Below are 121,896 nucleotides of genomic sequence, written 5' to 3' on the forward strand. Positions count from 1 at the left end.
TTTGTCGGCAACATGATGTCTCTGCTTCTTACTATGCTGTCTAGGTTTGCCATAGCTTTCCTCCGAAGGAGCAAGCGTCTTCGAATTTCATGGCTACAGTCACCGTCTGCGGTGATCTTGGAGCCCAAGAAAGTAAAATCTGTCACTGCTTCCATTTCGTCCCCTTCTATATGCCAGGAAGTGATAGGGCCAGATGCCATGATCTTAGTTTTTTTAATGTTGAGTTTCAAACCAGCTTTTGCACTCTCCTCTTTCACCCTCAACAAGAGGCTCTTTAGATCCTCTTCACTTTCTGCCATTAGGGTGGTATCGTCTGCATATCGGAGGTTGTTGATAATTCTCCCAGCAATCTGAATTCCGACCTCTGATTCATCCAACCCGGCATTTCTCATGATGTACTCTGCATATAAGTTAAATAAGCAGGGTGACAATATGCAGCCTTGTCGTACTCCTTTCCCAATTTTGAACCACTTGGTTGTTCCATGTCTGGTTCTGACTGTTGCTTCTTGACCCTCGTACAGGTTTCTCAGGAGACAGGTAAGGTGGTCTGGTACTCCCATCACTTTAAGAATTTGCCACAGTTTGTTGTGATCTACACAATCAAAGGCTTTAGCATAGTCAATGAAGCAGAAATAGACGTTTTTCTGGAATTCTCTTGCTTTCTCCATGATCCAGCGAATGTTGGCGATTTGATCTCTAGTTCCTCTGCCTCTTCGAAACCCAGCTTGTACTTCCGGTAGTTCTCGGTTCGCATACTGCTGAAGCCTAGCTTGTAGGATTTTGAGCATCACCTTGCTGGCATGTGAAATGAGCGCAATTGTGCGGTAGTTTGAACACTCTTTGGCATTGCCCTTCTTTGGAATGGGAATGTAAACTGACCTTTTCCAGTCTTGCGGCCATTGTTGAGTGTTCCAAATTTGTTGGCATATTGAATGCAGCACTTTAACAGCATCATCTTTTAGGATTTTAAATAGCTCAGCTGGAAGACTGTCATCTCCGCTAGCTTTGTTGTTAGTAATGCTTCCTAAGGCCCACTTGACTTCACTCTCTAGGATGTCCGGCTCAAGTTCAGTGAGCACACTATCATGGCTATCAGGGACATTCAGATCTTCCCTGTATAGTTCTTCTGTGTATTCTTTCCACCTCTTCTTAATCTCATCTGCATCTGTTAGGTCCCTGCCTTCTTTGTCCTTTATCATGCCTGTCTTTGCACAAAACGTTCCCTTGAGATCTCCAATTTTCTTGAAGAGATCTCTAGTCTTTCCCATTCTGTTGTTTTCCTCGATTTCTTTGCATTGTTCATTTAAGAAGGCCTTCTTGTCTCTCCTTCCTATTCTCTGGAACTCTGCATTCAGTTGGATATATCTTCCCCTTTCTCTCTTGCTTTTCGCTTCCCTTCTTTCCTCAGCTACTTGTAAAGCCTCATCAGACAGCCACTTGGCTTTCTTGCATTTCTTTTTCTTTGGGATGGATTTTGTTGCTGCCTCCTGAACAATGTTACGGACCTCCGTCCATAGTTCCTCAGGCACTCTGTCTATCAGGTCTAATCCCTGAAATGTATTCCTCACCTCCACTGTATATTCATCAGGGATATGATTTAGGTCATTCCTGAATGGTTTAGTGGTTTTCCCTACATTCTTCAATTTAAGCCGAAATTTTGCAAGAAGCAGCTCATGATCTGAGCCACAGTCAGCTCCAGGTCTTGTTTTGACTGACTGTATAGAGCTTCTCCATCTTTGGCTGCAAAGGACATAATCAATCTGATTTCGATATTGACCATCTGGTGATGTCCATGTGTAGAGTCGTCTCTTGTGCTGTTGGAAAAGAGTGTTTGCTATGATCAGCGTGTTCTCTTGGCAAAACTCTATTAGCTTTTGTCCTGCTTCATTTTGTACACCAAGACCATGCCTGCCTGTTATCCCAGTGATTTCTTGACTTCCTACTTTAGCATTCCAATCCCCTATGATGAAGAGGACATCTTTTTTTGGTGTTAGTTCTAGAAGGTGTTGTAGGTCTTCATAGAACCGATCAACCTCAGCTTCTTCGGCATCAGTGGTTGGGGCATAGACTTGAATTACTGTGATGTTGAATGGTTTGCCTTGGATTCGTACTGAGATCATTCTGTCATTTTTAAGATTGTACCCCAGTACTGCTTTTCCCACCCTTTTGTTGACTATGAGTGCTACTCCATTTCTTCTGAGGGATTCTTGCCCACAGTAGTAGATATAATGGTCACCTGAATTAAATTCGCCCATGCCTGTCCATTTTAGTTCACTGATTCCCAAGATGTCGATGTTCAATCTTGCCATCTCATGTTTGACCACCTCCAGCTTACCTTGATTCATTGATCTGACATTCCAGGTTCCTAAACAATATTGTTCTTTACAGCATCGGATTTTCTTTTCACCACCAGACACATCCACAGCTGAGTGTCCTTTCGGCTTTGGCCCCGCCGCTTCACTCTTTCTGGCGCTACTTGGAAATACCCTCTGCTCTTCCCCAGTAGTATATTGGACTCCTTCCGACCTGAGGGGCTCATCTTCCGGCGTCATCTCTTTTAGCCTTGTGATATGTTCCATGGGGTTTTCTTGGCAAGAATACTGGAGTGGGTTGCCATTTCCTTCTCCAGTGGACCACATTTTGTCAGAACTCTCTGCCATGACCTGTCCGTCTTGGGTGGCCCTGCACGGCATAGCTTATGGCTTCACTGAGTTACGCAAGCCCCTTCGCCACAACAAGGCAGTGATCCATGAAGGGGCTTCCAACTCTACTATTCTATGATTCTGCCTGACAACTCCTGCTTGACATCTAGTTTTCTATGTGCAGGATTATTATTTTTTTGGTCAGTACATGTGAACTGTACTGAGAAGGAAAGACTGCAGCCGTCTTAAAGTAGAAATATGAACTGCCCCTTCAAAGGGCCCCCTCCTTTATTTTGTCTCTTCATGTCACTTCCTGATCCTTTTAGCCACTTCCTGGTTAACACACATTCTCTGCCCTGAAAAAAACTGCCTCTGAAAATAACAAATGTGTGTAGAAACCAGACATGTGGAAAGGTCCAAACTGGGGAGTTCAGAATACAAACACACCTGGTTCAAAAGGCCTCACCCCATTGCAAGTTGGACCTAGACCTCTTCAAGTTCAAGTCTGGCTTGCAAATGAGCTTGCACTCCCCCCATGCCCATGTGTCCCCAGTGGGTTGTCATTACATGAGAGTCAGGTCATTGACCTGGTTCACACAATGTGGTGCAGCTCCTTTGAAGGTTGTGCAGCATGATGTGTGAACCCGGACCGTTGGGTGGTTTAGGGGCTAAACAACCTAGCAGTTAACCCATAGTTTGTTGTTGGGTTAACTGCTGGGTTGGTTAGCCCATAGACAACCCAGCAGACTGGGTTCACACATCATGCTGCACAACTTACGAAGGAGCCAATCGTGGGTTGTGCACTGAAGGGGAAGAGGTGGGTGCGCTGCAGGCAATGCACCTGTGTGCTGCCAATGACCCATTGGTTTTTAAACTGATGGGTTGTCGTTACGTACGAACAGCCCTATGACAAGCCAGATTTCAACAAACCACACCAGGGGTTAAGGTTATGTGCAAACCAGGCCATTCACTGTGCTCCTCTTTTAGGCTGAGGATTTAGCCAATGCTCATACTGTTCTGGCAGCAACTGACAAGACTCCTCAAAAACCTGAAGTCATCTTCTTTCTCTCTAGTTTTGCCTTTGTAGAGCAAGCTGTCCAGCTTTTTGCTTCCTACTACCAGCCACTGCTCTGTTTCATGACCTGCAAAATAGTGGTTCTGATAGTCAGCCAAATCACAGCCAACTAGAAAATAAGCTGTGTAGCCATGGAGCCCAAGAGCGCGCAGCATCAGCTAGGCAACTGTAAATGCACTGGAAGGTAGAATTCCAAGCTATGGTGTGGCTATAAATACGTTTTGCTCCTCTTTACTGTATTATATGTTGTCTTGTCTCTTTAACATCAGTCATGCCAAACAGCAAACATGCACATACACAACATGACATTCGCATTGATATAGGTTAATAGTGACACAGTGAATTTAGTTCAGTTTGAGTTTTTAAATAGCTAAGGATCAGATAATGAGGGTTCCATTGTATTTACCATACATCTCTTGTGTGTGTGTGTTTAGTTACAATACTTGCTATAACTGCTCCTCCCCCCACACGTGGCCAAAAAGATATTCTTTCTTTTCTACAGCTTTGCCTTTGGGGGGGGTGTCTATCTGATTGTTGCAGCTGGGTGTGGTACAAAGTAACTGCTGAACAGAGGGTGATCAAGGCATTCATCTGCAAGTGGCATGAGAGAGACTGTTCAGATAACTGAAAACTTCACACACACACACACACACTGAGGGTTTGGCTTGCACTCAAATGTTCCTTGGAGCTTTAAAAAACCAACATTGGTTACCTTTTCTCTGCTATTTCCTATTGCCACTTCATGGAGTTGCTGGAATCTAATAAAAGGGAGAGGAAGTTCTGCAGTGCTTGTCATCCATTCCTATGCATGTGTCCTTGGAAGTGAGTCCCACTATATTCAATGGGCTCCTCCCAGGTACAGGTACACAGGATTTCAGTCTTAAAAAAAGAAAAAAGCATTATGTAATGTTGCCTGACAGAAAAGCATCTCACTAGCCTTTTAATTTAATAGTAATAACAACAATTCTTAGCGATGATATCATGCATAAGGGCCAAAGTAGATGTGACAGGGCAGCCAAGTGTGTTTAGTCATGGGTCCGCTCCAATCCAGTCAGGACTGGGAGTGTGGCATGTGGGGAAGGCGGTTAACCCTTTCACATGCGCATGCACATGCATCCACACAGTGCTTCCAATGAAAATTGCCCCCATCCCCAACTGCTATTCACCCTAGGAGGGAAGTAGCCATTGGCATCAATGATCCTGATCAGGCACCTCAACAGCTGCTATGGGAGTGTGGCATATGGGGAAGGCGGTTAATCCTTTCGTATGCACATGCACGTGCATACACACAGTGGTTCCAATGAAAATCACCCCTGCCCCTAACTGCTATTTACCCTAGGAGGGAAGTAGCCATTGCTTCAATGATCTTGATCAGGCACCTCCAAGCTCCTTTTTAAATGACAAAAATCAGACATGTTTAATGCATACATACATTAAAGGCACAATCCTTTGCATGTTTAAACAGAGAAAAGGCCTACAACTCCCAGCATGCTGGGAGTTGTAGGCCTTTCCTCTGTCTGAACATGCATAGGATTGTGCCCTTAATGTCTCTTCTAGTTTGGCACATGCAGTAACTTGCCCCACTCCCACCCCACTCCCTCAGACTTCGCAAATCTCAAAGGCTGGGTTTGCCAAGCATGGGGCATAGAGGACAAGGAGATGGCAACTGCCAGGGCTCACAGTGTAGTGGAAAAAGCAATCTTAGGAATACAGTCTACTTATAAAACTTGATTATTTCAGAGTTCTTGTGATGAAGATTTTAAATAAATAAATCTGAGCTATTGGGCTGATGCAAGTTCCTGCTTTGGGCCCTGGACCTTTGAAACAATCTCCAGGGCTGTATAATCAAATACAAAGAGTCATTGGAATGTCTTAGTCCAAGGGAGGGCAACTTGTGGCCCTCTAGATGTTTTGGCTTACAACTCCAATCATTCCTCACCATTGGCTAGAGCTGATAGAAGTCGTTGACCCAAACACCTGGAGTTGCCAACCCCTGACTTCTTAGTCTCTAGTGCTAGCACACTTTTGCACTACAAATTGTTGAAGGGAGCATGTCTCTCGGTTTGCACAATCACTGCAACCCATCATGGCTTATTTAAGTTAGGGGGGTTGCGGTGTGTGCTGGTGGCCATTTTGAATATTCAAGCTGTAGCAGGTGGTTCGCAGTGGCCTACCATGTTGTGCAAACTCATGGAGGGTGGGTTATGTGAGGGTTAAACAATCCTTGCATAACCTGTGGTCTGTTTTAGGGTCATTGTCTCACAAAGCTCAACTTTGGAGTTTGTTAGCAGTTTAGAAACTACTTTACCCCAGGTGAGGCTTAAAATGGTGTTTTCTGCAATAGGATTAGTAATGCTTATATTCACATTGCCCCGATTGCTGATTTGCATTACAAATGAATGCCTCACCTCCACATTCTCTTCTGCATAAACAAGGATGAGGTGATAATGTAAGTGAAGGCTGAAAAGTGATTTAAGCTTCATGTGTGAATTCAGCTTATGTTTTTGATGTGGGAGCCCATCACAGAAATTACAGTCAACCGAGTTTTCTCCTTTTCCTTTAGGTCTAGTTCCATTTAGAAAAAATCATGTTTCGACTTTTTCCTCCTTTCTGTTCAGAGAATTTGTAAGTGCTCTATAATGAAAAACAAAATTAAATGCTTTGTCTCTGAAACCATCTACTTTTAAAAAGTATTTTGTCTCGATTTCTGCCACTTCATGTTTCTTTCTTTATAAAAGAGAAACAAGACAGGCTTCTGCCTTACCAATTATAGCATCCATAGAGAACTTCTGCAGCAACTAGGGGGAAAATTATCTATGGACCAAGCTAAGCAGGAGTTCACACACTGTGCATGGGTGTGGAGTGCTGAGTCACTGTATCCAGTTCAGAATGTTTGCTGAGTCATGGCATGCGCATAACTTCATTTCACATCTACTGGTAAACTTCCTTAAGCTACTACCAATTAAAGCAACGTCCCCTGTCCCAGTTCTTGGTTCTCAAACTGGATTATATTTGGTAAAGAGAATAAATAGGTACTCCATATTTATTATATTGTGACCCTTTCTCATTTCTTGGTTAACGTGTTCTTCTGTTTAAAAGAAAACTCAGCCTAATACCCTGGGGTTTTCTTCTTCTGTTAAATGTACTGATTAGATGTACCAAAACGAACTGAAGAACGGCCAGAGATATGATGAAAGTGATCTATTTAACAAAACCTCTTGCGGTCCCTAAATGGATGGTATTAGCACTGCTTCACGCTAAGAATATACAGTTATGTACATATGATACATGCCATCACATCTGAAGTGGCTGCATGCATCTACTCCCATTTTAAAATCGGCTATAGTATTTTAAATCTATGCATTGCTGCAAGGTTTTATTCTGGCTGTACTTTTATACTGTGGTTTTAATTTTTGTGAACTTCCCCGTAAGCTTCTGCTGTTGGGCGGTAGAGAAATGGAATAAATAAATAAATAAACAAACAAACAAATAAGTAAATCTTATGTACCTGCGTATGGCAGGGAGTTACAGTTGGCTTCCAGTGTTTGAACCACACATGTACGTGTTGTGAAACAGTGGGTAAAGCAGCTTTACATATAAAGGTGTACATCTTATGTATGATCTTGTACGATCAGCAAGGGTTTCTAATTCCCAATAATTTAACATAAAATCACAAATAAAAAACATATTCCCTGCCATGGCTGGCTTTGTTATTTTTCAGCCTCTGTGTTTCTCACCTATAAAATATGAGTATTTTGACCAGGTCTTTGTGCAATTTTGCATGCCAGTTTTAGGGCTAAAACAGACATTTCTTTAAACCCATAACTAGCAGTTACGCCTTTCATTTTTACTCTAGAGTAGGTGCAGAAGGCCAGATATGGATTGGGAATCTGGAGTGGGGGGTAGGGGTCTTTTAAGATCCAAATCTGGGGGCTGAATCTGGGAGTCTATTCTAGAGTAAAAATGAAAAAGACATAGCTGCTAGATATGGATTTAAAGTAATGTGTGTTTTGTCCCATAATTTTCTGTAAGAATCGCTGATGTGTAGTAACTCAGATTAAGAGCGTCTGTACACAAGCAATTTATTGCATCCTCATGATTGGCCCACGGATGTTTGTGGGTCTTTTACATGACATCATCAACCCCTAGGACATCTCCTGTGCCTTTTCCCATTTATCCCGCTTTCAACAAGATCAAAGGTAAACTGGAATTTAAAAGAAATGCAGGATTATCATAGCGCTATGAACTTGCTGAGGAAGGGCTTTCCTCAATTCAAAACATGTGTCTGCCATGTAAATGCTTGAGCACACTTCTCAATTGAGGGGAGAAGAGAGTAAAATGCCTCCCTGAAATGAAGGGAGACAAATCTGATCCCCCACCCCACCAATCTCAGATTCAACGTCCTATGTTGATTTTGAGCACCCCATTAAGCTCAATGGGGCTTACTCCCAAGTAAGTGTGCTGAGGATTGCAGACTTACAGGGTGATCTTATGTCTACTCAGAAGTAAGTCCAATTGACTGCAATTGGGCTTACTCCCAAGTAAGTGTGCTGAGGATTGCAGACTTACAGGGCGATCTTATGTCTACTCAGAAGTAAGTCCCATTGACTGCAATTGGGCTTACTCCCAAGTAAGTGTGCCAAGGGTTGCAGAGCCACAGCACAATCTTATGTCTACTCAGAAGTAAGGTGTAGCTTTCCTGGGGACTGCGAGGAAACAGTACAGCACAAGCTAAGCTAGGAAAACAAGACCCCCCCACTGCCCGGCTCCTTTGCACACATGCCAGGGGGGAAGGAGGTGCTCCCTCGATTCAAACCACATGTCTGGCATGTAAAGGAGCCCCTCCTAATCCCACAAAGAAACTGAAAGCAGAATGCCCTGGTAAGGTTGCAGGGTTTTTTGCTAATGTCGAGACACCTGTAGAATTGTACATGTATATGCAGGTCATCCCAATGCCTTATGTGTTGTTCAAAACATACCCCTGGTTATCTTTTTGAAACAATGCAAGTCTTCTGTAAAACATAGCATCAGGATATTTCTAGCTTAATTTTACGCTGGAGGGGTGACGCCTGTTTTAAGCTTCTTGCTGCCTATACTATGGAATAATGTTGATTATAAATTTAAATAATTGAATTAATTAAAATGCACCCTGCTGTTTAAATACAATGATCAGAGGTTGGTATTCAGCTGGTGGATTTAAAACAACAACAACATTACATTTACTTACACTGATTGAAACTAGGACATCATTCCTAAGTCAAATAAAATTCATGCTGGAGGGGGGGAAAAGGGTATCTCCAAGAGGGAATTTTCCTGCTCTTTCTGTCACATATGCTTTTGCACAAGCAGTGCCATAAATCACGAGAGAGGAACAAGCGCTTTGACCTGCAGGTCCATAAAGTATCAATTACTGGTAGAAGCATGGTATAAGACTTGATGTATTAAAGGTCTAATTCAGTTTGGAACATCCGGATTTGCGAAACAGTACATAACTCATAGGAAGTAAAACCTCTGGTTTGTTGGAGCATTCAGAACTACATACTTTAGATAGGCAGGCAAAGGAAGAGGCCCCAGGGAATTATTCATGGAATTCCCTGATGTGAGAACAATTTTATTGGGCAGCCTTAAATAACTATAGTAAGTAAGTAAGTAAGTAAGTAAGTAAATAAATAGAATGTCTACTTGGTCAAAAGCAAGTGAGTAGGAAGGAGAGAGGGGTACATACATTCTCCTCCGAACTACACAGAAGGAGATGTCTGCTGCCCAACTATTTCCCTGGTTTATACTCCCAACAATAAAATGATTAAAAACTTCAGACAGTAGATGCAGAGAAAGCCTAGCTCTGTGAAATGAAACTGACGGGATTATTAGCGACAAAACAGCTTTTTCAGTGTTTAACCTGGATGTGAAGCAAGCAAAGCAGTCCATCGCAAGGCCTGGTGTAGAAGGCGAAGCCAGTTAGAATTTATTTAATTGGATTTCCAGGGCAACGGGAGTGTAATGGAGTCAATGGTTGGATCTCTTGGTTGGATTATGGTTCATGGCTAGGCGGCTATGCTTTTAGATGATTATTATGCCCTTTAGTAGCACTATATATGGGATATAGCCTAGGCAGGACATTACTGCCATTATCTACCATCCTTTGCCTGCCTATCAAAAGTATGTATGTATGATTGCTCCCAGATATCTGAAGTTTTACTTCATATGACTTTTATTTCCTATGAGTTTACTTTCTGTAAGGGATCGACCGATCTATCTATCTATCTATCTATCTATCTATCTATCTATCTATCTATCTCTATCCAAAATGAAGCCAATACATACTTTTTCAGGGTCCTTAAGAGTGGGTGCTTCAGTTAATCCTGGGCTCTCCAACATGGTGCTGGTGGGCACCAATGTGTCTGTGGAGACGTGTCTTGGAGCCCACCAGGCTCCCTGCCCCTCCTAATTTTCTTTTTTTTTCTTACGATTTTTAAAATTCATTTTTTTCAAACTGAGAGGCTGGCATAATACAAAGTGAAGGACTACCTTTCAATGTTACCTTATTTGGTTCAAAAGAATGGTTTTGTATTTTGGAGCTTAAACCCCATCTCTGTCTTGTACGTAGGTACTTTTCTTTTAGTCTCACCAGTTTGCCTTCTGAGAAATGAGTGTTTTGTGACTGGCCATGCCCACCATGGAAGCCATTTTATGGATGGGTAAGCTGCACCCCATGGCAGCCATTTTGTGTGAATGCCCACAACACAGAATTCACTCTAAAAGGTTAGGGCTTCCGAAAATCCGCTTGCACAAGCTGTGCAAGTGGAAGTTGATGGGACCACACAGTAGCCATTTTCACACATTTGAATTCCCCAAGGAAGCAACAGATGGGGTGAGGGGGTGAGATTTCCCTGCTGAGTGCTAGAGTGAGTGCTGTCGCCTTTCTTCAGCACAATGCAGGGAAGTCCAGGTCTCATATCTGATCAGTGACTGGAGATAAGTGCGTATGTCAAGGCATTTAAATACAGTGATTGAAGATAAGAGTGGGGTTATTCTGACCGGTGTGTGTTTGCGCGCTATCGGCTTCATTTTGTTTGCAACTTTGTTGCGATGTTTCCCCAATCACATCTTCTCCTTTTCCTGTTTCCACAGCCCTTAAAGAACTGGCTTATCATCACTGTAGCCTGGGGCTCTGTGCTATTTCCACGGGGCTCTAATCAAATTATTTTGTTGATGGCTGGGTGGAGTCTGAGTGGAGTCTGGGTTGGGTCTGATTACCTCATCAGTGTTCCTGCCTTCTCAGCTGTGTTTCCAGGACAACAGAAAGAGAAGCCAATGGAGGAGCACCAGATTTTAAAAAAGGAATCAGCTTTGCTGTGAAGAGAGGCTTCCCCCCTCTCCCCTGTTTTTCCTTTTCCCTGAAAGTCCAGATGCACCTGCATTTCAAGAGCAAGCCTCATTGAGCACAATGGGAGTTACTTCTGAGTAGACACACATACACTTGTGCTGGGAAAGGGGGGGGAGAGAACACAAAGAGGGAAACCAGCCCCCATTTTAACCCATGGGACCTCATTGACCACAATGGGAGTTACTTCTGATGAGACAGTAATGGGTTTGTGGTGGGAAAGAGAGTAGTAAACAGAAAGATGGAAACCAGCCCCCATTGTAACCCACAGGATATCTATAATGAAGTTGTGAAGTATTTTCTTCCTAAGGTATTTCATTGGAGCCTCTAGATCCTGCTTGGTTGCTTAATCACACTTAGGGAATTGGGCTTTAACGTGTGCCATTTCAATTGAGGGGGAATCTCTGTAAGTTCTGATGTGGGCATTCAAAGGCAAGCCTCATCGACTGCAATGGAAGTTACTTCTGAGGAGACAGTAATGGGTTTCTTGTGGGAAAGAGATGGAAACCAGACCCCATTTTAACTCACAGGATCTCTGTATGGAAGCTGTGAAGGAGTTACGCCCTAAGGCAATGGACCGGTGCCTTGACATCGTGCTTAATCACATTTAAGGAATTGGGCTTTGATATGTGCTGTGTCAGTTGAGGGGCTTCTCTGTTATTTCTGTGGTCATTGAGAGGGCAAGCCTCATTCAGCACAATGGGAGATAACACCCCTTGACTGGGGTCATGGGCTGTGTTCTGGTGCTTATTTTCAATGATATTTTAAAAGTTGGTCCCTTAGCATCCTGCTCCAAAATGGTGATGAAACTTCTGGAAAACAGGGAGGGAAAGAGTTGGGTCACTGAGGTCAGAGTGACACACCCACAAAGGCCAGGCTACATGCCCCATGGGCAGGACTATGATACTGAACTCAGTGCAGTTGTGGGAACAGGTCAATAATGGAGCTGAGGTAAGCTGGAAAAGTCAGACTATAACCAGTCTCAGAAGACGCGGTTTTTCCACGTTAAAATGCGGGGCTGGTGCTGAATGGCCATGACGTCATGGAAACACAGAGATCTCACTGCACAGCCAGGTTGGAGTAAATCGCTGGTGGAAACACAGCCCAGGTCTGGAGGGAGAAGGGGTGGGGCCTACAGAAGAAGCTATTGGGCTGGATGGGGAACACCTGTGGACCACATCTGGCCCATTGGATGGAGGTCCCCATCCCATGGCAGGAAGTTCCAGCCATAATAATAAGTTGAGGATGATTATGGAGCATGGTGCTTGGGGCAAAGAAAAGCAGTCCAGTGAAAATCCTTAGGGTTAAGAAATCATTTTAGACATTCCTGAGGTTGAGGCATTATTGTCTGAACCGATCTGAATCTTCTAACAAAAATATGCAACATGTCCCTAAGATCAGCCTCTATACCAGAGGACTGGAAGATGGTCAATGTAACATCAATTTTCAAAAAGGGATCTAGGGGGGATCCAGGAAATTACAGGCCGGTTTGCTTAACGTCTGTTCTGGGTAAACTGGTTGAAGGCATTATTAAGGATAAAATTAGTAAGCGCATAGAAGGACAAGCCCTACTGAAAAAGAATCAACACTGCTTCTGCAAAGGTAAGTCCTGTCTCACTAACCTTTTAGAGTTCTTTGAGTATGTCAATAAACATGTAGACAGGGGTGATCCAGTAGACATTGTTTATTTGGACTTCCAAAAGGCTTTTGACAAAGTCCCTCACCAAAAACCCCTGAGCAAACTTAAATCATGGGATAAGAAGAGAGGTCCTCTTATGGATCAGTAACTGGTTAAAGAACAGAAAGCATAGAGTAGGAATAAATAGTAAATTCTCCCAATGGAGGGAAGTAAATAGCGGGGTCCCACAGGGATCTGTATTAGGACCAATGGTTTTCAACTTGTTCATAAATGAGCTGGAAGTATGAGTGAGCAGTGAAGTGGCCAAATTTGCTGATGACACAAAATTATTTAGGGTGGTTAAAACAAAAAGGGATTGTGAAGAGCTCCAAAAGGATCTCTCCAAACTGGGAGAATGGGCATCTAAATTGCAAATGCAGTTGAATGTAAGTAAGTGTATGCACGTTGGGGCAAAAAATCCCAACTTCAAGTATAACTTGATGGGATCTGAGCTAGCGGTAACCAACCAAGAAAGAGATCTTGGGGTTGTGGTGGCAGCTTGATGAAGATGTCAACCCAGTGTACGGCCACTGTAAAAAAGGCAAATTCCATATTAGGCATAATTAGAAAAGGAATTGAGAATAAAACTGCCAATATCATACTGCCCCTATACAAACCTATGATGTGACCACACTTGGAATACTGTGTACAGTTCTGGTCAGCACACCTCAAAAAAGTTATTGTAGAGCTGGAAAAAGTGCAGAAAAGGGCAACTAAAATGATCAAGGGGCTGGAGCATCTCCCCTATGAGAGAAGGTTACAACAGCTGGGATTGTTTAGCCTGGAAAAAAGGAGGGTAAGGGGAGACATGACAGAGGTGTACAAAATTATGCATGGTGTGGAGGAGGTGGAGAGGGAGATGTTTCTCTCTCTCTCTCTCTCTCAAAATACTAGAACCTGGAGTCATCCTATGAAGCTGATTGGTGGGAGATTCAGGACAGGTAAAAGGAAGTACTTCTTCACACAGCGCATAGTTAAACTATGGAAATCGCTACCACAGCATGTGGTGATTGTCACCAATTTGGGTGGCTTTAAAAGGGGACTGGACAAATTCCTGGAGGAAAAGGCTCTCAGTGGTTATTAGTCTTGATGACTGTATGTCACCTCCAGTACTAGAGGCAATCTGCCTATGTACACCAGTTGCTGTACACCAACAACTGGTGTACACCAGTTGTGTACACTGACTGTACACCATGGGAAACATGGGTGGGAGGGCGCTGTTGCACTCATGTCCTGCTTGTGGGGTCCTGGTCAACAGCTGGTTGGCCACTGCGTGAACAGAATGCTGAACTAGATGGACCCTTGGTCTGATCCAGCAGGGCTCTTCTTATGTTCTTATGATGAGCCTCAAAATAGTTCTGCAAGTGGTTTTTCACCATGGCTGACTTCTAAAGATCCTTTTAGCACTGTGGAAGCTCTTCTGTGTCTCTTCTCTTTTCTCTTGTGTGGGCAGTAACTTCCAACTAGAAAAAACCCACCACAGGCCACGACCACATCACATGCCTCAGCAATGCATTGTCCTCATTATAATGCCAGCATCTAGCATAGCTAGTCAGCTCCTTAACAAGCCTCTGTGCTGTCCAATATACATGAAACGCCAATTTTGTTGAATCAGGCTCAATTTTAAATCTTCAGAAATAGTACATCTGGAAGCTAAGGTAGCTTTCCATTGATTAGGCTGTGTAGAGCATTCCAGTTCCCTATTCCATTCCTCTCTAACACATGGAACATCCACTTTATTACATCCCAAAATACACTTGTAAACAGCTATTGTAGGCTTTTTGTTGTTGTTGTTCAGTCGTGCCCGACTCTTCGTGACCCCATGGACCATAGCACGCCAGGCCTTCCTGTCCTGCGCTCTCTCCCGGAGCGTGCTCAGGTCCATAAACGAGGATTGTAGAAGAACGGAGTCCGAGGCACTGCTGGGATTCGAACCCAGGATCTCGTGTTTACTAGACAGGCGCTTTAACCAGCTAAGCCACCAATTAGTTCCTCCAGCAATCTAGGAGGTGCTGAAGCATTCATCGCTGATGGCCCATATATAGACACCAAAAGGTGCTATAATTGAATATAGATGGTCAGCGATATCTAAGCTGCAGTACTGAAAATGGTAAAAACTCAAGATCTGATCTTTTTAACTGATCTAAAGTAAAAATTCCACTATCAACCCAATTCCTCTACAAAAAAGGCAGTCTCTCTATTTTCAAATCAGGATCTCTCCATAAAGTTAATTTATCATGAGAATATGGATGAACCTGCAGCTGATGAGACATTAACCATGTTTCCACAATCATGGTGGCTTAAACAAGCCATGGCGGCTTATTTAAGCCACAGCATGTGTTGGGCGCCATTTGCCTAATCACCCATCTGGGCATGGCTTGTAGTGTTGTCCAAGCCCAGGCTTGTTTTACCTGTGGTGATTGTGTGAACTGGCACTTTCACTCTATTATTCATGCCTTCAAGAGAACATTCTATTTTCAGCACCAATAGTATTATGTGGATTTAGATAAGTATGGTACTAACTTGCATATTATCTATATGGTGTCAGTTAGCAGGTACGCATTGGATTGTGAGAATATTTTCTTCTCAATTGTTAGTTACTTTGCAATTTTTTGATATATTCTTTTTTTTTTAGTTGTTACATTTATATCCTGCTTTTTCCTCCAAGGAGCCCAAGGCGGTATACATGATCCTCCTCCTCTCTATATTATCTGCACAACAACCCTGTGGGGTAGGTTAGGTTGAGAGCCAGTGGGCCAATTTGCATGACACGACAACCCATTGTGGATTAATTTACCCTTGAGGGGTCACAGTGCATGCTGGCTGCCATTATGAAAATGCAACTCCCACCTGGGGGTTGCTGTGGCTTGTTGTGTCATACGAACCCAGCTGGTGGTGATTTTTTGAGGGTTAAGCAACCCTCGCATAACCCTTGCATAACCTAAAACAGACCATGGGTCATGCAAGGGTTGTTTAACCCTCAAATAACCCTCGCTGGCTGGGTTTGCATGAGATGACAAACCATGGTAACCCCTGGTTGAGGATTGCATATTCATAATGGTGGCCAGCAACACCACAGTAAATTAACCCAAATGGGCTGTTGTGTTGTGCAAAACAGGTCAGTGATTGGCCCAAAGTCACCCAGTGAGCTTCATGGCTGAGTGGGGACTTGAACCCGGTCCCGGTCCCAGTCCAACACTCTAACCACTATACCACACTGGCTCTTGTTTATTATACATCTGTGCTCCTCATTCTTTGTTTTTGTACCATACCTTTTTGTAGGTGCACTTTCGTTTATCCCTGCTTTGGGGGGATTAAAACAAATAATGGCATTAACAGGAAGGCATGACAATGGCCTGAGAAAAGTAGGTAGTTCACATGGGCAATGGTGACATCATGTTCCTGCACAGAAACATTTTCTAGTATTTCCAAAGTCAGGTCCAACATCCCCCATTTTCTTGCTGCATCCTGGCTGAGTTGCTAATGCACAAACCTTTGGCAGCTGCGATGATGCACAGTACGCCTTGAGGATGAGGAAGGCATGACGACTGGTTACTGAAGTCTGTCAACTAACAGCTGATTGCTGGAGCAGTTGCTATTGCTGCCCTGAAAATGTTCTGATCTTCAATTTTTAATGAAACGGAGTCATTGAGCTTACAGGGAATTTGGCAAAAGATAATTCACAGGATAATGGAAGTCACTGATGACAGCACTAAGAGCATTAAGCCCCTTTCGTTTACAACACCGTTGGCAAGGGTTTGGCTGCTTTGTAGATGAGTAAAGCCTGTTTCTTGACACGCTGAGTCACTAATTGCCTCTAAAGTTTCATTAAAAGCAGATGCATTGCTAAAGAGCAAGTATTAGTCACACTCCAATCAAGGTACAAGTAGATATTCTGAGCATGAACAGATCTCCTGTCTAGCAATACAGAAAACAGTCACTAATGCAGTGACTGTATTCTTCACTGTACACACCTAATTAATACTACAACAACTAAACAGCCTGGTGGGACTGCGTCCTAGTGATTGGATAAAAGGAGACTGGGGGAAAAGACAAGGGCTTTGCAATAAGATAAATATTGTGTCTGAGCATGAGTCCTGAGCTGAGTGCATTTGCCTTTCCTTTGTAATGATGAATGTGATCAATATAGCAATCAGTATTTGTGCACAGCACATGGTCGGTAGGGATACTATAAACATTTGTTTGGTATCTGTAAGCCAGCACATATTGTACAGATAAGCTGGGAACACGGTAGACTAAAACGGGCGAACCTGGAATGTTTCATCTCTTGTGTACTATTAGACTGTGATGCGTTTTACTTTTGCTGATTATTTAGAGCACAACCCATTGGGAAGGTCTCCTCCTCAAGAGTGGAGGAGAACCTCCTGGTGGATTGTGCCCTAGGTCCTACTAACTAGGCAGGAGCCAGAGCTCCGTGGGTAGAGCACATGCTTCGCGTGCCGAAGGTTCCAGGTTTGATCCTTTGCATCTACAGGTAGGCCTGGAAAAACATTGGAAAGCTGCTGCCAATCAGTGTTGACAAAACTGGGTGAGATGGACCAATGGTCTGACTCAATATTAGGCAGCTTCCTGTGTTCATATGTACTGCAAAGACGTTTCAGGATGTAGGGTTTTTGTACACGGTCTGATCTTTTGTCAGTTGTTTTGATTTTCTGTCATTTGCAATGAAATTGTAGTAGCTGTGTGGACTGCATGGCTCATGCTAGTCCCAGTCAGCATTATAAATTGGTAAGGGACTGATGCAGGCTGAAACAGCCCAGTGTTTGAGACAGGGAAGCACTGAAACACCCAACACTCATCCATGTCTAGCTACTAGAGCAATCTAGTCATGACCCTAGATAGTATCCCCACTTTTTCAAGAAACTTCTCTGTGCATCTATATTAGCACCAAAGAACCAATCTTTAATGTGCAAGATACTTTAAAGTCATTATCTAAATCAGGGGTGCGGAACCTCCTGGGGTCCCGGTCTGGCCCTCTGGGGTTCCCCAGACGGCTATGTCCCCTTTTCCCTGAACGCCAACTGTTTGGTGGTTTCCTGGCTTTTGTGCAGGTTTTCCCCATTCTAAAAGGTTGAAATGCCTTAGGTACTATGAGCCATAAGCTAAAATGTGCAGGTATTTTTTGACATTTTGGCTCTGTCCTTTTTGCTTTTGGACCCACCCATCACTGGAATGCAGCTCCCAAGAGCTTCTCCAGAACTGAATTCAGCCGTTGGGCCAAAAGAGATTCCCTATCCTGGATCTAAGTGATGCAGGTGGAGGTGCAGTAATCTTACCTTAGCTTCTCCTCCACTACCACCAGACTTTCCTGCATTCTGTTGCAACTAGTCTGTGGCCCCAACCTGTCTAGCCATGATTATATATAATCATGTGATCCACCCAAAATATATGGGTGGAAAACAAATGTTACTCAGCATATTTGATGAGCAACTGCAACATTCCAATTGACATGTCAATAAGGCCAATGGCAGTTCTTGGCCTTTCCCATCCTTGTTCTCTCTGTCTAATCTAAGAAAAGCCATGCTGGATGAGACCAAGCGTTCATCTAGTCCAGCATTCTGTTCACATAGAGGCCAACCAGCTGCCCACATGGAACCCACAAGCAGGACATGAGTGCAACAGCACCCTCCTGCCCATGTTCCCCAGCAACTGGTGCATTCAAGGAAGTGCAGAAAGTTAAACAGTAATATGGATTTTGTCATATTATTCAAGTAACCGCCCCCCCATGTCTTTTCCCCCCTTCCCATTTCAGTTTTTGATCAGATGTTCAGTGTTGTTGATGTCAGCCAAAGAAATGGTCCTGTGATTAAGAACATAAGAATATACAAAGAGCCATGCTGGATCAGACCAAGGGTCCATCTAGTCCAGTATTCTGTTCATGCAGTGGCCAACCAACTGCCCACAAGAAACTCACAAGCAAGACGTGAGTGCAATAGCGCTCTCCCACCCATGTCCCCCAGCAACTGGTGTACATAGGCATACTCCCTCCAATACTGGAGGTAGCATATAGCCATAAGGTCTAGAGGCCACTGATAGCCTTCTCCTCCATGAATTTGTCCATTCGCCTTTTAAAGCCATCCAAAATGGTGGCCATCATTACATCTTGTGGAAGTGAATTCCATAGTTTAACTATGGGCTGTGTGATAGGGATGGCCATTGTGGGGAAATTCAGCCCATTTGAGGCTTGCCAGATTTCCCCAGAGCCCCCAGCTTAGCTTGCATTTGCAAGGTGAGTCAGGTGCTTTTTCCTGAAATCTGGGGAATGTTCAGTGTTTCTTCCTACCTAGAATTGGCATTTATGCAATTTGTGGGTGTAACTGGCATACGTTATGCAAAGTTCAGCAGTAATTTGCATAATTTGAGCAAATCATGGCCATAAATATGTTTAAGTTGTTGCAGGTGCAATTTGTGCAAATTAAGCATATTATGCTCATGATTTGAGCAAATCATGCAAATTATGGATTAAATTTGCATAACTTATGCAAATTGCAGCTATTTGTGTAAATGCCAATTTCGGGAAGTTAGAAAACACCTGAAAAACCGTGAGCTGGCTTGACTCAATACAGATCAGTTCGGGCCAGCTTGTGGACAGGTGAGCCAGAGTCTGCGAGACTAAGCTGCTGAAAGCTCAGTGAACCTGACCCCCCCCAGACAGATTCCTCTGACATCCCTTCTGTGTGAAGAAGTCCTGCCCTTTATTTTTCCTGAATCTCCCACCAATCAGCTTCATGTCTAGTATTATGAGAGAAATCTAGATTGTAAGATCCCGGGGATAAGCTCACGTGAAATCTGTGTTCTGTGCAGATGATGGTTGCCACTAGGTACATTGTAGCCCTGTGGTAGAGGAAGAAACACAGCTCTTCCTCCCTGTCCTCATGGCAAAAAATCTGGTCCATGCCTTGGTTATCCCTTGCCTAAATTAGTGGTGCAGTGGTAAGTGTCGAAGTGCAGCTGCTCATCATGACAGTCTGCACAGCCACCCCCCACCAAGGACAGTTCAAAAGCTCAGGCAGCTGTGTTGATCCGTATCAAGAAACTAGTTCTAGCAGTTTTCATCTCCAGCAGGAGTCAATTTTTATAAAGCTAATAGGCCCACTGAAGACCAAGCCACCCCAAAATACTTTGCATTACAATAGGGAACAATATATTGTTGCTGGGAAAATTCATTCCACCCCCCCTCCCCACCCCGCCAGCTACTGTGAGGTTTGTAGCTAAGTTCAGAGGGAACAGAGAAGTCAGGGGAGGGGGGCAGAGGACGTCACTGTCCCTGCTAATCAAAAAGTGCCAGTGCTGTGTCCCTGCAAGCCCTGGCTCCCCTACACCACTGCCTAGATCAGCCTCCTGCAACCTGGTGCCCACAATTATGGGAGTTGCAGCCCCAGCACATCTGGAAGATGCCAGGTTGGGAAATGCTGGCCTAGATTACCACAGTCTTCTCCTCGCTGGTCCTTTGTGGTCCCCCCTTGGTCATCTCACGTCTGTCTAGCACTTTGCTGCCAAAGCCACTTGCCTCTCTCATCACTCTGATCATGTGACATCCTTCCTTAAATCCCTGCACAGGCTTTCTGACAGGTCACTGGTCCAGCACGAGTTCCTTGCTCTTACCTATAGGAACGTAGGAAGCTGCCTCATACTGAGTCAGGTGACTAGTCCATCCAGCTCTGTATTGTCAACACTGACTGGCAGCGGCTCTCCAAGGTTTCAGGCAGGAGTTTTTCCTGCCCTATCTGGAAAAGCCGGGGATTGAACCTGGGACCTTCTGCATACAAACCAGCTGCTCTACTACTGAGCCACAGCTCATCCCCTCCCCTCATAGCCTTGCCCCCCCACTCCTATATCCCGATACATCCCTGCCTGCAATTTCCCTTCCTCCAGCTCTACCACCGTGAACCTTCCGAACTCCTGCAAAAGATTCTGCACTTTCTCCCTTGCTGCCCTGTGTGCTTGGGACTCCCTCCCAGTACACCTGTGTACACCTGTGTGAGAAATGGAACTTCTCACCTTCCTTCAAATCCTTCCAGCTTCCTTCAAATCCTTCCTCAAACCCCACCTTTTCTGTAAAACCTTTGCTCAACCCCCTGCATGTAATTCAGGTCTAAGCTTGTGCAATCGAAAGTATTTCCAATTGCTTCCCTGTTTACCCTCCTCTCCACTTCCTTCCTCTTGGGGAAAGAGATCTTGGAGTTGTGATGGACAGTTCAATGAAAATGACAACCCAGTGTGTGGCTGCTGTCAAAAAGGCGAACTCCATGTTAGGCATAATTAGGAAAAGAATTGAGAATAAAACTGCCAATATCATACTGCCCTTCTACAAATCTATGGTGTGACCACACTTAGAATACTGTGTTCCTGGTCGACAGCTGATTGGTCACTGTGTGAACAGAGTGCTGGGCTAGATGGACCCTTAGTCTGATCCAGCATGGCTCTTCTTATGTCCATATTTTCTCTTCCTCTGTTGTTTCCCAAGTTTTAAAGTTTAGATTGTAAGCTCACCAAGGACAGGGACCTTGTACTCTGTAAAGCACCATATACACTGATGGTACTAAATAAATAAATAAAAAATTTAAAACAGCAGAATGAGAAGGGTGAGAAATGTGCATATTCCCTCTACCCAGTTGACAGGATATGCTCTTTAATGGCACCTCAAGGGGTGAAACCAAATCTATATTTGCATATCTGCTTTCTGAATTTCTTCATTTGTTTCTGCTCTGCTTCTCCGTCATTGTGTCTAATTCACATCTGGCAATGTGAAAACAGAACAGTAATAAAAATAAACAAGCACATAGCAGATTTATCTGGTTACATGCCCCACTTTGCCTCTTGCATGTATATAAATATTCGTGTATATGGTCATGGTCAGAAACATGTGCGATGTTGTAGGTATTCTTTCTCTCCTGCTTTTAGTGTTGCTCCTTCAGCTGAATTGTCTCCATTTGTTAGTCCTTAGAAAATGGACAGTGAATGTGGCCATTATTTATCCTCTCATGCAGCAGAAACTACATACTGCTGGCCTGAAGAGATTCGTCATCCATGTTATTTGTTGTAAGGTACTAATCTAACACAGACTCTGCAGCTGTGACTCCACTTGATCTGCACTGCATTAAACTATATGCTATTTGCGTAAGTGGCTATCTGGGAATATGAGGCATGTTGATTTATAACCAGCCTTGCCATGCAACCAGTTTATGGGCAATGGCAAATAAAAGCCAATTTTTGTGAGGCAGAGAGTGCCATTCTAGCAAATGTTCAGGGCACACAGCACAAAAGCCATTATTATTAGTCTCTCATTAAGACAGATGACAAATGAGCCCCTAGTTTTGGAAGGTGACTTACTGCAGGCCTCTTTTTTTTAAAAAAAGGAAGAAGAATCATATGCCAATGGATTATATTAGCCAATATTAGCCTTCCTATTCCCTCCCCTTTTGATAAATGCATCTGCAGAAGAACATCTGGAAACTAGTATCTTTGTAATGTGAGGGAAGCCTAAGGAATCTGAGAACAACTCATGTTCTAAACTTTGACGAGGTTGCATATTTCACAGTTGTATCTGTCTATTCTTAGAAGATGCCTGTCTTTTCAAAGCTATTCTTACAAGATGCTATTTTTCCAGTTTCTTCCCTGCTTCGAAGAGGCCGTGGTAACCTCAGAACTGGCTGTTCATTGATCTGCCTCCTCCCAAATCCTTCACACCAATATCTTAAGAGCAGAAGAATAAGAGGACAGTACCTTAAAAACCTGACAAAACAGCAGTCTCCACCAAAAATACACATTAAAGTTCATGTTATGATAGTGATTATTTTAATAAAAGTGGGATGAGACCATACAAGTGCATCAATAATAATCCTTAATAAGTGAATCATGCATTCTGTTAATGCATCAGATTTGTGAAGCATGGAGAGGATTGTTATTGTATGGCCTAACCTGCATGAATAATAGAGTTCTAGATGTCTCCCCACAGAATGTTTCATGAACATGAATGTAGTGTGTTCTTTGCTTCCTTTCAGCATGTTGTGTTTTGTGGAGTTCTATCCTCCTTCCCGCAAATGACCGTGTGGAAGTTTCAGTGGATGGAATCTGTGCACATTCAAGCATCTGACTGGGATCAAGAATGAACTTTCCTCAAGTTAAATGGTCACTGGGGTGTTTATGACTTGATCAAGTGCTTGAGGCTTAGTTGACTTGCAAAGTCTATAAAAAGGGGAAAAGCAAGGAGGATTCTTAAGATCCAGCTCCTCCGGGAAACCAAACTGTGAGGGGCAGGGGCAGCCCTCTCATGAGGCAGGGTGAATACCTCCCCTCAGGTGGTGGAGCAGGAGGAGCAGCGAATTACGCACTCCCCCCTTCCAGAAGGATCTGCCGCTGCCAACACGTGCCCACTGCCTGCCCACCCTTTGCAGCCGCTGCCTAATCTGTGGATCCTCTCAGAGCAAGTGGCAGGTGGCTGAGCTCTCTGAAGAACCATGCAAGCCAGGAAAGCAGCCAGTGTGGCTCTTTGGAGGGCTGGCCAGGCCAAAATGTCTGGCTCTGAGGAGTCCTTCCTTAGAGCCAGGCACTGTGGGAGGAGGGGTGTCCCTGGAGATCGTCTGTATTGCCTGTGTTGGAAGAAAGCGCTGTGCACTGCCTCACCCTCTCAGCTAGTCTGCTGCCTTCAGTTGTGGTGGAGGATGCTGTTCCACTGCCAGTGTCAAAGAAATATTCCACTGCCAATCCTGTTGGCTTTTGTACATGGAATGTGAGGGGGTGCCGTCTTGTCCTTCGCCTCAGGCAACAAAATGCCTGGGAACTACTATCGTACAAGGGAGCTAACACTCTTCTTTTCAAAACCTTAAGAGCAAAAGAAGCAGTCTAGTCATTTGAAAACCCAACCTATTGATTCTTTCACAGCCAGACAAAACAGGGTGTTCGAATGACTGAGGGCTGAGTGCATTTTGGAAGACATGAGGTGGCTGGAGCTCTTAGTTCATAAGCACTGACTTCTCACAGGGCCTTATGAGAGCCTGGTCTATTAAAGCTCGTACCTCTAGACATGCCCTATCAAGAACTAACCAGAGTAAGGGTACCACCCTTGGCACTTGACTGGCTCAGTGCTCCAGGAGATGCGGGAGAGGTAATGCAGGCTAAAAGTGGAGGCTGGAAGGAATGTTTGTTCAAGTTGCTCTGAAACTATTCCATCACTGCAATATCACTGAATTGGTGGGCAGCCAGAACCTACTGGAGGCTGTCTGGAATATTTCTGTGGGCTAACTTAATGTGTCTGTCTGTCTGTCTGTCACAACATATGTAGCTATTTTCCTGCAGATATTTAATTTTTTATTTTATTTTTACATTTATATTCCCCCTTTTTTCCATTGTAAAACTCAAGGTGGCTACATAGGATTCCAAGGTGGTCTCTCCAAGCACTGACCAGACTCAGACGTGCTTAGCTTCATAAAGGTGGTTACCTCATGTGCCTTCAGAATATGCCCTGGGACCCAGGACACTTACTCCCTGTTTGTGATACACACTGATCTGGACTATACAGATAGAGCTGAAAAGACTGGTGAATAGACTGTGTGATATTTTAAGGTGTCTCCTATAAGAAGACTACAAGGTGTATATATCTCATTGGGCACTATGTACCTGACTGTGTTGTTCTGTCTGAAAGCCAGCTTTCTTGTCTATGTCTTGCATCTAAGTAAAGGTGTAATTAGATAAGGATTTGTCTTTACAGGCACATAGCTGAACCTAAACCTTTAATCATTAGCCATTTTGGAAATGTTTGGGTTCAAGGTGGAACTTGCTTGTTGCAGAAACAACTGGCCTCACTAGAAATAGTTTTGCACTGAACATGATGAAGCATTTCTGCCTGGGAATACAAATGCTTAGTTAGTGATTTATTTATTTATTTATTTATTAAATTTATTAATCGCCCATCTGACTGGTCACCCAGCCACTCTGGGCGATGTACAACCCACCATAAAACAATTTAAAACAATAAAATTTTACCATAATTTTTTTTTTTAAAATACCCTAACCCACCCCAAATGCCTGCCTGAACAACCACGTTTTTAATGCACGACGGAAGCTCATTAAAGAGGGGGCATGACGGAGTTCCCTAGGGAGGGAGTTCCACAGAGTGGGGGCCACCACAGAGAAAGCCCTCTCCCTCGTCCCCACCAGTCTAGCTGTCCTGGCTGATGGGACAGAGAGAAGGCCATCTGAGGCTGATCTTGTTAAGCGGCCTGTCTGGTGTTGCTGGAGGCGCTCCTTAAGATAGGCTGGGCCGGAACCATATAGGGTTTTAAAGGTCAAAACCAACACCTTGAATTTGGCCCGGAAAACAACTGGTAACCAGTGCAACTCCTTCAGCACTGGAATGATGTGATCTCGCCGGCGGCTGCCTTTAATCAGGCGAGCCGCCGCGTTCTGTACCAGCTGCAGCTTCCGAACCGTCTTCAAGGGTAACCCCACGTAGAGCGCATTACAGTAGTCTAAATGAGAGGAGACACAGGCATGTACTACCAATGGGAGCAGATGGTCGGGAAGGAAGGGGCGCAGCCGCCATATCAGATGGAGTTGATACAGCGCTGTCCGGCTCACAGCTGACACCTGAGCCTCCATGGACAGCTGGGAGTCCAAAATGATCCCCAGGCTGCGGATCTGGTCTTTCAAGGGTAGCTGTACCCCATTCAACACCAGGTCAACATCCCCCAGCTTCCTCTTGTCTCCCACCAAAAGTACCTCGGTCTTGTCAGGGTTGAGCTTCAGCTTATTCCTCCCCATCCAGCCACTCACCGTCTCCAGACATTTGGACAGGGATTCTACGGCCAACCTTGGTGAAGATTTGAATGAGAGGTAGAGCTGCGTGTCATCCGCATATTGATGACACTGCACCCCAAACCTCCTGATGATAGCCCCCAGTGGCTTCACATAGATGTTAAATAGCATTGGGGAGAGGATGGAACCCTGTGGCACCCCACAAGTAAGTGGCCACGGGTCCGAAACCTCCTCTCCCAGTGCTACCCTCTGGTACCTGCCGGAGAGGAAGGACCGGAACCACCGCAATACAGTGTCTCCAATGCCCAACCCCTCCAGGCGGTCCAGGAGGATACCGTGGTCAACGGTATCAAAAGCCGCTGAGAGGTCGAGGAGAACAAGGAAGGAGCATTCACCCCTATCCAGAGCCCTCCTAATATCATCCACCAAGGCGACCAAGGCCGTTTCTGTCCCATGCCCAGGCCTGAAGCCCGACTGAAATGGGTCTAGATAATCAGTTTCTTCCAAGTGTGCCTTCAACTGCACCGCCACCACCCGCTCAATCACCTTGCCCAAAAATGGCAGTTTTGAGACTGGGCGAAAGTTGTTCAGAACTTGAGGATCCAAGGAGGGCTTCTTTAAGAGCGGTCTTATCACTGCCTCCTTGAGGGCTGATGGCATCACTCCCTCCTCAAGGGAGGCGTTCACCACCGCCTTGATCCCCTCACCCAGTCTCTCTCTGCAGCTCATAATGAGCCAAGATGGGCAAGGATCAAGTAAGCAGGTGGTCGGCCTTACAGATGAAAGCACCTTGTCCACTTCATCAGGAGGAAGAAGCTGGAACCGATCCCACAAAACCGGTTTGCCACAGGCCGCCTCTTGCTCACTAACTGTATCCACAGTGTGCAGAGTAACACACCTAATCTGATCAATTTTATCTGCAAAGTGCCTTGCCAAAGCCTCACAGGAGGCCTTAGAATGCTCCAGTGGTTCCGGAGCCACAGGACCGACCAGGTTCCGGACCACTTGGAACAGCCTCCTGGGGCAGCACTCTGCAGACGCGATGATGTTTAGTAAAAGCTTCCAAGTGGTCATAGTAAAGGCTTCCAAGCTATGTCATGAGAAACTTTAACCTGATCTCCTATGAACTGACAAAACAGCCACAAACATCTATAAGGAATCTGTAAAAATTACAACTACCCTATCCAAGGAATAATGCAAAAATGGGAAAGGGACAATCCTTTAGTTGAATCAAGCCTATTCAGCATACTTCAAGCATGGTTTAATTGCTTACTCTTTCCTAACTCAATTTCCCTTGTCTGTTCATGCATATATTTGAGATGGAGATGGGAAATACTTTGTTGGCATTGTGGTCTACGTTTGAAATATATAGTGTGAATCTGATGAATAGCTATTGTACGAAGGAATATGCTGGATGTAAGGTTGTGAATGGTGAACACATTTAATTTATTTTGTAGTATCTAGAAGTGATGATGCTTAGAGAATTTCCACCATTTTGGTACAGTGAGATGGCAGTTAGTCACATTCATGGTTGGGCTTGGTAGTGCATAATACATTCCCATGGGGAAATCACCTTGAAAAAGCATGAAATCTTTGCTCCCTGGGTAATTCATGCCAAATGGGGAAGTTAGTTATAGCTTATGCTGTTTTAATAATCATGTTTTGATTAGACAAGCAGTATTGACCGTCAGGCCTGCAGGCCAAATCTGGCCCACATGAGGCCCTAATCCAGCCCTCTGGGATTCCCCAGATGGCCATGCCCCCTTCCCCTGGCTCCACCCCTTTCTCCCGACCATCAATCATTTGGTGGTTTCCCATCTTTTGCATGTTTTTCTCGCCATTCTAAAAGGCTGAAATGCCTCTCCTTAGGATTAGTTTGTTGTTCAGTCATTAAGTCGTGTCCGACTCTTCGTGACCCCATGGACCACAGCACGCCAGGCCTTCCTGTCCTCCACTCTCTCCCGGAGTGTGCTCAAGTTCATATTCATTGCATCGGTGATGCTATCTAGCCATCTCATCCCCTGCCGTCCCCTTCTCCTTTTGCCTTCAATCTTTCCCAGCATCAGGGTCTTTTCCAGTGACTTTTCTCTTCGCATTAGGTGGCCGAAGTATTTGAGCTTCAGCTTCAGTATCTGTCCTTCCAATGAGCACTCAGGGTTGATTTCCTTTAGGATGGACTGATTTGACCTCCTTTCAGTCCAGGGGACTCGTAAGAGTCTTCTCCAGCACCACAGTTCGAAAGCATCAATTCTTCGGCACTCAGCCTTCCTTATAGACCAGCTCTCACTACATTACTACTGGGAAAACCATAGCTTTGATTATGCAAACCTTTGTCGGCAAGGTGTTGTCTCTGCTTCTTACTATGCTGTCTAGGTGTGCCATAGCTTTCCTCCCAAGGAGCAAGCGTCTTTTAATTTCATGGCTACAGACACCATCTGCCGTGATCTTGGAGCCCAAGAAAGTAAAATCTGTCACTGCTTCAATTTCTTCCCCTTCTATATGCCAGGAAGTGATGGGGCCAGATGCCATGATCTTAGTTTTTTTAATGTTGAATTTCAAACCAGCTTTTGCACTCTCCACTTTCACCCTCAACAAGAGGCTCTTTAGATCCCCTTCGCTTTCTGCCATTAGGGTGGTATCATCTGCATATCTGAGGTTGTTGATAATTCTCCCGGCAGTCTTAATTCCAACCTGTGATTCATCCAACCCGGCGTTTCTCATGATGTACTCTGCATATAAATTAAATAAGCAGGGCAACAATATAAAGCCTTGTTGTACTCCTTTCCCAATTTTGAACCAATTGGTTGTTCCATGTCCGGTTCTTACTGTTGCTTCTTGACCCTCGTACAGGTTTCTCAGGAGACAGGTAAGGTGGTCTAGTACTCCCACCTCTTTAAGAATTTGCCACAGTTTGTTGTGATCCACACAATTTCAGTTGGATATATCTTCCCCTTTCTCCTTTGCTTTTCGCTTCCCTTCTTACCTCAGCTACTTGTAAAGCCTCATCAGACAGCCACTTTGCTTTCTTGCATTTCTTTTTCTTTGGGATGGATTGAGTTGCTGCCTCCTGAACAATGTTACGGACCTCCGTCCATAGTTCCTCAGGCACTCTGTCTATCAGGTCTAATCCCTGAAATCTATTCCTCACCTCCACTGTATATTCATAAGGGATATGATTTAGGCCATACCTGAATGGTTTAGTGGTTTTCCCTACATTCTTCAATTTAAGCTGAAATTTTGCGATAAGAAGCTCATGATCTGAGCCACAGTCAGCTCCAGGTCTTGTTTTTACTGACTGTATGGAGCTTCTCCATCTTTGGCTGCAAAGGACATCATCAGTCTGATTTCGATATTGACCATTTGGTGATGTCCATGTGTAGAGTCGCCTCTTGTGCTGTTGGAAAAGAGTGTTTGCTATGATCAGCGTGTTCTCTTGGCAAAACTCGGTTAGCCTTTGTCCTGCTTCATTTTGTACACCAAGGCCATGCTTGCCTGTTATCCCGGTTATTTCTTGACTTCCTACTTTAGCATTCCAATCCCCTATGATGAAAAGGACATCTTTTTTTGGTGTTAATTCTAGAAGGTGTTGTAGGTCTTCATAGAACTGATCAACCTCAGCCTCTTCGGCCTCAGTGGTTGGGGCATAGAGTTGAATTACTGTGATGCTGAATGGTTTGCCTTGGATTCATACTGAGATCATTCTATCATTTTTGAGATTTTACCCCAGTACTGCTTTTCCCACCCTTTTGTTGACTATGAGTGCTACTCCATTTCTTCTATGGGATTCTTGCCCACAGTAGTAGATATAATGGTCACCTGAATTCAATTCGCCCATGCCTGTCCATTTTAGTTCGCTGATTCCCAAGATGTTGATGTTCAATCTTGCCATCTCATGTTTGACCACCTCCAGCTTACCTTGATTCATTGATCTGACATTCCAGGTTCCTAAACAATATTGTTCTTTACAGCATCGGACTTTCTTTTCACCACCAGACACATCCACAGCTGAGTGTCCTTTCGGCTTTGGCCCCGCCGCTTCCCTCTTTCTGGTGCTACTTGGAAATTCCCTCTGCTCTTCCCCAGTAGTATATTGGACACCTTCCGACCTGAGGGGCTCATGTTTCGGCATCATATCTTTTAGCCTTGTGATATGTTCCATGGGGTTTTCTTGGCAAGAATATTGGAGTGGGTTGCCATTTCCTTCTCCAGTGGACCACATTCTGTCAGAACTCTCCACCATGACCTGTCCATCTTGGGTGGCCCTGCACGGCATAGCTTATGGCTTCACTGAGTTACGCAAGCCCCTTCGCCACAACAAGGCAGTGATCCATGAAGGGGTAGGATTAGTTACTCGCAGTAATATCTGTAAGTGAAACTACCCTGCTATTTTTGGTATTTTGGCCCTGCCCACCACTGGAATATTGTCCCTGAGAGCTTCTCTGAAATTGAGTTAGGCCCTCAAGCTGAAAAAGGCCCAACACCCCTGGTATAGATGGCTGGGGAGTGGTGGTGGGAAACATCATAAGGGCTCTGGCATCGACTGGAATGTTGTGTTGGGAGCTATCCAGAAATAACTGCCATGAAGATGTGCCTCAGGAAGAGTCTCATAACGACTGTGAGGTATGAATGGTGAATTATGGAGGTCACCAACTTACTGACACACATAACAGCTTCCCATGCTCACATGACAGCTTCCCATATTCATGGTATGGCATACGGTGCATGGTATGGTTCATGGTTCTGTTTGTGCACTGCCCTCAGCAACTCACATCTGATGTGTGAATAGGAAGGGAACTTGTTCACTATATGAGGCTACTTTAACTGAAAATGATTATTGTCTTTCAGGTGATATAAAAATCCTATCCCTGGTGTCTCATTCATACCTGCAAGTTTTTAATTGATGCTATAATACTTGAGTGATGGAACGTTTATGTGTAAGCTGCACGTGCAGCTTCTATATAAACTGCATGGGTGCCATGCAGTTTGCAAAATTTGGGTACGCTGATGATGCATATAGAAAACGCAGAAATATGATCTAAAGGTCTTCTCCCCACTCAAGATCCAAGCGGGAAGCAAGATGTGGAGAAGGAGCAGCAGTAACTGGAAATTTTGACAACAGCAGCCCAGTGCAAATGGTAGGACTAGGACAAGGAAAAGGTTACTTCTTTATGGTACAACCAGCCATCTCTTCCTCTCAACACTACAAGTCTCCACTTAACTCCTGAGCTCCCACCCCAGTCTTCACATAACTTCTTTAATCTACCAAGTGAGAAATGTACCTTGCTTCTGGATAGTTCTGCATGAAGTACTTGCAGGGATGGGTAATTTGTGAAAAGCTCCAAATGTTTTGGCCTACAACTCCCATGATCCTTCACCATTGGTTATGATAGCTAGGGCTGATGGGAGTTGTAGGTCAAAACAACTGGAGTGCCACCAGTTGCTCATCCCTGAAGTAGAGGAAATTATATCAATAGGCACAATGGAAAGTAAATGTAATAGTTGAGTGACGAGGCCCATAAATGAGAAAAGACCTATATTTACCAAACTGTGTTGTGCACTGAAAGCCCTTTTAGAAAACCATGCCAGAAATAGACAAAGCTATTTGTTAACCCTCAAACAATTCAAAGTAGCTGTATTTCATCTTATAGAATGTACATTGTGTCCTTCCTCTGCTTTATATACGGAAACTTGTTGCCCAACAATAGAAGAATTGTGCTTAATCTGCTCCCGTCCAGGACTTAAGTACTTGCTAACGGTAGGGTTACTATAGTACATGCTATTACTATACACCACATGTGTGGTAGACATTTTTCATCTAGATGTGTAATCCAGCCTTGTCCATCTCAGAAACAGCTAACAAGACGAACAAAATAAAATAGCCAGTGAAATGAAATGAAATCAGGTCATGCACAGTTAATATTAAAACGTCATTCCTTGCATCTATTAAAAGCCAACTGAAATGCAGAGATTTTGTATTGTTTCCAGTGTTTCTTTGGGCTCCAGATTTTGTGAGACTCTGAGCAAAGGAAGCACAATAGTTGGCCGGCAGCTACTAAGGGTAGCTTTGCATGTTTCCTGGAGGTACATACAGACTATGCACAAATGATTTGCATATCCGCTCAAGTGTTTTGGGGTCTTGTGTGAAGGAAGAAATAGAGGATTTAGGCTCACGTACTCCCAGTATAGAAGTTCTTGTACATCTTTGCCTCTGTGTGTTCCCTTTTTTGGCATGAGTTGTTTTCTGGGCCAAATTCAAGGTGTTGGTTTTGACCTTTAAAACCCTATATAGTTCAGGCCCAGTCTATCTTAAGGAGCGCCTCCAGCAACACCAGACAGGCTGCTTAACAAGATCAGCCTTGGATGGCCTTCTCTCTGTCCCATCAGCCAGGACAGCTAGAGTGGTGAGGACGAGGGAGAGGGCCTTTGCTGTGGTGGCCCCCACTCTTGTGGAACTCCCTCCCTAGAGAACTCCACCATGCCCCCTCTTTAATGAGCTTCCACCACGCATTAAAAACGTGGTTGTTCAGGCAGGCATTTGGGGTGGGTTAGGGTATTTTTAGAAATGTGATGTTTTAAATGTAGAATGTTATTGTTTTAAACTGTTTTTATTATTGTACATCTCCCAGAGCGTCTGGGTGACCAGCCAGATGGGCGAGTAAGTAAGTAAGTAAGTAAATAAATGAGATGTGGGAAAATGTGTATAATAGAATGCGGGGCCCAAGTATCTGGGTTTTCTGTCACTTCCATGTGGGTTGGGAGGAAAATGGCCTTCAAAGATGTTTGCATTCTTCAGTCTTTAGGCAAAATCACAAGTTTCTGCTGGGATGGGGAGAATCACCATGACATAGGCAAAGCTACAGAGGACTGCAGGCCTATTTTTAGAGCAAAAAGCTTGGCCGCTGCTTCAGGTGGTGGCAGAGCTACAAATAAGCACAGTGGTGTAGTGGCAAATTTTGAAGTGTACATCCTCATCATCCTCCATAGCCAACCCCCCCCCCCCCAAGCGTCCAAAAATGCAGGCAACCGTGTTGATCCATATCAACAAACCAGTTCTAGCAGTTTTGTCTCCACTAGGAGCAGGACTTTGGTAAAGCTAATGGGTCTTAATTGCCCATTCAAGACCAAGCCCCCCCCCCCCCTGCTCACGTTGCATTACACCATGGAACAATGTATTTTTGCTGGGAAAATTCATTTCCCCTTAGCTACTGTGAGAATTGCAGCTAAGGTCACTCAGAGGGAACAGGGAATTCTGGGGTGGGTGGCAGATGACGTCAGTGTCCCTGCTCATCAAAGAGTGCCAGCGCTGTGTCCCTGTGAGTCCTGTCTCTGCTTCACCACTAAAGAAGCAGCAGCCCAGTGCTGCTGTTTATTGCAGCTCCACTAACCACTGGAAGCAGTGTCAAAACTTTCTTTTCTGTAAAAGAATACCTGCAATCTTCTGCCACCTCATCTGTATCATGGTAAGATGCCTTGTCCCATTTTATCCAATGGATACATTTTATCCAGGCCCTAGAAGCCTCTGAAAATGCCCCTTTCCATGAGAGATAAATAACCCTGTGAAAGTGGTTGTGAGGGGTAGGGGGTGGGGATATTTTCAGCCCAGCATTAGTAGAATGTGCTTCCTCGTGTTGCATCTGGCCAATATGCAAAATGGCTTTCAGAGCAACACTCTACTTAACTAATTTAATTAATTTATTACACACACACACACACACACATATATATATTCTTCATTTCTGTGACTCAAAGTCAAAGTGGCCAGTTTAAAAACCAAGCCATATAATGGGCCTGTTTGCATGATCAAAATAAGCCACAGTGGCTTTTTACATCACTCCCTAATCACCGCTCTGTTGCGGCTTGTCATGTTGTCCAAAACTGGGCAGCATGGCTTGTGGGGGCGGGGGGAACAACCCTCCAATAACCCTACAAAAGCCCATGGGTTACTGGTGGGTTGTTTCCCCCTCCAACTAGCCATGCTGCCCAGGTTCAGACAACACAACAAGCTGCGTCTGGGCAGTGATTATGGAAATTGTGCCCTGCATGATTTAAATAAGCCTCCGTGGTTTAAATAAACCAAGGTTTATTTAAATAAATAAATAAATAAAATTATCCTTTAAATAAACCACGGTGGTTTATTTTGATAGTGCGAACCAGGTCGCTAACAAGATGAAGTTAAAAGTCAATGAGAGAACAGGTAATCAAATAGTAAAAACCAAAGGAAACTATAAACCAATGGAAACTATAAACCAAGAAATCCTTTAAAGGCCCACTGAAACAAGATTGTTTTAAATGCTGACAATGATGAGGCTAGATTTACCACTCTGGATGTCAAAATTGAGCAATACCCGAACTCAGAACCTGAGGTCTCCTCAGAGGGCAAGAAGCAGAGGAGCAAGACCAACATCTCCAGCAACCCCAAGGAATCTGCCTTTCCTCTAGAGCCTTCGGGCCCTGATGTTCCAGCTGTAGTACCAGAGGTTTCCCCTCTAGTTGCCTGGGCTCCTGACCAGATCTTGGGCCCAATCTACATGGGAACGGAATGAGAAGTGCTTTCTGGCTTTATCTGGATTTTCATTACATCAGCTTTGGTCCATCAGCGGCACACGAAGCAAGAAAAGCAGAGTATATACCACCTAAAAACCTGCTTTGACAAGTCACACAAGAGCAGTTTAAACCGCCCTACTTTGGGGTTGGGCGGAGTCCTGCCAGTTGAAGTGAATGTCATCAACTGCAGGGATGCTGCTCAATGAATGAGAGAGGCTTGTTCCCTGCCCTGTCCATGCTCCCGATACTGGCTGTCCCTCTCCTTCTCCTCTGTGAATGAAACTGCTCAGTCAAGTGCAATGATTTCCTTCTGAGTAGGCAGGTTTAGAGAACACCTCCCCTCACGTGCTCCCTCTCTCAGCGGAGGTTGGGGTGAATTAAAGTACTTGAATTAAATTGCTGTAGATGTGCAGACAAACAGGCTTGCTCCCCACTCTCCATGCTTTATGAAGTCAATAGGAGACACTGAGTTACTTCCACATCTGTTCTTCTTTCGGTGCTCAGTCAAGTGAAATGGACAAGAATGGGGCTTGGGCTTGGGGACGATCACTTTTTGAACTCATATGTGCACATCTGAACCATCAGTTTTTAAAATCAATAAAGCTCTGCGTACCTGCGCATCTCCATTTTTTAGCCCTCTGCTCCCCCCCGCCCACCCCATGCAGCTTTGAATCAACAGGCTTCCCCCCGCCCTTGCTTGAGTGCAGTGGAGGAGTTACTTCCAAGCAGACATGCAAACATCCTCCCTTCTGCCCCTCACCCTCCCACTTGTGGCAGCAGTGCCCCTAAGCCCAGATGAAGTAATGCGATGGTGCGTAACAACACTCCTCCAGAAAAGCGATATTGTGAGTGGCTGAGCAGCAGCAGTGCTAATAATAATAAAGGTCCTGGTGGGATTAGGGGTCATTCGGGGACCATCAGCTCTTAAAATCAATAAAGCTCTGTGTACCTGAGAATCGGGAAGGGGGGGGAGGGCATTGCAGGAATGAGTGTAAAACTATGATGCTGCATGGATATATATATATATGGATATATATATATATATATATATATATATATATATATATATATATATATTAACAAAGGGAACCCAAAAGCAACCTTCTGACTTTCCCAGGAGTAAGCCTCACTGGAAAAAAAAAGTGATTTACTTCTGAGTAGACATGGTTATCCATGCCAGCTCATTATTCCTTGAGGCAAAGAAATTAAAAGGGAGAAAAGAGAGAACTGGCCCCATTCATATGCCAAGGTGTGCAGATAGGGAGAAGCCAAAGGTTAACTCCTTCCATTCCTTCCCTCTCTTGCCATTTGAGGCTTGCCCCACCCCTTTGCTGGCATCCAACTGCAAAAGAGGATGAGTTACTTCCAAGTAGGGATGCAAAGTTTTAAACTGGCAGGCTTGAGGTTGTTCTCCACCACTCCCACTCCCCACTCCCATGCTCAATGAATATTATAACAACAGGCAGAGGAATTCTCCCGACCCCTCTGCTCCTGTACTCAGCAAAGTACAATTTGAAGTTACTTCCGGGTAGACATGGCTCTGCTCTCTCCACACACACCTCCACCACTTTCCCTTCCTCCAATCAGTGCTGCTCCATCAGCTCATGGGGAGGGCAGTTCAGCTCACACAGACACCGAAAGTGCTATGCAAGTGCAGTAATAATCCATCAGAAAAGCAGTTTCAGAAACACCAGATTTTAGAGCTAGAAACTGCACTGGCTACAGAGAAGGGCATGTGTCAACTTATACTATCAACTTCAGGGTGCAGTAGAACCAGAGTAAAACCCCCATGTAGAACCGGCCCTGAACTCCTTGGGTCATCCCCTGGATCAAAGAAGCAAAGGAGATGGAAAGCTAGTCAAGAGCCTCAGGCTGCTGGCAAAATGCCCTGCTAGCCACACAAGGCTATCCTTCATGTGAGGCTACTCAGGAGCAGGGAAAGCCTGTGTAGGGCCTGTTTCGAGCAGGGCCCAGCTGGGAGCCAGGAAGCAGTAGAGCCTCCAGCTCCTACATAACTCTTCAGTCTGAGCCAGACCATCAGTGAGGCAACAGCTATCTTGGGTCTCCAACCTCCTGTTTATGGCCAGCCATGGGTCAGGTTCATGCCTATGAGCCCTTCCAGAGGAAATGGACCCTGAAGTGGTCATTCTATACTCTTCTACCTCAAAGGCCCTTTCAACTGAACCTCTGCCTGCCAACGAACCTCTGTCAGTGGGTGGGCAACAAGAAAAGAGACAACCTCTGGGTGCATAAAAATATAGTTTACTGGCCCAGATGTGTTTCAGTTACGCCAGCCTTCCCCAATATGCTGCCTTCCAGTTGTGGTGGACTGCAGCTCCCAGGATCTAGTATTTGTAGTCCAGTATGTCTGGAGGGCACCAGGTTTGAGAAGGCTGAGTTAAGCTCTTTGTCATGGGCACTGTAAATATATATAAAAATAGAAAATAATACATAATTATTTGAATAGTTTCATGGATAAAACATAATGTAAAGAAAAAAGAGAGAGAGAGAAAAGTACCTCAGACAAAATTACTGTCAATAGGATTTGTGCTGCATGATAGAATCCAGGATTTCTGATTTCCTCATGAGTTGCGTATAAAGAATCGGTCACACCTCTTGTTATTTGTGATAATTAGGTGACTGCAAGGTTTTAATCTTCACGTGGTTCTCCAACTTGCCAACATGCATTTGGTACAAAGTTGGTGTCGGCTCTCTCCAGATGTCACTGTGGAAAATTAGTTTCAGGGTCTCTTTGTTTTGTTGCTTGAGGACCCATTGATTCCGCTCTCCAGTAGAAACCACTTCTGTTCAGCACAAACTCTTGCATTCCAAGACAACAAGCAGCAAGCTTAGCCCAAACAGCCATGAGAAAGAAAACCATTCCATTTCAATCCAGTTTAACTGTGTGTTGAATCAGTTTGGGTGCTCTTCAAATTTAATAGAGACCTAAAGGCCTAATGAGGGGCCGCAGTGGCTTAGTGGTTAAGACGCTGAACTGCAGACTAGAAGGTCGGCAGGTCAGCAGTTCGAGACCCGAGTGCTGCCTGACGGAGTGAGCTCCCGTCTTCAGTCCCAGCTTCTGCCAACCTAGCAGTTCGAAAGCAAGACATTGCAAGTAGATAAATAGGTACCGCCTCAGTGGGAAAGGTAACAGCGTTCCGTGCACCTCGGTGTTCAGTCATGCTGGCCACATGACCACGGAAGCGTCTTCGGACAGCGCTGGCTCTTCAGCTTAGAAACGGGGATGAGCACCGCACCCTAGAGTCGGACACAACTGGTTGGGGACACCTTTACCTTTTAAAGGCCTAATGATGAATGTACATGAAAGGCTTTTTTATATTGTCAGAGTAAGCAAAGCAGTTTGGTCTGCACACTCAAAGGCATGTATTAAAATATGTTTTCCCTAATCACTTCCAGTGCCTTCAAGGACTCACTTGAAGGTGAAAACTGGTTCTCTTATTTAGGCCTAAACTCTTAACCAGCAGTTCTTTGCAGGTATGGGACCTCTGGTGCACACATAGAGCTTCTTTGTGGCTACATGTACATACCCTTTTTTTGGAGCTCCTGAATAACACCCAAAGCTGCCCAGAGTTCCTTGTTCTTTCTGTGTAGGGAAGCTTGCACAGGGAATGGTTAATGGTTTTAGGCTCCACGTTTTACTTTGTTCTGAATGTAATTGATGCTCTGGATAAATGAATGCCAGCAGGAAGCTTTAAAAATATTCCTGGTGCAAAGCCATTGGAAAGAGTCTCTGCTACTCTGTGATAGTGGGAAAATCACAATCTGCACAGCCCTATATCTAGTGCCAAAAGGGTTTCTAACATGGGTGCATATTAGCAACAGGATTCTTCATGCCCGTTCACAGCAGGATATATTGCACTTAGGAAGCCAGTCTGCGAAAGCATATTAAAAATAACATAGACTCCACTACAGATCGCAGTGGGTAATTGCCTGCTGAAACTGGAAATTCTGATACTAATAATACAGTCTGGGGTGTTAAAATAGAGTCATTTTTATGTGGTAGAAGCTGGTGGCTCCAATGTCAGCAGAGCAGTGAATCTGCTCTGGATTTCAGTCAGAACCAGTCAAAACTCTAAAGAAGCTATCCAAGGTGCAAAGCATTGGATAGCTCCTTTAGAGTTCTGACTGGTTCTGATTGAAACCTGCAGCAGATTCACCGCCCCACCTACAGCACAGCCACCAGCCTCTATGGTTTTGTGTTAAATTAAATGAAGGCACAATCCATGTCCTCCTTTATGCATACCCCTTTCCTCTCCCTCCCTCTCACCAGCTCTAACTCAGCTGGCAGCATGTCAGGTTCAGCACACGATAATGAGAAGCCCGTTCACCCCGACCCCGTCCAACGGCACTCCTGGCCTGGGCATGCAGGCTATTTGTGGTCGCAGCAGTGGAGGCTGGTGGCTGCGATGTCAGCGGGGCTGTGAATCTGCTCTGGGTTTCAGTCAGAACCTGTCAGAACTCTAAAGGGGCGATCCAAGGTTCTGACCCCATTGGGGTCTCAGTATTTAACCTTTCACTTGGGCTAGGATAATAGAAATCAATACAGATGATTAGAAAATTACATTACTGTTAATTTTTTTTAATCAAAAGTCTCTCTCTCTCTCTCTCTCTCTCTCTCTCTGTGTGTGTGTGTATGTGTGTATGTGTGTGTGTGTATCCATACACATACACACACACACCCCATTACATAAACTAGAGCAGGCTCTAAACCACCTCAGATCTTTTGTTATGTTTGTTTTACCTCTTGATCTGGGTGCTTAATGATGACCCAGGAGGAAGCAGAATTTCACATACTGTTCCAGTTTGGACATCATGTAGGTTGTTTAAACCATGGGTTGTTGGGGACAAGCAGGAGCAAGCGAGCACACTGCCTCCTGCGCTTTCCTCATTTCCACTTCCAATTAGGAACCTACGATCGCCCTGTTTGTAGGTTCTTAGCATGATGTCTGAACCCAGACATTCTGGGTTGTTTAGGGATTAAACAAGCCAGAGTTAATCTACCATTTGTTCTTGGGGTAACTCTGGGTTATTGTAAATAACCCCCTGTAAATAACCCCAGAATGTCTGGGTTTGGATGTCACATGAACAACCTATGAATCGGGTGATTGTAGGTTGTTAATTGAAAGTGGATGTGAGGAGTAGGCCAGAAGCAGCACGTGTGCTTGCTCCTACTCACCCTCAACAATTCATGGGTTAAAATGACCAACAAATTGGCTTAACATGTGCACCTGGTCAATGTGCTGGGTTAAATTTCTGAATCGGCAGTCTGTTCACTTTGAGGAATAGTAGGTAAGCAAGTTGTTTAATGGAGAGGGAAGAACATTATATTATCTGTCAGGGCCTACCTTCTTCTTGGATAGAATTCCACCCCTCACGTCACATGCATCTAGTTTGGCCTTTAGGCCCTGCAGTCCAAACAAAGCCCCTATAAGTAATGAAAATTGATTGATTCCATACATACATGGCCTGGGTAGTCCTTACTAAGTCTTTTTTCTTTCTGCCATGACTTGCTTAGTTAATGTTTATAGATGATATCTAAACACCAAGTAAGTCTCTATATATTTAAAAGAACTTCTATCTATATTTAGAGAGAAGCTTATGTTCCACTTGCGCCACAGCTCCTAAAAAAGGATACTATCTGGATTAGACCCAAATGGAACATTGCTTGCTCTTAGTCAGGTGTCTGAAACTGATTAAAATCCTTTTTTTCATTGTCTCCAAAAATTAAGTTGCCGTTAGTCTTTGCAACATGAACTATTGGGGTTGAGAGATCATTCTAAAGTGGGTTACACACTGGAATATCTGAAGTAAACATGCAGCAACCCCCCCCCAAAACACAACCCACCAAAGAAACCCCAAATAAATCCAGCTGCTTCATATTATTAATATTTCAGTCACCCCTGAATCAAATGCCAAGTTCTCCAGAGCTGAGTCAGACCACTGAAATTAGAACTGAACCAAAGCTATGCTTACATAATTATGCAATGTTCAAAGAATATGACCTAGCATGCTGAGAATCTGTAGCATTCAAAGTTGTCAATGAGAGGAAACTGCTGGGGAAATGCAGCTCTCAAAGACACGTTTCACTTTTACTGGTCATGTTTCCATAATTGAGGACAGTATTTAGCTCACTTTATGCCTTTCAGATGATTGTACAGGAACTGGAGGGCAGAGTATGCACCCTTTCACTATCATAATACTTATTGGACATGTTCTCATGATCAAGCAGCCCACCGTGGCTTAAATAAGCAATGGTGGGCTGTGGTGATCATGCAAACTGGGTCAAAGGTTTTGCCAGAGGATTATCTGTTCAACGGTAGCCAGTTATGAGTCATCAAAAAAGAGGACAACAGATGGCATCAATCTGCATAACGTTTGTGTATGCTAATATATATGAACAGATGCAAATTTAGAAATAAATATTATAATTTAAATAGAAATACAGTACATCTCACTGTAACGTGGAAGACTGTGGCCAGGTGAGTTATGGGCTGTCCAGGTGCTAAGAATTGATGGGCAACAGTTCAGATGGTTCTTTATCTTTAAACCAGAATTGGACAGGACAGCCCTTAAGAGAGGACGCCTTCATATAGAGCAGGGGTGGGCCCCATGTACCCCTCCCACCGCTGAAATTCACAGCAGCAGCAAAACACTTTGCAGCTTGCTACTGAATTTGGTGGCAACCCACCATGGAGCGGAAAAAAGGTCAAATTTAGCTTGAGAATAAATTAAATTTGACCTTGTTACCACTGATTTTTTTGCTGCCGCATTTAGCGATGTGGCAGTGGTAGGAGTGCAGGCCATGGATGGGGGATGTGTGTCTGAGGGGACAAAAGTGCCCCCAGGACTCCACAAAGTTTCCCAGCCCTGAAACAGAGAATGGTCATCTGGCAGCTCTTCAAATAGAGCCCTGTAAAAGAGGACACATGGCCACCCTGCCCTGATCCTTCAAAGGTCCCTAACATGGGATTACTACATCTTTTGTACTTGCCAACTCTACCAGCAAACAGAGAGGGGGTTAAAGCAAAAGCTGTTCAGAAGCTGCAGCTAGTGCAGAATGCAGCGGCCCGTCTCCTAACAGGAGCTGGCTGCAGAGAGTATAACACTCTCATCGGATCCTGGCATGGCTGCACGGGCACTGTTGCCTATTTTCTCCTTGGCACAACTCAAGAGTGCCAGCTTCTGATGGGGTTGGGGGGCTTTAAGTAGCCAGGCGTCTGCATGCCTGCTCCCATATGTTCCTCTGTGACCTTCAGCAAGGATGCCTGCATAAAATAACCTTTGTTAAATCAGCTTACTTTGGCCAGAACATGGTGTCCCAGGACAGAAGCCAGACATAGTTGTTTGCTGAATCTGGCAACTAGCAATCATCATGATCTTGCAAGAATGGATTTGTGGTTAAGGCATAGGGCAGGGTCTCTGGGTTACCATTCTTACTCTCTAGCAGATTTTGTGTGTGACTTCAGGCCACAGTTCCCTCCACTTGCTGCTGCTGCTGATGGCATCAAGGGTTGGTGCCAGCAGGGGGCCCACTAACAAGAGCCTCTGTAGTCTGTTTGTTCACCTGCCTCTCACTCTGCCCCAGTCAAGGATCGAGGTGTGAAGTAGGGCCAGTGGATGCCACTGCCTGCTTGCTCATGGCCTCCCTGCCTGGCAAGTAAGCTGGTGGCAGCAACAATGACGAACAGTGGCAGCAGCCGCAGCTAAGGACAATTCTGGTAAACAGGGAGAGGGGGTCACTGAGGCTGTCTTGCCCAAGGGCCCTTCAAAACCTGGAGCCAGCACTGTTTAAAATAGATTACTTAGGGCACAATCTTATGTATGTTTAGAAAGAAAAAGTCCTACAATTCCCAGCTGGCTGGGGAATGCTAGGAGTTGTTGGACTTTTTTCTGTCTAAACATGTATAGACAGGATTGTGCGGTTAATCCTGTTGAGGTTTAGGGTGTGCAATAGACAATATAGTAGCAGCACACGAAAGTAGTAACTTCCTGTCGTGTCTCCACACCCCAGAGCAAATGGTCTTTTTACTGTACCAATTAAAAAGGAGACATGCCGATTTCCTGAACTTCTCTTTCAAAATCCTCCAGGTTGTTTGGAGTAAACATATAAGCATTACCAGTGCCATCTAGTGGGTGAGGTGTCATGGGTCTATTTTAGCCACAATTTCGGCCTTTACGTTTTAAAACTGGTTTGTACTTTGTTACAGCGAATGCCCAAGATGTGGGGGAGGGCTGACGTTCATAGGTGAAGGCTGACAATCCCTCATGAATATTGCAAGTTTTCAGGAATATGTATTTCACAACTTTCGTGAACACTGACAATCCATTCTAGGTGACTGTCAACACTGACTGCTGTATCTCTGCATTTTCGGAGCTTTCCCAATGTGTCTCATTCTGCAGGAGTGACTAAGCAACAGGCACTTTGATATAAAATGCATGGCATTGTTTTGTGGAAGTTCTTTCTGCCCTTTTCATCAGCAAATGCCATGCTGAGTAGATAACACGGCTTTTTCACAGATGGCCAAGGCCCGTGTCAAAGGCAGGCATGGCTGAGCACCTGCCCGCAGGGGCACACTGACAAGGCACCCTAGAGTTGCTCCTCCAACCGGCTTCTTCCCGTGCCTCTGGCTGTGGCACAGACAACAGTGGCGGGAAGAAGAGGAGCAATAGATGCTACTGCTTACTTGCTCACTGGCCCTCTGCCTATCAAGCAAGTAAGCAGGAGCAACGATGAGAAAGAGGATGAGGAGAAACAGCAGCTGTGACAATGGTGGTGAGAAAGACTCACAGAGGGAGGGGACCCACTGAGGGTGTCTTGCCGAATGGCCCTCAAAAACCTGGAGCAGGCACTGCAGGTAACCATTTTTTTGGCGTGTGTTGTGGTATTAGCTGCTTCTGTTAAAAGAATGTAATACCTATACAAACTAGAAAGTACATTTGGTTTAAATATGTCTCTTGGTTTTCATCCTACATTAAAAACATTCACGTTTGCATGCCAATAGAGGGAGGAATTCTTTAAGGGCGTGATCCTATTCATGTTCAGACAGAAAAAAGACCTACAACTGTCTTCATAGGATTTTTTCAGTCTAAATATGCATAGGATTGCACCCTAAGGCACTCTTTTATAGACAGTTCAATGATACCCCAAGATCTAATTCGCACCGAAGAAGAAAGAAAAAGAAAGAGCCCAGCATGCATGAGTCTGCTCACATGAGGTGTAATGTCAGAGCCATGAAGTTATATGAGACTTTGGCTTCTCTCTCATGAAAAGAAAAATTGCAACTTGCCATGTGTCACATGTGAATATTTCTAGAGCACAAAGACAGGTGTTTGTTTAAAGCTTTTATCCCCTGCTCTTCAGCTAGAAAAGCTCCCAAGTTGACTTACAGATCAATAAAAACAAGACAATCCCTGCCCTGAGGCTTACAATCTAAAAAGGTATGACACGAAAGGAAAAGGAATGGGGAGAGGAAAGGAAAACAAGGTAAGCAAAAAACACGAATATATATATATATTTTAAATTCAAAGAGTGCAGTGCCCTCTAGAGTTGAGTTTTAGGTAAAGCTGTCAATTTCACTACACTTTATTTATTTATTTATTTATTTAAAATATGCTATTCATTTTAATACAAACACATGCCAGTCAATAAAAATGGTTTGAAATGGTTTCTCATGTGTGCATCTTATTCACCTCCACAATTTCTCAGCCTTCCCCATCCCTTTCCTTAAATGTTGCCCTCACAATTTTTAAAACTCTGTAATATTGAAGAAATAGACATTAACCCAGTTCAACGTATGTGTGACCTATGATGGTGCAGATGGAAGCTTGCATACTGAATTACCAATCAATCAGGACTGATTCATCAACTAACCATAGTATATAATAGTGGCAATAATACGTAACAAACAAAGGGCAAATCAAAGGAAAATATATAGTATACACTATCGAGAATAATGCTAATGATCAAGCATTGAATGTCTGTTATTAATAACATTGGGTAGGATCCAGGCCTTGTCTTGCATAAAGTTGACCCACTGAAACCAATGCAACAAGTTAGTCATGACTAACTTAAGTCCCATTGATTTCAGTGGCTCTAAGCATGACCAAGTCTGGATGCAGACCAATGTGTGACTACTGAAAAATTAACATTGATGTTAAGACCATCAAGAAAAAAGCAATCAGCAATTCATCTGATCTACCAGGAAGTGTCCTTCTTAGGGGAGACCATAAGTTTTGCCTTTATACCTTTATAAACATTGCAATTAAAAACATTGCATGTATGTGCAAGAGATTCAGTTTCACCTGAATTATATGGACAAAGACTTGCGTGAATGGAATTCTTTGAAAGCGACCTTCCATTATCATAGATGATATAGGAAGCTGCCTTACACTGAGTCAGATCATTGGTCCATCTACCCTGGTATTGTCAACACTGACTGGCAGCAGCTGTGCGGGGGTTCAGGCAAGATTCTTTCTTAGCCTTCCTGGAGATGCTGGGGACTGAACCTGAGACCTTCCGCTTGCAAAACAGGTGCTCTGCCATTGAGCTATAGTCCTTACCTACATTAATAATGTTAAAAATAATATAATTAGTCCTAGCAAAAAGAGGTCTATATTGGGTTAAATTCAAAGTTAGTCATATTTAGGATAGATTCATTGAAATCAATGGGACATATGTTAGTCATGAGTAACTTCCATCCCATCGTTAACTTTGGATTTAACCCCCTATATCTGGGCACAGTAATGATCTCAAATGAGGAACCCAGTTATATAAGTTTGGAATACATACTTGATTACAATGAGAGCTGATGGGTGCATTGATAGGGTCAAGTTTGAATTTATGTAATGTTTTCCATGTGTCCTTGGAGATACGTTCAGGTGGAAAATGCCTCGTATGAAGCAGAATCTCCATGGATACAGCTCTGGTTTTTGACTTGGCAATTTCTGTGATCAGGGTAACATTTTGCAGGGTACTTCTTTTAATAACATCCAAAGATACCTTGACTACCATTACAGTAGGAAGCAGCAGATTCAAAGAGAGCTTTTATTTCTATTTCTGCTCCCTCACTGGTAAAATTGTATCACACTCATAAGGCCAGATGAATGCTGCTGATCATGGGCACGATCCATCCGCTATTAAACACTTTTAAGTGTCCACTGATGTCAACTGGGCCAGATCTATACCTTGTGTCATATTATGATCCCATCATGGTAAGACTATATCCCTCTTGCGCATTTATACCTTGAAGGACACACAATGACATTTGCTGTGGTATTTTGGATAATATGGAAGAAAAAGCAGGAAATAACACTATGATAGCAGTATATAGAATGTGTAATGTGCCCCAACAGTTATCAGTGCATTTCAATACCGCTATAAAGTAGTAGTGTAGATCTAGCCTTGGAGATTTAAAAGCATACTGAGATTTCTCCTATTTAAAGTAACTGCACTTAAAATGCTTAACCTATGCTTAGATTATGTTCAGTTTTAATGGATGAATGTGGAAACAAACAAATAACACCAGTAATCTCTTCTTAATAATATCGTGAAATTATTCAAGGTTGGACCTACTAAGTAGCATCATAATTGTGTAATTCTCTCCTCAGGGAAGTGCAACAGGCCCCCTCTCTTTTGGTTTTAGATGGCATTTCTCCCCCCGCCCCAGACATTTTATGACTTGAATCTGCTGTTCATATTGTTTTCTGCTGCTGCTGCTGCTGCTATTATTATTATTATTATTATTATTATTATTAGTGCTGGTTTTTAATGCTGCTGTATGCTATTGATTCTTTTAGATGTGATTTTATTTTATTGCACTGTTATATTTTGTTTGTATTATAAGTCACCAGGAGGGCAATCTTGTGGCCCCTAGACAGTGTCAGAGGAGCCATAGGATTCCGGGATTTCCCCCTCTGAGGCTGTAGGTAAAACAGAGTTACAGCCTTGGAGGGGGAAATCCCTGCTCAAATTTACCCCACCCCTCTCAGTCAAGTTAGTGCCATGTCCTTGGAAGAGGGTAGGGAAGGAGAAAAGGGGGTGTGCCAAGGGGTGGGGCAGGGAGAGGAGTGGATACCCTGGACTCAGAAGGCACTCAGTTTCTGTCTCCAACCCCAGGAAAGTGAGCAGGCCTCAGAGGCCTGGCTAGCACAACATACCACAAAAGAGGGGCAGGAAGTGAAAATGCCTCTGTCATTCCTCCTGCTGTGCCTGGCTTTTGCCATCAGGGCTTAGGATAGATGGAGGCTTTTCCATCTATCCTGTTGGTTTGGAAGAATTATTTGGAAAATGGGGAAGAAATAATGTAAATAAATAAATATTTTTGCCAACTTGCAAATTTATTTAAAAAATGAAAAAAAAAACTTTTACAAAGCATTTCTGGACTCTTTCAAAGAGCTGATAGTACCATTCACATCATCACAGTTCAGTACTACGCAGAGCTTTTCCACACAAGGCTGTTAATCACTGTATCTGCTTTTGGTTTCTTTGCAGAATTGAGCTCCAAGCTGTACACAAAAAGCTTTTCCTTTCCTGCTTTTCCACTACATAACCTCTAGGTGGTGCTATGCTATAGTGGAATATTGCAATTACACAACTAGGAAAATACCTTTTCTTTTGCTTTCAGAAATTATACACCATTTTCCCAGCCCCCCCCCCCCCCCGGGGAAAGTGCACTGAAAAAAACAGAAGTGAAACTGGAGGATCACAGTGTCATCTAAAGAACCCCTAAGCAACTGTGAGTAAGGAATCATGAGTGCACAATAAATGCCTTGTGTAGAAAAGCTCATAGATAAATATGAGTTTTTAATGAGCAGTCTGGCTGACAAGTTGAACCCTGATAGGCCTCTGACAGCAGAATCCTAAACACACTTACTAGGGAGTAAGCCCCATTGAACTCATTGGAACTTACTTCTGAGTCAATATGCTTAGGACAACACTATGAATAAATATTGCCTTTCTTTGGTAGAAGAAAGGCAATTCTGTGTTCTCTGTATAGTATTTCATTCAGTAAAACTACCTAAGCTTCATATTCTCACAGTACTGATTAGTATTGCTAACAGTGCATTTTCATATTTATGGAGACATGTGCATTAGCATCCTCAAATATTTTAAATGGTTATAGCATTGCTCCTGGTTTCCTTAGGTAACTAGAATCGACAAAGTGTGATGCAAATATCCTAAAAGACATGACAAATACAGCATACTGAAGGAGACTGAAGCAAAATGCTTGGTATGTTGCACTGAACTTTGGCTAAATATGCATAGGGTTGCAAAAGGTTGTAAATATGCACCAGGTTGCAAAAGCGTATGCACACTGACTTGGAGGTAAGTTCCACTGAAATGCATGGAATAACCAAATAAATTTGTTTCATGTTAGGGTCTTTGTCTTTGTATGTGTGTCATGTGGGTAGAGACTTTTGATGACTCACAGGTGTTTTTTAATTTTGTTTTTAGCAAATTTGCTATTTTTGCAGTTGAAAAAGAAATACGAGGCAATCTAACTTAACTTCAGGAAAATGGAAACCTGCAACTGTTCTAACAGTTTACATGTATGTGTGACATTTACACTTTGTAGACGTTTATGCACACACACACACACACACACACAGACACCCCTTTGGGCTTGGCAAACAGGTGAAGCATGATATAGGTTTATGTTGGTTCTGTGGAAATGACTGTTTATGCTCTATGATTTATGAAATTATTTTATATATAGGAAGTAATAATGTTTATAATAACCACTAGATGGAGCCCCACACTTTAGGAAAAATCCATACTCGCCACTTTTGTTTAACTATTACAGTAATTCACTGACAGTGTCCTTTGGCGCACTCATGTGCCATGAGAAATATATAGATTAAATAATTAAAGTTCTCATTGACCCAAAGCACTCACCCATAGGATCCAGAGGGGTAGCCATCTTCATCTGTTGCAGCAAAAATGGCAGAGGGTCTTATTATGGCTTTGACATTTGTGAACTAGTAAACATAAGTACATAAGAAGAGCCATGCTGGATCAGACAAGGGTCCACCTAGTCCATTATACTGTTCACATTGTGGCCAACCAGCTGTTGACAGGAAACCCATAAGGAGGACATGAGTGCAACGGCAGCCTCCCGCCTATGTTCCCCAGCAACTGGTGTACATAGGTGTACCACTTCTGGTTCTGGTAGCATAGTGTCTACCTCATCAGATACATGAAGTGTATTCTTCTATTGGCAGGCATGTGTGTGTGTGTGTGTGTGTGCGTGTGCGCATGCACGTGCACACACACACACAGGTATGTGGGGGAAAGCAATTGTAAATAATAAAGTCAAATGGTCATGAAATGGAAAAAGTACCATCTGGACAGTTAGATTATAGCTGAAATATATGGAAAATAAGCACAGACCATTCAGAAGAGCAGTAACTGGTGATAACACACTCACCCTAGATTTGCTACATCAATAAAATCTACATTAACAAAGCTAGGATGCTTTCGGTATTACTGACTACTGCTGTTGTGAATTGAATGGTCACTGTGCTAAACACAAATGGAAAGGAAGGCATCAGACTAATGGACAGTTTGCATAAAATGTGTCTTCAGTTGGAGAGTGGAGAGTTAATGTGTCAACCATTCCACCCACTTCCACTAGACTAAGGCTGGATCTCCACTTACCGCCTTTTTTCACTTCTAATAAGGTTTCACTGCCTGCCTTTCACACTACGCAGTACCCACCTCGAATTGGAACCAGAATTCCCCGCTTCCATGCCCCCGTTTTCAATGCCCTAATATCCCGGTATTTCCCCTTAATGTGCTCTGATTTTCCGCCTTCACTACCATATCCGGTCGTAGTCCCCTCCCCTGCCTGTCACGGTGTTTGTATTTCCCTCCTGTCCAATCACAGCTCTCGACGGCCCCATGTCTTCTTCTGGCTACTGATCACATAGCTTCCTCAGCAGCCCCCATTTCCTCAGCATTGCGGAGAAGCCCCAATTCTGCGAAGATAACGCCTTAATTAAAAAACAACAACATCCGGAGTGGGGGATAGGAGGGGGTAAAACTTAATCTCATTTGAAGGGATAGAACAACCCCCTGCTCAATGCAGGAAGCCTGATTCCCAGGCGGTCGCCCATCCAACTACTGACCAGGGCCGACCCCGCTTAGCATCCGAGATCAGACAAGCGTGTGCAGGAAAACAGCACAGCGCTCGAGTGCGAACTGAGCTGCGCATTCGATGAAGCACTGCAATGGGGAAAATGGGTGAGTGTGAATAATCACATTTTAATGTGAGAGCGTTTAACCTGATGGGACACCGAATTCATTGTGATGGTGGGTGCAGTGTAGATCAGCCCTAAGCCACGTATGCCCAGCTCTGCTCTGGTTAGGAATCTTGTGCTGGCTGGTGGAATTGAAACTGAGGGGGCAGGAAAAGTGTCACGGAATTGTTGCTGAATTTGTTTTGTGAGGAATGTTGAAAATGAGAAATAGGTCCAGTTCATCCCGTTTTCCAGTTTGTCCCCAAATGAATACCCACCCCATATATTTTAAAGTAAATTAAAAATACAGTGGATATTTTAATTTATTTTTAATTAATGTATTATATTTATATCCTGCCTTTCCTCCAAGGTGTTCAAGGCAGCATATGTGGTCCTCCCACCCCTACCCCATTTTATCCTCCCACCAACCCTGTGAGGTAGCTACTGGAGTGCGACTTCAGTTATGATAATGTGAGTATTTTTGCCCACACAGTCTGTGTTAAAATCCCCATGGTGTGATCCAGGCTTCTCATGAGTGGGGTTCCACTGGAGAAAGGGGGGAGGTAATTTTCACCAATTCCCCCTGGATCCTCCAATGCTACTTCTCACCTCGTCCCAGAGGCTCCCCTGATCTTCTGGATCAGCTTTACAAGGGGTGCTTGGGGCTGCATGGGGAAAGCAGCAACATTCACATGCCCCCCCTCCCTCCAATGGGAGCCTCTGCTGGATTGGTCCTTTCTACAAATGGAAAGAGCCCTTCAGTTCACAGAATGGCATGTGTTTCTATCGGGGGGGGGGACTTGTGGTTCTTCAGGTGTTTTGGCCTACAAATCCCATGATCCTTCACCACTGACTGTTGGGTAGGGCTGCTGGGAGTTGCAGGCAAAAACATCTGGAGGATTACAAGTTGCCTACTCCTGCTCTAGATGTAGCCTATTATATTTTTAATTTTATTTCTATTATGCTTTGTTTTTTTATTTAAGAAATAGCTATTTTTGGAAGGATGGTAGCCACCTTGAGCACCATTTTTGATGGAAGGGTGGGATATAAATCAAATAAATAAATGAATAATAACATTAAACCACTGCAGTTTTCTGTATCTGCCACATGAAAGGCAAGACCAAGAAAGAGATATTGGGGCTGTGATGGACAGCTCAGTGAAAATGTTTAGCTTGGAAAAAAGGCGAGTAAGGGGAGACATGATAGAAGTATATAAAATTATGCATGGTGTGGAGAAAATGGGCAGGGAGACATTTTTCTCCTTCTCTCATAATACTAGAACCTGGGGTCGTCCCATGAAGCTGATTGGAAAGAGATCAGGACAGATAAAAGGAAGTACTTCTTCACACAGCGCATAGTTAAACTATGGAATTCACTTCCACAAGATGTGGTGATGGCCACCATTTTGGATGGCTTTAAAAGAGGATTGAACAAATTCATGGAGGAAAAGGCTATCGATGGCTACTAGACCTTATGGCTATATGCTATCTCAGGTATTGGAGGGAGTATGCCTATGTACACCAGTTGCTGGGGAACATGTGTGGGAGAACGCTGTTGCACTCATGCCTTACTTAGGGGTTTCCCGTGGGCTGTTGTTTGGCCACTGTGTGGACAGAGTGCTGGACTAGATAGACCTTTGGTCTGATCCAGCATGGCTCTTCTTATATTCTTATGTTCTTAATCACAGGACCATTTCCTTGGTTGACATCAACAACACTCAACATCTCATCAAAATTTGAAATGGGAGGGGGGAAAAGACATGGCTTTTTTTTTTTTACTTGAATAATATGACAAAATCCATATTATTGTTTAACTTTTTGCACTTCCTTGAATAGTGGAAAGTCCAGGGTGGTTTTATGCATATTTTTTTCCTGTGGATGAGAAAGCACTGAAGACTTTGTAATATTTGTTTATTTCCAAATATACAAGCAGAGCCTATTGGAAGCAAGTAGACACTTGTAGTAGGCAGCATATCTATTAAAGCCTGCATCCAATTCACAGAGAGAGGCTCTGCTGAAAGAGTGCCACTTTTTGTTGTTCTTTTAATTACTCCCAGTTGTCTGTAATTCAGAACTGATGAACTGGCTCCAAACTGTGACTATCTCCCCACTCCCACCCCCATCCTACTTGCTGGAGGGTATCTACTAGCCCAACTCTGGGTACTGAATTCCAAGGCTGAAGAGAGATTCCCAGCTATCAAGGAACATTAGCATCCTTTTGTTAAATCTTGGGTGTTACTTTCAGCAAAAAGAGAGTGCTAGACACATTCGCAGTAATCAAGATGGCCAAGCTCACAAGGTTGTGTTAAGAAGGAAATACATCAGGTGAGGAATTGACAAATTTGTGAACAGCAGATGGTGCTCTGAGTAACAGAAACTTGATATTTGTTTGGAGATTGCTAATCTTTCCATAGTTAGAGTGCAAACAGAAGTTAATCTTGGCTGTGATGTATTATTTGCTTGTTCAGTCTTCCTCATATGGAAGTGGGTCTGGAAAAAGACAAGAAGAGCTGCTTTCTTTTCTTGTCTATCCTAAAACTATCATAAAAGTCTTTGCTTTGGGAAAGATAAATGATACTGCGATAATAAAAGAGATAACAGGGCAAGAGCTCCTCTTAAATACCCTAGTTCTTCTTTTAGAATACAGCAAGGATTTTGCAAGAATTGTTTGTGTGTGTGAAAGAGAGATAATTAATGACTAACTTCTGTAACAGTTTACTAGTTCTTTTCTTTTCTTACAAAATGCCAGGACTGACATAACATCTAAAAGGGGAAACTGATGTTCTATCTAGTGAGCATCAGTTAAGTCTAATATACATTTCTAATGGTAAAACCTGCTAATTTAATACAATTTAGAGAAGGGCGGGATATTAGGAACTCATTTATGCCTAACTGAACTTTCTCAACCTGGAATAGAAGATTCAGACAAAATGTAACCCACGAGAAATGATAGTACCACTTCTTGTCAGGGGATATGCTTTATTAAGATGGTGCCTTCTTTTTTAAAAAAATGTATTACTGTAACAGAGGGGCCATAGCTCAGTGGTGGTTTGCCTGTAGAAGGTCTCAAGTTCAATCCCTGGCATCTCCAGATAGGGCTGGAAAAAACCCTGCCTGAAACTCTAAAGCGCAGCTACCAGTCAGTGTTGGCAATACTGGGCTAAATGGACTGATGGCCTGCTTCAGTATAAGGCAGCTTCCTATGTTCCTTTGTTCCTATGTTCCTAAGGGACTATAGCGCAATAGCAGAGCAGAAGGTCCTAGGCACAATCCCTGGGACCTCCATTTAAAAAAAGGGTTTAGGGAGCAATCCTATGTCCCCTAGATAGCGTCTGGCAGACATAGGATTGTTCAGTTTCCTGGTGATGAGGCAGGAAACAGGGCTCCAATCTCAGAGACAGGAAACCCCGCTCCCCATCCCCTCCCCTCCTCTCCCCTTCCCTCCCCCTCTTAGTTGGCATGCAGAGAACCACACCAGCTACCTCTCTGTGCTTGGAAAACAGAGCACAGAGAAGGGGGAAAGGGGTTGTTCCTGGGGGCAGGAAGGGAGGAGACTGGGGCCGCAGCGTTATGAGAAATCCTATGGCTGTATAGGTATAATCTGCAATTGGATTTATATTTGGATATTTGGTTTGCTTTTATTGAAGTTTAGATATAATCCCCCCCTTTTTTGCTTTCCTCCCTTTTTCTTCCTCAGAATACTGTAATGTTGGAAACTGAAGATTCTGATGATGTTGTTGGTATTGTTTATTTCATTTATAAAAATAAAATAAAAATAGATTAAAAAAAGAGAGAAATCCTATGGCTTCCCCAGCCTCCTTTCTTCCCCTCCCCAAAGCCTTCGTGAGACAGGCAGAAGTGCCCATCTAGCTTAAATGCAGAGTATCCTACCCTCTGCATAGGATAAGACTCCAAGTTCGGGGGCTTATGAGTACCCAGGGCAGAACCCATCAGATTGCACTCTTAGTGGCAGGTCCTGGGAACAGCCCCTGCCTAAGCATGGAGAGTAGCTGCCAGCCAGAACTGGACTAGATGGACAAATATTCTGACCTTATACTCTGGTATAAAGCAGTTTATTCCTATGTTCCCATCGAAGTCTGGGGATGGGGGGTGGTTCCCCATGACAATAGAAGGAGACAGAAGGAGAAGTGACTTGTGGCTTACCCGGATTTTTCGAGGTGTCAGCTTTGCTCCACACGGGGCTCCATGAGCGAGTGCATCACACCGTTCACAGAACATACTTCTGGATAGGGTGCAGGGAGTGGAGTGAAGGTCATCTAACTAGCAGGGGCTGCTTAACCAATAAGAGAGGCTCCCCCCCCCCTTCCAGGCTCTCGCTCTGCTTTCTTCTTCTTAATTACAAGCCTCATTGAGCAGAATGGGAGTTACTTCCAAGTAGACATTAATTGGTTTGTGCTGGGAAAGACATGCAGGGGAAAACATTCCCCTTTCTAACCCAATGATGCGCAGGATTGCTGTAATGGAGGTATGAATTAGTTACTTCCAATGTGCTCATTCAGGAGACAAGCCTCACTGACCAGAAGGGGAGTTACTTCCAAGTAGACACACTTATGTTTGTGCTAGGAAAGACACACAGGGGAACCAACCCCTTTTCTAACCCGATGGTGCACAGGATCGCTGTAACGAAGGTGTGAATTTGTTATTTCTGAAGGCAATAAACCAAACAATGGAGAATTGCAGCTTGGTAAAGCACTTTACAGCCTATAGGGAATTAGGGCTTTAAAATGTGCTGTTTCGATTGAGGGGGATCTCTGTAAATTCTGAAGTGTACATTCATGAGACAAGCCTCATTGAGCACAGTGGAAATTACTTCTGAGTAGACACTACTTTTTTTGTTCTGGGGAACACAGGGGAGGGAGACAGGAAACACTCCTTGGCTGGGGTCAGGTGAAAGGCACACCCCTGGGCAGAGCTAGCATACCCAAGGTAAATGCAGGGCTAGGGCACACAACAACTATAACGCAAAGAACCTGACTTAAGGAAAATAACTGGACTTTAAGCAGTCTCAGGAAATCCGGTTTTTCCGTGATAAGCTCCAGGGTGGCTGCTGGATGGCCACAACGTCATATATCCCTAGCAACCTCCAAACACAGCCAGCTTGGATTAAATCGTTCATGGAGATATGCCCAGATAAATGTTTAATTCCAATTCAAAAGTCAAAGCTGCTATAGCTATGTATACTGCAACATTCCATTTTTGCCCAGATTAGAATCTAGGTTTGCACTTTAAGAGGAACAAGTTCATTCAACTGAAGCCAGAAGAGAATTGTTACTCTCTTCAGATTAAGTAGCTTTAGGCTGAGACAGACCCATCTGGCATCTTTCAAGCACAGTGCAATCCTATGCATGTGTACTCAGAAGCATCTTTACCAGGGAGCAAGCCATGTTTAACTCAATGGGGCTTACTCTTGAGCAGACGTGTATTGGATGGCACTGATATGGATTTGATTGCTATCTACGTAAGACCCAGTTCACACGACTCTATGTGTGTCGGCCACATTCACTTCCGGCCCTGCCATCTACAGGCCTCACACATCTTCCAGCTGCTGCCACTACCATTGCTATTCCCTAATATTATTCTAAAACTATATATTTATTTTTAAAATGTTTATTAACCATACATGTGTTCCAAATAGCTCAGAAAGGTGTATATTACTGCATTTTATACTGATAGCAACCATGGGAGGCAAGTTAGAGCAGGCTTCCCCAACCTGATGCCCACCAGATGTGTTGGACATCTGGAGAAGGGCCCAATGTGGGGGAAGGGTGAGTTAGAGTGTGAGATAGTGACTGCACTAAGCGTAACAGCTATGCATAGAGCTGAACCCAGGTCTTCCTAGTCCAAACCCAGCACTGTATCAATACTGTTTAATGCACACATGTACACATACAGATATGTGGGTGAGGGGAGCTAACCCTTCCTCCATTTCAGTTTGCTGTGTCCTGAAACACTTTTTCCCCAGCCCAGCTTGGATACTAGAAATGATTTGGGGAGAGAGTTTTGCTACCCTTACTTATGCATTCCTGTTTGCGTGAATAAAATAAAAATAATAGAAGACTCCCATTCTGCTTTATACATTTTTTATTTGATTTGTACCCTGCCTTTCTGCCAAAAAATGGCATTCAAGATGGCTTGAACAGGGCAGCCATATGCATAGGTGGCTTCCACCCTGCACCCCATCATGTCTAGTTTGGACCTGTATTCAATCTGGAAGCAAGCAGGTACTAATCAGGTAGGAGTACCAAGGCAAGAGGGAGAAGCTCATGTTGTTACTCAAGTTGTTCATATGGAGAAACCAGGACAGTGTCAACAGATTTATAGGGAAAACTCTATTGACCCCTTAATGCACCTGACCCCTTTCTGAGCTGTTAGTTGCAATGGTGTGATTTAGTGGATAGAGTGTTGGACTGGGATCTGGGAGACCTGGGTGCTAGTCCCCCCTCAGCCATGAAGCTCACTGGGTGACTTTGGGCCAGTCACTGACTCTCAGCCTAACCTACCTCAGGTTTGAGGATAAAATGGAGAGGAGGAGGAGGATCATGCACTTGGGCTCCTCAGAGGAAAAGGCGGGATATAAATGCAACAAATACATACCTCTTCTGGCCATCTCCGGTGGTGGTGCTAGCAGATCCTTCTAGTGGGAAAGCTATGAGTAATATGCCAGGATCCTACCGCTAATGTCCCTGCTTTAAGTACCCCTACCACCTTAGACTAGGAGCAACAGCTGGTCTTCATAGATGGTAGGAGGGAGCTGATCTACTGAGACTGATATCACTATTGCACACAATGAGAAATTAGATGTGCAGAAGCAATATGGACCATCTAGGAGTGGGTGTGGGAGGTCTCCCTGTTTTGAAGCTTTGTTACGACATTGGGGTCCCTGAACAACTTCTTTTCTTTTCCTGAATGGGAAAACTCCCTTAATAGTCCATCTGTTAGACTTTGGTTTCCAGTATTAGGAATATTCTTGCTGGAAGAAGCAGGTCACCGTCTAATTTTAGCAACTAAATACGCTAGTAACCTTTTCAAAAGATTCATTTCTTTCCAGTACTTTCACTGGCAACAGCACTGGCAATGTGAAAAGCAATTAGGAATACTGGATTGACTTCTTGTGACCTAGAAAATAGTCGGCAGCAAAGGGAAACGGAACAGACATGATAACAGCCTCTTTGTATGCAATATGCCATGCAGTAATTAACTACCATTCTCAGAGCCTGAGCCTCACACCCTCCCACACACTGCTGAGGTAGGTAAATGGGAATGATTGTCACCTCTGCAGGCTGCCTTTCCGTTCTGTTCCAGGTGAAACGGCGTGAACCCACACTGTTCTCTGTGGCACAGATAATGAAGTCTCCTGCCCCACATATTTCTGGCTATACGACCGACGTCAGATATTTTAAGCATAGATTTCTGAGGTGACCCCACAGGTCCTAAAATGTGACTGCTAATAAAATTAGGCACAATTCCTGTGCTTGAAAATTTCAGCCACAAAGAATTTGAGTGCAGTAGGACGGGGGTGGGGGGTGGGGGTAGGCAAAGACAGTATATACATATTGAAAACCCCTCCCCCAATCTCTAGCGTGCTTTATGTGGAATCATAAACACACAAGGCCCAGTGTGGGCACAATGTTTGATCCAGGGTCTGCCTTTTGTGAGAGGAAGGGCACCACTTGCAGAGGGTCCCTCAACCTAATTTTGTTGGGGAGGGGTGCTCCCTACATTCCACAGCTCACCCCATTCAGCAGAGTCTCCTAACTCTCAGTGTAGCATTTTCAGGGGGCTGTAGGGGTTGCTGTAGGAAGGAGGGGGTGGGGAAATCCACTTCCTCAGCACAGTTGATCCAGCTTAAATTTGGACGTAACCCCCTATCTCTAACCCCCTATCTCCCTCCTCCCAGCTCTTCCTTCTGCCATCCCCCCTGCAACAGCCTTAACCATGGTTAAAAGGTATAGATGCATTGAACTTAACCATGGTTAATCCTACTCAGTTTTCCTCTTAAGCTGGGCTTTCAAGCCATCTGCAAACCATGGTGTGGAATTGAATGGGAATCCTGGTTAGTGTTAACCGTGGTTAAGGTTGGTGCAGGCAGAACTGAGTTCTGACAGAACTCAGACAGAACTCAAGATTGTTGTTGGAACGGCAGGGGAATTTCACACATAAGAAGGGAGTGTGCAGTCTTAACCATGGTTAGATATTGGAAACGGTGAGTTGGATCCAGATCCAGCTGGTGGAAGTGGACTTCTGTCAGGGTTGGATCAGAGCCCAGAGGGCCCCAAAACAGTTCTGATTCTGAGGAAGAGAGAGAGACGGTGGGAGAGGAAGCTGCGCTCTGTCCAGAGGCGCAGCCGGCGGGAGAGCCCCTCCCTGCTCACATTCCTGAGAGTGCCAGTGACCCTGGCAGGGAGAGGGAGGGACAACAGCAGTTTCTGGACACTAGGTGCCGGCGCCGGGACAAGAGGGAGATGGTGGGTGCTGAGAGGAGGCGCTCAGCCCGCTTGGCATGATGGCAACTGCTGCATCCCAGTGCCCCACGGGAAAGGGGTGGATTCTCTCCTCCTAGCCCATAAGCTCAGAGGTTTCCTGCCTCTTCCCTCTAAATGGAGACCAAGCTGTCGAGAGTGCCCTTGCTGCCTTCTGAGATCCTCAGGTAGCCAGAATCAACACGCAGACAATAGGGCTCTTTTCCAAGGCTTTATATCCATTCAGCCTAATGACGCTTACAGATGCTAATTGCCTGAGCCTAAGGGGAAGAGCTGCCTACAAGGAGGGTTCTAGCCTTAGTGAATCAATTGGTCTCCATTTGGAGGGAAGAGGCAGGAAACCTCTGAATTTATAGGCTAGAAGGAGAGAGTCCACCCCTTTCCCGTGGGGCACTGGAGTGCAGCTGTTGCCATCGCGCCAAGCGGGCTGAGCGCCTCTTCTCGGCGCCCACCATCTCCTGCTTGTCCCGGTGCTGGCGCCTAGCCTCCAGAAACTGCTGTTGTCCCTCCCTCTCCCTGCCAGGGTCACTGGCACTCTCAGGAATGTGAGCAGGGAGGGGCTGTCCCGCCAGCTGCGCCTCTGGACAGCGCGTGGGTTCCTCTCCCACTGTCTCTATCTCTTCCTCAGAATCAGAACTGTTTTGGGGCCCTCTGGGCTCCGATCCAACCCTGACAACGTCCCCACCCACTCCTTCCCATAGCAGTCTCTTCAGCCCCCTGAAAATGCTACAGAGAGAGTCAAGAGACCCTCCTGAGTAGGGTGAGCTGTGCTGTGCGTGTGTGTGGAAGAGGCGATCCCCCAAATAGCGCAGTAAAACCATAGGTGTGTGTGGGGGATTGCCCAAAATCTGCTGGAAGGACCTTCTGCGAGTGGAGTCCTTCCTCACATGGAAGGCAGATCCAACTTCTTATTTTTGCAGTGGGATCAAGAACTGGCCCAACGGTTTTACAGGAAAAGGAAAATGCTGATAAGCTAGGTATCCCTAATATTTTCCCCTGTTATCTTGCATCTCTTTTATATGTCATTGTCACTGAGCTGAACACTTAGCTTGTGAAGTGTAGATTATGGAACATTCTCTTCTTTCTCAGCAAGAATATTTGCCCTGTCCTGCATTATAGACTTCTTGGTCTCCAAATGAAAGGATAGAGCACTGGTTCCCTACCTTTAATGGGACTGACATATGGCATTGGCTTTATTACTAGTTGAGCTTTTATTGCTGTGTTCCATGAAGGAACTCTAGACTTCATTAACAAACCTGCAAATCCTTAGTTCTAAGTGCACTTCCTTATCAGGCTGCACAGGCCTACATTATGGCATGTTAAGCATTCAGAACATTTTACTGATAACAAGCATTGTTAAACAAAACATTAGATGGTAAAATAAGAGCAAATACATTTATCCTTGGCTACCCAATCACAGCAGAAAGAAAGATTCCCTCTCTGCTGTGTTTTCCGAGATATATGCAGTAGCATCACCATTAAGAGCTATTCCCCCCGCCCTGCCATAACTGTTCGACTACAGAGTTTATGTTCTTCTTCCCTAGTATCTTAACAGTACCATCCTATGTACGTATGTCTATTCAGAAGTAAGTCTCGTTGATTTCAATGGTGCTTACTCCCAGGTAAATGGTATATTTATTTAAAATATTTCTTGGCTGGTTTTCAGGGCAAAAGCCCTCCCAAGGCGGTGTACAATAATGAAACACAAAACATAACAAAAAACACAATAGGATTGCAGCCCAAGTGGATTAGTGGCTTGTAGTGGATTGTATAGGATTGCAGTCCAAGTTGTCTCCAGCAGCAGCCATTCCAGTGCACTGTATCTGAGGGAGAGATGAGTCAGGGAAGTCCACTCCATTGGCTTAGCTGTGACCAAATGCCATTTGGGCCCTCCCAGAACTGTCTTCCTCAGCGTGCATTCTACCTGGTGATTAGAACAAGTACTGTATGTAAAATTATATAAGAACCGGTACCTGAATTTGCTTATTTTCCTCTTCCTTCCCCATCTCTTTTCCCTTTTGTATTAGATTATATGCCAGTGCCACAAATTCTATATATTTTTCCACAAGTTTTAGGAAGAAGGGCAGGGAAAAAATGCTTCAGTTACATAACATCTTGGAACCATAGAAGAGAGATGGGGGGGCCTTTGGTTCCTCATCACTGATTCAGTGGATTCTGTTTTCTCAACATGCTTATTCAGAAGATTGATTCTGGGATTTTCCACACAGAGGCTTTTTACCCTGCAATTTTACCAGGGCTTCTGCTTTGGATTCTTTGCAGGCTTAAGCTCGGCCCTTTACATGTGCTTTCCTTTTCCTCCACCTTTCCCCCCCTTTATCTGCGAATTCTATATGTTTCATTATACAGCCACTAGTTGGTGCTGTAGTACACAGATGATATATTGGATTAACGTTCCTTATCGGGTTATTTCTGATCTTTTAAAAAGTGGGCTAAAGGTCAAAAAGCGTGGGAGATGTCCTGGAGGTTGATGATGTCATGTAAAGGACTCGCAAACTTCCATTAGTGACCAGTCACAAGTGTGCAATAAAAGCCTTGCATAGAAATTCTCTCGTTAACTGAGTATAATTTGGGGACTGAAGGACATTTCTGGAACAATACTGATTTCCCAAGACCTGTCTTTTTCTATGTTTCACATGGAACTTCCTTATATGCTAAAGAAAAGGGGCAGCCTATTCATGGAGACTGGCATATATATACACTGGGTACAGTGGGGGCTCTGCATTGAGACAAAAGTACTTTAATTTAAAGCAGACTTTCCCAAAGTGTTGCCGTCCAGATGGTTTGGACTACAACTTCTATCATCCCTTCCCATTTGCCATGCTGACTAGAGTTGATGGGATTTGCATTCCCAAACCATCTGGAAGGCACCACATTGGGAAAGGCTGACTGAATGTAAACACAAGCCTTTTAAAAGGGTTGCATAAGCTGTTTTGACCCATGGGCACATTTGGGAATTTGAGAAACTGCTGCGGGCAAAACCACAAAATGCCTAATTAGTGGATTACCGCTTTGGCAACTATCTGTCATATCTATGGATCTTAGGCTGCATCTTATTCAGAAAAAAGACTTGTTTTGTGTCTATTGGACACCACAACGTCTCTTTAATAAGGGATTGTCTAGTTCAACTTATTGCTGGTGGTGCAATACAGGTAATGCTTCTTTTAAACATATGTATTGGTAATATCTAATAGTTGCTTCTTTGGGGGGGGGGAAGGTTATTACACAGATCAATTTTGTAGTGGAACAGTCTTTAATATTTGCTGATGTCCATGCTCTTTTAAATTATTTACCTGCTTCATGGAAATTAACAAATGGTCAGCATAAATGGATTCTCCAAGCCGTTGTGATAGCTAAAAGACTGATATTGCAACATTGGAGGGATAAACACTCACCTCCTATAATGCAATGGATTGAGGACCTTACAATTCTTTCAATATTTGAATGGCTAGCATATAGATGCCACCTTCAAATGGATACTTATTTGGATAATTGCTTTTATTGAAGCCTATGTATAATTGCTAGAAAGCTGTATGCATTTCATACAAATCCATGTACGTGTATTAAAAAAGGGAAATAAATAAATAAATAAATAAATACCCCCCCCCCCCCCGGTGCCTGGGAGCACCACATTGGAGACGCCTTCGTGGGCGTTATTGGCGGTGCCTGTGAGTGCCACATTGGAGACCCCTGGTTTAAGGCACAGTTTGTTTAACCCAGTGATGATGAGCTTCAGGCCCATAGGCCAAATCTGGCCCTCTGTGTTCCCTAGAGGGCCACGCCCCCTTCCCGTATCCCTTTTCCTCCAACTGCCAGTCATTTGGTGGTTTCCTGGTTTTTGCACATTTCCTCCCCACATCCTTAAAGCTTTAAATGCCTCTGCTAAGGCTTAGATACTGATAGTAGAGCTTTAAGCTACAATATGCTGGTTTGGGGGGTATTTTTGGCCCTGGCCATTTTGCCTTTGGCCCTGCCAGCCACTGGAATGTGGCCCCCGAGAGCTTCTCTGAAATTGAATTCTGCCCTCATGCTGAAAGAGGTTCAACACCCAGGTTTAAGGCATTGTACCAGCAAACATGTGCTTAGGATGCTACACACAACTACCATCACAAATAGTGTAACGTCACTTCCCCTTGCATGCTAATATACCAAGCTGATTCAGGATGTTACCTTGTCACAACATGAGTTGTTATTATTGTACTGCAAACAGCCGCCACTGTCAGATGCTGTAAAAAAATATATCTGTATATCACAATAGTTTTCCCTCTCCCTTTAGCCAGTCCTACCAAGTCTTTGTTCAGTGATTAAACCATCATGCCTAATGTTTGCCAACTAATTTATTTCATGTGATGCCTCTATGTTGTGTTTCTATACAAATGTTAAGACCACACATTCTGGGCGCTGCTAACACATTATGTTGTATTATGTATTATGCTACGATCAAACAAATGTAAATTTTAACATCACATCACATCACATACATGTGGCTGTTGTCATTACAACATGCCCTCAAAAATACTTTATTGGACAAAATTGTTTTGCTCAAATAAAGAAAAAGTTTTGTTATAATTTATTATTTTTAAAGTTTGTCATAATTTATTATTTTAAATTGTGTCTGATAAAAGCTTTAATATGTTATAAATACCTGTAAAGAAAATATAATGTTCATTTTCTTTGAGATAAAACATTTTTATCTGTCATTTTACATTTTCACAAAACACATACAGGCACCAAGAAAAGACTAACAAAAATAATTTAACATCTGTACACTCTAGGTTGGAAACATTCAAGGAACATAATTTGTATCAGCTTAATTTAAATATAGGTTAATTTAAATATAGATTTCACAATTTTTTAAAAGGTTATAATCTTAAATTTTAAAAAAGCAAAACCCACAGTATTTTAGAAGGGTTATCCTGAATACAACAATCATGTACTGGTAATTGCTACTGCTATTATTTAAGGTGTGCAATTATAATTTCTACATAAACAATGAAGAATTACTTTTACTGCTATTCCTTAAAGAAAGCAGCTGGTAAGAATCATGATCTGAGCAAGATATTCATGTGGGCTTAATGCACTGTATTATGTACAATGGGGCTCCCAGGTTCTATGAACTTCATAGAGGGAGTGAGTTATCATTTGTTTTCCATTGCCCACTGTTAACCAATAGTTAATTCAGCCAGCTGTTTCTATTTATATATCACAAAACTTTGTTTCCCTAAATGCTATTTGAACTAGAGAACATTGCAGTAAAACCCTAATCAGACCTACCACCACTTTGTGGTGTGAAGATGATGTCATAGGTTGAAAGGAAAGGAAGTGAAAGGAAAATAGCTCCTCTCCTGCTGGGATTGTCATCCGAATAGGAGAAGAATTTCTGCCTGCAATGCTTCCTTTGTACTGAGACAAGCATTACAAGCCTGCTTGGATTCATATTCTGAGCTGTGATTGGATAATGCTTGGATCCAACATTAAAAACTAGTTAAGCAGAAAAAGTGGAAAGAGTATTATTCTAAGTATGTTTTCAAGGAAGTAAATATAAATGAAATGGATTGGTCCTAAGGGTCATGATCCCAAGCACCGAAACTGGGTGTTCACTGGTGTTTTTCCATTTTCCCATACAGGGAGGAAGTGCCTGGATGGGTTCCCCCTGAGAAAGATGAAGGCAGGACTTAAGAGCCCCCTTTTCATCCCATGCGGTGAGCCATTGTTGGGAGAGGGATGTGAAACATTTCTCTCCTCCAAAAGGCAAGTGAACATGCCTCAGCACCACAACCGGTGTAATTAGGACCAAAGAGGAAAAACACTCTTCACACTTGCTACAGTCAAAACTGCATTTGTGCATACTTTAAAAACCAATTGATTTTTTTAACCACACTTAGTGCATGCATAACGGTTGGTGGGACCACAGTTTGATTTGAAATGAAGTTTGTATTGATTAGGCAGAGAGAGAGAGAGACAGACAGACAGACAGACAGAGGGAGAGACATAAGAGTTTATCTTCACTATTTATTCTACTAGCTATGGTGTGTTGGATTTACATTAGCATAATCTAAATGCATTCATTTGCTCCGGTGTTGCTTCATTTTTCACTGTTGATTCAACAGTACCTTCTCATTTGGGATTCACATATTCAACACAGCAAATTCTAGCCTTAATCATGTACACACAGGAAAAGGTACTACTCCATTTGACACACTGCAGTCTACACTTTCTATTGAACCTTACCTGATGATTTGACAAATCCCCTGATCGTCACCGTACCCTTGGCATTCAATGTTGTGGGAGTGAAGCTTTCTGCCACAGCTCTCTCCCTACATTTTGCTTTCTCTCCCATCCTCTTGCTCTCCTCTTCACTGACCTGGTGACCCTTATTTTGCCTCACTATCTGTTGTCATCACATCCTCTCTTGCCTCTTTCATCCTTTGTCAGGTTCAGACTCAAATGAGTGCATTCCCTACAGGTGCAGCCACATCTAATAAAGTAGCCAAGCCACTCTAAGTACCTTTCTCCAAAAGGGACAGTCCGCATGCAATTTTCATTTGTTTCTAAAAGCTCTCATCCCTCACTGACTTTTTTTTCTCCCTTTAACAGCCATCAGCTTCTCAGCTAGATGTTGACCAATGTGTCATTTAGAGTAAGCCCCACTGAAATCAATGGGACTTACTTCTGAGTAGACATGCATAGGATTGCACTGTACAGATCTTATCAAAATCAGGGAGGAGACAGTTGCCAGCTTTCTTCTGTTTGAAATACGTACACTGATCGGTGTTTCTAACTTTGGTCTCTCTTGATCTCAAGAGAAACATATCTGAACTCAACGATTGGGTATTCCTGATCAGAACTAGGTCTTCAAAGAACTATCCTTAAACATCCCTTTGGTGTTTTGTCTAAAGAATGGATGCTCCGTCTAGTTTTCAAAACTGGGGGAAATGCTCTATGCTTCTTTAGGTGTAGCTTAGACGCTGTGAGATGTATACTGTTGCTTGAGGGGGAAAAACAGACAAGAAGTCTATAGGAGTCTCCCCAAAGCATGAACTTTTGGGACAGGGCCTGACATAAATCAGGCGAATATATCTGTAGTTTGTGGAGAAGAGGAAGAGGAAAATATTGCTGCAATGAATCTCTTTAATATCATTCCTATTCTCAGGGGATTATTGAATGTTTGAATAAAGTGACCATTACCTCATGTCTAGCAAACTGCCTTTTAAGTATAAAGCAATAAAAGATGTGTTCATGCAAATTTATCAGAATAAGTGGGAGCCAAGTCTGAAATGAGGAGTATGATGGAGATAGGGTGCAGGAATATTTCCAACCTAGTGCTTTTCTCTATATCTTTTAATCTTCATTCAGAATATCAACCAAGGCTTGCAATAGTCTGTCATCTCTATGTTTGTATGGTTTAGCACTGTAAAAAAGGTCAACATAGTCACTATACAGAGACTCCTCTGAGTCTCTCAGCTGGGAGGCTCGGTTTAGTTTCTCAAGAGCTTGATAGAAATTTTCATATGGAATATTTGGGTTCTCATTTAGCATCTTCTTTGGAACTGGATTCCCAGCCTTCTGACCATGAAATGCATTTTGTAGTAGACGGAGCATTGCATCTGAGGGGGCTGTCTTCTGTATTTTCTCAGTGCTGCTGGTACTTTCTGTCACCTTTTTTTTTTCACTCAAGTTCTCCTGTGAGGTGTGGTCCTGAAATATATATGAGGGTGCCAAACATCAGGAGCCACTGATAGTTATATATATATATATAAACATCTTAAAAGAGCACCTCCTCTAGTATCAACAAACCTGTGTGTAAAGATCTGTCAGGGAGGCCCTGCTTGTCCTATCAGTGGACATGGCCTGTGGTGCAGTGACTTGAGATAGGGCCTTCTCGGTGGTGGCGCCCCAATTATGGCATTCTATCCCCAGGGAAATGAAGATGGCCTGTATGTTGTTGACTTTCGGACAACTAAAAACATATTTGTTCACCAAGCTTTTTGAGATCTAACTTGGCCTGGGACCTTACTGCTTTAATATTGTGTTATGTATTTAGTTTACTTTTATGGTTGATGTTTTAAATTATGTATAATTCATGTATTTTTATTGTGCTGTGTACCACCCCGGGTTCCCTTGGGAGGAAGGGCTGAATAAAATAAAATAATAAAATGTTTCATACAAATCCAGAATGGGCTGGAAATCCTGAGTGTCAAAACCTGCAGGGCCACTTGGAGGGTGGCTGCCTGGGGTGGCAAATTCTGGGTGTGCCAAATGACCCCCTGATGGTGGCGGTGGCAGCCGTGTGGTGGTGGCAGTGGCAGTGGTGGTGCTCCAGCTCCTCCTTTTAGCCTGTGCCTGGAGGGCTACAACCACATGTCCCTCTGCTACCATCACTGTCGGGAGGGCTGTGCGTTCGCCTGATGCCTAACTCTGAGGCATCGGACTGCCCAGGTGCCACCAAGATGCAAATGCTGCAACAGAAGAGCACCCAGAACAGCTTCCCAGAGCACTACCTGCTTGATGCCTAGCTCTGAGAACCCTTCAGAGCTAGACATCAGGCAGGTGCGCTCTCTGGGAAGCCCTGCTGGTTGCTTTCCTGCTGTGACAAATTCCATCCATTCATTAGGAACAGACCTAATTAGGAATAATTATTCCAATTAATTAGGAATGGACCCAAGAATGGAATAAATCCAGAAAAGACAAGTGTATTTTATAGGAAAACACTTTCCCTCCTCTTATTTGCTCCACATGCTACAAAGAAAATACAGATCGGCATGAAAGTGATTGATACCTCCGCAAAGTCTGGCATCTTTTCCACACCTCTCCTGTCATTTTGGACAGCATTATACGATGTATAGACACGAGGTTTCTTCATAAGTTCGGGCCGGGTTGAAGTGCCATGCAAAATCAGTTTCCAGTTCACAATTCTTCCTTCATTTTGTATTCTTCTAGACTGAGGGACACAATAGAAGAATTGGTCTTCCACATTATATAAGTATGAGGCAGATGATGGAAAACAGATGATGGCAATAAATCCAAGAGCAAGACAAAATGTTTACACAATTTGAAAATATTTATCTCATCGCTTGTTTTAGGGTTATTTGAGGGCTGCCTAACCCTTAAACAACCCTTGTCGCCTGGGTTCACACGACACGACAAACCACGGCAAGCCAGTGCCCGGAGGTTCCATGAAAAAATGATACCTGCACCTGTCCGGAACAACATGACAACCCCAAATTAAGCCCTGGTGGCCAGTCATGATGTGAGAACAGGCTCAGAGAATCCGGATACCCTGCTGAAGATACGAGCTACTGGGTGGGGGTGAAGGGGAGATCCCTCAAATAGTGTGAAAATATACCTGATGATCTTCATATCCCTGCACTCACTGTCCCAGATCTGTCAAAATACATGCATGTTCTCTAAAGAAATTACGCAAATAATTACTTCTATTGCAGTGTGCAGGGATTAATCATGGATCTTTTATATATATATTTTAATTTCTTCTGCCTCAGTACAGTTCCTGGAAGCACCACCCCAATAATTTTCATCCAAACTAATAGTTATATTCAGTGCCTGTCTATTCAGAAGTAAGTCCCATTAAGGTCAATACAGCTTACTCCCAGGTAAGTGGGTATAGCATTGCAGTTATAGGATTAAGTTATAGTTGTTTGCAGATCTACCCAGTAGCACTCTTAAATTGTTTTAGCTTGTTGTGCAGCTCACTGTTTTAAGTTGTACAATTCTGACATCTTGGTGTGTGGGGAGACAAATGCAGAAGTTTTGAAAACCATATTTTAAAAATACCACTCATTAATTTTTACACCTAAAGTAAGTAGCCCACAGAAGTGCCAATTGAAGAAACAGCTGTTCTAAGGATCTAACAACAAATTGTACTCCTGAATATTAGCAGTGATTCTCACTGACGATCCCACTGGTAGCTGTGATTAAAGTTAAGGCTCATTAGTGCAATAAGTGCTTTCTAGAAAAACAAGATGCCATGAATCGAGAACGGCTGCATTCTAGATATACCCGTTTGTGTTAAAGTTCATATCCCTTTACATGTGGATGGAGAGCATCTAAACAGTGTTCTTGCAGGATTTTTACAACGTTACCACTTTGGGGCAACTCTTCCATTTGAGGATCTGAGTGCTCACATGTCACAGGAAGTGGGCAATATCCAATGGTGGCGCAGCACCAGCGCTAATGACGTTGTGCTAGCATGAACCAACAGTAGTGCAATGTCATTAGCATCTGCTAGTGCAAAGCAGGAAAGCGGCGAGTCTTTGTTCTTCCCAGGGGAGGCTGGTGGCTCCGATGTCAGTGGAGCTGAGGATCCGCTCTGGGTTTTAGCGCTGCCCATTTTCCCCTTCTCCATGCAGAGGGGGGCATGGAGCTCTGTGCCCCTCTCTCTCCAAAGAGAAAGGCTCAGCCAGAACTTGCAGGGCTCTTCCTTTGCACAGTGCTAGCCATCCCGAATGGGTTGGCGAGTGGCACATGAAGGGAAGAGAGTCAGCTGGCTTCGCTTCTGCTGCTCATTCCGTGTACAGAGAACAAGAAGAACCGGGAGCGAAGCACAGCCAGACGGTGCTTGCAGGAGCTCCTGCAAGTGCCAGCGAAGTGCACGGCGCTTAATATGCCATAACCCGCCGGGAATCACAGACTGGAGATAACAAGGAGTTTCCTCTCCTCTCCAAGTCGCTGGTAGTCTCCAGGCCAAGGGCCAAGGTTTAGGGGGGAGAGGGGCAGGGGGGAGAGGGGCCAGTGGAAGGAGCCCAAGCCTTCGCAGGACGGATGGGGAACCTCTGTGGGCTGGTTAGGCCCATGGGCTGGAGGTTCTCCATCCCTGCTATACAAGCTCAAGCACAGCTGCACACACACACAAACCACTAGCTGACTTTTACTATCACGTGGCTGCCATTCATGCAGTCGCTGGGGTAGCTTTTGGAGCAATCAACTCCAGGCACTTTTATCAAATGAAAGCTAAATACGTTTGTAAAGAAAAGAACAAAGTTTAACACCATAGGAAAACCTAAGGTGCAACCCATCATTTCTCAGTTCTGTGACAGACTCCACTCCAAAATGATATATAATAAATAACATGAGATTTGCAATTTGCACGTGCCCCACATTGCAAAAATAGTGGCGAACCAGGTATGAGCTGTCCAGGTATGAGCTGCAGTTCAAGAAAGCCTTTAAAAAATCATGTATTCCCCCTAGGAGAGGACAGTCCCCTATTTGAAGGCATCTTCTATTTGAAGAGATGTCCAAAATTAAGAACCATAAGACCTGATCCCCATCAACAGTGAGCACCTGGATAGCAGGATGCAGACACACAGGTCACCTGTTCACAGTCTCACACCCTATGATGAGATGTCCTGTCTATTTAAATTATAATAACTATTTCTAAATTTGCATCTATACATATAAACTAGCAAATGTCATGCAACCACTGTCCTCTTTTGGGGTGATACCTGTGTTGCCAACCTAACACAGACCAGCCAATGGCTCCATTACACAGCCAAAGTTCACCCTGTTTTTATAGTGGCATCAATCCAGACGCCATGCTGAGCGCATGAGTTTCAGAGCACAGGTCTGGGCCCAGCTTCTTTGCAGAGCTGGAACTATAAGAGCCCCTGATTCAAAATATTATCTGTCCCAAGGTGAAGGGCTACCAAGCATGTTCTGCATTTCATTCCTGTCTTGAAACTCATTCTCTTAGGCCTTGTTTCATCTATTGCTAGGGAGGTATGAATTTTGTTAAATCTGTTCCAACTGTGTTTCACAGATCATCAGGTGTCTTTCCAGCATCATCAGGTCCATTTGTTGATGGAATAGGATTTTTTTAACCAGAATTTTGTTCTACTTGCACTAATGTGCACTTGTGTAAATGTGCATTAGTTAATGTGAATCAATGAATTATTGCAAGTGCACAAGTTCACATTACCAGTAATGTGCACTTTCACTAATGCACTAATGAGCAATTGAGCTAATGCAGATGAGTGCAAATCCTCCCCAAAAGTGAAAAACCGTTCTGCAAGTGATTTGAAAAAGCCAATCCACAGTGGAATCCACAGGTCACTTTCATAGAAATCCAAACTCATTTGAATCCACTGCGGATTTATCTGTCATCCCTATCCATCGCTTTACATGTTTTTAATTTTTGTATGCAATCAGTGTTATAACTTGGGCCAAATATTCATGGGGGACATTATTGCTCTATCCCTAAGTCAACAGTAACCTTGCACTTTGAAGTGAAAGACCATAGTCTTGAGCAAAAGCCCCCCCCCCCACAACAATAGCAGGAGGAAGACACCTCACCCACAGAAGCACTGAATCTATTACACCATAAAATATCCAATCTGATACATAAGAAGAAGTTACATTTAACTTTTACTCAATAAAGCCAGATATCAATAGACGCCATTTCTATTCCCATCAGCCTGGGCCGCCATTTTAAAGCAGAGACAAAGGTTATAATCTTTAGCCTATTTCCTAAATATGCTTGGTGAGTTGGTGGTTACTGTTGGGTTTCAAAATATTAGGTAACTGGGAAGCTGGTAATATTTTCTTTGCTTCTAATTTGGAGAGCAGGAAATATTTCCCCCTTCTCCTTATAATTACACCCATGCAAATGACAGTTTCATTAGCTTTCCTTACTCACCATATCAATAATTTTTAAAGTCCATGTGCCTGTTGGATCCTCTCCCCAGGTGTGAACTGACATAAAGTCCCAGTCTTTAAAGCCATTGGGCGACTTATCTCTTTGCCGCTCAGCCAGCAAGACTGTGTTGGTCCCTGTATTAGAGAAATGGAACGAGCATCACAATATATTAGTATCTAATTTTAATTTATATTAATAAATATGAATATATTCAAATGATTATGATAATTGGTCATATAAGGAAAGCTGATGCAGCTTAGCCAACAAAGATAAATCCTATGTCAGCAGTGGAGATAGTAGGTGACCTTGAGCAGAGTTTCTCATTTTTACCACTTAGGAGCATCACACATAAAAGCAATAAGGAAATAGCTTGTCCCTCCAGACCCATTCATGGGTTGGGCATCCAAGGAGATACAGAATACCAGTAGATCTTAATACACCACCAGAGTGATTCAGCATGTTGAATAATACCAGTCAATGACTTATAACAGAATATGTTGTATGACTTTCAGGAAGGGTTGAGTCCTGGAAGTTAAGAATTTAAGGACTGAGATGATGTATCTAAACCAAGGGTAGGCAACCTTTTTGGGCTGTGCGTACATTTGGCAATTGGAGAAACTATCCTGGGCACCACCACAAAATGGCTCCTGTGGGAGGTGTGGCAAAGCACAAGTAATCTGCCCAAAAGACTGAGTACAAGGCAGAGGTGGGGTCTGAGTCCCAACACATCACCTATTTTACAGCAATCCCAGCTGCTGGTAAGAAAATGTTTTCATTTTTAAGAAGTAGGATGGGTAGGGCAGCTTGACAGGTGCCAAGAAAGGTGTCCACGGGGTGCCTCCCAAGTTGTCTATCCCTGATCTAAACCAATGTTCCCCAACCCAATGCCCTCCAGATGTTTTGGATTACAGTCCCCATCATCCTTGACCATTGGTCTTGCTGGCTGGGGCTGATGGGAGTTGTAGTTCAAAACATCTGAAGGGCGCCAAGTTGGGGAGAGCTGCTCTAAAGTAAGGGTCACCATCAGGTTTCACACCATCTGATAGCTGCTCATGAATCTTGGTGGGGTGTGAGGACTGGCCTTGGCTGTGGTGGGCCAGAGAACAAAAATGGGGATGCTTCAGTGAGTGCATGCTAATTATTGTGTGCCTATGGGACTCCATGAATCCTGGCCATTACCTGCAGTCTTGCATACCATTGCAAACCTCCTCCAGCGAGTTAAACATTAGCCCCCTTCAAACATTGAAAGTGGCATCAGGGTTGCACCAGTGCCCCCACTCTGACATCACATGGCTTCCCCTGCTCTGCCACCAGTGTCCATAGATTAATATGGATGTCTGGGCAGTAGAAGCCCATGTGTGTAGATCTCTATGCACGTGGGCTTCCATGGCAGCTGTAGCCATGATCTCGAAGGGTTCCAGCTCCCATGGAAGGCTATCTGCATAGAGGTTTATGTGCAGAGGCTTCTCCTGCTCAGACATCCATGCCTAATGTGTGGACATGGAGGAGGGGAGGACTGGGAAGCCATGCAACATTAGGGGCCAGACTCTTTTAATGCATGGACCTTCTTCCACAGAACATGTGAAGAGGGCTATTATTGCGCACATGCAGGTTCTGCATGTGCCAAAGATAGCTGACAATATAGTCACCATGAGCTGATAATCCAACACAGGCAGAAGAAAAAAAGAGGCTGCCATGAGCACAACAGTGCATTGCATACCATTTCACGCTGTGAGTTCTGATGATAATCTGTGCTGTAGCTTGGGCTTCCAGGTTTTGCCATAGATCCGACCTTGAGTAGGAGTCAGGTTGGGTCAGGTTTTTCAAGAAGCAAGATGGAAAATGATCACCACCACAGAAAACTCTGAATGGTGCTGGGGCTAGACACCAGGCAGGGTTTTCTGTATTTTGCTCCAACAAGGACCAGAGCAAGACTGAGGTTCAAATAAGAGTGTAGCCAATTTAGGCCGATTGGCCCTGCATCCATACTGACTGAGGCTTGGTCTCTTAAAGGGCCCTGGCCTGTTTTTGTAAACCACGGCAACATGAGAGTGGCTGGGGTATGCTCGTGTCCTCATGGCCTGAGTTCTCAGAGTCTGCCAACGGTAATCAACCGCCTTTGGATGGAGGGGAGCTGAGGCCTGGGGTCTTTCTGGTGAATTGGGTCCTGGGGAGATGGAAGCCCCATAATGCCTTTCCATAGCCAAAGTTTTATCCCCTGAACCATTAACTCTGGAGTCTCACTGGAGGACAAGGGGTCAGGATCCTCTGAAGATGAGGATTCAGGGTCCTGGTTGATGACAAATTGGTCCTTAGAAGTCCCAAAAGTCTTGGCGATGGTTTGGTTTTTGAAGCAATTTTTCAGCCTTTATGTTTGGGAAATTAGTTTCGAACTATCGCATTGGGTGAAACACATTGCCATTGCTCAGGAAATATTTGTGAACATATGAAACTTCCTTATCCTAAGTCAGACCATTTGTCCATCTAGCTCAACACTGTCTACATTGAATGACAGTGACTCTCCAGGATTTCAGACGGGTGTCTTCCCCAGCCTTACATGGAGGTGTTAGGGATTGAATCTGAGACCTTCTGAATGCAAAATGTGTGCTCTGCCATTGAGCTATGGGCCCTTCTGTTTTCAGTTTCCTAACCTGTTCTGCAGTCTGCAGCACATTTAGTCACGCTGACAGCAGAACTGCTCTGGGGTAAGCAAGTTGGAGATTTCACCCTAAATGAACAGGTATGGGAAGTGGCTTCCCCCTTTTCCACTCTGTGGTCTCTCTCGCCACTCTTTCCCCGTGCCACAGATCCCACCCAAAGATGGGCAAAGCAGCAGAAATGCTCATTGCTAATTTTGATGGGTGCTAGAAAGAGCCCTGGAGATTGTTATATTGGCCATGAACCACTCTACCATAAAAATAAATAAATGCCTTGGTATATGGCATAGAAGCAATGAGATAGGCGAACTCTCTTATAGAATTATTCTGTTGCCAAGACAACAATGTCTGGGTGGTACAGTTTAAGCTCTGCAGTGTGCCCTCCGTAAGAGAGACTTATAGTTCAATTAGAACACAGCTGGATCTTCCGACTCTGCACTATTGGTCTTAGCGTGCACATAATTTCACCCACATAATTTGAGCTGCTTGGTTTTGGTAGGCTTGTTAGAAGATAATAATAATAGGCACATTCCCATGCAGCAGCAATGCTTGCTATTGGCAGGCCATGCCATCCAAAAGCACCCTCATGGAGGCACATATTTATTTTGAAATTTCAGAGGCTTTTTCCTTTCCATTCTGATAGATAAATATCTCACTTCCTAAAGTGCCCTTAATCCATGGGTGTCGAACCTCTTTCAGCCAAAGGGTTGAATTCCATTTCAGAGAAGCTCTCAGAGGCTCTCTAAATACTAGAACCCAGGGTCATCCTATGAAGCTGATTGGTGGGAGATTCAGGACAGATAAAGGGAAGTACTTCTTCACATAGCGCATAGTTAAACTATGGAACTCGCTACCACAGGATGTAGTGATGGCCACCAGCTTGGATGGCTTTAAAAGGGGGCTGGACAAATTCCTGGAGGAAAAGGCTATCAATGGCTACTAGTCCTGATGGCTATGTGCAGCTTCCAGTACCAGAGGCAGTGAGCCTGTGTGCACCAGTTGCTGGGGACAATGGGCAGGAGGGTGCTGCTCTGCTCATGCCCTGCTTGTGGGTTCCTGGTCGACAGCTCGTTGGCCACTGTGTGAACAGAATGCTGGACTAGATGGACCCTTGGTCTGATCCAGCAGGGCTCTTTGTAGGTCCTTATGTTCTTAGGCTGTATTCCAGTGGTAGGCAGTGGTGAAGGCAAAAGAGGTGGCACCAGAGTAAAAGTGGCAGAGACCAAATATAAAAAATACTGGCATATTTGGATCTTAAAGTTTCGACTGCCAGGAATGAAGGCATTCCAACCTTCTAGAATGGGAAAACACCATGCAAGACACTGGGAAACTACCAAATGATTGGTGGACAGAGAAAAGGGGTGTGGCCATCTGGAAAATCCTGGATGGGCAAGACTTTGCCTGTGGACTGGAGGTTTGACACCCCTGCCCCAGTCCTTATATCTCCCACAGTATTAAACCTGGGTTTAAAAAAAAAAAAACTGTTGGTGGTGCCTGAGGGACAATTACTAGATGCAGCAGAGATGGATGGGTTGTTGTCTCCTTTACCTGATGGAGAAGTTAGGGTCACATGAAGATCACCTCTGCGGGAATATTCAATCGTTGCTTCAAACTGTACATGTTCCAAGGATTTAATGGCATTTTCTTGACCTTCACAAGCTGTTGTGGGAATTTCAATGGTAACTTCACCACTAGCTCTTAACAACCTGGCAACATTATGGGAAATTGGTTACTGTTTTTTTTTTCTTTTTTCCATGAGGTTTTGCTGTGTGTATGAGAGAGAGACATTTGTGATATTAATAGTCTGACTGAAAGAATTTGGGCAGTTTGCTTCTTTTATTGTTCACACAAAATTCTTTAGAGGTAGATTCTGGGTGAATGAGCAGGGTAAGCAGGACAATTATTTTGCTCTCTAGTGTCTGGGAGAAATCTTGTACTTCACAGCTTCAGCATTAGCTCAGCACCTGAAATCCTTGGATAGCTGCTCTGGGTCTACTGACACAGATGCTTGCTCTGGGCCCCTTCTGCCAGGCAGCTAAGAGCTAGCTTTTTAATTTTCCCACAGTGCCCTGGAATGATGCTATGTCTGCTGTTGCAGGGCATTGTGGGAAATTTTAAATGCTGCTGCTGTCAGGAAAACCTACGGCTGGGGTGGGTGAGTAGGGTGGCCAGGTGTCCTCTGTCTCAGAGGACTGTCCTCTGTTTGAAGGCAGCCTGTATTTGAAGGGCTGTCCTGTTCAATTCTGGTTTAAAGAACTATAAGAACTGTTGCTCATCAACACTTAGCAACTGGTCAACAGGATGAACAGGTAGGCACACAGCTCAGCTGGTCCCAGTCTTCCACAGTAAGGTGAGATGTACTCTATTTCTATTGAAATTATAATTACAATTTAAATTTGCATTTATACATGTAAATTAGCATATGCGGGTGTTATGCCTATCCCTGCCTTTTTTCATTCTCTTTTTTTGTGCTGCATTTCCCTTTCCTTTTTCATTCATGAGTGACAGGGGCACCAATGTAGGAAGGGTCCCATGGCCAAGGGCCCACTCGGGTCTGGAGCTGGCCCTGCTTCTCACAATAATCACTCTTCTTAAATAATTACCAGGGAATATTTTATTTTCACTTCAAAATGCTCCTAACTGGTGTACAACATTCCTACAGTAGGATCCTTATCAGAGCAGAACATTACTGTGCACAAAATAGCTTCAGAGAGCAAAAAGATCCAACAGTGGGGTAACATTGGGTTTTGGAGAGCGGGTGGAGGGCCACGAGGCATAATTTACAACTAATGCTTGCAACCAGCTTGAGTGATGCCTTGTATAATTGAGGCCAGAACATTTGGTTGCTCCCCAAAAGCCAACTCTGTGGATTGCAAATGCTTGACTTCATTTTGTTCTGTTCAGGTGTAAATACATTGATCACTAGGCTTAGGCTGTATTGAAATAAATGCATGTATTGCCTGCGCAAGTTTGACTTGGTTCATTTTACTACCTGTCTGACACTGAGCTGCATCAAGCAAAATAGTTCTTTGCCCTCTGCCTACATCCCTGAGAAATATGTGGGTAACTGAAATAGTACCTGCAGACATTTTCAGAAGGAAATGAACTTATTTCAGTTTTTTTTTTAACTTTTATATGTTTGCACTCAGTCTCTTAAATGTTTTGAGATTTAGCTGTCCATCTGAAATACAGTGGTCTGTGCATGTGTGCACGTGTATGCACATGTGTGTATGTCTATGTGTGAAGTGGTGGTCACTTCCAAAGCACCGCCTGCTTGTACCAGCCAGGGCAGGAGATATGTGTGTCTGGGGGGACATTTTTGTCCCCTGCAGCTCTATGTATTTTTTAAATTTCCTCCCCTTGGGTTGTATGCAATGGTGTCATTCCACAAGCAGGAAGGAACTGCTGGTGGAATAAATTTTCCCCTCTCCACTGCATGACCTACAAATCTACTCTCAAGGGTTCGGGGACAGTCTGTAGCAGATTTGTGGCATGCATGCAGGTTGCAGGGGGAGAGGATGGGGAAGTCCTGCCATATGAATGGACATCTGCTCATGCGAGGGTTGGATCCAACCCATTGGTTCCATCAGATGGGGGATTAGTTCTCCAGCTCCAAGATGGTCCTCCCAATCTTGGGCCATCTCCACCAAATGAAGAGGCTTTGAATCCAGTGGATCCAAGGCCACCTTTGTTCCACCCTTGGTCTGCCTCACCCCTAGAATGCCCCATTTTGGGAGCATTGTTATTTCCATGTAAAAGAACTGCCAGAAGGAAGCAGTTCACTGGGAGCAGTTAAAAAGTGTCCTTCATGGGAATATCTTTTCTTATGAATCAGACTTCAGATAAAAACAATGCCAGTTGACAGAGGCTATTCACCACCAATGAAACCCTTACCTTGGCTCAAAGCTGCTGTCCTTAACAATGCACTCTTTCTTTTCTGGTACTCCTTTCCAGGTTTTAGGGTCAGCCAAATCTACCAGTGCTTTAGCATTGAGTAATCCAAATCCAAATCTGCTGTTCACCATCAGCCCAGCTCCATTCTTCTTCCATCCTGGATTGTTGGCCAACGGATCGAATTCAGATGTCCAGACTACCAAATGTTGCATATCCCTCCAGGTTAGATTAGGACTATCACAAACAAAATTCTAGTCAATTTCTAAATATTTTGTTCAATGGTCTTTGGCCATAATCCATTGGATTTTTTTTTCTACACATAGAACACATTCTTTCCAGTTGGTGGGGCTACCTTCAGGAGTTTTGGGGCTCCCTGAAAAATACCCTGGCATTCTTCACATTGGCCCAGCAATCAGCCTCTCCCTACTCGGATCTCCAGACATATATTTCCCCCTAAAATGATGAAAGAAGATTCCCACAATAAGGCAGTGACCCATTTACAGATAAAGGAACTTTGCTTCATGGGCTGAGATAGTAGGCTAGGTGATCAATATTACACTATCATAAATAGAATATTGTTCTGTTCTATTTATGATTGTGTCATGTTTGTTCACCATTATATATTTATTAATGGTCTTTCCTGTTCCAGCCTTCACTTCAAGATGTCTTAGAAGGATTTTTTTGGGCTGGAAAGGGGAAGACCATCTAGATGTTTAGTTGAAAGCTCCCTCACCTGCCACTTCCAGATTTCATTCAGCCTCTGAAGATGATCACCAGCGCAAAACTTGCAGGCTACCTAATTCCAAATAAATATTTGAGAATAACTATAGACTTTGTTTTTTGACTATTTGTTTAGACCGTTTGGGAGGCAGTGGTATCTGCTTACAGACAATACAGCCAACTTTAAAGATCTGACCTGCTGGAGGGAGTGATGTCATTATCTTATGGCAATGGTGACAGGGGAGAAAGGGAGAGAGTAGTAAAAGATCAGTTTATTCCAGGTCCAAGTCAGTTTCACATGCATTTATTCATACATCAGTTCCATTCAGTTTTGGCATTAATATGCAAAAAAGTTTAAACATCTGCATGGAAATATGTATTTAAATATTTAATTACAATTTTATGCAGATTTTTAAATTTAAAAAATTGCAGACTAATGCCAAAATGGAATGGAATGGATTTATGAATGAACAGATGTGAAATTGACATGGGGTGTTTCCACCAGCGATTTACTCTGAGCTGGCTGTGTGATGAGGTCATTAGGGATACATGATGTCATCGCCATCCAGCAGCCAAAAATCAGATTCCTTAAGTGCAATTAAGCGCAATTCCTTAAGTGCGATTAAGCGTGATCTCAAGGCTCTGATTAATTGCCTAAGGAAGGAACTACTTCACAGCTTTGTTATAGTTATCGTATGGGTTACACTGGGGGCTGGTTTCCATCTTTGTGTTTACTGCTGTCTTTCCCACCACAAACCCATTACTGTCTCCTCAGAAGTAACTCCCATTGTGGTCAATGAGGTCCTGTGGGTTAAAATGGGGGGCTGATTTCCCTCTTTGTGTTCTCCCCCCACCCTTTCCCAGAGCAAGCGTATGTGTGTCTACTCAGAAGTAACTCCTATTGTGCTCAGTGAGGCTTGCTCTTGAAATGCAGGTGCATCTGGACTTTCAGGGGAAAGGAGAAAGGGGGGGGGGGTAGAGGGGGGAAGCCTCTTTTATTGATTGAGCAGCCCTGGCCAGTCAGATGATGTTCAGTCCCACCCCCACCAGGAAGTATGTTTAGTGAAGCAATTTTTACAGGTGCAGAGAATCTGCTCATGGAATCATGCTCACAGCAAAGCCTATTCCTTTTTAAAAATCCGGTACTCCTCCATTAGCTTCTCTTTCCATTGTCATGGAAACACAGCCATGGACTGGAAATACATTGATCTGTCCATCCCTACTTTTAGTACCTTTTCTCTTTCTCACCTGCATTTACTGTAAATACTTATTTAAATTAGTATTTTGGATGTATTTTCTCACAAAATATGCATTCCTAAATGTATTTTCTCTCTTTATCTGAAAATATGCAATTTTATACCCCTTTTGGTATTCTTTTCTTGAGCTGAGAACTGTATTGCAAAATTTGGGGAAGTACAAAATCGGAAGGATAACTATGTTCCAATCTTCACATTAGTCCAGGGGTGTGTTTCCATGCTATCGGCTTCACTGGGCTTGCAACTTTGTTTTCTCAAAGTTTTTTTGATGTTTTCTCAATCACATCTGCTCCTTTTCCAGTTTCCACAGTACTTAAAGTCCCACCTTATCATTGCTGTAGCCTGGGACTCTGTGCTGTTTCCACTGAGCTCTAATCGAATTTTTTTTTTGATTATTATTTTCTTGATGGCTGGGTGGAATCTGGGTTGGGTCTGATTACCTCATCTATGTTCCTGCCTCCTCCTCTTGCTGAGTCCCCCCCTCCCTCTCCCCCTTTGCTGACAGAAACATATGTCCAGGTATGGTGGGATGATTGGAAGTGAATGTCATCAGACTGGCAGGGGCTGCTGAACCAACCAGAGTGGCTCCGCCCTCCAGGCTCTACCCCCCTTAATGGCAATCTCAGGAACAAGCCTCATTGACCACAATGGGAATTACTTCTGAGTAGAGTTCCCAGATGTATGCCCGATTGCACCCATTTTTTTCCTTTCTCTCTAAATAGCAGGCTACTGCATTAGGAGACACTCCTAAGGCTACCATATTAGCAGGCACACACTATTGCTATCTCATTATCACACTATTGTGCAAGTCTTCCATCAATACACATACCCTCCATGTCAGTATGTTGCTATGACTCTCTCACTCAATGGCGACATAGCACTAACACTCATTTGTGCTGTTGCGCATTAGTCCAGGGGTGCCTGCTGACTCCTGTTGAGGTCAAGGGGGCTTGTTCTGGAAAATGCGCTATCACACAGTAGCGTTATTGCGCCATAGCGCAAATGCATGTTAGTTCTATTTCACGATTGAGTGAGAGTGGTAGAGTCATAGGAAGATACTGACATAGAGGGTGTGCATATTGATCAATGACCTGTGCAGTACTGTAATAATGAGATAGCAACTTAGCATGTAATATGAAAACTAGACTATGGCTGTGTTTCCATGAAAACAGAATGGCGAAGCAAATGAAGGAATACCAGAGTTTTCATGAAATCAGCATGGCTCTGCACATGGCTCCATGAAGGACTGCACCATGCCACTGTAAGTCACTGACAGAAACACACTTGTGGGTGGGGTGGAGGGATTGGAGGTGAACGTCACCAGACTGGCAGGGGCTGCTCAACCAATAAGAGAGGCTCCCCCTGCCAGGCTCTACTCCCCTTAATGGCAAATTCAGGAACAAGACTCATTGACCACAACGGGATTTACTTCTGGGTAGACTTCCCAGACCAATGCCCCATTCCATCCATCTCCCCCCGCTTTCCCTCTAAATACCAGGCTACCACATTAGCAGACACCCCTAAATAAATGTACTATCGCACGATAGCACAAATGTGTGATAGTGCATTTCCGGGGACAAGCCTTATTGACTACAACAGGAGTCAGCAGGCATCCCTGAATTAATGTGCTATTGCGCGATAGCACAAATACATATTAGTGGTATTTTGTGACAGAGTGATAGCAATCTACTGACAGCAGGTATGAGTGTTGACGGTGTTATAATGAGATAGTGCCTTAGCGTGTAAAACGAAAGCTGAACTATGAAGCTTGTGAAACGGGATCAGAGGACACAAAAGAATATTAGCTGTGGATGCTCCCCATGTGTAGTTCTGGGGAAGCAACCTGAGATAAACCTGATTTTCAGGCTGCAGTGAGAGTACTTGCTTGCCCATGATAGCACGCTTATACACACTAGTGATCTTGCACTTATTTTCAATGTATTTTTTAAAAAGTTAGTCCCTTGGCATCCTGTTCCAAAACGGCGTTGAAATGTCCGGAAAATAGGGAGGTGAAAGGTTGGGTCAGTGAGGTCACAGGCAGGTGAGCGACACCTCCCTCCCCATGGGCAGGGCTATGATACCAATGCAAATGCAGGTGATGGAACACACATCAACAGGACAGCAACTGAGCCGAAGTAAAGAGGGAAAGTTGGACTATAACCAGTCTCAGAAGAACCAATTTTTTTACGATAAACTGTGGGAAGCCTACTGGATGGCCAAAACATCATGTAAACCTCGCGACTTCAACGCGCAGCCAGGCTGGAGTAAGTCACCGGTGGAAACACACCCTATGATGCTTGCTGCATTGTTTCCCTGGTCCAAACGACACAAAGGAATATTAGCTGTGGATCGTCCCCATGTGTAGTTCTGGGAAGCAACCTAAGATAAACCTTATTTTCAGGCTGTAGTGGGAGTACTTGCTTGCCCATGATAGCAGGCTTATACGCACTAGTGTTCTAGTGCTTATTTTCAATGATGCTTTAAAAGTTGGTCCCTTGGCCTCCTGCTCCAAAATGGCGATGAAACTTCTGGAAAATAGGGAGGGAAAGGGTTGGGTCACTGAGGTCACGAGTGACGCACTCACAAAGGCTGGTCTACATGCCACATGGGCAGGACTATGATACCGAACCCAGTGCGATTCTGGAAACAGGTCAGTAATGGAGCCAAAGAAAGCTGGAAAAGTCGGACTATAACCAGTCTCAGAAGAAGTGGTTCTTTTGTGATAAAATGCGGGGCTGGTGCTGAATGGCCATGACGTCATGGAAACCCAGAGACCTCACCATGCAGCCAGGTTGGAGTAAATCGCTGGTGGAAACACAGCCCAGGATGTGCGGATCTGGTCAGTTTACTTTGACATGTGGACCAAACAAAATCCTCAAGCATCCCTAACTAAAAGGGAGTTTAAGAAGAAGAAGAAGAAGAAGAAGAAGAAGACTTACTTCGCTTCGAGGGCTAGAGCAAAAATCCCTGCGGCCAAGGGGGCAGAAGCAGAGGTCCCAGTGTGAGTGGAGGTGCAGTCATCATGAAGATCAGCGCTTATCTGAAGGATATAAACACCATACAAATATTACAGAATCTGTCTGAATTCAACATTGACAAGCACAAAAGCACTATTATTTATGTATTGTAACGACTGTAACCTTAGAGCACTGTACATTTTTCATATAAAATAATTTGGCTGAGATCTGAAAACTCTTCCTTCCCACATCTATTTTAAGTATCATTTTTGTATCCAAATGGCTCATATTGAAGGAAAATACTCCCACATCAAACAGCTTGCCTTATTCTGAGAACCCAGGAGTATAAACGTAAGTGTTTCAGAGTTACCGATGAATCATAAAACATATCATTGTGTTAGGCCTAGGACATTATAAAATGATTGCTGGCTTAAAAATTACACAGAGGTTGAGAGAAAATGTTCTTCTCCTTCAAAAGAAGCACAGCACTATAATTTGGGAAATGAGACAGATGGTTTATTAAAAAATGAAGTGTCCCACTATGATAAAGTACCTAAGATATCCGCTTGTACAATTATAATTTGTGGAAGTAGAAAACTTTAATGTGTACAGTAAGATTACACTTACTGGGAAGTTTAGAACTCTGCCACCAAAAGTTTCAATTGGGTGGTATTTCTGACCAATCACCTTAGCTATTTTGGCCCCTTGCTCTGCTTCTTAACGAAAGACTGGTGTTTATGTTACAGGAGTGGGGTTGGATCCAGATTTAACTGGGCTGCCAAAGTTGACTTCTCCATCTTTGCCCCCCCAGGGCAGCTCCATCTTTGCCCCCCCCCGAACCCTGAAAATGCTATACAGGGAGTCAGGAGACCCTGCTGAATGGAGTGACCTGTGGTGTGTGTGTGTGTGGGCGGGGAATCCCACAAAATCAGGAACCTTTTGTGAGTGCAGCCCTTTGTAGTGGAAATGTGGAAGACCATTGTTATCTTGAGGAGCTAGTGACAAGATGCTGGGCTTCTCAGTGGCAGAAGGGACGTATGCTTTATGATCTTGCTTTTAATGTATTGTCTGGCTTTCCTGCTTTATTAGCGTATTCCTGCTAAATACACTTCTTTTTGCCTTCACCCATTATTCTCTCTGAGTATCCTAAAAAAGAACCATTTCTCTTGGCAAAACACCCTTCCATCCATGGGCTTGGATGCAGAATCTTTCTTCCACCACTGGTGGAACAGGGCTTCCATGTCTTGTCCTCCCCCCTGCACCCCTTGCACCCACCTGCATGCCCTCCTCTCAGAGGAGGAGCAAACTGCTCTGGAGGGTTGGGGGATCTTCTGGAGGAGATTTGGAGAGTACATGGGGGACTACAGGGGAAGAGAGGGGATGCAGAAGACCCATTCCACCAGTGGTAACCTTCTGCTGGCGAAATAACAATTCTGGATCCAATCTATGGAAGGCACAACTCCCAACATCCGCCAGCCTGCAATGCTGGCTGGGAGATGCTGGGAGTTGTAGTTTGGCACATCTGGAGGCCACTCGGTTGGAAAAGGCTGCTATGGAGCAATTATTCCACTCAAATGAAAGATGTATGTAAACAATAGGAGTGGTGTTTTAGCCATATAACCCCTGTCTAGGGTTGCATTAGCCCTATTCAGGCCTTCTGTGTGGAGGGGAAGCACTCTAGTCCTGTCCCCTCCTCAGATGTTTCCATCACCCTGTAGTCATGAGATGTGACTTTCTGAAGAGGTGACCCTCCTGTATCTGTGGAGGTTCTGTCTCCACATGATTGAGAATTCTGATTTTCCAGCATTCACAATCACATAGTGAACCTTCACAGATGAGTACAGGGCAGTGGAAATATCTGAGAAGGAGGGTGGTGCTAGAGTCCTCCTCTGCCTCACACATTTACTGTACCAGAAACAGAATGGCTGAATAGGGAAGAATGCCTGAATAGGACTCTTTGAGGAGAACTAGGCGTATCAGACATAAAGCACTGATTAGGTGATTTCCCTCCCCACCCCTCCAAATTGTGCATTTATGCATGAACCTCAGAAATGCTTGTTAAATATGGTAAAAACAACCTACAATTTTCTGGTCAGTATAATCCCCACTGCTGTATGCTGTGGCCAGTGTTGAAGAGCACTTCTCTGCATACCAGGGAGAAAGGCCTTGCTGAGATGCACTGCTGATGGAGACAGTGTAGATGCTATCTGTGTAGCCATCACAGTCACAGTTGTCTCCTTGGCGGCCACCATTCCCAGAAGCCCAGACGAAAATGGAGCCTTTCCCCTTTCGACCCTAGGGGAATTGAAAGGAGTAGCATGATGACTGCAAGGACAGAAGCATCACTGAAATATATTCCTGCAATGATCATTCTCAGACCCACTTTGTTAGATAGATGGCACACATAAAAATGAGTCATTCATACAAATCAGTCAGGGTGCCCTTATTTCAGTGGAACAATATAGTTACCTTTATATAACAATACGCAATTAGTGCAAGAGTACAACAGTCCATTTACTGATTGGCTATAAGGTCCAAGAACATTCATGAGTAGTCTGAGGGGCAAGGGTCAGTCACAGAATGTCAAAAATGGGCACAGTGTCTCTATAGGAAAGGTCAATTTGTCTAGATAAATCCTTATATGCAGTCTAGGGCAGGGGAACCTCTTTTGGCCTGAGGGCCAAATTCAATTTTGGAGAAACTCTCAGCTCTAGTAATTGGGGAGGGGGGGAGGCAAAGGGGGTTGTGCCAAAGGCAAAAGAGCTGGGGTCAAAAATGCAAATAAGTACCAGTAATTAAGCCTTAGGAGAGGCATTTCAACCTTTTAGAATGGAGAAAAAACTGGACCAAGTGAGGAAGTCACCAGACAATTGGTGGCTGGGGGAAAGGGGTGTGGCCTTCTGGTGAACCCTGGAGGGCCAGGTTGGAACTCCTTATGGGCCAAATATGGCCCCTGGGCCTGAGGTTCCCCATCCCAGGTCTAGGGACAGAATAGGTACAGTGGGTTGGAGATGCAAGGGTTTTTGAAGGGTCAGTGTTATGTATCCGGGGGAGGAGTGGGAGTGGGACAGATACTGTGGCTTAGTTATTGTTTTGAACCTTGGCAGCTTCTATAGAGCTGGGAGTAGCAGCAGTGGGTGGAGCTTCTGCTAAGTTTTCACTTCTGTGTGTGCTGAATTAAAGAACAGTTGTGTTTGAGGCCTCTTGATTCTGTAGTCATTCTTTCTACCTATACAACGGTCAGCTTGAGTGTCAGGAAGCTGAATGTACAGAGGGGGTGAGGAGACAGGAAGGAGCTGTGAGGAAAACCTCACTGTTAGGGACAGAGTTGTTTTTACTGATAGGGGGTGCAAGGGCTCTGAGTCTGAAGTAGCATGTGTGGGTGCATTACAAAGGAGAGGCTCTGTAGTGAAGCACAGGCTTTGCACCCAGAAGGTCCCCATGTTCAGTCCTTGGCATCTCCAGTTAAAATGATCCCATAGCAGATTATGGGAAAGATCTCTCTGCCTGTTACTATGGAGCGGTGCTGCCATTCAGAGTAGCAAATACCCTTCAATAGCGAAAGCAGGAGCACAGTGTTGGAAGGACCCAGGAAGGCCAAGGTGACTGAATTTCACATATACATTTGAAATAATTGACCAAATTTTGGGCTGCATGTATGCATACTGCTCTTCCCTTTAAAAAGGAAAAAAGGCTGGATGATGCACACTCCAGAACATGAGAGGGAGAGATTTTGACAGGGAAGATGAAACTGTCTAGTATGAAGGTAATGTTTTCCACCTCAACAGGGCCCAAGTAAATTCTCAAGGCAAAGCTTGAGGACTCCCTTGCATGGATAGTTGCAGTTCCCATGCAGATCTTGTCATGGGGTCCCAACATGGTGTGCAAGTATCGGGCTGTGGAAAATTGTCCATTATCCACGATGCCACAAGCACTAACCAGTAGGAGCCAAACATATTTCAGCTAGCACTCTGAATTGCAATGGCTGAACTGGCTGATGAAAGAACCATTTTTCCCAAGCAACAATAACTTGCAGTCTGAGACTTGGGAGATCCCTGAAACACAGACATGTTTCCTTGAGGAAAGGTACCTAAAAGAGTTCATGCAAAAATAAACAACATAAGCAGACAAATAATTTCATTAGGCATTTATCTGTCTCATGACATGCTGAACACTTATAAATAAGCACAGAATAATTGCAGGGAGTTTTCACTATGTGGTGAACATTTCCTTTAAAAAGTGATCATTCAGTTTTATCCTTAGATGCACAGAGTGCAAACATCTACAGCATCTAACCCAACTGTTCACCACTCTGGGTGTTTTTGGATTGGGGCCTATTCAGTCTCTCATAATATACCCAGTTGAAAATCAAATATATTCATCAATGATATGGAAAAAACACACATTGTGACCAACAAAAATGATTGCTCACAGGGAACATGCAGGCTTCTAGGCTAGTTTTAAAAAGCAGAAACACGAGGAATACCAGGAATTAATACTAGGAATTAATTTCATTTCCATGTATTGCAGATATGGCTAGTGTATGATTCAACACAAGTGCGTTGGTATTTCAAGTGTTCTATGTTTGGCATCTAATTGTCATGGGGAGAAATAGCAAAATCTATGAACTGTGTTTTCCTGTTGTTTCAAAATCTATGGCTTTCCATTAATTAACATCAGAGACCAGTCACCCCCCCCCCCACACACACACACCTTCTTAGTCTTTAGTGGCTGTTGAGTTACAGGCAAGGACAAATATCTACAAGATACTGAGAGAGGGAGAGAGAGAGAGAGAGAGAGAGAGAGCACGAGAGAGAGAACAGCAAGAAAATGAAAAAATTGGGGCTGGATCTCATAGCCTGCTAACTTTTTAGCAGACAATGTCTACTGAGGTGTACATTTTGTTAAAGAACAGTGTGGTTCACTATTAAACTGCTTGGGTGACTTTCCAAATGGATGGTTCATAGGCTTGGAGAAAGACAGTAATAATAAAGCAGTTATTTTCTTGTAATGTTCATGAGGAATGCATTAGTAACTCAGAGAAGGCAAGCATGACTTCATGTTGCCTTTCATAGGAGGTTGCATCAACTCTTTTGACGTTAGCAGTCTTTGGGTGGAAGCTAGGATGAAATGCTGTCTTCATGATCTGTGGCAAAGCCTGGGATGCTGACTCTCAAACTTGCCAAGCACCTTAATCACCCTCTTCATAAGCTGCATCCAAAGGAAAGTCAGCTGCCATGGGGAGCTGCTGGCCCATGGCACCTTGGATCCGGCCTGCAGTCTCTCCTCCTTGGCTCCAACCACCCCTGCCTACCAATTTGGCTTAGAAAAAAAGCTTACACTGGCATTAAGAAGAGCATTTTTCTGAACCCTAATTGGAATGCTGGGTTGGGGGGAGAGGGATTTTGGGGTAAAGGTTTTTTTTCCTAAGCCAAGTTGCCATGTTGATGGAGGATGATTTTCATCAGGGAGGGGAGAGAGGTGGGTGGCAGAGAACGAGCGAGAGACAGAGGGTAAGGCCAGAAAGAGAGTAAATGGAGTAAAAAAGAATTTTTGCTGTCATTTCCAAGATGTTATCCTCTAAAGCAGCCTTCCCCAATTTGGTGCTCACCAGGGCCCCATCTACCCCGGGCTTTTATTCCAGGGCAGGTGCGAGTTGAGGTCCCTCATGATAGATGACATAGTTGTGACTTCGCAGCCATCCGTGGTTTTCACCCGGAAAATTCGGAGTTCCAAGGAGTCGTTTTACTGCAATTTTTTGGGTTTGCTGAGGGTTCCCCCATGGTTGTGGGCCGTCTGTTCCTTCCCTGAACTGACTTTGCATCTTACAGTGGGCATTTTGTAGGTGTGCATAGTGCCTGCGTCACTCTGTAATGCCCCTTTGCTCCCCTATCCCTTTGCAGCTACACAGTTACAGAGGCACAGAGGGGTGTTTTCATCTATTTAAACACACTTTTGCAGCTTCGTATCTTCGCAATCGTTGTGGAATGAATTCCTCAGTACCCAAGGGCCAGGTAGGGTGGGGGTCTTGGGGAAGGACCAACATAGCTCCAGCTACCATTTCAGAGTGATGGCTAGGCACATAGCGCTCATGCTTGTGAGTGTGAACCATCGTGAGAGTCTTGGGCTGGGGAAGTGACAAACTGATGGTGCGTAAATGAAGGAGCCACAAAACACTCACTTTTTACCTAAAAAGGGACGGAAAGACACATCAGAGCCCCTCAAATACAAAACAGCCACTGAAGTGTTGCACCCCCACACTCACGGGGCTGCACAGATGTGCATTTCAGAAATATGGCCAAAAAAATGGTCACGGGAGTCTGTAAGGGAAACGCACAGTATACTGTGAGTGTATCACAGGGCATGCTGACTCAAAGCTGAATTGCTGCGCAGTTGTGACGGAGTGGGGGGCGGGGTCAAAGCGGTGCCATATAGATGTGGCCCAGGTGTTTTGGGCTGCAAATTCTATAATTTCAACTAGGTAGCTGTTGTGGCAGAGGAAGGAGAATGTAACTCAGTGACAGAGCACCTGCTTGGCATGCAGAAAGTCCCAGGTTCGATCCCTGGCATCTCCAGGCAGAGCGAGGAAGGAATCTTGCCTGAAACCCTGGAGAGCTGCTGCTAGTCAGCGTTGACCATACTGAGCTAGATGGACCAGTGTTCTGACTCAGTATAAGGCAGCTTTCTCTGTTCCTATGGCTTAACAGCTCACATGAGCTATGAGGTGGGAAATCCCCTTTTCAGATCTCAGCCACAACAAACTCACCATTGGTCTTAGGCAAGCCACTGTTCTCTCAGCCTACCCATCTGCAACTTGGGGATAATAATCCTGGCCCATTTTACAGGACTTTTGCAGGGACTAATGATAAGTGCGCTGAACACTTGAAATGCAATGTATACATGCTGTTGTGTGTGCTGTTCTAAATTGCCTTGCAGCCACTTTGCTTTCTGTGCTATTTGTTGATGGATCACTTTCATAAGTAGGACAGTGCAAATCCTTGCTGGCAGATAAAATAAGGCATCTTGCTGATGGATGTTGCCTGGTCAACCTTCTGGGCAGAATAAAAAAATGGAGGAATATATTCAAAACCAAAACAAATGGCCTCTCCCAGATTTATGCAAATGTAGTCCCAGGCAACTAATGTCATGGAACAGCTCGTGGCATGTGTTTTCCTACTGACCTCAAAAGACACATCCAACTTGTTCAGTGGGGCCCAACGAGGCACTGAGGTGTAGATGAAAATGTTAAGTGAGGTGAGGGCAAAAACTGAGTCTGTAGAGGGGAACAAGAAAACAGGCTGGACGTTTTAAAGGAGAGACCTGAATGATTACAATAATTTGTGGATTACAAGAAGGTGTGAGTTACGGTATTCCTACAGCAGGGTTGAAACTCTTTCAGCTTCAGGGCTGAATTTAATTTTAGAGGAGCTCTTGGGGGCTGCATCCCAGTGGTGGGCAGAGCCAAAGGCCAAAGCAGAGAGCAAAAAAACCAAACCAGACTACTTTAGCTTAAAGCTCTTACTGGCAGCAAATAAGCCTTAGGCAGGAGAGGCACTTTCAATCTTTTGGAATGGGGAAAAAACTGCACAACAGTTGGGAAACCATGAAACAATTGGAGTGTGTGTGGGGAAAGGGGTGTGGCCCTCTGGGGAACCCTGGAGGGCTGGATTGGGACCCTAGGAGTGGCAGATTTAGCCTGCAGGCCTGAGGTTCTGCACCCTTGTACTACCACACCCTTGGACTACCACTTGTAGATTACATTTAGGGATGGTGCAGCTCATGATTCCATCTGGGAATCCAGTGGAACCCCCTCTGCCTGCACCCCCAAGCCCCTGCCCCTGCTCTCCCTGTGCCTATGCTTGGCAAGTGGCCCACACTCACCCCGGTGGCCTCGTTGAGCTCCGTGGTTACCATTTTTAAAAAAATAAAATGGCGATTGCAGAAATGCACATATTTGCATATGTGAAAATGCGCATTTTTGCAATCTCCATTTTATTTTTTTAAAAATGGCGACCGCAGAGCTTGATGAGGCTGCCAGGGTGAGTGCGGGCTGCTCGCCAAGTGCAGGAGGGGCTCAAATGTGGTCTGGGGACCGGCAAGTGGGGGCAGGGGTTGGGTGGGAGCCTGGAGACCATGGATAGGGGTGGCTTTGCACATCCCTAATTACAGTAGCCTGGTAGATTACAGTAACCTTGCCAAAACCTTCATTTGTGCATTTATCGTTGATGGATTTATTTTTCTTTCAGGAGTACTTAAACTTTTCTTTGTTCCATATTTTGCATGCTCCTATATTTTAATTGTATGTATGAGTTATTTTTATTTGCTTTTCATGTGTAAATATTGAATTTTGATCATTTATATTTGCTCAATATAACATTACTCCAAAATTCATGTTATGTTTTGTTGGTTTAAATAGGAGTGTAAGCTGAATCTAGCTGAATCTTGATGTAAAATGAGTGTCACATCAGTTGGGGTTACATATAGGAACAACATGAAGGATACTTTCTCAACATGTCTTCTCATCATGTTAATTATAACAAGACTGAGTTATGTGCGGCCCTATGAAATAATGCATCAAATCTTGGCTCGTAAAGAAGACAAATGCAATATTAATGAAGCAGAGACACTGCATTAATCTTTGATAGGATCTCTTTGCATACAGTCTTGTTAGTATTCAAAGTGAAATAAGCAGACAAAGAAGGAAGCTAAAAAAGCAAGAAGGGTGTGAGGGAGATGAGCTGGCAGGGAATGATCCTTTCAAAAGACAATGTGGGCTATGGTTAACTAGATGCTGAGCCCTCGAAATGAGAAGTGTTGAGCTGCTCTCTTTCCACGTGTTTCTGGGTGGATCCATTTATCTAAAGGAGTGTCTCTAAAATGGCAGAGCAAAAAAACAAGCGGGCAAACACTTCCCCATGGCACAAAGGATATTCCCTCCCCCCAATTCCCTGACACATACAAACTGCTTTAAATCATAGAATCATAGAATAGTAGGGTTGGAAGGGGCCTACAAGGCCATCGAGTCCAACCCCCTGCTCAGTGCAGGAATCCAAGTCAGAGCATCCCTGACAAATGGCTGTCCAGCCTCATCTTGAAGGCCTCCAGTGTGGGAGAGGCCACACTGGCCTCTCCCACACTGAAATATAACCACTGTCTCTGTTAAGAGGCCTCACCTTTTTGATCCCATATTCAAAAGCCTTCTGTGCCAGTCTGCCCGGCCCCTCGACAGTTTTCCCATCATCGTTTGGGCCCCAGCTGGCACTATAAATATCCACGTGATCCGGGCTGAAACCAATTGAACTAGCTTCTATGGCATCTGTGACTATTCCATCCAGCATTCTTATGCCTGAATATGAGAGAGTGAGAGAGAGGGAGGGAGGGAGGGAGGGAGGGAGGGAGAGGCAGAAACTGGTAATTATTTTGTGTTTTCTCTGTTTTAGTATGATAAAACATTGCTTGTTGCCATGTATGAATGTACTGTCCTCCATGGAAACATAGAAAATGACTTTATACTGAGTCAGACCACGGATCCATCTAGCCCATTATTGTTGACACCAACTGGCAGCAGATCTCCAGGGTTTCAGGCAGGAATTTTTCCTACCCTACCTGGAGATGCTGCGGATCGAACCTGGGACTTTCTAGATACAAAGCAGGTGTCCTACCACTGAGCTATGCCCCTTCTATGATAAGCTGCGAGGGCCTGAAACAGGGCCCTTTCTTTGGGGAGGCTAACAGGGTGGCTGCCTTAGGCAACAAATTCTTGGGGTGGAAAATGACCTCCAAAAGGTGGTGGCTCTGGCACTCCAGTTCCTCCCCAATGCCAGCCGCCCACCCATCCATACTGCCCAGAAAGCCTGCATTCCCACCCAATCTCTTGCTCTGAGGACTCTCTGAGAGTGAGAGGTCGGGTGGGTGGGCAAGCTCTCTGGAGAGCCACCACACAAAGTGATGGGCTTGTCCCTCCAGAGAGGTGGCCAAGCTGAAATGCTATGCTTCAAGTGGTCCTTCCTTAAAGTGAAGCATTATGAGTGAGATGGTATGTAGATCACCTGTGCACAGGTGCTCTCCAGGTCTACCTCAAACCACCCATCTCTGGGGGAAAATATAGTGCTAGTGGAACATCAAAATCAAGGGGAGTAGCCATCATTTTTATGAAGAACTTTATATTTGAAGTAATAGATTAGTTAAAGGTCCCAGAAGGGAAGTATATAGTAATAAAAGGTAAATTGGGAGATAGATTATTAACCATTGGGTCTTATTATGCTCCTAAATAGTGCAAGCTGAATTCATGTGAATTTTTTTGGCTAAAGTGAGGCAATTTGCTTGGGAAGGAATCATCTTGGGTGGGGATACTAATTGTGTCTTGAATATAAAAACGAACACAACCTCAAGATCTAGAAAAACATCTGCTGAAGGGGTAAAAATTGGGAAGCTACTTAAAAAGGATAATTTAGTGGATGGATGGAAGCACTTAAATCCTAAAATGAGAGATTATACTTTTTTTCCCAAAAAAATTTGACCTACTCATGTGTAAACCATATATTTATTTCAGAATTGCTTACGCCATTGTTATCCAGGATAGATTTTGCCCTCATATTGGTGTCAGACCATGCTCCAGTAAAACTGCAATGGGGTAACTACAATCCAGTAAATAAATCTAGGATTTGGAGGTTAAGTACTAATATACTTACAAATCCACATACTTTTGGAAAAATAAAAAAATGATATTAAAATCTTTTATGAACTGAATGATAAAGACAAAGGGCTGGATGTGCCTGATCTCGTCTGATCTCAGAAGCTAAGCAGGGTCAGCCCTGGTTAGTACTTGGATGGGAGACTGCCTGGGAATCAGGTTTCCTGCACTGAGCAGGGGGTTGGACTCGATGGTCTTGTAGGCCCCTTCCACCCCTATGATTCTATGATTCTATGAAGTGGAGTCTACATTACTATGGGATACTCTTAAAGCATATTTGAGAGGGAAATTCATAATGGAGGGATCAAGACTAAAGAAAGAGAGAAATAACAAGAAAGAGAGAAATGCAAGAATTTTTTTTTAATTAAAAATTAAATATACTATCAGGAAAACATAAGAAATCAGGCTCCAAAAAACATTTAGCTGAACTGACACACACTAAAGGAGAATTAGAAGCTTTAGACACAGGTAAAACTTATGCAACAATGATTTATCTGAAATGTAATTATTATGAATATGGAAAAAAAATCTAAATTATTAACTTATGCATTAAAAATAAAGCTGGTAAAAAGACCATTATTTCTGTAAAAACAAAAGATGGTACACTTGTAACTTCACAACAAAAGATAACAAATGTGTTTAAGGATTATTATGAGGATTTGTATAAATCAGAAGTACAATCAGATGTAGATATTAAACATTTCCTAAACTCATTACCAATTATGCCAATTCTAGAAGAACATAAACAGTATCTCAACTCCCCAATAACAGTTGCTGAAATAAAAACAGTAATTAAAAAACTGAAAAAAGGAAAGACCCCACGCTTCGATGCTTTTATAGCTGATTTTTATAAGATATTTGAAGCTGAAATTGTCCCACATCTTTTAAAAATGTATAATTCTATATTAAAGGAGATAAAGTACCTGAATCTTGGAAGCTAGCAGGAATAATAGCTAGTCCAAAACCAGGAGCTGATTTGATCCATCCCTCTGCCTTTCAGCCAATTACTTTACAAAATCAAGATAAAAAAAATGTCTCATCTATATTCGCACAAAGATTGAATACATTTATTACAAAATATATTCATACAGATCAGTATGGTTTTATGCCTGAGAGGTATATGTCAGATGCAATATGTAGAATGTTAAATATTCAGTATAATGCTAAACTGAAGAAACAGAAAATGGCCATACTTTCACTTGATGCGCTTAAAGCATTTGATCACGTGAAATGGAAATATATGTTTGATCTTATGAGAGTGATGAATATGGGCAAGATGTTTATCAAAACTTTAAAAAATTATATGAAGGAGCACATTCAGTAGTGACAATTAATGGACTGGATTCTGAAAAAAATTAACTTTGTAGAGGTACAAGGTAGGGTGATCCTTTATCCCCATTAATATTTGCTCTAGCTATAGAGCTGCTCGCAGCTTCTATTAGAGAAAATATTAACGTTACTGGAATACGAATAAAAACTAGACAGCATAAAATCATTTTGTATGCTGATGATATGCTTCTTCTCCTTGAAAATCCAATTAAAAGTATAGAGCCTCTAAAACAAATATTGGAAAATTTTAATTACTATACAGGATTAGAAATTAACTATGAGAAATCTAAACTATTATGTATAAATATCCGCTTAGAAGAACAGAAAGAAATTAAAAGAATATCCAGTGTAGATCTTTGTTATTCTAGTCTTAAATATCTAGGAATTTGGCTAACAAAGAATACTAATCAGTTAAGTTTATAGAAATTATAAGCATGTTTTTAATACTATAAGAGCAAAAATTAAAATATGGGCTAAATTAAATTTATCTGTATTAGATAAGCTTGCAATAGTAAAAGCTCATATATTACCAAATGTTTTATTTTTGTTTCAAAATAATCTTTGTACCCAGATGTTAAAAAAATTTTTTAGCAAAAAAGATTGCAGAGATTGATTGCTGGGAATAGTAACATTTTAATATTTGTTAATAGTGTAAGATATAGAACTGCCCCAAAAGAAGGATTGCCAGTACCAAATTTAATACAATATTATGAAGCTCTTCAGACAGCTCAGGTTGTGAAACTTTAACTTATAAAGTTGGATAATGCTCCTGACTGAGTTGAGACAGAAGGATCTGAAGACACTAACTTCTCTGCTTCTTATTGATATTTATCTAAACTCTCAAGAAATAAAGGGATAATACGTAATTCTTTTAATAGTGAATTGGTTCAAATATGGCATAAATAGGTGAAATTCTTAGCTCCTCCCATGTCTCCATTATGCCCCATTCTGGAACATCCCAATTTTAATTTTCAAGATAAATATGTGCAATATAAATCATGGAAAGAAAGTGGGGTTTATAGACTTAGGGTGCAATCCTATGCATGTTTAGACAGGGAAAAGTCCTACAATTCCCAACATTCCCCAGCCAGTGCTGGCTGGGGAATGCTAGGAATTGTAAGACTTTTCCCTTAGAGACGTATTTATAAGAGGAAAACCAATTTCAATAAGACAATTAAAGGATAAAACCTCTCAAATAAGAACCAGCTGGTTTCAATTATTGCAAATTAATAAATGTGCAATTTATTTTTATAATATGTATACTTTGTATAATATGTATATGTATAATATGTATAATAAGTGTTATAAGACCACTTCTGACATTTGAAAACTATTAATACTAAAGAATTTAGTTAAAAAAAGGGATTGGTCTCAGTCATCTATAAGGCTATTACTGAGGAGGAATATGGTAATTACATGGGCGCTAAGGGAGCAATCCTATCTGGATCGACGGTCACCTCTGATCCTGAGGGCGACTGCCTATCCAGTGCAGGGCGGGGGGAGTGGTGAGGAGCGGATGTCCTCGGCGCTCCCACCGCCCTGCTGTCACAGCTACACAGCCGATTTCATCTGTCTAACCACGGGACCTCAGAGCATGGGAAGAGGTGGCTAGAAAACACAGGAAGTTTCATACCAGCACTTCTGATCGCCCCAGCTCTGCCCCTGAGAACACCTGTTTTTTCCGCTCCGTGCTGCTCTTCCGAGTGCAGAGCGTGGGCCTATCTGTGCTGCCTGCGAGTAGGGATGTACGAAAGTAACTTACCTTTTCGTGGATTCTGTTCATGGGGGGAGGGAGACGTTCCGTCCCTCCCACTGGAATCCTCGCCGGGGGGGAAGGCAATCCGGCCCTCCCCCCTGGAATCCTCGACAGCCGGCTGTGCTCTGTGGCGGCTCTGCGGAGCAGCCGGCCAGGCCCAGGCCAGGGCCGCCCTCAGCCGGATTTCCAGCCACAGAGGGCTCTGGGTAAAAAAAAAAATAAAAGCGTACGCAAATGGCGGTGGCTACGGCCGCCGCCATTTGCGTTCCTTATTTTTCGCCGTCTTAGTCTACATAAATATTTACATAGACTAAGACGAAGAAAAGAAAGGGGAACGCAAATAGCATACTGGGCACTATTTGCATTCCCCTTTCTTGTCTTTGTCTTAGTCTACATAAATATTTATGTAGACTAAGACGGCGAAAAATAAGGAACGCAAATGGTGGTGGCCTTAGCCACTGCCATTTGCGTACACTTTTTTTTTTTTTTACCCAGACGTGATAGGGTATGGGGGCTATCACGTCTATGGGGGCTATCACATCTATGGGGGAAAAAAACAGAAAAAAACAGACTGCAAATGGTGGTGGCGGCAGCCGGTCGGAAGACCAGCTGCTGCTGCCGCCACCGAAGCCGCCACGGGAGCCGCCGCTGTCCGAAACATCCGCCCCAGGTAAGTCTCGTCCCGGGGGGATCTGCGGGGGCCGGGGGGGTGGCAGGCCGTTCCGCGATGGATTTCGGGGAGCCGAATGCACTGACATTCGGCCTCACCGAGATCCGTCGCGGAATTCTTTGACATCCCTACCTGCGAGACAGAGCGGGAGTGGGTGGAGGTTGGTTCTCCAGGAACCGACCTTGGAGCACAAGCTCCCAGGAACTGACTAATCCTATGGCCATCTAGCCACTGACCAGCAGCCATAGGATTGACCCCTAAGATGACTTGGGAAACAAACTTAATATTAGCATATCAGAAGAGTCATAGGCAAGAATATGGCTGTTGTTGTTCAGTCGTTCAGTCGTGTCCGACTCTTCGTGACCGCATGGACCATAGCACGCCAGGCCTTCCTGTCCTGCGCTCTCTCCCGGAGTGTGCTCAAATTAAGAATATGGTACTCACAACCTTATAAGTCTATATCAGCCATGTCTAGAGAAATGGTATTAAAAACATAGATGGCACTTGTGCCTCACATAATTGCGAAGATATCAAGGTATCTCCATTTCGAAGATACCTTGATAGAATATGGCAGATAAATTAACTAGCTGTTTTCACGTAGCTAGAGGAGAAATAAAAGAAGATAATTTTGTAGCAATTTCGCAACCATTCTTAATGTTTTTTCTGGGATCTGAATGTTGAAGATGGACCCTCAACTAATCAATTAGACTTTTGCTGTAATAAATTTTAATTTCATATAGAAATGGGCCAATTCATTTTTATTGTTATTTTATTTTATTTAAAACATTTATATCCCACCCTATATCATTAGGATCTCTGGGCAGAGTACAGATAAAATCAGTTTAGACAGTATAAAACAATGAATAATTTAAACAGCTAAAAACATATTAAATTCTTAAGCAAGTGAATACCAATTTAGAATCTAAAATAATAAAACAATAAAACACTTAAAACAGTATGCTACTTTAGGGAATGCATTTACCCCTCAAAGGCTTTGGTAAAAAGCCATGTTTTAACTTGGCGCCGAAATGAAACCAATGTCTGCGCCAACTGGGCCTCCAAGGGGAAGGCATTCCACAAGCGGGGTGCCACTGCAGAAAAATCCCTCTCCTACGTCCCACCGTAGTGTATGTATCGCACTGGTGGGACGCAGAGGAGGGGTCCTCCAACAGATCTCAGTCCTTGGGCAGGCATATATAGTGGGAGGCATTCTCTCAAATATTGAGATATTAATAAGAGATATAGGGCGCAATCCTATGGTCGCTAGTCAGCGGCTAGACCCTTGCGATTTCCCCAAATGTGGGAAACTCGACTGCATAATTTGTGGCAGTGCAGAACGGCTCCGCATTCCACACTGGAAGAGGAGCATAGAGTGGAGAAAACAGGGCGTTCCGGGGGGTGGAAGTGTATCGGACACTTCCTAGGCGTCGGCCGGTGTCTGCCCCCCGCTCCGCCTTCCCATGGCTAGACAGCAGAAATTGGCTATTCAGCCATGAATGCAGGATAGCTGAAGCCAGCCCCCTCCGCACTTCTCCTGCCCTGCATTGGATACACGTTCGCCTCCAAACTCGGAGGCAGCCGCCTATCCCAATAGGATTGTGCCCCTAATAATTTCATGGTTTTATCTACAGGTATATCAACAATTTATATGTGTGACTGTATTTGATATATTATTATAAGTATTTTAGTGTTGGAGGGGGGAAGGAATTGATGTACTTGTTATTGTCTGAAAATCTGTCTGTCTGTCTGTCTGTCTGTCCGTCCATCTGTCCGTCCATCCATCCATCCATCCATCCACACAAAGAAACACCTAGATGTCTTTGGCAGCAATTCTATAATGCTTTCCTGGGATCAAGCCCCATTGAAATCAATGGGACCAACTTCTGAGTAGGTCTGTATGAGACTGCACTCCATGTGTGTGTGTATTAAAAACCAACTTTTCCATTAGTAAGCCAATTTCAGACCTATTAGAAAACCAAATGGTTATATTTTCCAGTCATAAGTAAAGGAAAAATGAGATATATATCCAGAAAGTTTTAATGTGATAGAAGTGGGTTCTTATTGTTTAGTGAGGGCAATGACATTACTACTACAACATGCATGCAAGCTCATACCATGGTCCCCAAACTGAATTTTAGGCCACATTTGAGGGCTATATGAATAGTGACACCCCAATCCATCACAGGCATACAGGCCTATTCAGGCCTGATTAGAAGTACTACAACTCACCACACTAGTCAGGTCACAACATAGCTCAGCCCCAAGGCATCCATGTGTATAGTATAAATGCCTGCAGTGGGGAGGCCTTTGTGCATACAGCTGCATGTGCAAAAACCTCCCTAGTGCAGCTTTCGCACTGTGCACTTGGATGCTATGGGTGGAGCTACATTGGGAGCTGACTCATGTGGTGAGTTTTATTCAGTAGTAAGGCCTGAATAGGGTTATGGCTGCCTGTATGCCTGTGATGCACTGAGCTGCCGTTTTGGGTTTGTGATGTGACATCAGGTGGAGCTACTCACTATGGCCCCATCCCAGCTCATGTGGTGGGTTTTACTACTTCCACTGGTGCCTGAATAGGGCTATACAGAAAAGGTAATGGTGAATGTTGTTATTATTTGGAATCTTCCATTGAAATCCATTAGACTGGAAAAAAAGTGGGGAGAGAGATAAACTGCTACACTGTAGCAAACACACACACACTCTAACAAAAATACACACACCTGCACCCTAGCCCCCATCTCAGCACAAGAATGGGGAGGTGGGGATGGGATGGGATTGCTGAGTTCAGGGGATGGGATTGCTGAGGTGGTGAATTTAAAGCCTCTCCCCACTACCAGTTCTGACCCAGATTGCTGAGAGGGGGCAACGTTAAAGTTCCCCCCCCCAGCAATCTTGTGCCAGATCACTGTTTCCCTGCTGCTATCAGGAGCAAGGAAACAATGATTTCTGCATCAGGACTACTGTGGGGTGGGTGGGTGAGGTTAAAGACTCTTCTCCACCCCAATCCAGGTGGTGAAGCAGCTATCTGTGCCCCACCCTCCAGCCAATGGCTGATCAGCTGTGCAGTGGGGGAAAGTGGAAGGGGCACCTCGTAGCTTCATGGCTGATACAACAACCCCCTGCTCAGTGCAGGAAGCCTGATTCCCAGGCAGTCTCCCATCCAAGCACTGACCAGGACCGACCCTGCTTAGCTTCGAGATCAGACAAGCACGCGCACATCCAGCCCTTTGCTTGTTGCTGAGGAAACGGGGGCTGCTGAGGAAGCCATGCGATCGGTAGCCAGAAGAAGACATGCTTCACAACTTCGAAGCTTTGAAGATCATGCCTCAATTAGAAAAAAAAAACATCACCGAGAAGCCCTGATTCTGCGAGGATAATGCCTGAATTTTTTTAAAAAATATCCAGAGTGGGGGATGGGGGGGTAAAACTTAGTCTCATTTGAGGGGATACAACAACCCCCTGCTCAATGCGGGAAGCCTGATTCCCAGGCGGTTGCCCATCCAACTACTGACCAGGGCTGACCCCGCTTGGCATCCGAGATCAGACAAGCGCGCGCAGGAAAACAGCAGGAAAACAGCACAGGGCTCGAGTGTGAACGGAGCTTGTGCATTCGATGAAGCGCTGCAACAGGGAAAATGGGTGAGTGTGAATAATCATGTTTTAATGCGAGAGCGTTTAACCCGACGGGACACCGAATTCATTGCGATGGTGGGTGCAATGTAGATCGGCCCCTGGGCTGTCTTCACACCTGGCATTTATCCCACTACAAACTGATCCTTTTGATTCCAGATCCTTTCTGGGATTTAGACTGGCCCTGTATGAGGCATCTCTCATAGTGCTTCCCTCAGCTCTATAAGTTTTCATGGCTGCACAGAAAAATCAGGATGGAAGGCTGATCATTGGTTCCTGTAACATGACTGATGGCTCTGCTCATCCCTCCACTCCTCCCCAGCAGGAGGGAAGTCAGAAGCCTTTCTAGTGACTTTAAAGGTGGAGGGAATCAGAGGAGCGCCTCCCTCCCTGGCATGTGTGCAAAGGAGCAGGTGTTGGGGGAGTCTTGTTTTCATCTCTTAACTTGTGCTGTATTGTTTCCTCACAGTCCCCAGGAAAGCTACTACTTACTTCTGAGTAGACTTAAAATTGTGCTAAGTCTGTAAGCCTTGGCACACTTACTTGGGAGTAAGCCCCATTGAACTTAATGGGGTGCTCTGAGTCAACAAAGGACGCTGATTCTGAGCTTGGTGGGGTGGGGGATCAGATCTGTCTCCCTTCATTGCAGGGAGGCATTTTACCCTCTTCTCCTTCCAATCAAGAAATGTGCTCAAGCATTTACATGGCAGGCACGGAGAGAGCACAGCCCACAGCCAACCAGATACAGAGGTTTCTTCCGCTATTGGAGAATTTCACGGGGAGGTCATGGCGCTCCCTGGGCTGGAAAAAATACCACATTTTTTGCATTTGGGGAAAACACAGGATAGGCTGGGGGAAATGGCAGGAGATGCCTTGGAGGTTTACAGCATCATCTAAAGAGCCCACAAACTTCAGTGAGAGAGCCATCTCAATAGCAGAATAAAAGCTCCGTGTGAAGAAGCCCATAGACAGAAGGCTTACTGCAGTGCCTGCTCATCTCCTAGTTGAGTTGCTCAAATTAGCATTGCTTTGCTAAGTACCTCTCCAACAGCAATTCAAACATAGGTCTCTATATAGGTCCCTCTATCAAGGGAAAACACAACTAAAAGCAGAATGTTCTTTGGATTTCTTACCCCCGACTTTGGAATTGTATGCAACTCCAACTCCACATTTTAGGTTGTTCGCTTGCATGGCAATTTCTCCCGCACATCGTGTTCCATGTCTGCAACAAAACCACCAGTCCCATACAGGTCATCTACAAATATTATTATTCAATTATTATTTATTTGAAGACATCAAACTCAAATGGAACGAACAGGGATTGGACCACAATGTTTACATAGCAGATAATGATACTGTCATACAATATTTTGAATATTGTCATTCGGTCACGTTTTATGAATTTATTCCAAGGACAAACCCAATTTCTCAAGAGAACAATGAAAATGCTACGTTAAAGCAAAGCTTGCAATGTATCTGATATACAGTTATCAGGCTCCCTAGTAAGAAGATGACAGAATTTGAATGTACAGCTCATCCTTACTACCTTTCAAAGGGTAAATGGTAAAATATCAAAAGAATATGATATGTTCCATGATCCCTCACCTTCTCTCTATAAAATGATAGTTCCCTTGTAAAAACTACCTTAGTAGTACGGCTTTGTATGCAATTGAGCTGTTGAATGCTGCCAGTCTGAATTCCATTTACATATTAATAAAGAGTAGATGTTATGCAGAGATGGTAGGTTTTAGCAATAATGCCATTTGAATCAGATGATAATGGTCTTCCATTGCCAATAACTGCTGCAGCTAAGCAGCATGATCTATCTTCAAAAGCCTGGGAACATTTATCTCTTGAAAACCTTCCACTCTGATGATATTATTTCTGTTATAACAACATCCACATAGTGAATTAAATATCATTTTGCCTGATAGGTACTGGTGAACCATAGTGTAAGTTCCTTAGGGTGTCATTACAGACAGTGACAACCTAATTGGCTTGGAACAGCTACTTGTTCAGGACTCTGCATTTGAAATGAGCCAATCCTCTTCTCTTTTCACTGGGCTTCTTAAGCCACTATGGAAGACCCAAAATGCAGAATAAGCATTGACCTGGTTTACATGTAATGACAACCCAAGTATGGGTTGGGTATGGGTTGATGTTGAATCGTTGGTTGCCATTACATACGAACCCTGTACAATGGCTTAACTATGGGTTGTTAACTATGAACAACCCAGAGTTCACAAGCCAACAACAAACCATGGATTCTCTTCCTGGATTGTTCATGGTTAACCATATTTAAACCATAGTGCAGGGTTCACACCTAACAACAACCCACAATTCAACAACCCACGATTCAGCAACAACCCATACTCAACCCACGCTCTGGGTTGTTGTTATGGGCAAACCAGGCCATTCTGTCCTACATCACTGGTAGTGCCATGGAAACCTCTGCTAGCACCCACCAGGCTCTCTGTGCCTCCTGGTTTTCATTTTATTTCTTAACAGTTTTTAACTTAAAATATATATATTTTAACTGGGAGGCTTCAAAATGAACTGTTGCCCTCCAGTGCCATCTGTATTTCACTTGAAGAGTGGTTTTGGAGCTCTGAGTCCACCCCTGCCTTGTAATTAGGTCCTGGGGCAAATTACTTTTCTTTAGCCCACCAGTTGGACTTCTGGGAAATGAGTGTTTTGTGACCAGCTATGCCTACCATGTTAGCCATTTTATGAATGGGCAACCCCCCCATGGAAGCCGTTTTGTGAGTGCACCCACATCACTCTTTTCAAATTCCAAATTTGCTCACCAACTCAAAAAGGTTGGGGACCGTTGTACTTGCTTGAGTGGGTCAGTTGCAGAGATGCAATGACCACTAAGAAGTAGGTTCAATATATTGTCAATACATTTTGCTCCCACAAAATGAAACACATAGGTCATATTTCAGGTTTACAGTACCATCCTATGCCTATTTCCTCAGATGTAAGTCCCGACTGTGTTCAGTAGTCTTCCCCCCAGGTAAGTGTGCATAGGATTGCAGCCTTTAACTGGTTTCAGTCATTCCCTCTTTCCAGAAAACTGGGAAATATCATTCTCTGAGGTGGCTCAGAATCTCTAACAGAGAATTCTTAATACCACACCAAACCGAATTCCCCAGGATTAGTTGGTGGAAACCATAATAGTTACAATGGAATAAAATGGATATATGTTTGTAGTTTAGAGATAGGCTGATAGAATAATATTGATTATTAGGCAAACTTAGAGCATTTCTACACCAGCCTAAAATCCCACATTTAAAACAGAGCTTTCTGATTCTGTTTTAAATGCAGGATCATGACGGACTCCCTTTACACATTTGAGTTGACCACATATGTCAGCTCTATACAGATCACCCTCTGCAAATAGGCTACAATATTCTACATGCAGACAGCATGTGTACTGCAAGGCCTGCTTACAGATCAAGAATTCTGCATGACTCAGGCAAAGGTGTGAAACCACATGCTGTTCATCCTAACACTAGACAATGTCAGATGGACAAAAATTCCTTCCATGGTCCTAATACAGGAATCAGTCAGATATTCACATGAGAAAAGCTAATCTAGGAAATTATTGGGATTCAGTAATCAGAAGAAAATGGGAAAAGACCATTTTTTAGAGGAGGGAAGATATGATATAGGAGTAGAAGTAGAACTGGTAAGCTGCCAGGCAGCTTACTGGTTGCTCTATAATGCAGTTCAGCATGTGTAGGGGCAAAATCACATGACCAGACCAACATTCCGAACAAGACATGATTGGTCCAAATAGCAGCCAGCTGCATGATGAACTGTCGTGCACCTGCAAGAACTGCAAAACATCCAAATGTGGGTTGATGTGTTAGTTCTGAAAATGAGATCTAAATTTCATTTTGGGATGCACTGAAGCTATTGTATATGACCAGCTCGACACACAGACCAGTTGTAATGCAGATTCTCTCAAGCCATATCTTGGCAAAAGGATGGCCAAATGAGACCAAAGAGGAGAGACCCGTGACTGGATGTCCTAGCACAGCCTTCCCCAACCTGGTGTCCTCCAGAGGTTTTGGGGCTTGGGATGCTGAGAGTTATAATCCAACATATCTGAAGGTCACCTGGTTGGCAAAGGCTGTCTTAACATGGCATGGGAGGGAGAGCTAAACTTCTCTTCACCCCTGTGGATGCTGTTAACAGCACCCACAGTGGGGAAGGGAAGTTTAGTTCTCTGCCCCATGCCATTTTCACATTCAAAATCAGTAAGGGTACCTGTCTTCTCCCCACTACCCCTTGCAGCTAATAGCATCTTATGGGAGGAGCAATTAGGAGCTGGTTAAACATCATAGGAGGAAAGGGCTGATCCTTGTCCTCTGGTGCTACATCTTTAATCCAACTCATAGAATCATAGGATCATAGAATAGTAGGGTTGGAAGGGGCCTACAAGGCCATCAAGTCCAGCCCCCTGCTCAATGCAGGAATCCAAGTCAGAGCATCCCTGACAGATGGCTGTCCAGCCTCGTCTTGAACGCCTCCAGTGTGGGAGAGCCCACCACCTCCCTAGGTCATTGGTTCCATTGTCGTATTGCTCTAACAGTCAGGAAGTTTTTCCTGATGTTCAGCCGGAATCTGGCTTCCTGTCACTTGAGCCCATTATAACTCAGGGGCCCTTCAGTTATTTTTGTGTTTTCAAAATAGACAGGAGATCTGATCACAGGTCTTCTGCATAACATGTAATTTGGCTTTCAGACTGGGGTATGAATGAACCCCATCACATTATACGAGTAAAAGGATGGTTAAGGTCCAGAACGACCCCAGTTTTATAGTGGAAAACTCTCGGGTTAATGTCGTCTACTGCTATTTGTCTCACCTACTGAGATAGTGTGACAGACACTAGGAATGTCATTAAATATAGGTTGTTCTTTCAAGATGTATTTCCAGGGTTAAGTAACACTATACTTCAAAGCAGGGAGGGGCAAAAAAGTCCAGGGGTCATTCTCACCCCACTGAATGCCCCCCCCCCAGTGGGCTGCACTCTGCAGGGCACCAAAAAAATAAAAATAAGAGTGGCATCCATAGCACTACAAACACCAAAAGGGTCAAAATTAAATTGTTTGCAAGCTAAATTTGACACTTTTGGTGTTCCATACTGGTACAGAAAACTAAAAGGGTCAGCTTGCAAACCATTTCAGTACTCTGTAGCACTATGGATACTATTTTTAGTTTAAGTTTTTTTTTTAATTCAAGGGGCTTCAGGGGCTGTCGCGGGCCACATGTTACCCACACCCGCATTAAATGGAGTAATAATAGCTATTAGTTACTCACTTGTTTTCATTCGTTGGATCATATCTAGGAAATGGATCGTGATCATTGTCATTGAAATCATAACTTGCCTCAGGATCCTAAAGGTAAACATACAAAGGAAAAGAAAAGGACGGATAAAGAACTCTTCTGAAATCCATAATCAAATTGCTGAGACAATGAGATAAGAGCATAAGAAGAGCCCTGTTGGATAAGACTAAAGACCTATCTAGTTCAGAATTCTGTACTTATAGTGGCCAACCAGATGCCTCAGGGAAGGCCACAAGCAGGACATGAGTGCAATAGCAGCCTCCCACTCATGTTCCCCAGCAACTGGTATTCAGAGGCATACTACCTCCAATACTGGAGGCAATATATAGCCATCATGACTGGTAGCCATTGCTACCCTTATCCTCCATGAATATTGATACATTAATTGTAATATATATTATCTAAATATTAGTGACCAGTCTTGTTCCCCCCCCCCCATACTAACGATCTACTTTTCTAAAATAATGATTTTGATGAAATGCTCATGTTTTATTGGCTAATTTGTTGCATTTGTATCCCCAGGAACTTCCTCTAAGGACCTCATGTGATTATTCACATAGTGACTTGGAGGCTACCTAGTGAGCTTCATTGCTGAATCAGGTTTCCCACATTCAAACCCCGAGAGTTCAATCTAGCCACTACATTGGTAAACAAGAGCTAATTGATTGCTGCTCAAGTATGAAACTCACATAGTTAAAATAAATGTCTGTGTGATTCCACTCCAAGCCATCATCAAGCACGGTTATGACAACCCCTTTGCCTGTAATCCCCTTTTGCCACACCGGAAGAACATGGAGATCCAGTTTTGGCAGAGACTGAATCATTCTTGTGTCTTGCTAGGAAAAATAAAAGATAGTACATTTACATATTTAGGCAACAATTGTCAATGTACTTTGCATGCTTCAAAAATCAAGCTGAGTGTACAATTTGTCCCATACATAATGGCCACAATCTAATGGGAACATCTTCTGCCCAAATCCCAATGAATGAGTAAAAGCTGGACAAGATCACAGACTTAGAATCATAGAATAGTAGGGTTGGAAGGGGCCTATAAGACCATCGAGTCCAACCCCCTGCTCAATGCAGGAATCCAAGTCAGAGCATCCCTGACAGATGGCTGTCCAGCCTCGTCTTGAACGCCTCCAGTGTGGGAGAGCCCACTTCCTCCCTAGGTAATTGGTTCCATTGTCATATTGCTCTAACACTCAGGACATTTTCCCTGATGTTCAGCCAGAATCTGGCTTCCTGTAACTTTAGCCCATTATTCCATGTCCTGCATTCTGGGATGATCAAGAAGAGATCCTGGCCTTCCTCTCGGTGACAACCTTTCAAGTAATTGAAGAGCACTATCATATCTCCTTGCTAATGCACAACTCCTGTTGATTTTAGTAACACTTTTTTTTTCAAGACAGCCTATTTGTGAACCAGGATTTTTTTTTTTTAATCAAATGTGGAAGAAATAAAAACTGACAGATTCATCCATTCAGGTCCAGGACTTTGAGTATGTAGCTTGTAAAAGTTTGGCTTTGAATCCACGTGTATTCAGCTATGTTGGTGGTGAATTAGGATTCCCACCTCTTTTTTTCTGACAGGCTCCTCATCTTCAACAGCTATATAACAGGCAGGTACAACATAGCCATATCCATGGTAGAAATAGCTATACCAATTGAATTTGGCCAGTGCAGTTGGGTGAGGATTTCATTTCCCATCCCTTATTCATTCCCTTATTTCATTTCTATACTGCCCAGTACTGACCAATAGATAAAGCTCTTTGGGAGGTTCACAAAAATTACAATCCAAAATACACTGAAGTGTAATATAAAATCTTTAACATACAAAAATTTAAAAACAGTTGAAAACAGCTAAAAAACCAGTTACAAGAAAATAACGAGACCCAATAAAACACAGACATTGAAAACCTCATCATATGCCATCAAACATCTGAGAGCAGAGGAAATGCAGTCACTTAGCCAATGCAGCTCCTTGTACTCTGCCAAAAAACAACTCCTGAAGGTCAGGAACCCCACAGAATGGACTGTCATGAAACCTATGGAGGGGGACCACAGCTGGTAGGGGAATCATGAGCAGACATTCCTTGCCTTCCAATCATACAAGAAGTGCTTTGGATCTAAGCCATTATATAATGTAATTGATATGTGTATACGTTTCTAGAAAATGCTTAGTAATTCTAGAGCTGAAATGTCATGCATGTTATTGTCCCAAACTGCAAATCCTAGGCATATAGTAACCTGCCTAAAACAGAGTCAGATAATTGATCCATCTAGATTGGTATTGTCTACACCAGCCATTCCCAACCTAGTGCCCTCCAGATGTTTAGCAGGGGACCCTTGGTATTAGTGTGAGATATGGCACCATGGGCTGTTGATGGCGGGAGGAGTCAACAGAGATCAGTCTTCCCCTGCCCTTGTGTGAATGGAAGTGCCTTTGTGTTCAAGCAAAGTGTTTCTGGATCCAACCCAGTGAGCTTTATGGGCCTTTCTCCCAAGGAGGCATGCATTTTAATGTATTTTATTCTGGCAATTGCTGGAGATTTATTCTAAGCCACAGTTCAGAGAAGTATTCTAAGCCAAAGGTGTGTTCTTTGACAGTCAATTAGTTTTTCTTTTTTGAACCTAAAGAGGGAAATAGCAGTAGTTGGTAAACAATGGTATAGACATGGGCTGCAGAACCTCTTTCAGCCCAAGGGCAGAATTCCATTTTGGAGATGCTCTCTGGGGCCGCATTCCAGTGGTGGGCGAGGCTGAAGGCAAAAGGGGTGGGGAATTTTTTTATCCCAAAATACCAGCATATTTTAGTTTAAGGCTCTTACTGTCAGTAAGTAAGCCTTAGGAGAGGCATTCCAACCTTTTAACATGGGGAAAAATCTGCACAAAAGCCAGGTAACCAGCAACAATAAGTGTTTGAGGGAAAGGGGGCATGGCTTTCTGGGGAACCCAGGAGTGCCTAGAACTCCTGGAAGGCCAGATTTGACCCCCAGGACCACGGTTCTGCACCCCTGGTATAGAACACAAGAAGCCTGATATCTACAGAACAATTTCCATGTTGAAATCTGAAAACACTTTGCAAAAGTTCTTCTGAAGCATGGTCTTAATTTTGTAACTTGGATGCTAAGGTTTATGCCTTGAATGAACTCCTAGGTGACTGCAGTGTACTTTGTATGCAATTTCTTAGGTCATGTAGGTTCTACGTATAAATGCAAACTCTTACCAGATACCATTGTTGATTCCACATTGGGTCATTGAAAAGGTTTTCTGCTGAGTCTCTGAATACTGAACGCTTGCTTCGTTTCTTTTCATACTGCTGTTCTGCCCAAGATACCTGAATACATTTATCAATAGCAAGAACATATAAAGACCTTGTTTTTGTTGCTTTGATTATTGTCCACCAACGTCTTATTTATTGCCCTTGTATCCCACCTCTTCCTTCAGGAGCTCAGAGCACCATTTTAGCCTCACAACATTTCTGTGAGGTGGGTTAGGCTGAGAGACCTGTTGTTTTGCTCTCCACACTCCACATCTCTACATCAGCCTAAAATCCTGCATTTAAAATGGAGCTTTCTGCTTCCGTTTTAAATGCAGGACCACAACGATTCCCTTTTTCACATGTTTCCTTTTCCCCCTCTTCTCCCCCATATCTGAGTCTTCCATTATCTTTCATTGATCTCGCTCCTCCTCTTCCTCTTTTTATGGAGGAAACTCAAGTGGAACACAACGGGGTAATTTGATAGCTCATTAGGTGCGATCTATTTAAAAATGGAACAAAGGGCATTTAGTGCAAGAGACACCCTGGAGGTTCACGCCGACATCTAAAGAGCCCACAGACTTCCTTGTGAGAGCCATCTTAATCGCAGGATAAAAGGTCAGTGTGAAGAAAGCCTGAGCTTCTACATGTGGAAAAGAGGGAGGCAGGGCTGTCCCTGCCCTGATGTCATGCGTGGCACTGGCTCCACCCTCTTGGATGGCCATTCAAAGGAATATGGTCAGTGCCACTAATGTGGTCCCACTGCCTCCTTCTGCAGACTGAGAAGCTATTTGTAGAGAACAACTGAATAGCGCTACAGCTCTGTTCCCCAACCAGGTGCCCTCCAGATGTTTTGGATCACAACATCCATCAACCCCAGCCAGCATGGTCAAGACAGATGGGATTTATAGTCCAAAACATCTGGACAGCACTAGGTTGGGGAAGGCCAGAGGCTACAGTGTGACTCAGTGAATTTAACTCCTGGCTCCCCCCCCCCATTGTTATGGGTATGCACAAATTATTTTACTTGTTCTTGTAAGCTAGCCATTAATAGCACATGGAAAATTCCCTATTCTAAAGAACAGGACTCACTCATATATGTAAAATAATTTTACATATGTTTCCTCTGCTCCTTGAGCTACACTTTAGCATTTACCTGCGTGAGCTAGAGAAAACCATTTTAGCCATGAGTTTGGGAGCTGCATGCTATGGCAAGGCTGTTATTCACAGTCCATATGTTCTTCCACAGGGCACCATAATTGCATCTGATTGCAAAGTATTCACATTATGAAAGCTGTTACTATTAGGTCATAACCAATAATAGAATAAGTGCCCTGATGACAGTGGGATTATACTCCAATTAATTTTGCATGTCTGTTTATGGATGCATCTACAACATCCTATTTACTGACAGAGCGTTTTAATTATGTTGCTACTTTTGTGTGTGTCTTGCTGCAGGGTTATTTATTTATTACTTGGAACTTAAGTTCAGTTCTTGGTACTCAACATTCAGTCCTTAATTTTTTAAAAAGGCAACTGTTACTGTTGCATTCTGCCAGGAAGACAACTCCTCTGAGCCATGGTTCACTGAATCTGCTATTTGTCCCAGGAGGGAAGCTTCTCCTCCAACCTCCACATTCTGCAGTCCAGACCCTGATCCCCCCTGCACCACTGCAGCTGTTATTTTTAAAGGAAAAGAACAACAACAATGCATCATCGAGGCTGGCACTAGAACTAGGGAGACTCCTGAATTTGTAACAAGCCAGTTTGGAATACAAATCTGGCATACTCATAAAGTACGCCAGAATTCTGAAGTGGCTCATCCTCCCCTTTATTCTTCTCTAGCTCTGATTGCCAGGGCTAACCCAGAAGATCTTGCTACTGAAGCAAATGTCAAGATGGCCATTCCACATGCAGAAGCTGAGCAGATTGGCAGTTGAATCTTATTTCAACACTGGTGAAAGGACAGCATCCTCCTGATGGCAGCAGGCTCACTTAAGGGGTGAGGGGCAGGCTGTGGCCTACACAGCTCTGCCTTTCAACTCCTCACTGCTCCTCCCCATTCCCCAGCTTCCGCAGCCTGCGGCAGCTGCCTCACCCTGCCTAATGGTACGGCCAGCCCTGCAATTTGCGATTCTGGCTGGAAAGGAACTTCACGTCCTGCCGACTTACTGGCTGTAGGTGTCGGTATGGCCTCACTGATGGCAGGAAGGAAAGTCTGTCTTTTTCTCCCTTCCTCTCTGCTGCTTGAAATGCTGTTGTGGCACATCACAGGTGCCTGGGATGCCAAGAAATCTACATTTCCCAGCCACCTAGTGCCTGCAACTTGCTGTATCAATGTTTGAATACCAGTCAGGGAAGAAAGGGGAGGGAGAAAGACAGACGGGAAGGGGGAGAAAGTCTGAGGGAGATAAATGAGGTGGTGACGCAGAGATACACTTCCTTCTCTGCCTCTGAAGCAGCCACAGGAACAGCAGAAGCCACTGCATTTAGCCAGACAAGTGGGTTTGGGGGCTCACATTGAGTTATGAGGATTCAGACTCTATTATGCTTTCGTTGTGGTCACTGGAGACACAACTGGGCTCAAAATCAACCTGGAATTGGGTCTGGAAGTCATCAAGCTCTTCTCTATCTTAGGGTGGGGGAATAGTTCTTTTTTACTTATCCCATTTCTGAATTGAACTGGTGTTGGGGGTTGGGAGGAGTTTACCAAGAACCCCAAAAGGATGTGAAGAATTTCCATGCCACTGGTGCAGTCTTCTAGACATCTGGCGCTTTATGGAAACTCTGTATATTATTGGGAGTTTCTTCTACATATTGAACAGTGCTAAACATTATATCCCCAGTGTGGAGAGGAACTACAAAGAAGTTGCTGGGGCATAAATAAGATAATATGCACCTGATTGATTTCACCATAGCTTTATCCAGCATTAAGATTCAAGGCGATCGGAACAGAAATATTCAAAACGTGGCTTGCTAATATTGACTGACTTATATGTGCCTTCTCATCTTGTTTCCCAGTTGAGTAATTCCTGTAGCAAGATGTCAAATTGTGTATCTCAGGATCCTAAAGCAAGCTCTGGATATTCCTGTTTGCTAACACTTTGCTTATTGGAATTGGCACTCTGAGCTCTTTGCTATGATCTTACACCCTTTGGTTAGTTTAAAAAGCAGTGAATCTGCTGTACATAAGACTATAGATATGTGGTTACCAAAGTTCAGACTAATTTTTTCTTTAGTCCCATAGTGTTTAATGGGACTTCTTTCATAGTAAGTGAGTTTAGCCTAACTATGCTTTAAAAAAATCTGTATTTCCTTATTATTTCTAAATTTCAGCTTTCTCTTTCTTTCATTTCTCATCAAACCATAGATATTGAAGGTTACTGCTTCAAAAATAAGGTTTCTCAGGAACCAGATCTTGGTGTAGATTTTTCAACCTGATTAAGATCTGCTTAATAAACATGGGGACATTTGCTTGAAGGAGGCTGAATTTTTGTAGCAGCTAACACATATATGACACCCTATATACAATTGGCAAACTCATTCTCCAAATGTGGATCCTTATGTAACTCAAACAGTCTCATCCATGCAAACCCCAAGGTTTGCAGAAGTAAGAAATATATATATCTTTAAGCGCCCAATCCTATGGGGATAGGCGGCCGCCTCCTAACTCGGAGGCAGCCACCTATCCAATGCAGAACAGGAGAAGCATGGAGGGGATCATTCCCTCCATGCTTCTCCTGCCCTGGATTTGCAGCAAGACTGTGAATTTTGGCTGTCTAGTCAGGGGAAGGCGGAGCAGGGGAGGAGGCTTCTGGATGACACATAGGATGTGTTGTACCGGCATTTCCACCTTCCCTGCCCCAGAATGCCCCCTGGAATGCCCCATTGTGGCCTCTTCCAAGCGCAGAGAGCAGGGCCATTCCACACTGCCTGCAAGGCAGCATGGGAGGGGGGAAGGTTGGTTACCAGAAACCCACATATCCTATGGCCATCTAGCCACTGACTAGCAGCCATAGGATTGCTCCTTCTGAGAGAGAGAGAGAGAGAGAGAGAGAGAGAGAAACCATGGCAAGCATACAGCCCCATGGGGAGCTTGTTATTAATTTATTTCAGAACATTTCTATACCACTTTTCATTTAGAAAAAAACCCCAAAGTGGTTTACAAGATAAAATCATGATAAAATACAATAAAACCTATCATCATTAAAGCAATAAACATCTCATTAAAATAACCAGGGGTAGCTGACAATGCTAGCAGTCAGGGAATCGCCTGGGGAAACAAGTGTGCCTTCAGTTGTCAGCAAAAGCATTCCACACTAGAAGCCCGCCTGACTTCATTGGGGAGATCATTCCACATGGTGGGTGCCATAACTGAGAAGGCCCTCCTCCACACCATGGCCAAAGGAGCCTTGGCCGGGGCATGGTAAGCAAGCCCTCCCCCTCCGAACGCAGAGACCAAGGTGATCTATATGGGAGAAGGCAGTCTCTCAAACAGCTTGGTCTTGAGCTGTTTAGGGCCTTATAAGCCAGAAGTAACACCTTGATCATGGCACAAGCTTACTGGCAGCCAGTGCAGAGCTTTCAGCAGAGGAGTCATATGTGCACAGTAAGATAATGGTCACCTATATGGTCTGCTCACGCCCCACCCCTAATCTAGATTTCTGACCTGGTGTAGATAAAACTAGATTGACATAGCAGATGACAATCTTCTAGCACTGGTGGTATGTTCACCATTCTAAATTACCATTTGGCAAAGGAGTGTCTATATCCACTCCGAAATGGCAGGTAATGGTTATTTTCTTCAGATTACTGCAGGTCAGTTCCCCGCCCCCACTTATTGTACAAACAAATTATTGACTGTAAAATCAGTGGCGATGCACCTATGAAGCTAAAGAGATTTTCTTTCCATTGCACACTTTTTTAAAAAAATGAACCCACTTGATATAGACTGCTCTTGAAGCAGAGGGTCTTGTATAACTACAGAGCATTGCATAAATGTTTGTGAACTTCCTAATTTCTAAATTACAGTTCATTCTGGCAAGAACAAATTGGAATTCTAAATGCCATATCAATGCAAGTGAAAGATTATCTTTGAAATATCACTTGCTACTTTGAAAAGTGTTCATTTCTCCCTTCCACAGATAAATATGCAATAATGACCATCAGTGGATTGGGGAGACCCAGGTTCAAATCCCGACTTAGCCATGAAGCTCCCTGAGTGACCTTGGGCTACCAGTTACTCTCTCCCATGATAAAAATGAGGGAGGAGAATGTTGTACAACACCTTCAGCTCCTTGAAGAAAGGTAGGATATCAATCTAATAAATAGAGTTTTTCTACATGAGGCTGTTAATGGATTGTTAATCCACTATATCTACTTTTGGTTTTGTGGCAGAATTGAGATCTAAGCACTACACAAGGAGTGTTTCCTTTCCTGCTTTTCTGCTACATAACCTGTAGGTGGCACTGTGGTATAGCAGAATAGTGCAAACACACACAAGGAAATTGTACTTTCTTTAGTTTTCACAATTAAATGCTGCACTTTCCCTGCTCTAAACTCCCTCACTGAATGTGCTCGTTAGACACAGAAGTGAAACTGAAGGGTCACAACATCATCTAAAGAACCTGTAAACAACCATGGATGACGAGCGCACAATAAATGCCTCATGTAGAAAAGCCCAGAGAGAGAGAGAGAGAGAATATGCTAGGCTGAAAATATTATCCCTGAAACATAAACATATAATATGTTGGAGGACTGTATAACATCAGTTTCCAACATTTGAGTTTAGCCATTTAGCAAGCTGGCAGGTAGTGCATTTTTACTCAGAGGTAAGTCTTCTGTGTTCAGTGGGGCTTTCTCCCTTATAAGTGTGTTTGGATTGCAACCTTTGAGAATTATAAATGCAATACTTACACGCTGATCATCTGAGAGCCTTTTAGTAATGTGAGTTGCACTTCTTCGAGACCTTGTAGGATGGCTCTTATGTCTAAATAGATAATGATTTTCAAGTGATCCAATCTGTAAGACAGAGGATGATTTCTAAGATATTTTCCATAGTGAGCAACGATCAACAGCAACTTACAATCATAATTTCCCAGAAATGCTTTAAATTTAAAGACATTAGATATTGCCTGATAGAAATGTTTATTCAAAACAGCAGTGTAGAGATTTCGTGGCCAGAATTATGCTCCACCAATATTTTCAAACTGTTTGTGTTCCTGAGATTAAAAATAAAACTAATCACCACCAGGGGCATTGCTAGGCATTTAAAAGTGCCCATTGGACATAAATCTGTATAACATTTACACATGCTAATTTCTCTCTCTCTCTCTCTCTCTCTCTATATATATATATATATATATATGGAAATAATTACTGGGATCCAGTTACATTTTACCAAAGGCAAAGCCAGCCAATTAATTTCCCACTCCATACAAAATAAATTATTCAATTAATTTGCATCCCACCCCCAGATCATCCCAAATCAATAGTTCCTCTTCAGGTACAATTAATTTTCAATGGCTGTGATCAGGTGTGAAAACAATGTACAAAAAAGAAAGAGGGGGTATTAGGGATCTTTTCATGAGTCTTCTCTCTCACTGGGCTGGTTCACATGTCACAATAAGCCACTGTGGGTTAATTCACTCATGGGGCTTTGAGATGTGTGCTGGCCACCATTTTGAATATGCAAGCTGTGGTGGAGGGACGCTGTGACTTGTTGTGCTATGCAAACCCAGGCATCGTGGGTTATCTGATGGTTAAACAACCCTAGGATAACTCTAGAACAATGTGGATTCCATGACACAATAAGCTGTGATGCCCCCACCCCCTGCATATTCAAAATGGTGGGCAGCACACACCTTGGAGTCCTGCAGGTGAATTAACCCACAGTGGCTTACTGTGACATGCACACCATCTCTCTCTCTCTCTCTCACTCTCACTCTCACTCTCACACACACACACACCACCTAAAAATGGCATTTTTTCACCAAAATGGAGCCTCAAGTATTTGACAGAACACTAATCCAAAAGCAAAACAAAGCCGAATCAGAGGGGTCATTTGCAATTAATTTCCCAATTCCTATCCACATCTTTAATTTCCCAGTTCTGACCCACATTAATTTCCCAATTCCTATCCAATCCCCCTTCCATTAATTATCCCATGTATCTACCATGGTCACCCTCAGAAATTAATTCAGAATAAAATTAAGTGGCAAATAATTCTGTTTGGGGGTTTCAAAAACTTTGTGGGTGGTGGCAAGGGTGATGGCTAGAGAGTAGAGGTAGTTGAAAGGGGGCAAGGATAAAGGTAAGGGAGGACTGTAGAGGGGGAGGCTTGGATAGATGAAGGAAGGAAGGGGCAGGCAGGTTTGGGGCTGGAGATTACAGGGAGGGGAAGGATAGGAGAAGGACTGGCTGGTGTGGGGGAGTCAGAGGGAGCCTGGAAAGAGAAAGAGAAAGAGAAGGCAGAGACAGGGGGGTGGAAGGATGGCCTTTCTCTGCAGTTTCTGGGGTTGTCTCTTACTGGGTTTGCATGATAACTGCAGCCCATTGTGGCTTATTTAAGCCATTGTGGGTTGCAGTGCATGCCATCTGCCCCTTTGAATATTCAAGCCATGGCAGGTGGTCACTGTGGTTTATCGTGTTGTGTGAACCTGGCACAAGGGTAGCTTACGAGCTCTACCTGGAGAAGGCAGGGGTTGAACCTGGTGCCTTCTGCATGCAAAGTATGTGCTCTGCCACTGAGCTACGGTTCTAACACAACAAGATCAGTTAAGAAACAAAGAAACTCACTGATTATAACCCTTTAAACATTATGAGTATGCTTGTGGGACAACTACAGTGAAACAGCCTAAGGATATATGTAGGACGTATAAGGGGTGTGTGTGTGTGTGTGTGTGTCTGTGTATAGTAAAAAAAAAAAGGCACCTATGCTTGATTGGAATCTGATCAGAAGCCTGAAGGGCTTCCACACTGGCAATAAATGGTAACCATGTTGCCAAGTATACATATTCTGAAATTAGGATTCCTTGTTTGCTGCATTTGCTGATTAAGTTTGTACATAATCATATTCTCCCAGATTTTACCAATCCACTGCTGTTTAGATGGTTGCTTTGGAGACTTCCAGTTACAAGACTTTGCCACTGTATACAATCACTCAAGAAGGTCTTTATACAGGAATCCAGGATCATTAGGTCCAAAATTAGATTGTTTTCAAAGGTCCTGCATTGCTTGAATTAAAATGCAATCAGGCAATAGCTACTTTGATGTGTTATCTGTCCTTAGTTTCTAAAAAGAGAGGTGCCTAAAGGGCTCTCACTGGCTTCAGAGCCACACCCTCCAAACTGGAAAACCCACCTTCCAAAATCCAGGGTCTCATGCTGACCTATTATGCTCACTGGCTCAGATTAAGTCCTTTGTATTAAGTGGGGGAATTGCAGCGCTTATGAATGAGTTGATTGTCCAAGTAAGAAACCTGACTGTACAGTGGATCATCCTCAGACAGATCGACCTATGCAAGTTAAGGGGGAGGCGGAATTTAATTCTGTTGTGCTGCCTATTCATGGCAACCCCTTTGTAACAGCCCACCACCACCCTCTATCAGTCTATAGGTTTCTGTTGTACCAGTAGCTGACTGCTTCAAAAGCCTATAGGATGGCATATACGTTAGCATGGTCTCTAGGTCTGGACCTGCATCGCCTCTCATCACTCATCTTTACACTACAGATGGAGATGGGTGCTTCTGCTCTGCTTCATCTGGTGATCTGAGTTGTTGCCAATGCAATTGTGTCAACAACAACAACCCTTCCCCAGCTGTGCAACAGACTGGGTCAGGTTCATGTTGCTGACACAGTGACACAGAGCACAGCAATGGATCAGATCCTACACACTTATTATTTGATAGCCCAGCAGTTCATTGAAACTGACCATTAGTCACAATTTAAATGTGTGTTGGTGTAGTGTGTGTGTGTGTGTGTGTGTATGTTTTCAGCACTGACAACAGAGCTTGCTTAAGATAGTGGCAAATGAGGTTAATAAAAGGGAAAGTGGATGTTAGACTTGATCTGCACTCTTCTTATTCTGAGCCACCCTGCTTCTCTTTGGACTAGTACAGATGTATTTGGCTGTTTCTTTAGAAACCAGACCAGAGCAGTTTGGTTTCAGCACTGTGGAAGACAACAGCTGGAGTACAGAATCCAGTTAGCAGGCTCCGTCTACAAGAAAACAGAAGCAAGCCTGGTGCTGTTACGTAAATGAAGTTACTCATCCCTGACAACAGTGACGTCATATCATGCCAAAATTGGGGGGGGGGGAGAAAGAGGAGATCACATGGAGTAAACTCCCCACAAAGGAGGAGAATGAAGTTGTGGGCTCTATGATTTCTCTTTCCCAGTCCACGTGGCACCTTCACCGAAACACAGAGGCACAAAAATCTCTCAGCAGCAGAGGCCAGTGGGTCCATTCCTCCTGGCTGGTGCAACTTTATTGATTTGTTCTTCAAAAAAGAAGACAGCTGCTGGAGCTGGCATTTGTCTGGAAGCTAGATCCACTGATTGGTGGATTCTTCCTGCACAATCCCAGATGTCTGTGGCTACACATTAGTGAAGGAAAGGCACTCGGCATGTGCCCAGAAGCACTCTTCTCTCGATTGTTACTTCACGTATCCCAAAGCTGAGCCCCTGGCAACGAAAAGAGGTACTGAAGGGGAAACCTGGCTAGAGGTATCTAGTGCTCAGCAATGGCACTCGGGGAGCTGCGGAGGTTAAGGCAAAGCAATATAGAATTCCCTAAGGGGCTTCCTTCTCGTAGGCATTTCTCTCTCTGTGTTCCCTGCGTTGTAATTTCCGACATCTGCTGCTAATTCGTCTCCACTCCACTGCACATGGTATTGTCTCGGAGAAAGCAACCGATTGCAGAGTGCAATGGAGTGTGCAACCCTCTAGCCGTTGGCACCTAGTCATTCCTCAGCTCCAACGCTGCCATGTTAAAGGGGTGGGTGGTGGGGAGGGTGGAAATCAAACAAGAACAATTCTGTGAAAAGAAAATGTGGCAGGTGACAACTTGGAAACTCTTAGGAGTCCCCCCCCCTCCCCCAAGACTGTGTTTGCCTTCAGGAGGGGACCACTCGCCATCCTGAGCTTGGAAACCTTTAAAAACCCCACACACCATGCATGAGAAAGATCGCTTAAGAGAGTAAAGAACACCTGACGTGTGTAGATCTGTCTCGCCAACAGAGCCATCAACACACGGCGCCTACAGTCAGCATCCTTTGTCAATTGTATCTCTTGTCAGTTACAGAGGGAGGTATCAGCCACCGCTTCCCGCCGGGAAAGCGGGAGAAATAAACTTGTCTGGTTTCAACAAGCGGGATGGCGGGGGGTGGGGGGAGAAAATGCGCCTCTTACCTGCCCCAGCAGCTTGTAGTCCAGTTCATCTGCTATGGCCTTCGCTGCTTCCGGACCTCCTGGGATCTCTGCTGCCCATTCATTAACAAACTGTCTCTCTGCCTTGGCCAGGAGGGCTACACTCCAGGCACAAAACAGAGCCACGACAACTCGTCGCCCTGCCCAGCATCTCCTTTCCATGATACCGGAGGCAGGAAGAAATAATAGAGAAAATAATAATAATAATAATATCCAACAGCTAGAGAAACCAGGATTTTCTGTTCTTTCAAAAGGAGCAGAAGCCTCTTTCCCCTCTTGTTGCTACGCGATCAGGCAAAGAAAAGGAGCAGTCAATTCACAAGAAAGTGTCTTGCTGCGATCACAGGTCTCCCCTCTCTGTCTGGCTCATGCTTGAACAGGAAGACTCAAACCCGCCACAGCCAGAATGGAAATGAATGTTTACACGTCAAAACGACGAAAGCGATCCCTGACGTCAGATCTCCCGGACTCGGATCTAGATGGCTGTTCCCAAGGGAGAGGAGGAGCGGAAGGCGCTTGCTAATACAGGCGGTGGGCTTCGCGTGAAGAAGAGAGGAAAATACTAATACACGGGCAGAAGAGGAAGGGAGAATTCCCCAGCGAGAGCTAGGCGCTGTCCATGGTGGAGAACCTCCCATCCATCTCACCCTCGGTCTTTTTTCACCTCCGTGTATATGCACAGACCGCCCACCGCTGGCTTCCCTACCGATAAGCGAAACCCTTTTAAAAAATAAAAAAGGAAGGTTGCCCGCAAAGGGATCGAGATTTCACTCAACATATTGTTACCGTGGCTTCCCGATGCGGTGTCACCCTTTTTTCTGAAGCTGTGGGGCGCAGCCGAAAGTACCGAAAAAGGTCTTAAAGATTCTGGTAGGCAATAAAATAAAAAAGCACTCAAATATTAAAAAGGGAGGAGGGAGTTGTCAACAAACGCCAAGAAGGAAAAAGATCGCTGGCTGTAAGTCCCCGCCCCCGCCCCATCTCTCCAGACTGCCGTTCTGAACAAACTGATGGGATCGTTCCCCTGTCTGGAGTTGGGAGGGGTTGCCTCTCAAGATCAGTTATGAACGCCCCCCCCCCCCCCCGGCGACTTGTAGAGGCAATTGTATAGCTTGCATTGCGAAGATGCAGTCAGTTATCCGGGAAGGATTGCTCTCAGTGCAATTCCCAGGAGAGAGAGACACGCAGGGAAAGAGTCTCCAAGACTGGGAAAGAACGGGGTGCAGCCAGGCGGGTGCACGGTTGCATTTATTGCACTGGGGCGGGGTGGTGTGTGTGTGTGTGAAGAAGGGGTGATATTGCAAATACATATTAAGCCACAACTGCAGCTTCTCCACCCTCTAACCTGGCACGTATCTTCAATCATACAGAATTGTTCTGGGCTAGAAACTTATGGGAAAACAACGCCTCTCCATCTTTGGAACTGTAAACGGAGGTGGGGGTTAGGAGAAACGTTATACTCTGGTAGCCTTTAATTCAACATCGACCATTTCTGGCTTTATTCCTGCTGATCTCCTTGCCACTTAAGCCCCAGACTCCTAGGACTCCGAGTTGGCTTTAGGAGCATGATAGCCTTGGCATCGTCAGCATATTTCCTCCCATCTTCCTGACCTCTTTCTCCAGCCAAACTCTAATATCAGCCCCAAACAATATGACTACCTCTTAGCCGTTCAGGGTCTGCACATCAGTATTCATTATTTGAATATTTCCAGTCTTCCCCAGCATGTAAGGCAGGGATGGGGAATGTGTGACCTCTCCAGGTGTGGTTGGACTACAATCCCCATCATCCTCACCATTGGCTGTGCTGGCTACAGCTGGTGGGTGTTGTAGCCCAACAACATCTGGAGGGCCACACGTTCCCACCAGCCCTGATGTAAGACTTTCCTATATGCCATATGGACCTCGTTAAATTTTTACCCTCCATTGCTGCATATGAGGAGCTCCAGCTACAGCTTGGAAGCGCCATAAAGCACCTGCTTTGCATGCAGAAGGTCCCAGGTTCGATCCCCAGCATCTTCAGGCAGGGTAGGAAAAATGCCTGCCTAAAACCCTGGAAAGCCACTGCCAGTCAGTGTGGATACTATTGGGCTAGATGGACCCATGGTCTGACTCAATATAAGGCAGCTTCCTATGTTCCTAATGCTTGTAGATGGTGGGACTCCAAAGATAGCTGCAAGTGAGTGTAGACTGGAGGCTCTTCCCACACACACACACACAATTTAGGAAGAGGAAGTGTGCAGGACCATCTCTTGCTGACACACAGTGAGAGTGATCAGATGTATGTCTACTCAGAAGCAAGTCCCCTTCAATGGAGCTTACTACTGCCAGCTAAGTGTGCAAAGGATCACAGCTTGCATTTTACTTCATGAGCAAAATTTCCCGAGCAGCCCTTTTTGTTGCATCACTTCAAGAACGCTCTCCTTTTCTCCCACATCCCTTTGCATTCCTTCCCACCCACTCCAATAAGTCCCCCATTAAATGTCCTTCCTTCCTCGTACTCCAGTGTCAGTTTTCCTAAGCACTGGTTAAAAGTTGTCTGCCTTCGTCTCCTCTGAATGCCCCCTTCTATTCCAGGCACGTTCCTTTCTCTTGTGAAACATTCCTTCCTTGTCTTTGTTTGCTTCACCTTACACAGCCCTAGTTTATTCCAGCCTCTGACTTCTTTATTCCTCTTTCGTTAAATGTCAGGAAGAGATGGTGGCTGAAATCAGAGCCCTGATGAGCTGGTTTGGCTATTTGCTTATTGAACCTGCTAGTTAGGCTGCA

At 43.9% G+C, this 121,896-nt stretch overlaps 1 protein-coding gene across 2 annotated transcripts; it reads right to left on the reverse strand.

Annotated features, from left to right (window-relative positions):
- Window positions 1–59,047: 59,047 nt before the first annotated feature.
- PCSK1 (proprotein convertase subtilisin/kexin type 1) lies at window positions 59,048–119,489 on the reverse strand. 2 transcript variants are annotated; one of them, XM_084833701.1, is made up of 14 exons: window positions 119,113–119,489; window positions 114,620–114,724; window positions 108,671–108,781; window positions 106,132–106,278; window positions 105,416–105,492; window positions 101,221–101,309; window positions 91,183–91,355; window positions 84,092–84,304; window positions 81,992–82,092; window positions 77,077–77,310; window positions 74,731–74,888; window positions 70,526–70,659; window positions 66,656–66,817; window positions 59,048–59,782 (listed from the first exon to the last, which is right to left on the reverse strand). In XM_084833701.1, exons 1-14 carry the CDS (start codon window positions 119,290–119,292, stop codon window positions 59,498–59,500), a joined length of 2,169 nt encoding a protein of 722 aa, XP_084689827.1. In that variant the 5' UTR covers window positions 119,293–119,489; the 3' UTR covers window positions 59,048–59,497. The 2 variants fall into 2 exon arrangements, with proteins under 2 accessions (XP_084689827.1, XP_084689826.1); XM_084833700.1 differs by lacking the exon at window positions 59,048–59,782 and adding an exon at window positions 62,194–65,574.
- Between the last annotated feature and the right edge of the window lie 2,407 nt (window positions 119,490–121,896).

The sequence above is a fragment of the Heloderma suspectum genome, chromosome 2 (genome assembly GCF_057233095.1).
Source record: "Heloderma suspectum isolate Gila_16-S chromosome 2, 16-S_ref, whole genome shotgun sequence".
NCBI lineage: Eukaryota > Metazoa > Chordata > Lepidosauria > Squamata > Helodermatidae > Heloderma > Heloderma suspectum.

Excerpts from the sequence above, each read along its gene's own strand:
- PCSK1 (XM_084833700.1), bottom strand. The coding sequence starts at position 119,292 with ATGGAAAGGAGATGCTGGGCAGGGCGACGAGTTGTCGTGGCTCTGTTT. Across the intron at positions 105,493-106,131 it reads CAGACATTTATTTTAACTAT|GATCCTGAGGCAAGTTATGA; the intron begins GTGAGTTTCATA and ends GTTTACCTTTAG. Across the intron at positions 74,889-77,076 it reads GACAGCAGCTTTGAGCCAAG|GTTGTTAAGAGCTAGTGGTG; the intron begins GTAAGGGTTTCA and ends TAATGTTGCCAG.